The sequence below is a fragment of the Elaeis guineensis genome, chromosome 4, assembly GCF_000442705.2.
Source record: "Elaeis guineensis isolate ETL-2024a chromosome 4, EG11, whole genome shotgun sequence".
Classification (NCBI taxonomy): Eukaryota; Viridiplantae; Streptophyta; class Magnoliopsida; order Arecales; family Arecaceae; genus Elaeis; species Elaeis guineensis.
The window spans coordinates 137,287,454-137,431,632 of record NC_025996.2 but is presented as its reverse complement, the minus strand read 5'-3'; the positions used below and the strand labels follow the sequence as shown (position 1 = coordinate 137,431,632).

Below are 144,179 nucleotides of genomic sequence, written 5' to 3'. Positions count from 1 at the left end.
TGTACGATCCAAGTTGAGACCAGCTCGTTCGTTATTTCATGGAAAAGACCTTCAATGTGAGTTGTGTTCGAGGTCAAACATATGGTTGACCCGCTGGCTGACTTTGACCGGTCAACCGTTTCGAAGGTGCGTTTGGGTTGCCACGTAATGGGGCCTTGGTCCTCTGGAAACATAGTTTCGTATGTCTCAAGCTAGTCTTTGACCTGACTAAGAACATATATTCACAAACATATGTTTTGGTATGATCTAGTTGATAAAGTAGATATTCTACAAATATTAAGGCCTATTTGGTTAGCATAGTAACCACCGAATAAAGCAAGAAAAAAAATAAGAGGAAGAGAAGAATTAGTGCAGGGGCGTGTAGCCTTCTGTCGGTAGATAGAGTATAACCTTCCTAAACTGCTAGATATTGACCTAAAAGGTTGATCAAGTTTTGTGCTAAGACATTGACCCTATATCTTATACAGCTAAAACTCGAAAGCAGGGCATATAGAGATAATTGCTAAAAAGCTAAGACGTGAAAAATGGAAAAACAATTAAAACTAACTAAGACAATTATCAGAAAGTGGATGAAGTGATAGAAATTGAAGATACAAGATGTCAATATAGGTGATGGATAATTATCTAATAGGTAATGACGGAATGTATAAACACTAAGTTGTAATTTTGAGAGAGGACACTTTTTTGGCCAATTAAATAGTCATTTCCTTTTGCCTTCTAGTTTTCTTTACTTTTATTTATTTTTTAGTTCGTAGTTGTAGTTCCTACTATAGCCCTATAGTTACCGCTCTCCTGGAGAAGACGGCACCCCAATAGGGAAAGTCCTTTTAGGTTAAGGCAAAGGAAATGTGGTTCATGTGGCACACAATATATAGTAAGGACAAGTGTCCATATAGTGAATAATAGTAACCAACTTTCTATTTTCAATAATATTAACCCTCTATTTGATAAAATATAGATTCAAAGAACGACGGATGAGGGAGAGGATCAATGGATCTTATGTATTTGATGAAATATGGAAGGATGTGGATGATTTTTTTTCTCTATTTGGTCTAGGACAAATGAAAGAAAGGATGAACCATATTTGTAAGAATAATTTTACTAAACAACTCTTTAATTAAAAATTATTATTATTATCAATTTATAGCACTTATTTATACTAAAGATGTAGAGCATATATAAACTTACAATCTTTATAATTTATAATTATAAATATATATATATATATATAATTTACAATTATACGCTAAAAAGATCCTTCGAAAATTTAACTTATAGATATAATTTGTCTTATCTTAGCTTAACTTACCAATAGTTCTTCACCTTAGGAGCAGTTTTAACTTAAATTTCTATTATGGTAGACTAGGCTATACCCTATCCCTATTCGAATCTTTCTCCTTGTAGTGGTGTGACGGTGGTGAAAATTTTTAAAAATCAAGATATTTGAACCCATACTATTCTCATATGCTCTTTATGATCATGATTTTTTCAACTACTTTAACGCTAATGGTATGCCCAGGCACCTATCTATCCTATTATTTAACTTGTCACTACTCTTTTCTTGGTACATCTAGATTGGATGAAAAGCATGGCAACAAGTTTCTTGGCATGCCCCAGATAAGACTAGGAAAGAAGGCAACCAAATATATTTGCAAAACTTTATTGGGCTATTGTACCACTAAGTTAGTACATTGGGTGTACGATATAATCTCTCCTTTTTTTATTTTTTTCTTTGAGGCTCTTATCTATTCGCTACAGGAACTCTTAACAACAAATCACCAACTACGGTCAACACAGCTTATTATTTTGCAATGTATAAGTAACGTGCTGTACAACCTTTTTTTTTTTTTTTATATATATATAAAAAGGACACACTATCAAAGAATGGTTGCAAATATGTCGTGTAGCCTACAAATATCATATGTAGAATTGCTTTAAAAATGAGTCAAACTGGCATTCCGTTAGGCACGGGAGCCTAAACTCTCAATCCAGGTAGGTCATCCCAAGTTAACAGCTTAGCGGGCGTCACCATTCACCGAACCCAAGCAGCATCTCAGAAGCCTCCAGAGCGCATCCTTCTACAATTGTCACATTTGCCAGCAATTATTCATGACTTTAAGCTTCTTTTATCTTTGCTCTGAAACCAACGTAATACGTGTAACAACTGCATGGTGCTTCTTACTTGGTGGGGTATACCGACCGATTCCTCTCACACCGACTCACCGTCGGATTCATCTGACCGATGTTCTACTCTACCGATCGCACCGACCGACGACTGCCGACACCATCCGATCGAGTATATGTCGGTCGGGCAGACTCTCTCCATTCCCGACTGGCCGAAACTGCTGAGCCTGATATCCAACTCCCGTAACGCATCCGACTGACCGACGGAGGGTCTCTGGGTTTTCACCCGATATTCCATAACCAGACGCCGACGTGCAGTCGGTCGGCTCCTCCAAACGCCGTACGACTGCTGAAGGCCGTCCGTCCTAACAGAGGCGTGCGGCATAGCCGTCTTAGGACGTCGTCCTATCCTAGACAGGGGTCAACCATAGTGATTTGACTGCCTCACGATGATTCGACAGCCCCACGACGATTCTGACACGACGATCTGACAACTCTTCCATTGTCTGCTCCATTAATGACGGTGCCATGTCGTGCTCTACTATAAAATGAGGAAGGCAACAGTACTGAAAGAGGTCCCTTCGAAACTTTTGAGCTTATTCTCCCTCTCTCTCACTCCCGCTGAGCTTCTTGATTCTTTTCTACTGTTGCCTAGTCTTCTCTTTGATTTGACTGTTGGAGGGTTTCTGTCAGAGTCATCTCTGATCAGTGTAGATTTTTTTTATAGGTGCTCGTTCTCGACGATCAGATGATGAAAAAATTGACCGCAATATTACTAATCTTCCCTTATCAACGTAAATGAACATCCTCGTCTAATGGCAAGTTTGAATACGATACCAACAAAGGGACATTCGCTATTTTCCTGTTCCAAGTACGATAGGAAAATAGCACGATGGTCGCATCTCTTCGTACAAAAGTACAATAAGTCTTCAAATTGATTACTACTAGTCTGGTAAAAAACAGGAACCTTCTCCCAGGCCACGAGGAGCATCCCCCCCTGACCTATCATGAATCGGCTGTCTATTGTCAGACAGCCAACAGCCTATCCGAAGTACTAATCCATTCATAACGCCAAATACACGACCGATGGCATGTGGTATAGGCCGCTGACTGTAGTCCACGTCATTAGCAAGGCTGTTTGCTGAAGCCGACCAGCCACAATAAATAGGGATCCCCAGCCACGCGCGTGTTTTGACGGAAGTATCCTACCCCAAGTCGCCTACCGCGACAAACACAATGGACCAAGGGTATTATGGGAACAGGAAAGACGTACGGCCCGTGCGACGACCAACTTCTTCTTTATTTAATTATTTTATTTTATTGGAAGAAACAGAGTTTAAGGCCCTCTCCGTCCTCTATGTAAACCCCTCCTTAGACCCCAACGGCCCCATCCTAAACCCAACAGTTAGATTCCCAAAATAGCCCTCCGATTCTTCCCAAAATAGCCATGAATTCTCAGATCGCCGGATCGGTGCTGAGGCAAATCGGGCCCCACCTGTTCTCCACGGCCGCCATCTCCCGCGCCGCCGCCACCGGTGGGACGGTCCACTCGCTGCTGGCCGGGTTCGCTGGCATGAGGGTGGCGCCTGCGACGTGGGTGGCGAGCGTCCGTTTCGCAGGCACTGTCCCTGAGACGGTGGACGGCGGTGAGGCGGCGGAGAAGAGCGGCTCCGCCGCGGACGGTTCGACCGGTGGAAAGAAGGAGAAGGCGGTGGTGAGCTACTGGGGGATGGCGCCGGCCAAGGTCGTCAAAGAGGACGGCACCCAGTGGAAGTGGTCTTGTTTTAAGGTATTTATTATTTTTCTTAAAAAAGAAAACAATTTTCCCAGTGTAAGTCTTTTTTTTTTTTTAAATCCTAATTTTAAAATTAAAAATTTCATTATTTGATGAAAAAATAGCCATGGGATTCGTACACATCCAACCAGTCGATTGATCTCCGCAAGCATCACGTGCCTATCACGTGGGGTGAAAAACTGGCTTTTTGGACGGTGAAGTCTCTTCGGCTTCCAACCGATATCTTCTTCCAGGTAACAATCTTAAAAGATTAATCTAATTTTATTGTTTTCTTTTAAATTAGTGTTTGGTTTTTCTGAAGGGAGAAAATAATTTTTTGCATGGCAGCCAATGATCTGGACCGTCCACTGAATCGGGCGGGTCTAGATGTGCGGCTGCTGAATTTTACGGTCATGCATACACGCAGCAGCGTGGCCGAGCTATGCCTAAAAGGTAGGTGGCGCCTTTTTTTAATGGCTCTCCTCCTTTTAAAAAAAATTAAAAATTAAAAAGGTGGGCTTATAGTAGATCCTTGCTTATATATATATATATGACTTTAAATCAGAAATGAGTACGATACATGCTGGATTTTAGTTATGTTTTACCAACCTCTCAAATTATTCTGGGGAAAAAAATATATAATATTTGAATCTAAATGTGTCATCCATAATATTAATTTTATGACAGAAATTATTATAAGTTTTTTAGAAGTTGAGATACGGACATGCTATGTTGATGGAAACCAGCCAGAAAAAGACCAAATTGACATCACCCGGCCCCCTTATGGCTTTGTCTCCCAGATCAATTAGCATGGACATTTTACCATTTTCAGAGGCCTTCTAATGTGTACTATTAATTCTGCTACAGAGGAGGTATGGTTGCCGTGTGATGATGCTGGAGACAGTGGCGGCGGTGCCGGGAATGGTGGCCGGCATGGTCCTCCACCTCCGCTCCCTCCGCCGCTTCGAGCACAGCGGCGGTTGGATCAAGGCTCTCCTCGAGGAGGCGGAGAACGAGCGCATGCACCTGATGACCTTCATGGAGGTGACGCAGCCCCGGTGGTACGAGCGTGCCCTCGTCTTCGCTGTTCAGGGTGTCTTCTTCAATGCCTACTTCCTTGCCTACATCCTCTCCCCCAAGCTCGCCCACCGGATGGTGGGCTACCTCGAGGAGGAGGCCATCCACTCCTATACTGAATTCCTCAAAGATATTGATGCTGGCAAGATCGAGAACGTCCCTGCACCGGCCATTGCCATAGACTACTGGCGTCTGCCTCCGAATGCCATGCTCCGTGATGTGGTCATGGTTGTCCGGGCCGACGAGGCTCACCACCGCGACGTCAACCACTTTGCCTCGGTATGATATCATATAGTCTTTTTTTTTTTTTTTTTTTTTTTTTTTTTTTTTTTTTTGAAGTTTGTTGGTTTCCGAGTATTGATTGAATATGTTTGGTGCTGATACGTTTGTGATTTCATTGCAGGACATTCATTTCCAAGGCCATGAGCTGAGGGAGCTTCCGGCTCCGGTAGGGTATCACTAAAGTATAAACTTTATCCCGGATATGAAGACAAGCCCAAGTGGAAGGAATAAAGCTAGTTATAGTACATAAGCTGAATTATTTGAACTTGTACGTGGATTGGTATACGCTATACAGTTTGCTTGGTGTTTGATTTCTCTACTGTAACATTCTTTTGATTTCTCTCCAGCATTTGTTCGTTATATTATTAAAAAAGCATCTTCTGTAAAAAGCCAAGCCCTCTGGACTTTCAAATGAAATTTATTTGGTGTGACGAAGCCCATTTGGACTTGAAACCCATTTGATGAGCCTCTATTCATATTTCCGAAGGCTGTTATCCGTTTCTTTTCGATCTACCAAACACGATAGAAATGCCTGGAAATATAATAGGACCAATTATAACGGGCTATGGGCAGGGCTTGTTCCTGTAATTAAAGTGAAGCAAACCTAGGCTTAAAATATATATATGTCTTACTACCCTGATGAGAATTGGGTCAGACTGATCTTAGCATTTGATTCTAGGTACGCGAATGTATATGCATTTGATCATACACGTATGTGTCTTGGATCTTGGGTCAGGTACAGGTGACCAAAATAACAAACAAAGACAATGAAGTAAAAAAACGCAATAGACTTGATTGTGATCGACTTGGTTGGGCCCATGGCTATCATGTCTCCAATACCGCAAGTTGGTGTATGGATATTTGGAACACCCAACCAGCCAACAAGAAATTGAAACAAGAATCTAAGGGCCGGATTTGGTGAAGATATCAGCAATGTATTGATTGGATTGGAGATCAATTTTAATATATTTTATTTTTTTATGGAATATGAAGTATTGTCACAATAAAGTTGTCACACCTCCAATCTGAGATTTCGAGCAGAAGGTCGCGGCAACCGCCACATACATACTTATGAAGAACTCTCTCCATAAGCATGCAAGGCATCTAATCACGATATCAATGCATCACAGAGAAATAAATTTAAATAATTATTATCCAACTTTAATTCAAGTAATTAAATCAAATATCTTACATTCAATAAAATTTTACTAAAAATAAAATAATAGATCTAAGTTCAATGAAGTTGACAATGCTAAATCTCGCCTTTAAAAGCTCTGCCCCAATATTTTTTCCCACGCTCGTAATTAATTATCTGAATCTGAAAAATAGAAAGAAAGGTAATGAGCTAGACAACCCAGTAAGTAACAAGTATCTCAACTAGATATTTCAGATATTTTATAATTTTTAAGAACAATACTGTAAATAAACATAAAAATATATTTCATACTGATTTTATACAAACCCAATCTTTTCAAATATTCACATATAATATAATCATAAATCCGATTCGATTCAAAATACTCGTAACTCAATAGCCTTGACTATGATCAACGTTTAACCTCCATTGGCAGGGTCCACTGAATACCAGCGCACAACCTTCACTAGCAGGGTTCACAAATACCAGCGCACAACCTCCACTGGCAGGATCCACTAAATACCAGTGCACAACTCCCACTGGCAGGGTCCACTGAGTACCAACATATAATCCCCATTGGTGGGGCCCACTGAAACATAGTTAGACTGAGAGCATAAATCTGATCTGTATCAAAATATTTTTGTATCATAACATATCATAATTTTTCACTGAATATGTACATAATCGACGTACCATAATATTTCAAAAGTATTTTTCTTTCAAAACATAATTTCATAAATCATGCATAATTTCAGAGAATAATTATTTATTTTCAGAATAAATATGAAATATCTTGAGAAGATGGTTCATTACTTACCTTTCACAGAGCACTGAATGAACAGATCGACTAACTTCTAGAAGATTCTTCAGTGCCTATTATCCAAAATTATATTTTTACATTATTTTTTATTCAATATTAAATCTAAACAAATCCCAAATTAAAACCTCACTTGGAATCGGACTCTTCCCTAAACTCGATCAAAATCATCAAAATGAAGCCTTTCACTATGCTAACCTTAGAAGGATAACTTTAGAGAGAGAAATCCATCAAGAGAGAGAAAACAATCTAGAGAGAGAAAATTTTAGAAAAAGAAAGTAGAGAGAGAAAGTAAGGGTTCAAACTGAAGAAAGAGAGAGAAGAGAGAGAAACTATCTCTTATTTTTATTTTATTATTTATTTTCTTTTCTTTTCTTTTCTTTTCCTTTTTTTTCTTTTTCTTTTTTTTTTTCTTTTTCCTTTTTTCTTTTTCTTTTCTTTTTCTTTTTTTCTTTTTCCTTTTCTTTTTCTTCCTTCTTCTACTTCTTCCCGTGGCCTCCCCTGGGTGAAAAAAACAAAATAGGAGACCGAATCCCCTCATACGGTTGGCCGACCGGCGATCGACCGGCACGAGAATGGTCGGTAGCCGGAGGAAAGCGCACCGCCATCCCAAGGATCCCAAACTGGTGGCCGGTGACGACCACCGACGTCCGAAAATAAAAAAAAGTCGAAACCTCTCCCACGATAAAATCCGGCGACTCCGATCACCGACGAGCATGCACACTGGCACGGGAGGGAAGGGAGAGAAGAGAGGAAGAGAACCACATGCTTATCTCGAGCTCCGACAACCTCTCCGATGACGAATTGCGGCAGGCACGATGATGATTTTCGTAAGCGATTTTCGGTGATCTTCACCGTTTCGCTTCAGGATTCTTTGGTAGGAAGAAGGGAGAAGGGTCCCCCCTTAAATAGAGTCAGAGGAGAGGAGTTTGACTCCTCTCTGATGAGGTTTCCGACTCCGATTAGGAGCTGATCGGGAGAAGAAGACTCCCTGCGGGAGTCTTCTTTATTTATTTATTTTTTTTGTGGGCTGGATTTAAGGCCCAATGGGCCGGATATTACATTCTTTCCTCCTAAAAATAAATTTCATCCTTGAAAATTTTCTTACCTATCACCATTGCATTGGAAGCCTGTGCATTCTGTTGAGTAAGCGCATAAACTCTTCCCTGGATTTTAGAAATCTATCCACCACCCTTATTTTGTCCTTCATAAGTTCTTTGGCCAACTTGATTTTCAGTATTTAGCGGGCAGCTAGCAATTTTATGATCCATCTGACCACATTTGAAACAAGCACCTGTATTCCAATAGCAATCCCTATCTGCATGATTTTTGCCATATCTGGAGCACCGCTCACCATCAATCTGTTGAGTCTTATTATCTATTGCTCCCTTAGCTGAACTTTTGATGTTTTTATTATTCTGTCCTTGTGTATCATTTGATTTTGCTCTCTTTCTTTGCTTTCTTTCCCTTTCCATGCATTCTTTATTGACTACTCTTTCAATTATCAGTGCTTTGTTTACCACATCTGCATAAGTTGTCAATTCATATGGAACCACTTGTTTTTGAATCTCAGTTCTCAGTTCCATCTCAAATTTGTGAACACGTTCTTGCTCACCATCCACTAATCTCGAAGCAGATTTTACTAACTCTGTAAATTTTGCTTTATATTCAGTCACACTCATACCCTTTTGCTTCAAATAAATAAACTTTTGCTCTTTCTGGATCCTTATACTCCGAGAAAAATACTGATCGTAGAATGCAATCCGAAATCTTTCTCAGGTAAATATTTTACCGTCTTGTTCATACTTGCGCTGTAGTCGCTGACACCAGTTGTATGCTTCTCCTTGTAGTAAATAAGCTGCATGTCGAATCTTTTCTTCATCACGACACTCTTGGACAGCGAAGGCCTTCTCCATCTTCATTATCCAGTTATCAGCCTCCAAAGGTTCAGTAGTCCCCTTGAAAGCTGGAGGAGCAAGCTTTTTAAATTCTAAAATGTTGTTCTGTTGTACTGGTTACTCTCCATGTTGTGGTGGTGGATGCTAATATTGTTGTGTATCTCATTATATCTGCTGTTGTTTAAGCATTTGCTGCTATATTTGTTGTTGCGTTTGTACCATCTCGATTAGGATCTGCATTAACTGAGCCATATCTGATTCCTGACGTGCTCTCGAAGTACTCCCATTAGGATCTACGACTCCCTCCTCCTGAGGGGTGCCATTGGTCAGATGGAGAGTGCTACCATCTCGTAGTTGTGATGTCTCTCTTGCAATTTCTTGAGTAGTTATTGTCATTCTACGGAGAGGCATAATAACCTTGTAGCAGTAAAACCTTATTAGATTCATTTATCTATTTGTTAGGATGTATTTATTATGATGTTCATACTTTAACATCCCAATATTTCTAATGTCTACCCACCTGCACTCATACTATGTCTAATTTTATGTGTCATAATTTATCCACTTAGGCTCTGATACCATATTAATTGTCACGCCCTCGGCCCGAGATTTCGAGTAGGAGGTCGCAGCAACCGCCGCATACTTATGAAGAACTCTCTCCATAAACATGCAAGGCATCTAATCACGATATCAATGTATCACAGTGAAATAAATTTAAATAATTATTATTCAACTTTAATTCAAGTAATTAAATCAAATATCTTACATCCAATAAAATTTTACTAAAAATAAAATAATAGATCTAAGTTCAATGTAGTTGACAATGCTAAATCTCGCCTCTAAAAGTTCTGCCCCAATATTTCTTTCCATGCTCGCAATTAATTATCTGAATATGACAAATAGAAAGAAAGGTAATGAGCTAGACAATCCAGTAAGTAACAAGTATCTCAACTAGATATTTCAGATATTTTATAATTTTTAAGAACAATGCTGCAAATAAACATAAAAATATATTTCATACTGATTTTATACAAACCCAATCTTTTCAAATATTTACATATAATATAATCATAAATCCGATTCGATTCAAAACACTCGTAACTCAACAGCCTCGACTATGACCAACGTTTAACCTCCATTGGCGGGGTCCACTGAATACCAGCGCACAACTCCCACTGGCAGGATCCACAAACATCAGTGCACAACCTCCACTGGTAGGGTCCACTGAGTACCAACGTATAATCTCCATTGGTGGGGTCCACTGAAACATAATTAGGCTGAGAGCATAAATCCGATCTGTATCAAAATACTTTTGTATCATAACATATTATAATTTTTCACTGAATATGTGCATAACCGATGTACCATAATATTTCAAAAGCACTTTTCTTTCAAAATATAATTTCATAAATTATGCATAATTTCAGAGAATAATTATTTATTTTCAGAATAAATATGAAATATCTCGAGAAGATGATTCATTACTTACCTTTCACAGAGCACTGAATGAACAGATCGACTAACTTCTAGAAGATTCTTCAGTGCTTATTATCCAAAATTATATTTTTACATTATTTTTAATTTAAAATTAAATCTAAACAAATTTCAAATCAAAATCTCACTTAGAATCGGACTCTTCCCTAAACTCGATCAAAATCATCAAAATGAAGCATTTCACTACGCTAATCTTAGAAAGATAACTTTAGAAAGAGAAATCCATCAAGAGAAAGAAACAATCTAAAGAGAGAAAACTTTAGAGAGAGAAAGTCCAATTCTAAAGAGAGAAAATAAGAGTTCAGACTGAAGGAAGAGAGAGAAGAGAGAGAAACTCTCTCTCATTTTTATTTTATTATTTATTTATTTTATTTTATTTTATTTTATTTTTCTTTATTTTTCTTTTTTTTTTCTTTTTCCTTTTCTTTTTCTTTTTTTTTCTTCCTTCTTCTACTTCTTCCCGTGGCCTCCTCTGGGTGAAAAAAACAAAACAGGGGACCGAATGGTCCCCTCATACGATTGGCCGACCGGCGATCGATCGGCACAGGAATGGCCGGCAGTCGGAGGAGAGTGCACCGCCATCCCAAGGGTCCCAAACCGGTGGCCGACGACGACCATCGGCATCTGGAAACCAAAAAAAATCGAAACCTCTCCCACGATAAAATCCGGCGACTCTGATCACCGGCGAGCGTGCACACTGGCACGAAAAGGAAGGGAGAGAAGAGAGGAAGAGAACCACATGCTTACCTCGAGTTCAGGCGACCTCTCCGGTGAGGAATTGCGGCGGGTACGGTGACGGTTTCTGCGAACGATTTCCGACGATCTTCGCCGTTTCGCTCCAAGATTCTTTGGTAGGAAGAAAGGAGAAGGGTCCCCCCTTAAATAGAGTCGGAGGAGAGGAGTTTGACTCCTCTCCGATGACGTTTCCGACTCCGATCAGGAGCCGATCGGGAAAAGAAGACTCCCTGCGGGAGTCTTCTTTATTTATTTATTTTTTTTTGTGGGCTGAGTTTAAGGCCCAATGGACCGGACGTTACAAAAGTATAGCAGGCGAAAGATTAGATGCCTAGCTAAGCCCTTCAATGAGAAAGTGAGCCATTCGATTTTACAACAAGTGTTAGCAATTGCTTGGTATTCTACCTCAGTGGAGGAAAGAGAAGTAGTATTTATGTTTCTTTGATTTCCAAAAAAAATTGGTGAAGCTCCAAAGAAAAAAATTGTATGAGTTGACGCGGAAGCACATGAGAATACAAAATTGTATGCTGTCAGGAGAGGAGCAAGATGCCTTTGACCAGGTAAACTTGTTTTAGCCTTTTAGGTGTCGGAAGAGAAATAGTGACATTCTGCCTTGACCGGGCAACATCATTGCGAGCTTCCTAGGTCTACCAAGAAACTGACTCTAATAATAGTGCGATAGATTAAAGGCCCAAATAGTCATCAATAAGAGGATGGATTCCAAAACATAGGTATACATATCATGACAAGTATAGCCATACCATGATCATAAACAATATCATATATTTTTACAATTTTAATTACAAGCATTGTATTTGTTCTACCAACCGCCTATAAACTTAATTATCATTATTGATATTTGGGTTCGTTAACACATATCCTCTTAAATATACAAAATTATATAAATATTTTAATAAAATTATTATTTATATATATATTTTTATAAAAAAAATTTTCTACGTATGTGCATGCGCGCGTGTGTATATTGAGAAGGAAGGACATACAAATAAAAAATAAAAATTGTAATAGTATTTATGTAATTTTATATATTAAAAAAATATAAATAACTTAATATAACCAAGGACGGTATGATTGTCATGCAATGATGTTGGGAATGGTGGTCGTTGTGCCAGAAATGATGGTGGCATGTTGCTCCGCCTCTGTTCCTTTCGCTACTAGAGCACAATGGCGGATGGGTACACAGTTCATACTCATCAAACATTAAGATGGTCATACTCATCAAACATTAAGGTGGTTGATTATGTTAGACATCCGTCCTATACTAAATTTCTAAGATGGATGGTTGGAAATGAAGGGAAAGACCAGAATAATATGGAAATTTGAAAGGCCGGTTTGAATTCTTTTAAATTTGAAGGAGTGTCTAGAATTGACAGGTGTCATTATGATTTTTTCAAAAAAAAAAAAAAAAAACGTGACGTTGATGGAAATGGAAAGAGTAGCCCACCCATGGTCCGGCGCCGCCGACTCTTACCGCCTCCTCGGGAGACCGGTGGGAACCGGGAGGTGCCTTCCTGACTTGGGGCCGAAGAAACCATTCAAATGAAAATAACCAAACTACCCCTCTCTAGATGTGTATACTTACAGTTACCCGCGGACAACCTTAATAACTAAACACATCTATGTGGTCACATCTCGTCCATCCGGTCATCTAGCCAACTCGATGATCTACCGGCCCTGCCTGACGAAACAAAGTCCTCCGCGAGACACCATAACGCCAGCCTGGGTTCATGCCCCCTACCGAGATTGCAAAACGTTGGCGTTTGAAGTTTCTCGGTTGCTGGGCTTTGAATATTCGATCACTACTAACGGGCTAACGGTCAAACCCACTTATTTCCATATCTGGAAATTAAACGCCACCGGGGGCCATTGGTGTGGTAGGAACATGGCGGTTCCGTCCAGATCAGGGGATCGTTAAGTTATTTGTCAACATATGTTGTTGCGTAGGTTCTCCTCCATTTTTCAAATAATAAACGAACACGACGCTTGAAAGAAAAGAGAGAGCCCCACGGAGCCCGTGGCAGGGGTATGCTCACCGACCATTTAGTTACACCCCTCTGAGAAAATAACCGGCTTGGTTTGCTTTGGTTCTTACTAATTTGGGCACTAATAAAATAAAATTCATTATTCCTCCATATTCATTATTTTCTTTTAAAATTCCACCAATTAATATTCTGCTGTTGAATAAACTAAATTGATAAATTTTTGATTTCTTCAATCCGATCGGACCTGATTGCCATATCTACAGATTTTGGTCATCTTGGGTCCGGGTTGTCCCAATTTCCTGGGACCCTTGGGAACCGGTCAACTCAGAGCAAGCCGAGGGAGAGTGACGGGACTCAAGGTCGCGTTCCAAACCGGCGTAAGAAATAAATCTCTCCGCCGCTATAAAAGCACCGCCTCCCTTCCATGTCTCCCTGTCAAACCAAAAAGCCCATTCAAGAAACTTCCCCGTTGAAACGCTCCCATTTTCTTGGTTTCCCCTTTTCCTTTCCCCTAATTCTGCTGAGAGAGATGATGAGTTCTTGGATGGCCGGATCCGCCCTCCTCCGGCAGCTGGGCCCCCGCCTCTGCTCCGCCGCCGGCGAGCCCTCGTACACGCTCTTTCTGACCGGATACGCTGCTTCAGCGACGGCGAAATCCCCGGCTGCCGCGCTGGTGCGGCTGTTCCCGGCGCGGATGGCCAGCACCACGGCGGCGACTCCGGCGGTCGGAGGCGCGGAGGAGGAGTCCAAGTCCGCCACCCCCAAGGAGGCCTCCACGGCCCATCCCAGTGAGCGGAAGGCGATCGCGAGCTATTGGGGTATCGACAGCAACAAGCTCGTCAAGGAGGACGGTACCGAGTGGAAGTGGTCCTGCTTCAGGGTGAGTAATTAAGCGATTCTTTTTCTTTTTCTTTTTTTTCCCCCTTTTTTTAGTTATTCTTGAATTCTAGAAATTGATATTCATGATTTCTTTTTTGAAAAATAATTGAGTAGCCGTGGGAGACGTATAAGGCGGATCTGAGCATCGATCTAAAGAAACACCATGTTCCGACGACGTTTCTGGACAAGGTGGCGTACTGGACCGTCAAGTCTCTGCGAGTCCCCACCGATATCTTCTTCCAGGTTTGTTACAAGCTCTCCCCGCTTTTTAGGAACATAGATTTCCTCTTCGCCAAGAAATGGGGTCTCTCTTCGGTTGCCCAGGTCTTCGGTTGTGCATGATACCTTGTTGCCGTCGGACCCACTAGAACGCTCTGATCCTAGCCGTTTATCAGACGCTACTTAGTAGTCACGTGCGTGGTGCGTGCGGAAGCTGATGTAGGTGCTTGCGTTTTCCCCTGCTGAAAATTTTCGCTCCGATCGATCGCCTACAAAATCGGTTGCAGGTGTTTTGGTACCTTCCGGTTTGCTCCGCCGCCTCGCTGGTGGGGCCTGCAACTGTTGATGAAATTATTCCCCGAAAGGATCGGGGTTCTATCTTTCGCGTGAAAGAAGGATTCACCTTCCTTCGCTCGAATCCACCGTTGGATCATCCACTGCTCGCTTTGAGGATGAATCCACCGTTGGATCATCCACCGTTCGGATCCAACGGCTCGCATGCATAGTGTTTCTGGCATATAGTTCCATGACTTTAATTAGATGCATCGTGTTTGTTCTACGGACCGTCGGTAGGCTTACCAGTGGTTATTATTGCCATTTGCAGAGGCGGTATGGATGCCGGGCGATGATGCTGGAGACGGTAGCGGCGGTGCCGGGTATGGTGGGCGGCATGCTGCTCCACCTCCGCTCCCTCCGCCGCTTCGAGCAAAGCGGCGGGTGGATCCGCGCGCTCTTAGAAGAGGCGGAGAACGAGCGGATGCACCTGATGACCTTCATGGAGGTGGCCAAGCCCCGTTGGTACGAGCGCGCCCTCGTCATCGCCGTCCAGGGGATCTTCTTCAACGCCTACTTCGTGGGCTACCTCCTCTCTCCCAAGTTCGCCCACCGCGTCGTCGGCTACCTCGAGGAGGAGGCCATCCACTCCTACACCGAGTACCTCAAGGACCTCGACGCCGGCAAGATCCCCAACGTCCCCGCCCCGGCCATCGCCATCGACTACTGGCGCCTCCTCCCCGACGCCACCCTCAAGGACGTCGTCACCGTCGTCCGCGCCGATGAGGCCCACCACCGCGACGTCAACCACTTCGCCTCGGTACGCATGTATTCATTGTTACTGGCCTCTCTCCATTAATTGTAAGGCGGAGTGGTAGCTTATTAATTTGCTCGTAATGCTGGACTTGTCGTTGTAGGATGTTCACTACCAAGGGATGGAGCTGAAGGAGGCGCCTGCGCCGCTGGGGTACCACTGAGTCGCTGCTGCTGAGCCTGATGTCGACAGTGGGTTGATGGAGGTATCAAGAGAGAAGAACTAAAGCTGTATATGGTGCATTAATAAAGTCCGTGCTGTTAGAGTATAGAGGCTTATTTTTGTTTTGGTTACTCATGACTATATGGAGTTTAGGTTATATTGTGTAACCTTATTCATGTTTCATTGGGTGGCTCTGCTCATATGGATCGCTGTCTTCCGTCTATATATCTATGGAGCATGTATATTTTTCTTTGGTTCATTCAAATGTGTTGTACTCTGGTGCACTGTTGTTGCAAGAAAGGATCAGAAGTTTGAGGCCTTCTTGTCGTGTCGAGGCACTGTTTGGTCTTATGTGCTGGATATATATGTCTGTGAGTGGCAAATTCAGTCCGTGGCTCTGGAACCTCGAATTCAGGAATCAGATGTGCATCAAACTGTATCAGTGGATATTATGATTAGGAAAGAAACCAGTACTCTGTCAAGTGAGACCATGGATTGCACCAGGGAACCTTGAATTCCTGTGCTCCAGGAATCAGATGTGCACCAAAATGATGTGGATGACTAATTTCACCAAACTGTACGTGTCGGTAGATATTATGATTTGTGAAAGAAACCAGAACTCTGTCAAGTGAGACTGTGGATTGCACCAGGTAACCTTGAATTCTTGTGCTCCAGGAAAAAGATGTGCATCAAAATGATGTGGATGACTTATTGCATCAAACTGTACGTGTCGATAGATATGATGATTTAGGAAAGAAACCAGAACTCTGTGAGATCATGGATTGCAGCAGGGCATGCAGGGACGGGTAGCTAAAATGGTGATAGCATCTGATGAGGTATAAGTGGAATCTAAATTAACAATATACTCCAGAGAATATCTGGTAGCAGTGTGTCGACGTTCAACAGGTTGTCAGGTTGTCGAGGATTTTCCTCTCTCTCTCTCTCTCTCTCTCTCTCTCTCTCTCTCTCTCGGTAAAAGCGGGGCACATTTTTTGAACTTTGTATTGACGAAATTGTAGGGGGTTAAGTGAACTTGTAAGGAGATGCAGGGGAGGCTTCAAGTATGATGGACAGAATTGTGAAATTGAACTTAGTGATATATTTCAAGCAATATTTGAGAAAGCAGAAAGCAGTAAAGCTTTGAGAAGACTTACTGGCTCTGGATAGAGTTTTATTAAAAGCTTAATTTGTTGATTGGGTACATGGAAAGAAAACATGAGGTACTCCAGCTGTTGAACGTCCAGCTTCTAGGTCTGATGGGGCAATTGCCGTGATTGCTAGATGCCATTAATAGAGAGAATGAGTTCCAGACTTGCTTCACTCTTCAGCTTTAGAGGTAGACTCGCACTTATTAACTCTATTTTCACTCTCTTGCCTTCCTACTTCATGTCGGCATTTAAGCTTCCTCGTTGGGTAGCGAACAGAATGGATCAGCTAAGGAGAGCTTCTTGTGGAGTGGAAATGGGAGGGAAGTATTAGTTGTTTCCATTGTCTTGTACATTGAGATAGTGTTTTCAGGGACGAAACGAGGAGGTCTAGGCATTAAGAACATCAATTGTCCAAACCTCTCCTTGCTAGCTAAGTGAGCTTGGAAACCTCTAAAGATATCGGAGGCACCTTGGAGTCGTCTAATCAAGAATGCCTGCTACAAAAAGGGAAAGTTTGGTATTAAAAGTGGGAGAGGCACCAGCGAAGGTATCACCTATGTAGATGGACATCAGTTGAGATTTGGAGGACTTTTTGGAATCGCACCTCCTTCAAGTTAGGTGATAGAGAGATAAAATTAGATTTTGGGAAGATATGTGGTTAGGTCCTTCTCCTCTTGCTTCCCTGTTTGAAGAGTTGTACAACAAAGAAGTGAAAAGTATTGTGTCAGTTGCCTTTTTATGGAACCGAAAAATGCAAAAGTGGTGACCCAAATTTTTTGACCTCTTGACTAGACTTGAGCATCTTCAATTTAAGAGCCTTCTACAAATGTTGGAACCAAACAAATCTACCAGAGTAGTAGATGTGTTGGTTTGGAAGTTCTCCAACAATGGTAATTTCTCAGTAGGCTCCCTCCAACAACTTGGTTGATAGAGGATGGGGGTTCTGTGACTCTTTTATAAAACTATTTGGAAGGGAGCTGCACCAAAAAAAATTAAGGTGTTTATGTCATTACTGTTGGAGAATAAACTTAACACAAGTGAGATGTTGGCTAAAAGGGGCTGGAGAGGTAATGTAAAGTGTTCTTTATATGGAGCTAAAACCATTAATCATATCTTGGTGAAATGTCCCTTTGCAAAAAGCTTGTGGTTCATCTTGAAAACTCAACTCAAGATAAGGGTCTGGCTGAGAGATATTCGAGACTTATGGATGAGGGATCAACCTGCAAGGGCAATTTGTTGGCATATTTGGCTCAAAAGGAACTCTCATATTTTTTCCTCAAAAAAGCTCTTTCATAAACATTGTTCTGCATAAGGTTCTCCAATCATTCATCAGCTGGGGGAGCATCCGCGAAGGGAGATTCTTGGAAAGCCACCAATTCCTTCTAAATCTGCTTAGCCCCTTGATATCAAGGCAGATTCTTAGAGACTCACTCTGTTGCTTTTCCTGTTTGTTTGATCATACAGATAATGGGTTCTCTTTATTTTGTTGTGACCTCTTTAGCAGGATGCTAGGTCTATTTGTAACTGTAATCTTGTAAATAGCTCGTATTAATAAAGAGGAGGGAAGGCACATTGCTTTCTCCGAGTCCCTTCATAAAAAAGATGGGGCATAGTTATGGTTTGAATTGAAAACAAGAATTTTCTCTAGTGTTGATACATTGAAATGATTATTTTTAATGAAGATATGCTTTTGTAAATTCTACATGTTGATGATTCATAACAAGTGTAAATGCATAAATTATTAGGAGCATTACCCTTTTGCAAATCCAAATTAACGAAAATCATTGCTCCCAACCTTTCATGTTTTAGATTAACATTTTATTAAAATAATTTAATTTGAAATTTTTGCATTATAAATGCACAGTTTGGTGCTTTAACAATTTATTATTTTCCTAATTTTAATAACTTTAAACTATTGAATTTTATTTTATTTTTTGCCTGGGTGGATAGGAAAATCTAGGCATGTAGGGTAATAACTTTCATCTTAATCAAAGGCATGTCCTCTGCTGTTGATTCAATATTGAGTATTGCTGATATATGCTTGTTCTAGCATATATTTGGTATTTTTGTTGCTTCATGATCTATATTTTTAGCTTTCATATGTATATAATAATATATAATTAAAAAGTTATACATATGCTTACATATGTATATATGTATCTAAAGAATAGTAAATCATCGAAACTTGAAATGTTATTTTGGTGGTCAAGATATGTCTAAGCAAACAAGAGGTTATGGATTGGAAGGAGGTGGATCATTAATTTTTTGGTCCTACCATTTGTTCAAGTTTTCCAGATAATTTTGATAATTTTTAATTTATAAATAAAAATATAATCAGAGATAAATAAGAAAATATAATTAAAGATCTATATTAGGAGATGACATATTTGACATTTAAATAATAGCATCTACACAAATTGACACCTTTCCATTTATATTGACACTCAAAATGAATCGAGTTATTGAAACAATCAAACAACATGGCTCCTTGATATTCTAGTGTATAACATTCTTATTTTATTTATTTCCTTCATTTTGTAGCATTATCTGTTCTCTAATAGTTGTATAGGAGGGATATCACTATATAGACTTGAACCTACCATTTTATGAATTTGGATAAATTTTAAAAACTTGTTTGGATAATCTAGCAGGATTGGACTAAATTTTCTAGTAATTTGCAGATAGGATTACTCATTTAAGCATGACTCATATCAACTCAACACCTCCCAGCCTAAATCTCATGGAAAGAAAAAAGATTTCTATCATTTTTTTTAAATTTCTACAATATATTAGGCTTGAAGATTAAAACGGAGCTGTGATTTGCATATGCCCTTAGGAGATGCATGCAGGGCAGGCCAATGGTGCTGATTCCTACAAGATATTTCTATAGGAATATCCAAATAGGTTCTTAATATATTGCTTCCCCTTCAGGTTGTTAACTTATAAGTTTTCACTTGCTTATTTGCTGAGGAAAAAATATAGAACTTTTAAACTTTCCTTTTACATTAGAAAATCAAAGATCATCTGCATATCTATTATATTGATATGGAAAAATTGGACTCTTGCAATGTTTTAATATGCAAGCATGTTGTGTCTACTTGATTGGAGTAATCAAATTAAGATAATGCAAGTTGCCTCTGAAATCTAGCAGTTAATTATTCATCGCTCGAACATTTGAGATTTTGATGTACCTAAGTGACTTATCAAATATCTAAAAAATCATTTTGACTACATCAACCTATTTAGATAAATGCCTAATCTTCGTCTTTCTTTATCATGATAGATTACGATTGTTTGTTAAATCTAGATAAATAAGTATAAAATTTGAAATTAAGCAATAGATGGACTGATAAAATTGAGTTAATCTATGCTTAAGACCACTAAAGTCTAGGTTGGTTAACAAAAGTCCACGAGCATTAATTAAGAGCAATACTCTCATTATCTTAATTTAGATGTGAATATTGGATTAGAGGCCAACCCAATTATTCTTTATAAGAACATGCATTTTCTAATATAAATTGCTTACAATCTTAATGTCTAATATTTTATAACATTAATAATTTTAAATCTACAATTTACTTATCAAGGAAATACATCTTTTCTCTAGACAATTCACTAAAATAAATCTCAATACTCATATAAAGGTGAAAAAAAATTGACTTCTTAGGAAAAGATCGAGACGAGGAGAAGAAGAGGAGGGAGATGGAGAAGTGAAGCCAAGAGTATGGTGTTTCACAAGAAGTCTCCTTCTCATCTCCCCTCCCATTTTTCTTCGGAGGACTACTCTCAGCCCACTCTCTTTGTCCCTCTTAGGTAGCCAATATGACTCCTTTAGGTGAAAGGATCGAAACGTCTCCTTCTACCTCCTTGTCTGATGGAATATTGGGTAAGTACCCCTCTATCAACTATGGCTCCTTCTCCACCCACTCCTCAAATGCTAAGTCTTTTCCTAGGATGAACTTTTTAGAACCCACCCATTTTAAACCTTTTAGAAAGGGATCTTGCTTTAGGTGTGGGGATCTAGGTCATTTAAAAAAAGACTGTAGAAATCTGTTGGTTTGCCTTTGGTGTAAAGGAATCGGGCACTCTTCTCGTACTTGCAAGAGCTTTGTTTTCTCTTCTTCTATTATCCATGTGAATAACCATTCTTGCCTAGTTTACTCTATCTTTATTCCCTTTGATGGAGAAATCAAGGCTCATTTTCTAGAAACCAAATGCCTTGGTATCATACTAGCCTTCACTATGAACGAAGCTTCCATATCTACCATGCAACTCTCCAAAGCCCTTGTGAAACTTTTTCCTGAGATAGTTCTGAAACCCAAGGTTTTGGGCTCTAATCGATTCTTGGTTGCCTTCCCAAGTTGATCTGCTATCTTGAAGGCATCTTTGGGAGGGATTTACTATCTGCCTCACTTCTCTTTTTCCATCTCCTCTTGGTCTATTAAAGAAGGGGGAGTTAAGCAAAAAATGGATCTCGTTTCTGGATTCATCTTTCAAATCTCTCTCATTTTTGCAAGAACTCTTCTTCCATTTGAAAAATCATCTTCAAATTTGGTATTTTTGACCAGTTTAGCCTTGGACCATCTGATCTTTGGGAGCAAGAGGATATTACCTTATCCATCCTCATGGTTAATGAGAACTACTTATCCTCTTCAATCTAAATTTTTTGTGGAAGATTCAGGTACTCTATCCATATCTCCATTGTGAAAGTCGAACCTTGCTCACACTTTCTCTTAGACCCATCTCTATACCTCGATCTCTGTTGTCTCTCACCAGAATCATCGATTTGAGAGGTTAGAAATAAGAGTTAGGCTAGGGATGTTGCTCTTCTATTGCTTAAGAGAGAGGAGATCTTGAGTCAACTCAGTGGGCCTATTGAACTTCGGTGAACCGAGTCGACTCGCTTCCACTCTTCACCCATTTGTAGTTGTGCTAATCCTCTTCTAACAGTGTGGGCTGAGCGTGAGATTGTGCTGCCCTATCATCCAGATCTTCTATCAGACTTGATATTTTTCTACCTAATTCTAGCTCTAGCCCTCATGACTTTCATCACTCAAAATTGGACACTAATGTTAGTTTAGTTTTGGTGGAGGATCCTATCAGTGAAACTTTTGAAGCTTTTTTTGATTGAAGTGTCTGAGCCCCACTCTAATCTGTTAGTTTACTGTCTGAATTTATTCGAAGTCCAATACCATTCCCTCAGAATCAATTGATGTTGGTCCTATATTTGAGCTCCGCCAATGTGATTTCAAACAATGAGATACTTTCTCGGATGCTAGTTGAGTCAAGCCACCTTCAAGCATCTCTGTCTGGGTTGGTGCCTGATAGTAAAGCTGATCCTATCCTGATGTCCACCTCCTCTCTAGTCAGTCTGCTACTTTGCCTTCAATTTTTGAAGGTATTGAATGCCAAGTTGACCCCTCCTATTTTCAATCTACCTAATGATGCTAATGTTAGCTCGACTAATGGCCCTCTTCTACCTCATTTTGATGGAGCTAGATGCTCAGCCCAGCTAAAAGCTCAATTGGCTATCTGTTTGGCCACTACTAGACTGCTCTCCTCGAGAAAATGGAAGGCTTTGGCCATAGCTAATTCTGAGACATTGGAAGTTGTTGCTCAACTCAAAGATCTTCTTCTACTTCATGACCTCCCCCTTGAGGTCCTTCAAGAATGAGGAAGATCAAGTGGCCTTTTAGTTTTGGATGAAGATGCTCCCAAACTTCTAGACCCGTTACTTCGAATGGAGAAGTGTCGAGCTGCTAAATCCTTCGATGTTGAATCTCCCTACTAACCATATATTTTTGGTATGTTCTCCTCTTACTTTACCTCTTCCACTCCGAATCTCTTCCTCTAGTGTTATGGTTCTCTTCTCCTGCTTAAGAAGTTCTTTCCTTGCAAGCTGATGTAGTCAATCCTCTCTTCAAATATCTATGGTCTCGATGATCCTTCTAAAAGATGGATCGTCAAAGACTTCTTATATTTTTCTAGATGTTGTGTAGTTGGTTTACAAGAATCTAAATTGCGTTCTATAAACTTGATTATTCTTAGATCTCCATCCGATGGTAGAATTGACTCTTGGTTCAATCTTGATGCTAATGGTATGGTTGGTGGAATTCTTCTTGGTTAGGACTCCAGAAGATTCATCCCTATCAAATCAAAAATCCTAATATACTCCATTATTATCCAGTGAGAAGATTCAATCCTCGATTCTTCTTAGTCTCTCATCATGGTTTATGGCCCCCCTAACCATGAATAGAAATCTGCCTTCTAGGAGGAACTCTGAAAAATCAAATCTCTATTTAGCAATCCCTAGATCTTTGGGGGGACTTTAATACCACCACCAAGTCTTTCGAAAGAATCAGTAATCTGCAACCTCGTATAGTCACACTCAATTTTTCTCATCTTGTTTGAGATGTCTCCCTTATTGATCTTCCTTTGAAGGGTCAAGATTTTACCTGGTGTAATAGGCATGAGGAACCTATTTTTGCAAAATTAGATAAGTTCCTCATCTCTGATGATTGGGATCAATTCTATCCAAACTCAATTCAATCAGTGTTGCCAAATCCTTATTTTGATTATGCTCCTATGCAGCTCATCCTCTCCTCAAATTGGCATCCAAGATAGTTTTTTAGATTTGACTGAAGTTGGCTTACTAATGATTCCATCCTTGATATTATCTCCTCTAGCTAGAATGTAGCCTCATTTGAGATTGCAACCAAAAATCTAACTCTAAAGCTTCGGCACACTTTTATGGCTCTCAAATCATGGAGTGCTAATTTGGTCAAATCCAATGCTAATCAAAAATCAATTATATTATAGAACATTCAAAAGCTAGACAACAAAGAGGATAGTGGCCTCCTCTCTTCCTCTGAGTTTGATTGTAGAGCTTCTTGGAGGTTACAACTTCTATCCCTTTATAAGAGAATGAGGAAATATATTGGAAACAAAGGGTTAAGGTGAGGTGGTTCAAAAAAAAGGATGATAACATGACCTTCTTTCATTGAGTCGCCAACTACTACAAGAAGGTCAATTGGATTTCCCACTTATCATGGGCTAGCATTTTATTGAGCATCACTAGATTCTTGACCAGCTCACTTCATATTTTAATGGCATCATTATGAAGCCAAAAAAGACCCTAATTATAATGAATTGGAGAGCTCTTTATCCTAATCCATATTTTGACCTATCTATTCTCGATACTCCATTTTTTCTGAGATAATGAAGGTTGCTGTGTTTAGCTTTCTTCTAAATAGGAGTTCAGGTCCGGACGCACTCTCTATGATCTTTTTTCAGAACTTTTAGAACCTTATCAATTCTAATCTGATCGATTTATTCCATCAATTCTATGAGTCAAATATTGGTTTATCCAATTTAAATTATGCTCATCTATGTCTCACCTCCAAAAAAGAGGTGGCTATGGCTCCTACTGACTTTCATTCGATTAGTCTTATCCACTCTTACATAAAAATTATTTTCAAAGTTCTAACGATTCATCTTCAACCATTCATGACCTCTCTCATTGATCCTATCCAAACTATATATGTTAAAGATAGATTAATTCTGGATAATATCTTCTGTGCAAATGAGATAATCCACCTCCCCTAAAAAAGAAGAACTCAAGGAGCAGTTTGTAAATTTGCTTTCTTAAAGGCATTTGATAAAGTGAACTTAAACTATCTCCTTCAATTACTTATCCACAGAGGCTTGCCTACCAAATACTATTGTTGGATCCAAAATATCCTTTGTTCTTTCAAAGCTGTGATTTGTGCAAATGAATTGGTTGGAGATTGTTTCGTATGTAAAAGTAGACTTACATAAGGTGATCCTCTCTCCCCCTATCTCTTCTATCCTGCAGTTGATCCTCTTGCGAAACTTCTCTTAAGTGCCAAAACTGCTGATCTCTTCTTGAGATTAGGGGGTTCGAAGATCCTCTATTATATAGATGATACTCTTATATTCATTAAAGGAGAAAAATATTTCTTTGCTATTTTCAAAATGCTACTTTATTGCTTTGAATTATTATCTGGCTTGGTCATTAATTTCTCCAAAAGCCTAATTACCGATGTTGGTCCTTTTTTTTCATTTTGTTTCTGTATACTCCTCTTGGCTAAATTATAAGGCTTGATCTCTTTGTTTCACATATTTGGGAGTTCCTTTGAAATTAGGAAGACTCTCAAAAATAGATTAGATGCCCCTTATATAGAAATTAAGGACTAAGTTGGTCAATTGGAAAGAAAAACTTCTAAGTTTTGGTGGGTGGCTTACTTTGATTAACATGATACATCTGAATAAAATTCAACATAATTTTTTATGGTCGGATTCTGACTTGGCTTCAAATCTTTCTCGCAAAGTTAGCTCCAATAAGGTTTGTTTGACCAAAGAAGAAGGAGGTCTTGGGATAAAGAATCTATACCTATTCAATCCATCTCTTCTTATGAAATGGGGATGGAAATACATATATCATGATCCAGGCATTTGGAGAAGGATCCTCTCAAAGTTTTATTCAAAAAATTCAAATTGTCCCCTTGTTGAAAATTAAATAAATTATGCTCTAGGCTTTGGAAAGATATTGTTGCTTCTCTACCTCCAATCTGGAATAGAAGCAAGTTTCTCATTGAAAATAGAAAAAACACTTCTTTTTGGTTTGATCCATGGCTCTGCAATGCACCTCTCAAATGTTTACTTCTTGATTTGTACAGAACTTGCAAATCAAAGCTGTGTAATATTGCATTGTATTATGATCTGATTTTTCTATCGTGGAGGCTAAGATTTTCCCCTCTCTTAACTAAAGAGATTCATCTAAAAGATTTTCTGTTCCATTTGGTAATAGGTAAGAACATATTTACAGTATATGATATAATTATCTGGATTCCTAAAAATAGTGGTTGCTTTATATCTACTTCTTTTTATAGCTTTCTTATTCGGAGAGAAATAACTTGGCCTCTTGCTAAGATGATACGGAATGCTGTTATCCCTCTTAAAATCACAGACTTTCTTTAGCTAGCTCTTTGGAATAAGCTTAACACTAGAGCCAACCTACAAAAGACACTGGACAAATTCTGTGGCTGCTATGGTCTCCATAATCAGGCATGTGAATTGCTTAATCATCTTTTTATCTCTTATCCTTCTTCTATCTATATTTGGAATCATTGTTGTGCTACTTTCGAAGTTAATTTACCATCAGATTCTCTAAAATTATGTCTCTTATCTTGGAGGAAAGTTAATTTCTTTCCTTTCAAAAGAATAGCAATTTTAAGCAACATTTCAGCCTTTTGCTAGGGTATTTGGTGTTAGAAAATATATCCTAAAGTCAATCATCAATCTATTGACGATTGAGCTCATTATAAATTGTATATGAATTATTGATTAATAAAAATTATTTGATATTTTTATCATAAATTGTGCATCTTCTTTATTGAACTCTTGTGTTATGATGAAATCCTTAAAACTACTTTTCAATCGATAAAAGAAGATTTATCGTGTAGTTCTTAAACTTATTCATGATCAAATGATACATTATTATTAGAATGATAACGTTTATCAAGTGTAGATCATTGTGTGCCATATGGATTGGTTATCCTCATAACTAAAGAGTGTGGAGATATTGATATGGTATGCAGGTGAGATGTAGGAGTACATCTCACTGAATGTGATTCAACTGTGAAACACTCTGCTGTTAAGAGTTGCTCATGAAGAATATGAATATAAGTGTCCCTCCAATCTGAAATCACCATGGTGACTTACAAGCAATTCACTGTGCTTTGATGTCGGATTATCTGAATTTTAATTCAATGATGAAAGATTTTTGCATACAGTCAAGTACTTGCAAAATTGATGTGTGAGTCAAGATGAGATTGACAGCTCTTAATTTCAGAAGTTAATGCTACATTATGTTTCAATTCAGCAAAATTTTGGTCATAGTAGTCCTTATGAGGAGTCATAGGATTTATGAAGTTGAGACACATTATGGACGTACTGATTAAGAGTTGACAGTTTAACTTTAAAGTCATCCTGGACACTGATGGTCAAAAGGATGAATTATACAGTAACCATATGCCAAAGATTCTTGAATGTTGTTTTACAATCATTCAGTCTATCTGGACATCGGGTACCATTACTAGATGATCACTTCGATTAGTATAAAAATTTATTTTGATGCTATCAGTTTAGGTTTGAACCTATGAGGTCACACGTAAAAAAAGTTTCTATGTGATCAGATGGATGATTGAGAATCATTCAAGGGTATAATCATCAATATGATTGATGATTAATCTTATACAAAAGTTATAATAAAATAATTATTGAATTATAAGAGAATTAATTAATAATTAGATTCTTAATTAGCTCAATTTGATTGAGCAATGAGATTTGGATCAAGTCTAATTGAATTGGATTCAATTAGGTTTGATCCGATTAAGTTATAAGATAACTTAATCGCTAAGGGAGTTTGATTCCTGATTTGATCAGGACTTGGACTTGATTAATTTCTAATTGAATTAGGATTTAATCAAGTTAGTTAAGTGCCTAATTGGATTAAATTTTTTTATTTAATTAGGTCTAACCAAATTAGATTTGGATGGAACCTAATTAGATCAAGCTTGAGTCCAATCAGATTGGATTTGCTCATTGTGCCGACCGCCCAATCCCATGCTATTCCTCATGCTGATTTGAAATTGGCAGGAGGGTTTGCATGTCTTTCAAAGGCTGGTCGCCCACTTTGGATAAGGCCCAAATGGTTGGGATTATCTTAGTTCAAATTTGATTCAAATTAAATTTCGAATTCAACTTTGAATTAGGTTTGATTTTGAATCAAACCAACTCTATCTCATCCAAACCACCTCTCCCTTTGTCGCCATTTTAAGCGCTGATTTTTTGTGCATGAGATATCAGATTTCATCGAAAAAAGTTTTGGTGGGCTGTGAGGTAGTGGGGTGAGTCTTCTATGCATGAAACAGAGGAAAGTTGGTTCCTATTGGGCATGAGTTTCTAGTATGGGCACCCAAGGGTTTTGTCTAGGATTTTGTGGGAAGAGAGAAAAGAGATTAAAAGAGTCTTCTTCTCTTCTTCTTCCACCACCTTACCTCCTCCTAAGTATCCTTCTCATTCTTGAAAGAGTCTGAGAGAATCGAAGGAGTGAGATTGGCCATCAAGAAGATTTCCATGCAAGCTAGTACTCTCGAAGAAATCGATCAGTGCCAGGGCTTCATGTGGTTGTCTTGTAGAGATCGGATATCCTGTGTGACTGTGAACAATTAGAAGGCCTCTTTACCATAATTTTCAATTTCATTGATCAGCTATGCACGCTCAGGTATTGAATTTTGAACTCAATGATATTGTAGATTTGATCTACTGCTGGATTATTTTGTTCCATGCTTGTTGATTTTAGATATTAGATTTTATATATGCTATATATATCATGTCATAGATTCTAGTATAGATATTTTTAGATCTGATCTAAAGCATGATTTATAGATTAAACTATTTAATTTGATTTGCTTTCATCAAAATTTTTTTAAATCCATGCTTGAAATGCTTGCCCATTTTCTTCAGTGGTATCAGAGCCTAGGTTTGTTATGACATGATATATGTGCATATTAGATCTAAAATTTAATTTTTTTCATATGTGATATGTTAGATTAGATATCTGAGTAGCCAAGTACTCAGATTAGATTGATCATTAGACCGTTCGATCATAAGAGCCAGTAAGATTTAAAGATCCTCTCTTCCCATTCGATGGGATTCTCTTATGGCATGTTGGGGTGCTGTGTGATTATATCTCATGAAATAGAATAATAAAATAATTTTAGATTAATTTAGATATGATATTTAATACATTAGATCTGAAATTAATCGATCCATCATCACATAATCTAATATAAAATATCTTAGATCTAATCAATTGTTGATCACGCGTGCTGATTTTTTTTATGCTAAAATCTAAAATCCTAAATTAATTTTGATCAGATTTTCATGCATTTTTTATCTATTTTTGAATATATTTTTAGATTTATCTTGAACAAATATTTCATGCATTTTAGATCTATTTTGAATAGATTTTGTAGAAATTTTTCGAATAGATTTCAAATCTGTTTTAGCATGAGTTTTGGTTTTGTTTTGAATAGAATTTTTATGAATTTTTAAATTAGTTTAGAACTAGATTTTTATTCATGTTCAGATCTCAATTTTTGAAAAGGTTTCTATAAATTCTTAGATCTAAAATTAATATTTTATATGATATAAAAATTTAGGTTCAAATATGAAATTATTCTATGTGAAATCATATTTAAATTAGATCTAAAATGGATTTCATAATATGAAACTGTTTCAATATCTAATGATCATATACTTAATTGATAATTAAGTTATAAAAATTAAGAGATCTAGATTTGAGAATCAAAGATCTAAGATATTTCATAAATCATGGGCAATGGGCTAGCTTGAGTCAGTCTTTTAATTAGATTAGACCTTAGATTAGAATCAAATATAATATGGACTAATTAGAAAAATTGATTAAATCTAACCAAGAGTTGAACTAGATTAAATCAGAATTTTTCTATATCAAATACAATAGTTACAGTTGGTCAAGTCCATATATTTGATTAGATCAAATGGATCTGATTATAGCTCAGCGATCGAGCTCGAGCCATTAGACTAATCAAATTGAAACTAATTAACCAGTTGATATCTAAGATAAGTCTAATAGTTTTGATCGATGGTTTTTAATTGGCAGCCACTTATCTGATCATTTTGATAGTGTTTAAGGCAAGCTTGACAGATCCTATTATCGATTTCACTTATCTGGCCAACTTGATGAATTATATTTTGATTAGATCACTTAGTAATTCAAGTTAGCCCATACAATTAAGGTTGATCAATATGGCTAATTTAGGTGCCCTTGAACCAGCCTATCTTTAGTTCTCTTTATAACTTGATAAAGTCCATAGAAGGATTTTTGATCGCTGGTTTAATATCTTCTATTTTGTAAAATAATTAACTAAATTTTTTAAATTATTAGGTCCTTAAAATGATAATGTTATATAGATAACAAAGTCATTATCTTCCATTAAAGTGCATAATAATTGATCTGATAGTCTAATAATCATTGGAGGTGCCACATGTCTAGTACTTATCTGCTATTGAAATTGTCATTCATAATATAATGATTTAGTTGTACTTTTTAATAGGTGGTCAGATTGATTGAGCCACACTCGGGCTTGATCATTAGTTAGTTAGATGTACTGAATTTTTTCATATTAATGGTTGGACCTAACCAAGATTTTTAGTGGAGGCACCACATGCCTGCTGAAGAGATAGTAGAGGCGAAATTAATGCTAAAAGTTGTTTGATAAAATAATTGGTTAAGAACCTACCCATAAATATACAGGAGTTGATCAAACCACATTCAGATCTGTGTGCAGTCTGTGTGGATTTTAGTACTCGCTAAGGAATTAACATAATTTTTTAAATTGGAGGTAGAGGCTACCAATTCATATAAAATAGTGAGAGAATTTTTAGACTAAAATTTATATTTTTAGACTTAATTAATTGATATACTAATTGATCCTTATTTTTTTTCAATTATAGCCACCACATTGTTGATCTGATCACTGTTGGATCTTGTATGTACTTACAGATCCAGCACCTAAAGAGCCCACTTCGAATATTTGTGGTGCGGTCTGAGACACTTACCAAAAGTGGCTCAATGACAGAACCACGGTTCATTGTATTATATGGGCAGCCATGAATGACGAGTTCGACCGTAAGTTCGAGGATGCTCGGCTGGAGATGTTACAAGTGTTGAATGAATCCTTCGGTACTCCCAACGATGTTGAAAGACATAAAATATTTTATGCTATTTTCAACGCTCAGATGGGGGATGGGGCATCGGTCACCGATCATGTATTGTACATGATCAAGCAAATCGAGCACCTAAGCAAGCTCAAGTTTTTTCTATTGAGTAGCTGGGGAAAGATGTGATATTGAATTTTCTACCAAAGTCCTACCTCCCCATCCTTAGTCATTATAGAATGACTAAGCCTGCAGTCAACTACCATGATTTGCTGGAGTTGCTGCAGACTTTTGAGAAGGATCACCAGCTCCATAAAGAGCAAGTGAATATAGTGGGAGGATCTTCTTTGGTGGAGCATCATCCTTTTAAGAAAGAAAAAAAGAAGAATAATAATAAAAAGATATAGCGTGCTGGGGCATCTAAGTCTGGTCAGATGAGAAAGTTTCAATTCGATCAGAGTCAGACAGAATACTCCTACTATAAGAAACAGGATCACTGGAAGAGAAATTATCCTTAGTATATTGTTTTCCTTGATCCGAATAGATCGAATAAGAGAAAGAAACAAATGGTTGCTCGTCAAGATAATTATATGATAACACCTTTCAACTTCTCTATTTATGATACTACGATCTGAGTATTAGATACTGAAAGTCCTATTAATATTGATAATTCGTTACAGAAATTTCAGGTCAGTAGAAGGTTTGGAGACAGCGAGAGATTCTTGAACATTAAAGATGGAAGATCAGTTCCAATTCTAGCTTAGAAATTGTCAAGCTTATTTTTAATTCTTATATCATTATTTTGAGTGATTATCACTATTATCTATCATTCTGTTTGAATATAATTTCTGTAGATCTTTTGGCCATGAATGGATATAAAATTTTAATAAAAAATAGTTATTGTGATATCATTATGAATGATGTTACTGTGATGAATGGACAAATGAATAATGATATTTATACTTTATCACGGTCTGTTAGTGTAATGTACATGTTGAATAAATATCCTAGATTAGATAATATCTTCGATATCTATCTTTGGCATTATAGGCTAGGTCATATTAATAAGAATAAGATAAATAGGTTGACTCAAGAGAGAATCTTTGAAGTCAATGATTATAAATCATTGCCGATCTATGAATTCTGTCTACTTGGGAAGATGAATAAGTTACCTTTTACTGAAAATGGTAAAAGAATCAATGAAGTTCTAAGTCTTATATATAGTGATATATGTGGACCCATGAACATAAGTGCTAAAGGTAGGTATTACTATTTCATTACGTTAACTGACGATCTATCTGGGTATGAGTACATCTATCTTAAGAAGTATAAATTTGAATCATTTGAAATATTCAAACAATTTCGTAATAAGATGGAGAAATAAATTGAAAAAAATATTAAAACTCTTCGATCAGATTGAGGAGATGAATACCTCACTAGTAAGTTTTTGATATATCTAGAAGAGAATGTGATTCTCTCTCAAAAGATCCCTCTTAGAACACCACAACATAATAGGGTATCAGAAAGGAGGAATCAAACTTTGTTAGACATGGTTCGATCCATGATGGGCTTTGTAAGTCTACTAATTTTTTTTTTGGATATGTACTTGAGTCAGCTTATTATATACTTAATAAAATTTTGAGTAAGTCTATAAATAAAATACCACATAAGATGTGGACAGGACGTAAGCCAGTACTTTTTCACCTTAGGGTTTGAGGGTGTTCGGTTTATGTCAAATATTTAAAAATAGATAAGCTCAGACCTAAGTCTAATAAATATTTATTTACTGGGTACCTGAAAGAAACTAAGGGATATTATTTCTGCTGTGTTGATGAACAAAAAGTGTTCGTCAGTAATAGGATAATTTTTTTGAAAAAAAAATTTCTTAAGAAAGAAACTAATACCACTAAGATTGAACTTGATGAAGTTCGACAGATAGAAGAACCGACATAAATAAATAAACTTACTGAATCGAATTTGATTAGATCAAACTTAGAGCCTATTGTAGATGCACCATTGAGAAGATCCGATAGAGTACCATGTTAGCCGGATAGATACTATGATTTTTTGATCTGAAATGATGATCATGTTGAACTCGATAAGAATAACAAGGATCTGATCACCTATATGGATGCCATATAGAAGTATGACTCTAATAAGTGGCTTGAAGCCATAAAGTTCGAAATAGAGTCTATGAAGATCAATAATATATAAACACTCATTGATCCACCTAAAGGGATAAAATTCATAGGGTGTAAATAGATTTTTAAAAGAAAAAGGGATGCAGATAGAAAGGTGGAGTTTTATAAAGCTTATTTAGTTGTCAAAAATTATCATCAACATTATGGTATTGACTATGATGAGAGATTTTTTTCTATGATAATATTCAACTCCATTCAGATTATGCTTGCAATAGCGACATACTTTGACTATGAAATCTGGCAAATGGATGTCAAATTTATTTTTTTAAATGGAGAGCTGAAAGAAAAGGTGTATATGATACAACTTGAAGGATTTACATTCATAGATGAATCAAAGATATACAGACTTCAGAGATCTATTTATGGATTGAAGCAGACATCTCGGAATTGAAACATGCATTTTGATAAGATGATCAGAACGTATAGCCTCATTAAGAACGAAGAAGAATTCTGCATATACAAATGGGTCAATAGTTCTGTGGTTGTATTTCTTATTTTATATGTAGATGATATTTTTTTAATAAAAAATGACATCCTTATATTATAGAAAATAAAAGTTTGGCTGTCGACATAGTTTTTCAAGAAGAATTTGAGAGAAGGATCCTATATCCTTGGGATGAAAATCTATAGAAATAAATCTAAGAAGTTGCTTAGGTTATCTCAGTCCACGTATATTGGTATCATACTGAAGTGATTCAGCATGATGAATTTCAAGAAAGGCTATCTTCCAATAGACCATGAATTTTTTCTCTCTAAGAGGGATTGTCCGACAACTCCTCAAGAGAGAGAGCGTATGAGTAGAATTTTATATGCCTCGATAGTGGGATCTATTATATATGCCATGATATGTACGAGATTGGATGTGGCATATTCATTAGGGATAGTGAGTAGATATCAATCTGATCCGGATGAGAATCACTGGAAGATTGTAAAAATCATCCTTAAATATTTGAGATATACTAAGGACCAATGGTTTATTTATGAAGATTCTAACTTAAAACTTATGGGATATACTAATTTTAATTTTTAGTCAGATCATGATGACAGTAAGAGTGTGTCAGGATACATATTTATCCTGAATTATGGAGTAATATACTGAAAAAATTTCAAGCAGTACACTGTAGCCGATTCAGTTTGTGAGGTGGAGTACATCACGACATCTGATGCTGCCAAAGAAGCTGTGTGGTTATGAAAGTTCATCGATAAGCTTGGAGTGGCACCCTCTATTAATGATCCCATTCTACTGTACTGTGACAGTACTAGAGTCATAGCTCAAGCCAAGGAACCAAAGTTCCATCAACATATCAAGCATATTCTATGTCACTACCATCTTGTCCGAGAGATTGTGGATCGAGGTAACATCAAACTTCAGAAGATCGACGGAAAGAAAAATCTGACCGACCCATTTACTAAAGCCCTCAGGATCAAGGAGTTTGATGATCACAAGTGAAAGATGGGTATGCGATATTATTTTAATTGACTTTAGTTCAAGTGAAAGTTGTTGAAAAATACATCCTAAAATCAATCGTCAATCTACTGATGATTGAGCTCATTGTAAATTATATATGAATTATTGATTAATAAAAATTATTTGGTATGTATTTTCATCATAAATTATGCATCTTCTTTATTGAATTTCTATGTTATGATGAAGTCCTTAAAACTATTTTTCAATCGATAAAGGAGGATTTATCATATAGTTTTTAAACTTGTTCGTGATCAAATGATACGTTATTACTAGAACAATAATGTTTATCAAGTATAGATCATTATGTGCCATATAGATTGGTTGTCCTCGTAACTAAAAAGTATAGAGATACTGATATGGCATACAGGTGAGATGTAGGAGTACACCTCACTAAACGTGATCCAATTGCTGAGTATTTTACTGTCAAGAGTTGCTCGCGAAGTATATGGGCATAAGTATCCTTTCGACCTGAGATCATCATAGTGATTTGCAAGTAACTCACTGTACTTTAGTATCGGACTATCTGAATTTTTAATTCAATGACGGACGATTTTTGGACACAGTCAAGTACTTGCAAAGTCAGTGTGTGAGTCAAAATGTGATTGATAGCTCCTGATTTCAGGAGTTAGTGCTACATTGTATTTTAATTTAGCAAAATCTTGACCAAGATAGTCCTTATAAGGAGTTACAGAATTTATGAGATTGAGACAAATTATGGATGTATTGATTAAGAGTTGATAGTTTAACTTTAAAATCATCTTAGGTACTAAGGGTCAAAAGAATGAATTATATGGTAACCATATTTTAAAAACTCTTAAAATATTATTTTGCAATCATTCAGTCTATTCGGACATCGGGTAGCATTACTAGATGGTCACTTCGATTAGTATAAAAATTTATTTTTATACTACCAGCTTAAGTTCGAACCTATGAGATCATACACAAAAAAAATTTCCATCTAATCAGATGGATGATCGATGATTGAGAATCGTTCAAGAGTATAATCATCAATATGATTAATGATTAACCTTATACAAAAGTTGTAATAAAATAATTATTGAATTATAGAAGGATTAATTAATAATTAGATTATTAATTAGCTCAATTTGATTGAGCAATGAGATTTAGATCAAGTCTAATTGAATTGGATTCAATTAGGTTTAACCTGATTAAGTTTTAAGATAACATAATCGCTAAGAAAGTTTGATTTCTGATTTGATCAGGACTTGAATTTGATTAATTTTTAATTGGATTAGGATTTAATCAAGTTGGTTGAGTGTCTAATTAGATTAGGTTCTTTTATTTAATTAGATCTAACTAAATTAGATTTGGATGAGAACCTAATTAGATCAAGCTTAAGTCCAATCGGATTGGACTCGCTCATTGTACCAACCGACCAACCCCACGCCATTCCTCACGCTGATTTGAAATTGGCATGAGGGTTTGCATGCCTTTCAAAGGCTGGTTGCCCACTCTGGATAAGGCCCAAGTAGTTGGGATTATCTTTGTTCAAATTTGATTCAAATTGAATTTTGAATTCAACTTTGAATTAGGTTTGATTTTGAATCAAACCAACTCTATCTCATCCAAACCACTTCTCCCTTTGTCACCATCTTAAGGGCTGATTTTTTGTGCATGAGATATCAGATTTCATCGAGAAAAATTTTGGTGGGGCGTGAGGTAGTTGGGTGGGTCTTCTGTGTGTGAAAGAGAGGAAAGTTGATTCCTCTTGGATGTGAGTTTTTGGTGTGGGCACCCTAGGGTTCTGTCTAGGATTTTATGAGAAGAGAGAAAAGAGAGTTAAGAGAATCTTCTCCTCTTCTTCTTCCACCACCTTACCTCCTCCTAAGTGTCTTTCTCATTCTCGAAAGAGTCTGAGAGAATCGAAGGAGCAAGATTGGCCATCAAGAAGATTTTCACACAAGCTAGCACTCCCAGAGAAATCGATCAATGCTAGGGCTTCGCGTGGATGTCTTATGGAGACCGGACATCTTGTGCGACTGTGAGCAATCAAAATATTGCTCCAAGAATTAATTTTGATGATCACAAATTATTTGAGGAGACTATTAATGAGTTTTTTATATTTGAAGATTATTTTTATTATATTTCAGATAGTCCAAGAGATTGGGTTTGAAAAGGTTCATCAAATATGCCAAAAGTTGAAGTTTCAGCAAGTTGATAAAGTTTTGAAGGTTTTTGAGAGTGTCCAAATTGATTTGAATTTATTTGAGAGTATTTGAATGAGTTTTGATAAATTTTAAACCTTAAATGCATGAAAAACTGGATTAGAACATGAAGGGACGACCCATCTGGGTCATCCCTTTCTGTTGGCAGCCGGCACGCAGCATTTTGGATCATGGCACGCTGTGGGACGATCCACCTGGGATACCTCATATAATTGGAACGTCCCATGGGATATCTCCCTGAGATCTTGAGATTAAAATAGAAAGCAAAACTTTCTGTCTGGCCATTTGGGATGCCCCAATGCTGGTGGGATGCTCCATTCTGGGTGAGCTACATAACGGTTAGTTTTTAACCTATTTTTGATGCATTTAATGTGTATTAAACATACTCCAATGCCTCTAAACCAACTCTAAGATATTCTCAAGGATAAATGGCAACTATAAATACTCTATTCAAGTGAAAAATCATAAGGTTTTTACAAACTCAAAGATTAAATCTGAGAAAAATCATTTTCAGCCCTAAAAGAGAGATTGAAGCATTTAAGCACCTCACCAACCACTCTCCAGCAGTAATCAAGTGTGGAATTCATTGAGAGTGTACAGCAAAGGCTTCCACCCCTTAAGTATTATATTTCTATTGATTTTATTGTGTGTATTTAAGAGATTTGTGTGCTAAAATTTGTATACTCTATTTTTCTCAAATAGTTTTTGGGTGTTTGAGTTTTGGAGGGTTTCAAAACTCATTTGGATTGATCCGAATCCTGAATCAGAGTGTTGAGGATTGGCTTGTATCTGAGAAATAAGTGTTCTTACTTAGAAGGCAAGAGTCGGAGGTGTCCGACATGGTGTAATCTATTGTTATTCATTTAGTGGATTCAATTTTCAAGTAGAGATTTAGGAAGTAGATGTAGGTGTAAGGTTGGCACCGAACTACTATAAATCTCTTGTGTTTGTTGTGCTTACCTCTCTTATATTATTTTTTGTGCTCATTACTTGCTTACTTCTTATTTGTGTTTGAGTTTATTTCTTTTGCAAGTTGATACACTTTACTCTTCACCTTGGCACATTACTTAGATAGTTCAATCTTTAAAATTTCAAAAAGATCCAATTCATACCCCCTCTTGGGCTTCATATTTGGGCATCAAGTGGTATCAGAGCTTGATGCTCTAGTTCTTGCTTGATTTAACCATCAAAAGCTAAAGATCCATAGCAGTCCAATTTGGCACATCCCTATCCGAGGGGCAATCTACAAACAGATCTCCACTTTTCAATGGATCAAACTATACCTATTGAAAAGCTTAGATGAAAATTTTTATTCAAGCACTTGACTATGATATGTGGGGTGTCATGGTAAATGGATCACACACACCCATCAAATTGATTGATGGCATGTCTATTCCTAAGCTGGAAGGTGAATGGAATGATTTTGATAAGAAAATGGCTCAGCTCAATGCTAAAGTCATGAATATTTTATATTATACTTTGAATGTTAATAAATTTAATCATATTTCTATATGCATGTCTGCTTAAAAAATTTGAGAGAGGCTAGAAGTCGCACATGAAGGCACAAATCAAGTAAAAGAATCTAAAATCAATATGCTTGTGCACAACTATGAACTATTTAAAATGAAACCTGAAGAATCAATAACTCAAATGTTCACTCGATTAACTGACATCATAAATAGCTTAAAAAGTCTTGGCAAATATTACTCTAACAGTGATCTTGTGAGAAAAGTGCTCAGATCATTACTAAGATCATGGGAAGCGAAAGTCACTGCAATCCAAGAGGTCAAAGACTTGAATGTTCTACCATTGGAGGAACTACTTGGATCTCTCATGACCCATGAACTGACCATGAAGCAGCACACTGAGGAGAAAATCAAAAAAAAGAGGACCATAGCCCTCAAGTCAACAGCTCAAGAAGAACATGACTTAGAAAAATCAAACAACAGTGAAGAAGATGAGGATGTGGCCCTGATCATTAAAAAAATTCAGACGGTTCATGAGAAAAAAAAGATAAGAGACCAAGAGAAAGCCACCAACTAAAAGGGAGCTAAGTAAAGAGAAAGAAAAGGAGCAGCCCATAATTTACTATGAGTGCAAGAAGCCTGACCACTTCAGATCAGAATGTCCTCAGCTCAAGAAAGGCCAAAAAAAATTTAAGAAGAAGAAGATCATGATGGCTATATGGAGTGACAGTGACGACTCCATCACTGATGAAGAAATCTAAGAAGAAGCCAACCTGTGCCTTATGGCACACAAAAACAAGGTATTATCAGAAACTCAATCTGAATTTACTTATGATGAATTATTAAAATCTTTTCATAAACTCTTAAATGACCTAAAAGAATTAAGAATTAAAAATAAAAATTTAAAATCAAACAATCATGAATTAAGTAAGAAAAAAAAATGGATAAAAAAAATGAAGAATTAGATCTAAAGAATCAAGCACTAATAAAAGAAAAAGATAAACTCTCTAGTCAAAATGAAACTCTTATAAAAAAAAAATCAAAAACTAAAGAAAGAGATATCAAAGTTAAAATCTATAATTGATAAATTTACTTTAAGTTCAAACAAACTTCAGATGATTATTGATAGTCAAAAGGCTATATATGATAAAGCAGGACTTGGCTACAACACCCTAAGAAAATAAAAGTCCTTCAAAAATATTTTAGTCAATGAATCCACAAGAAATTTGTCAAATATTACTTGCTTTAGATGTGGTATGGTAGGACATAAAGCATATACATGTTCATCAAACAAATTTAATGGTAGAAAAGTTAAAAAAATATGGGTTCCAAAATGAATCATTGTGACTAACCCCAAAGGATCCAAGTTAGCTTGGGTAGCTAAGGTTAAAATTTGATCTCATGTGTGCAGGTGTGTCTTGCATCACAAGTAATAAAAAAAAATGATATCTTGATAGTGGATGCTCAAGATACATAACAGATGATGAATCATAATTCATCATATTGGAAGCCAAGAATGGAGGGATGGTCACCTTTGGAGACAATAGCAAAAGAAAAATCATCGATATCGGTAACATTGGTATCACTCCCTTCACTTGCATTAAAAATATTTTACTTGTAAATGGTCTTAAACATAACCTGTTAAGTATTAGTCAATTGTGTGATAAAGGTTATAAAGTAGTTTTTGAATCATTTATATACATTGTAACTAGTCCCACTGATGCTAGTACTAGATTCATTGAACATAGGCATGGCAATGTTTATATGATTGATTTGGATAATCTCTCTTTACAAAGCATGCAATGTCTTATGGCCATGAATGCTAAAATTAATGAGACTAGTTGGCTTTGGCATCGTAGACTTGCACATATTAGTATGCACACACTTTCTAAAATTATTAAAAAAAATTTGATTTTTGGTTTGCCAAAAATTAGTTTCGATAAAAATAAAATATGTGATGCATGTCAATTAAGTAAACAAATAAGAATTTTTTTTAAATCTAAAAATATTATTTCAACTTCTAAAGCTCTAGAACTCTTACATATGGATTTATTTGGTCCTACAAGGATAACTAGTTTAGGAGAAAGAAGATATAGTTTTGTAATCATTGATAATTTTTCATATTTTACTTGAATTTTATTTTTAGCTTCTAAGGATGAAATATTTTTTGCATTCTCTAAATTTTGCCGAAAGATTTCAAATGAAAAAGGTTCACAAATTATCTCTATTCGAAGTGATTATGGAACTGAATTTGAAAATAAAGATTTTAAAAAATTTTGTGATGAAAATAGTATAGATCATAATTTTTCAGCACCTAGAACACCATAATAAAATAGAGTAGTTGAAAAAAAAATAGAATACTAGAAAAAATAGCACGTATCATATTTTGTGAAAGCAAGCTTCCAAAGTACTTTTGGGTAAAAGCAATTAACACATCATATTACATTCTAAACCATGCCTTAATAAGATCAATTTTAAAGAAAACACTTTATAAACTATGGAAGGATAGAAAGCCTAATATAGGTTATTTTCATGTTTTTGGTTGTCGGTGTTTTGTTTTGAATAATGGCAAAGATAGCTTTGGTAAATTTGATGCTAAATCTGATGAAGCTATCTTTCTTGGCTACTCCACTTCTAATAAAATTTTTAGAGTATTTAATAAAAGATCACTAGTAGTGGAAGAGTCAATTTATGTTATTTTTGATGAAACTAATGACCTTCCATCAAGAAAGAGAGAGGGTGCTAATGATGCAGGTATCATAGAAGATGGAATAAAGGAGCTCACTCTAAATGACTCGGATCAACAAAATAAGGATCAGATGGATGAAAACATCAATGATCAAAATATTCAAGAGCAACCTCAAGACACAGGTAATCTTTCAAGAAAATGGAGGTATGTCCACAATCATCCTAAAGAATTAATAATTGGTGATCCAACATAAGGTGTAAGAACTAGATCTTCACTTAGAGATGTTTGTAATTATGTAGCTTTTATTTTTTATTTAGAACTTAAAATAATAGATGAAGCTGAAAAAGATAATAACTGAATAATTATCATGCAAGAAGAATTAAATCAATTTGAAAGAAATAATGTATGGATACTAGTTGCAAAACTTAAAAATCATCCAATAATAAGAACCAAATGGGTATATAGAAATAAATTAGATGAAGATGAAAATGTTATAAGAAATAAAGCAAAATTAGTTGCTAAAGGATAGAATCAATAAGAAAGAATTGATTTTGATGAAATATTTACTCCTGTTGCTAGACTAGAAGCTATAAGAATGCTACTTGCTTTTACTTACTTTATGAATTTTAATTTGTTTCAAATGGATGTTAAGAGTACTTTTCTAAATGGTTATATTGTTGAAGAGATTTATGTTGAACAACCTCCTAATTTTAAAAATCATAAATTTTTAGATCATGTATTTAAATTAAACAAAGTATTATATGGATTAAAACAAACTCCTAGAGCTTGGTATGAAAGATTAAGTAAATTTTTATTTAAGAGAAAAAGTTGATACTACTCTTTTTATAAAAATAAAAAATAAAAAAATTCTAGTCATACAAATATATATTGATGACATTATATTTGGGTCTACTAATAAAAATTTGTGTTAAGAATTTGTCAAGCTTATACAGGGAGAGTTTGAAATGAGTATGGTGGGAGAACTCACATTCTTCCTTGGACTCCAAATCAAATAAATAAAGAAAGAAATCTCCATCACCTAAAGTAAGTACACAAGAGAGCTTTTAAAAAAATTTGAAATAGAGACCTCAAAAATTGTAAGTACCCCTATGACCCCTTCCTATAAATTAAAAAGGATGAGCATGGTAAAAGTGTTGATATAAAACTTTATAAAGATATGATAGGATCTTTATTATATCTGACTATAAGTAGACCTGATATAATGTTCAGTGTATGTATGTGTGCTAGATATTAATCAAACCCTAAAGAATCACACTTAAATGCTGTTAAAAGAATTTTTAGATACTTAAAAAGAATACAAAACCTAGGTTTTTGATTTTCAAAACAATCATCTATGGACTTAATAGATTTTTCAGATGCTGACTTTGCTGGATGCAAGCTTGATAGAAAAAGTACTAGTGAAATTTGTCAATTTTTAAGAGTAAATTTAATCTCCTGATTTAGCAAAAAGTAAAATTCAGTGGCCTTATCTATGGTTGAGGTCGAATACATTACAGCTAAAAGTTGCTGTGCTCAAATCTTGTGGATTAAGCAACAGCTCATGAATTTTGGCATTGAATTTAAAAATATTCTCATATAATGTGATAACAATAGTACCATTAATTTAATCAAAAACTCAATTCAATACTCTAGATCAAAATATATTAAATTTAGATATTATTTTATAAGAAAATATGTTCAAAATAATGATATAATGCTTGAATACATAAATATCGAAAATCAATTAGCTGACATTTTCACTAAAGCCCTTAATAAAAATAAATTTTGTAAAATTAGGAGAGAATTGGGCATCTTAGATCCTTCTATTTAAATTTCTATTATAATTTTGCTCTCAAAATTCTTCTAAAAATTTTTAATTTCATTATGCTAATTTTTGGGAGCCATCTATCATTTTTTGAGGATTTTTTAAGTCATTTAAAAATTCTCCAATACTATTTGGATACCTTCTTGGATTTTTATCCGTTGAAATTTTCTATCAAAAATCATATCAAAATTTACATAAACCCTCCATGACCTTCTCAACTCGATGTGATCATTTTTTAATTTTTTTTGATTTTTTTTTATTTAAATTATTTTTTTCATCACCTGAAAGAGCCCTAAATGGGGCATCCCATAGGATATCCCATTCATGTGGGTAGGTCACTTATAAGTGAGCCCACCCGATCTGTTTTCAATAAAACAGAGAGTTGGGATGTCTCAAATTCCAAGCTTTCACCTCTCCCTCTCATCCCAATCAAGAACCCTCATTCTTGCTCTCCCAAAAACCTCAAAATCCCTCTAAACCAAAACTTATTCTTCTCAAATCCTTAATTCTCACGGCTCATTTTTTATTTTTCCAAAGTTTTCAAATCCTAGCCATCAAATCCGTGGGAAACCTCTCGAAAACTGACTTCTCCTCCTTGATTTCAGTTCAATCCAATCCTTCTCCACTCTCAAGATCATTTTCTACCTTTCTCTTGCATCATGGCCCCCAAGATGAGGATGCCACAAAGGAGGAAGTCCATAAGATCCCTAAAGGCAGAGGAAAGAAGGAAGAAGATTATAGAAGAGCCAACCCATACTTCACCTCCTATGACACCAAGTAAGATCCCCTTGTCTGTTAGAAAAATTACATTAGGTAAGAATGTTGATTTCAAGTTCTTAAAGCAAGATGGATTTTCTATTGGGGAGAAGATAATTCAGCAAGGTTGGAAATTTTTTTTGAGCTTGTCCGAACCAGTTTACATATATTTGGTGAAAAAATTTTATTCCAATCTGGTTTTCTCTGAGGGAGTCTTAAAATCTACTGTTAAGGGTGTTCAAATCATTTTAAATACTCCAAGACTAGGTAGATTGCTTCAAATGCCTTATGAAGGTAGTTGTTTGGATGAACTGCCTAAGAAAGAAGTTGGACTTAGGACCATACTTGGGAGGGATAATGTGGAAGGTTTTCTAAAAATTGAAGCTAAGGATCTGAGTATGGAGATGAGACTGCTCCACCATATGATTTTCAGAATTTTCTTTCCTAGAGAGGAAAGATATGATCTGATGATGGGGAGAGACATGTGTCTCGTGCACCATATTGTTTCAGAGTCTCTCTTAAACCTTTCGTTTTTGATGTTTGATGCTATGAGGGATGCCTTGAACAGGTTCAAGGCTCCCTTGCCCTATGGTATGACCCTCACAGTTATCTTTAGAGAGGATGGAGTCAGTTTTGATGGAGAGGCTATTTGTAGGCTGTCATACACTGACACCTACAACAACCACTCTCTTAAGAGGATAGGATTTGTGAGAGTGGATGGCTGGGGGGCCAAGAGTCATGCTGTAGAGGAGGATAGTGATGAGGATGAGGAGCATGCTGAGGGGGAGGATCCATCTTCTCCTGTGCCCAGGCCGAGTCCAGTTATTTACTTTATTTCAGAGCCTGAGGCAGGACCCTTGGTTAGAGTCCCCCCATCTAGTCATACCATGTCCACTTTCAGTTTGAGGGATATTGATATGGGACAGCTAACTGAGAGAGTGGCAGAGATTTTATCAGTTCAACTGCAGTGATTTCAGGATCAACTTCTTCAGTCTCACCAATTCCAGCAGCAATAGTTCCAAGATCAGATTCTGCAGCAGCTCCATCAATTTCAGCTATATCAGGAGCGAATTCTGTAGCAGGTACAGCAACAGCCACAGCAGTTTCATCCTGCCTCTTCGAGTGCTTTCTCTGCTCCATCATTGGATTCATTCATTGTGCCACATATTTTCTTGTTGATGGAGCTTCTATCAGACCTGAGCACTAGATTGGAGGGTGTGGAGAGCTTCCATCTCAGATTTAGTGACAGAATTTTTAACTTAGAGAGGGAGGTCAGACAGATTGTAGTCTCTCTCTCTACTGGAGAGGGCACCTCAGATGGATGATCTGGCTCGAGAGATAGAGAGACTCCATAGTCAGCTTCGTTCCTCTTTTGAGTTGCTTTGGACAGACATCAGAGACTCTAGAGACTTCCTATCTGCTGATCTTGATGGGCTCCAAATTACTGTGAGAGAGATTTTGTCCCAGCTTGATACCATCAGGACTCAGCTTCAGTCTAGACCCTCTGCATCTAGTGAGCCAGCCTTTATTCAGCCTATTACTTTCCATCCTCTAACATTTTCTTCTCGATCTAGACCTTTCGATCGAGGATGAGGCTGATTATGTCTCACCTTTCTTGATCTCATACTTGATGTCCAGTCTCTCTGACTTTATTTTGTATTAGATTACTTAATTATATTTTATAGATTGGATGTATGAAAGCTTTATGCTCTTTATGACTCTTGTAATCTCTATTTTGGTGTATATGAATGAGGTTGTTTCCTTTCTACTCATGTCTCTTTGGATGAATGAATGCTTAGTATCATTTCTTGTTGGATGGATGAATGTGGTATCATGCTCTATTTTCTTGATACTAGGCTTAACACTATGAACATCCTACTCTTCTAGTTTATTCTTTTTGATGATGTCCAAAAGAAAGAGAAATAATGGAATAAAAAATATATATATATATATAATAATGATACAGGGGGAGAAATAAAGGTAAATGGAGAAAATCATGCATTTGAGGGAAAGTATGAAAATGGTGTAGTTCTTAAAATTTTTTAAAATTTTTTTTATTTTTTTTAAACTTTTTAATAATTTTTAGTCTGATACAGTATTCTATATTAAATAGTAAAAGCTCTGATACTGTTTCATCTATTTTTTTTAAAAAAAAATAGCTCTGATACTGATTCATAGTTTTTTTTAAAAAAAAAAAAACTCTGATACATCTATTTTTTATATTTATTTTGATATTATTTGAGAAACTACTCTGATCAATCTATTTATCTTAAATGCTCTACTAATCTTACTTTTGCACTGATACCAAATTAACTCAATACATTTATTTTTGATTCTTGCTCTAATTATCTCACTCTTACTTTAACATCAAGACAAGAAAAAGAAAAGAGATATATCTTCTCATATCTATTGCTCTGATACTAGAATCAAAAAAAAATTTTATACACTCTTTATAGAAGAAATGGGAGATTTATTTTTAAATAATCAAAATAATCTAATTCATACAAAAAAAAATAGATTTTGATTGAATAAGGATAATCTTTAGAAATTCTCTACTTCATTCATAAATTATTTGAGCTAAATGAGTTAATTCATTAAAATTTGTATGTCATGACCCTCTATGATTGAATTCTTGGCATAGTTCTTCTAGTGCTTCACAAACTCAAATTACTTAAGCTTTAAAGATATTTTTTATGAACACTCAAATATTTTATCATCATCAAAAAGGACGAGATTGTTACTCCAAGAATTGATTTTGATGATCAAAGACCATTTGAGAGGACTACTAATAAGTTTTTTATGTTTGGAGATTATTTTTATGATGTTTCAGATAGTTTAAGAGATTAGATTTGAAAAGATTCATCAAATATGCCAAAAATTGAAGTTTCAGCAAGTTGGTGAAGTTTTGAAGGTTTTTGAGAGTGTCTAAACTGATTTGAATTTATTTGAGAGTGTTTGGATGAGTTCTGATAAGTTTCAAATCTTAAATATATGAAAAATTGGGTTAGAACATGATGAAACAACCCACCTGGATCATCCCCTTTTATGGGCAATCGGTACGTAGCATTTTGGATCATGGTATGCTGTGGGACAACCCACCTGGGATGCCTCATATAATTGGGACGCCCCATAGGATGCCTCTCCTGAGATGCTGAGATCAAAACAGAAAGCAAAACTTTTTGTCTGATCATTTGGGATGCCCCAATGCCAGTGAGACATCTCATTGTGGGTGAGCTGCGTAACGACTAGCTTTCAGCCTATTTTTAATGCATTTAATGTACATTAAACACACTCCAACAGCTCTAAACCAACTCTAAGATATTCTCAAGGATAAATGATAATTATAAATGCTCTATTCAAATGGAAAATCACAAGATTTTTGCAAACTCAAAGATTAAATCCGAGAAAAATCATTTTCAGCCCTAAAAGAGAGATTGAAGCATTTAAGCACCTCACCAACTACTCTCCAACAGCAATCAAATGTGGAATTCATTGAGAGTGTATAGCAAAGGCTTCCACCCCTTAAGTATTGTATTTCTATTACTTTTATTATGTGTATTTAAGAGGTTTGTGTGCTGAAATTTGTATACTCTATTTTTCTCAAATAATTTTTGGGTGTTTGAGTTTTGGAAGATTTCAAAACTCGTTTGGGTTGATCCGAAACTTGAATCGGAGTATTGAGGATTGGTTTGTATCCAAAAAATATGTATTCTTGTTTGGAAGACAGGGGTCGGAGATGTCCGACATGATGTAATCCATTGTTATCCATTTAGTGGATTGAATTTTCAAGTAGTGACTTGGAGAGTAGATGTAGGTGCAAGGTTGGTACCGAACCATAATAAATTCTTTGTATTTATAATGTTTACCTCTCTTATCTTGTTCTTTGTGCTCATTACTTGCTTCCTTCTTATTTGTGTTTGATTTTTTCTATTGCAAGTTAATACACTTCACTCTTCACCTTGGCACATTGTTTAAGTAATTCAATCTTTAAAATTTCAAAAAGATCCAATTCACCCCTCCTCTTTGACTCCATATCTGGGCAACACAGAAGGATCTCTGTACCATGATTTTCAGCTACGGTGATCAGCTACCTGTGCTCAGGTATTGGGTTTTGAACTCCATAATATTGTAGATTTGATGTACTGCTGGATTATTTTGTTTTATGCTTACTGATTTTAGATTTTAGATTTTATATATACTATATATATCATATCATAGATCCTAGCATAGGTATTTTTAGATCTGATCTGAAGCATAATTTGTAGATTAAATTATTTAATCTGATTTGTTTTCATCAAAAAATTTTGGAATACATGCTTGAAACGCCTGTCCATTTCCTTCATTTGGATCGAGCGCAATGCTCGTATTTTTCTTCATGAATTTGCAGTCTTCAAAGTGGTTGCTAGAAAAATATTAAACTTGATTTTGGCTTGGTCCATACTCGCTAAAGAAAAGAACCAATGAGCTTTTACTCCTAGATATGGCATATTGGTCTTCCCCTTTATCTCTTGTGGTTATAGTTCAATATATTGCCCCATTGGGACTAGAGTTTGAAGACAATGATGTTGATTTTTGGATTTGTCATCCTTCATGATGATTGATGGCACTACTTCATGGATTATCTCCTGAGTCTTCTACACTACCATCTTGATGCAGCTCTAATTATTTTAGCCGTATTGGATTCTTCTTTCAAGTTCTGCTTCATATGAGATAAGGACGAAGATATATTATGTTCTAAGTCTCTCTTTTATTCTTTCTTCTGCTCCTATCCTTTCATTGGGTTCAATAGATTGAGATAATGAGGATGTTCTGCAAGCCGCTGAAACTTAAATGATCCATATCTGCAATTTTGGTAACTGTTGAATATTTTGAATTCTTATCTAAGTCTCTCGACTAACCATCTGTATGGCAGCATATTCATCCTTAGATTTTTCTTTTTTGGTTTTCTCATCATGGCACTCAACTCTTGTTCTGTGATAATGATGAAGATCACCTTCAGTAATTCTCGTGACACTTTGATTCTACTCAAAACTTCTGAGTCAAAGATTCTGCTTCATTCTTGTAGATAGCAAGACGATGATGATGACTTATAGATTGAGAAGTCTTTATGATTCTACTCTATAACTTTTGTTTTGAGAGGTACTAGGCTGTGGGTTTTGTCTGAGTCTCCTATCTAAATTTCTATTTTGCTTTGGATGGTTGATTTTTCTCCTACAGCAAGATGATGATGATGACGACTTGTAGTTTGAGAAGTTTTTATAATTCTACTCTGTAAATTTCATTTTAAGAGGTACTACATTATTGGTTTTGTCCGATCTCCAATCTAACTTTCTGCTATACTTTGGATGGTTGGTTTTTCTCCTTCATCATTATTCATATCATTGGTACAAGCTAACTGAATCTGGGTCTTCTATAGGTTGTCCACTCCTGTAATTATTAATCTCTTATATATAATTTTTTTATTTTAATAATTTTGGTAACTAATGTTACTAATGCACATTAGTCTCCTGCTTACTCAAAAAAAAAAATCAATACATGGTTTGTTTGATAATTGAGATAGAGGTATTTTAAGAAATCCTATGAAGCAAATTGAGAAAATTGATTGAAATAGAATGCTTAGATCTAGGCAGACTTTCAAGGCACCACACATCCACCATGAAGATAATCAAGCTGTAGATTGGTTGGCATGCCAAGCACTGAATGGAGGTGCCTTCGTTAAAAGGGGAGACTTGATCCAACCTTCCTTTGCCTGGATCCTCGATCTAAAAAAAAAAAGGCAAGCTTAGATGGTTAATTAGCTAATAAAATGCTTAGATAGTTAATTTGCTTTGATCTTTTAAGTCCAATCTTTAATAATTAGCTAATAAAATGCCCTAAGAGCATCTATGAACATTTTGCTTAAAAATTTTAATATAATTATTTAATTTCTCAATTTCTTTAGCAAGAAATTAGGACTGAGATCAAGATTAGAATCAAAGGCTTGATTAGTAGAAAAATCTAGATTATGATTGCGACCACTAACTTAATTCAAATCCCAAATGAAGTTGATGTTTGGGTAAAAATCAAAGTTGAAAATTATCATAACAAAGTTTTGAATGATAAACAAGATCATATGCCATTAGAAGGTTTTAAAAATTCAGAGATGATAGCTGGTGATAGATAAAAAGTTTTAAAAAAGAAGCCTTATCTTTTGACCTTCTCTTTTCTAAAGCGATATGGATGAAGCCACCACCCTCCCCACTTTCGAGATGTCAAATGTCACCAAGTTCTCTATCTTTGTGCCAAAATGCTAGTTTCTATCAATCAAAAGCTCCCATCTTTCACTCCTTTGAGGCCAAGAATCCATGCTCCTTAGTAGATCTGTCAACGGATCAAGTTCGGGTCGGAACCTGAATATCCAGATCCAGACCCGATCTTAGTTATTGGTACTAGATCCGGATCCAAATACTTGATGGGTCTAGCTTTGAAGTATCGGACCCGGATCTTAATAGATCTCAGATATCCGGATCCGATTTTGAGATCCGAAACTCATATTCAAAGTCTCACAAAAAATATCTAAAAATTATACAATAATCTAAAAATACATCTAAAAATTATAGAATCATATGATCATACAAATAAAAATATAAAATTTACTCAAATTCAACAAGTAAAACTCCAACTAAAATATTCAAAAACATAATAACATACAATTATAATAACAACATACAATTATAAAGTACTTGATACATTATTTAAATTTTAATAACAACATCACATTGTTCCATCCCAATTTATTCCAACATTCCTCACAAGTCGTAACTCCAAATCAACTTCCTCCATGCCATGGGATAATAATGAAGGCCTAATCAAAAGAAATATAAAACATTACTTATTGAACATAAAAAAAACTAACAAATAAATTTCTTTATTAATAAAATAACATAATCAAAAAGCTTACTTGTTAATCCTCCACCATGAAATTCAGCCACATCAAAGCTCAATGGATGTTCCAACGATATCTAAGAAAATATCATATTTAGTAAAGATTATGAAAATAAAAAAATTAAATAAAATAATAATTAAAATTTATCATTCTTTGTGGATTCAAGCCAATCACTAGTAGTCAACAAAGCTTCAACAATCTCTGGAGCTAAGCATGATCGCCTCTCATCAATCACCCTACCACCAACACTGAATGCTGATCAGAATCAACAGTACTAGCTGGAATAGCTAAAATATCCCATGCCATCTTTGCTAAAGTAGGGTACCGAGCACTATTCATCTTCCACCAATTTAAAATATCAAAATTATCCTTTTTTGGAAACATCATTTTTTTCAAATATTTTTTCAATTCAGATTTATTAGAATCTTGAATAGTCGAAGAACGAACTCGACGATACCACTCATCAAAGTCATGCTCATCATCCAAAGATACAACCCCATGGCTTGCACTTGTATTTTCATTTGTTGAACCACTTGACAAAAATTAACTTGAATTCCCAGCCAGCAATTCATCACCCCCATATTCATTATACAAATCAAACATAACTATACGAACTCTATCAAAATAATCAAAAGAATCAGAACCATACAGTTGATCATAATTATACTCAATAATATCAATTTTGAATCTTAGATCAAGAACAGTTGCAGTTGCTAATGGCAAAGAACGTTCTTCCCAATATTTTGCAAACTTTTCTCTCATAGGTCTTGGCATTAATATAAGATATTCATGCTCGCTATTCTCCCATTCTCTCATCTTAAGCTGAATTTTACAAATATCTCGAAAAAATAGATTAGAAGTGGGAAACTTTGAGTCAGAAAAATAATTACAAGCATCATAGAATAATTTTAAACAATCTCTCACAATGCATGCCACTTTCCATTCATCTTCTGAAGGATTACATTTATAACTTCTTTCCAATTGAGACAAATGATAATATGCCTCTTTCAAAGAAATGGCAGCATCAAGCATCAAATAGATTGAATTTTACCTGTTAGGTACATTTTTTTTTATCATTTTTGCATCTGTCGGCTTCAATTGAGATCATGCTTTTTCAAATTTTTGATGCAATGCAGGTGACCTATTCAACAAACTCACAATATCTCAAATTTTTTGCAAAATCTCTTCAATCTTTGCTAATCCATCTTGAACAATCAAATTAAGAATATGTGCACTACATCGTACATGAAACAATGCACCAGACAAACAAAGCAATAATTTTTCACAAAGCCACCTTTTTAATTGTCTGACCATTACATCATTTGCACTTGCATTATCAACAATCATTGAAGAAATTTTCTTATCCAAATTCCACTCTAATAACAAATCAGAAATAAAATGAAACAATGTCTCACCATCATGTGGATATGGAATCTTTTTGAATGCAATAATTTTTTTCTTCAATTTCCAAACATCAGATATATAATATGCAATCAAGCATGCATAAGCAATATTTGAATGATCAGAAGCCTATATATCAGTAATAAAGACAATCCTACAAGAAAGTGCATCAAAGTAATCATATAATTTTGCCTTTTTCTCCTTGTAAATATTCAATATATCACTCCTGATTGTATTACAACTTACAAGCTTAAAATTTAGATTCAATCCAGCACAAAATTGTTCAAAAAATTCATGTTGAACCATGTTAAAAGAGTAGTTGTGCTTAATAATCATTTTTGCCAAATCTCTTCTACTCTTTTCTTGGTCAAACTTGTAAACTGCCTTATTACAAAAGCCTTTAACTGCAGTAATTGATTGTTGCATGGCTCTTCCATCATTCTTTTCTTCTAAAAATATATGAGGTAAGATATTTTCTCAAGTGACTAGTTCCTTTACTACTATCACTATAAAGTTCCTTCTTGCATCAATTACTCAAAGAAAAAAATGGATAGTTCAAAGCATGTATTTTTAAAATTTTACTGCGAAATAAAAAAAAATTAAATATTTTAATCTTCTAAACATACCTTAAATCAGATCTAAACTATCATTAAAAATCTATGACATAAAAAATTTACATATAAAATCTAAAATAAAATAAAAAATTATATTGATCACATCGATGTCCTGAATTTGATCTAACCTTTAGATTATGTCGGTAGAGTTCAGAACATATTATCTTTTCGTGGGTTGATGATCTTTGCTGTCGGTAAGCATAGTATGAAGCTCTCACTGATGTCGAACAATCGTACAAGTATCTAGCCTCTACAGATGGTCCACATGAAGTTCTTCAGATCGATCAGCCCTCCGTGGGAGTACTAGCTCGTACAGTCAGCTTCTGATGGCAAATCTGACTTGATCTTCTTTTTCAATCACCTTGAATCTTTTCAATGTAGAAGATATATTAGAGAAAGATGCTGGATAGTGGAGAAAATTTAGATGAAGACTCTCTTCTCTTTGATTTTTTTCTCATCTAAAAATCTAGAACAGTTCTAGGTCTCTCACCCAAGAGGAGAATGGTCTCCTCTTTTGTTCACACTAAGGAGGAAGAAAACCCACTCAATCCTTAGATCCTAAAGAAGTGATTTTGACTATATTACTCTCTGATATCTCATGGTGAAAAGCTCTCTTCTTTTGGCATACAAAATTATGATCTTTTTATGGTTGTTGCACAAACCAGATAAACAGGATAAGGGCTGGAATTTGATTCAATTCAAACTCTTTTGAATTACGATTTGACTCCAACTTTTTCTCACCTTTATCTAACTTAAAAAAAAACTTACTAGAGAAAATTAAGTATGAAAATCAGTTAGAAAGACCTCCTTTTCTCATACACAATAGACCCCTTCAAAAGCAGCCAACATGTGGAAGGATATGGATAAGGTTTTAAGTTAAAATTCAAACTAATTTGAATTCAAATCAAAATCAACCAATTCCTATCCTTAATGAGCGATAAAAGAAGAATTATTTTTTGAATTTCTTATGTACAAACTAATTTTATGCGGTAAGAAAAGATGTGAGATAATTTAGATGGCGCAAGGGATAGAGTCCTACTCATTTAGGACTCTAAGGTTTAACCAATTGAATTTCTTTCAAACCCAATCCATTTAGATCCAAATAAAATATGATGAATATAATCTAATAAATCTCTTATAATCTCAATTAAATTTGATCAAATCAATAAATTAATTGAGCCATAGATCCGATCAAATTAGGATCATTTCTTTCTTACCGATTAGGTCATCTCATAACCTAATCAGACTTGATCTGATTGAATCAAATTCAATTAGACTTGATCCAAACTTTAATGCTTAATCAAATTGAGCTAATTAGTAATCTAATCACTAATTAATCCTTCATTAATGATAGAATCCAAGTCTAGTGATACTTTTCTCTAGAGTCCTCGTCTGATGGGACTCTTCAGCAGAGTCTCTGTCAAGTGGGACTCTTCACTAGAGTTTTTGTTGACTGAGACTCTTCAGATTAGTCATGTGATCGAAGAAAAACTTTTAATATGTGTGACCCCATAGGTTTGAACCTAAGCTGGTAGCACAGAAACTGATTCCTATACCAATCGGAGTAACCATCTAGCAATGGTACCCGATGTCCGGATAGACCGAATGTATGCTAAGCAACACTCAAAAATCTATTTAAATATAGTTACTGTATAATTCATCTCTTTGACCCAAATGCTCAAGGTGACCTAGGGTTTAACTGCCAACCCTGATATGGTCATCCACATTATATTTCAATTTTTAAGATCCATCACATGGATTATCCCGGTCAAAGTTTTACTGAATTGAAACACACTGATACATTAACTCCTACTTATTCGGAGGGGTCAATTCTATCTTAACTCACACTGACTTCAAAGTACTTGACTATGCCCAGAAATCTTTCATCGCTGAATTAAAAATTCAGGTAGTTCGACACCAAAGCATACTGAGTTGCTTGCAAGTCACCGTGGTGATCTCAGATCGGAGGGACACTTATTCTTATATCCCTTCAGAGTGACTCTTGACAGTAGAGTACTCCAGAGTTGGTCACGTTCAGTAAAATATACTTCTATATTTTATCTGCATGCCATACCAGCATCTCCACACTCCTTGATTAAGAGGACAACCAACCTATATGACACACAATGACCTACACTTGATATGTCTATCATCCTAGTAATAGCATATCATTTGGTCGCAAACTCATTTAAGGACTAAACCATATATCCTCCTATATCGAATCAAATAGTCCTAAGGACTTCATCACATAACAGGAGTTCAAAATGAAATATACATAGTGATAAAAAATTAAATAATATTTATTAATTCAATAATTTATATACAATTATAATGATAAGCACAATCATCAACAGGCTGACGATTGGCTTTGGGACACAATTCTTAACAACTTCTACTTGGACTAAAGCCAATCGGTGCAGTATCGTATATCCATCTTTGATTTGTAGTCTTTGAACTCCTTGACGCCGAAGACTTTAGTAAATAGATCGGTCAGGTTCTTCCTTCTGTCAATCTTCTGAAGCTCGATGTCACCTCGATCCACGATATCTCGAACCAGATAGTAGCGACGTAAAATGTGCTTGGTCTGCTGATGTGACTTCGATTCTTTCGCTTGAGTGATGGCACCAGTACTGTCATAGTACAACAAGATGGGACCATCAAGAGAGGGTGCCACTCCGAGCTCGTTGATGAACTTTTGTAGCCACATAGTTTTCTTCGCAGCATCGAATGCTGCGATATATTCTGCTTCACAAGTGGAGTCGGCTATAGTGTGCTGCTTGAAATTTTTTCAGCAGATTGCTCCACCATTCAGGATATAAATATATCCTGACATGCTCTTGCTGTCATCATGATTTGACTAAAAATTGAAGTCTGTAAACTCTATAAGTTTTAAGTCGGATTCTCCATAGATAAACCATTGATCCTTAGTATTTCGCAAATACTTAAAGATGGTCTTTACGACCTTACAGTGATTCTCATCTGGATTGGACTGGTATCTGCTCACCACTCCTAATGAGTATGCCACATTCGATTGCATACATGTCATGGCGTACATAATAGATCCTACTGTCAAAGTATATGGAATTCTACTCATACGCTCTCTCTTTTGAGGAGTTATCGGACAATCACTCTTCGAGAGAGAAATTTTTTGGCCCATCGAAAGATAGTCTTTCTTGAAATTCTTCATGCTGAATTTTTTTAGTACAGTATCAATGTACGTCGACTGAGATAATCTAAGCAACTTTTTAGATCTATCTATATAGATCTTCATTCCAAGGATGAAGGATGCTTCTCCTAAGTCTTTCATGGAGAACTGTGATGACAACCAAACTTTTATTTTCTGTAATGCAGGGATGTCATTTCTGATTAAGAGAATATCATCGATATACAAAATAAAAAATACTACCACAGAGTTATTAACCCATTTGTATATGTAGGGTTCCTCTCCATTCTTAATGAAGCTATACATTCTGATCACTTTATCAAAACATATGTTCCAACTCCAAGATGCCTGGTTAAGTCCATAAATGGATCTTTGAAGCTTGCGCACTTTAGACTCATCTGTGGATATGAAACCTTCAGGTTGTATCATATACACCTCTTCTTCTAGCTCTCCATTTAGGAAGATTATTTTCACATCCATTTGTCAGATTTTATAGTTCAGATGTGCTACTATCGCAAGCATAATCCGAATAGACTTGAACATTGCCACAAGAGAGAATATCTCGTCATAGTCAATACCATAATGCTAACAATAATTCTTGACAACCAGACAGACTTTATAGATCTCCACCTTTCCATCTGTGCCCCTCTTCTTTTTGAAGATTCATTTACACTCTATGGATTTTATCCCTTCAGGTGGGTCAACCAATGTCCATACATTATTGATTTTCATGGACTACATTTCAGATTTCATGGCTTTCAGTCACTTATCGAAGTCAGATCTCTGCATCGCATTCATATAGGTGATCGGATCCTCATTGTTTTCATCGAATTCAACTGGATTCTCATCTCGGATTAAGAAATCATAATATCTATCCGGTTAACGTGGTAATCTACCAAATCTCTTTAACGATGTTTCTATAATAGATTTTGAATATGATCTAATCAAGTCCGACTTTATGGGTTTACTAGATTGTGTCAGTTCTTCTACCGATCAAACTTCATCAAGTTCAATCTTTGAGGTATTAGTTCCTTCACTAAGGAACTCTTCTTCTAAAAAGACAGGCCTATTACTGACGAACACCTTCTGTTCATCAAAAAAGTAGAAGTAATATCCCTTGATCTCTTTTGGATATCCTACAAATAGATATTTGTCAGACCTAGGTCCAAGCTTGTTAGTTTTTAAATGTTTAACATAAGCTGAACATCCCCAAACCCTCAGGTGAGAGAGTGCTTGCTTACGTCTTGTCCATATCTCATGTGATGTTTTACTTACAGACCTACTTAAAATTTTATTTAAAATATAACAAGCCGACTCGAGTGTGTATCCTCAAAAAAAAATTGACAGACTTGCAAAGCCCATCATGGATCGAATCATGTCTAATAAGGTTCAATTCCTCCTTTTCGATACACCATTATGCTGTGGTGTTCCAAGAGGGATCTATTGTGAGAGAATCTCATTCTCTTCTAAGTATGTCAGAAACTCACTGAAGAGGTATTCTCCTCCTCGATTGCATCGAAGAGTTTTAATACTCTTTTCAGTTTGTTTCTCTACTTCATTACGGAATCGTTTGAACATTTCAAATGATTCTGACTTATGTGTCATTAAGTAGATGTGCCCATACCTCGATATATCATCTGTAAATATAATAAAATAATAATATCTATCTCTGGCACTAGTGTTCATCAGTCCACATACATCAGTATGTATCAAACTTAAAACTTCACTGGCTCGCTCACCTTTTTCAGTAAAAGGTGATTTTGTCATTTTTTCAAGAAGACAGGACTCACAGGTTGGGAGTGATTCATAATCACTGACTTCGAAGATTTTTTCTTATATCAACCTGTTTATTCTGTTCTTGTTAACATGACCTAACCTACAATACCAAAGGTAGATATCAGAGAGATCATTAATTCTAGGATGTTTGTTGGATGTGTACATTACACTAATAAATTATGATAATATGTAAATATCATTATTCAGTTGTCTATTCATCACATTAACACCATTCATAATGATATTAAAATTATTTTTTTTATTAAAATTTTATAACCGTATATGGCCAAAAGGCCTACAGAAATATTATTCAATAAAAAAGAAGGACAAAAATAACATTCACTTAAAACAATTATATTAGACTTGAATACAAGCTTAATCTTCCCTAACGCTAGAACTGAAACTGATCTTCTATCTCTAATATTAAGGAACCTTTCACTGTCTTCAAATCTCTTACTGACCTGCAGACCCTATAATAAATTGCAAATATTAAAAGAGCTTCCGGTATCTAATACCGAGGTAGTAGAATCACAAATTGAAAAATTACAAAGTGTTATCATATAATTACCTTGTCCGGCAATAACTTACTTCTTTCTTGATTTGTTCGGATCCAGGGAGGCAATGTATTGAGGATAATTTTTTTCAGTACCCCTGCTTCTTGCAGTAGAAGTATTCTTCCTGACTCTGATCAGACTTGAGTTTTTTGGTCTGACTGGGCTTGGGTGCCCCAGCACTTTGCATCATTTTCTTGTTCTTCTTTCCTTTCTTAAAGGATCGACGTCCAGAAGAAGATCCTCCCACAATATTCATCGACTCTTTTTAGAGCTGGTGATCCTTCTCAAAGTTTTGTTGTTATCCCAGCAAACTGTGATAGTTAACTGCAGGCTTTGTCATTCAAAAATGAGTAAGAAAAGGAAGGTAGGACTTGGGCAGAGAGTTCAGAATAGCATCTTTTTCCAACTGCTCATGCAGGAGAAAGCTGAGCTTGCTTAGGTGCTCAATCATCTCGATCATGCATAATATATGATCAGTGACTGATGCTCCTTCCCTCATTCGAGTGTTGAAGATGGCACAACTAATCTTGTGCCTCTCAATATCGTCGGACATGCCAAAGGACTCGTTCAACATTTGCAATATATCCTGTGACTGAACATTCTCGAAATGATGGTTAAACTCATCATTCATCGTCGTCAGTATAATACAACAAACCATAGTTCGATCGTTGAGCCATTTCTGATAAGTATCTCTGACCGTGCTATGTGCATTCGGAGCTCGCTCCTCGGATGTCGGATCTATCAATACATACAAGATCCATTCATGCTCCAAGACTATTTTGAGCTTTTGATACCAGCTATTAAAATTTGGTCCTATCAATTTATCACTATCTAATAGTAATTAGAGCGACAAGGTGGTGGCCATAACTGTAAAAGAAAAATCAAAACTTAATTAGTATATAAATTGATTAAGCCTAAAGATATAGATTTTAGTCTAAAAATTCTCTTACTATTTTATTCGAATTGATAGTTTCTACTTTTAATTTGAAAAATTACACTAATTCTTTAGTGGATACTAGAATCCACATGGACTGCACATGGGCTCGAGTGTGGCTCGGCCAATTCTTATGTACCCACGGGTAGGTTCTTAACCAATTATTTCATCAAATAATTTTTAGTATTCAATTTTATCCCAGATATCTCTTCAACAGACGTATGGCGTCTCTACTGAAAGTTCTGATTAGGTCCAACTATTAACATGCTAGAATTTAGTATATCTAACAAACGAGTGACCAGGCCCGAGTGTGGCTCGGCCAACCTAACCATCATCAGAAAGACACAACTAAAATAATATATTGTGAATGATAATTCTGACAGCCAGATGAGCACCAGGTATATGGCACCTCCAATGATCATCTAAACCATTTGACTCATTATCACCCAACTTAATGGGAGGCTATGATCTAATTATCGCCATAACTATTTCATTTTAAGGACCTAACAATTTTAAAAAATTTAATTAGTTGAATTGAGAGATGAGATGAGACTTAACTAGTTAATCTTAATCCTCCCACTGACTTCACCAAGTCAGATTTAAGAAGATCAGGCATAAGCTGGTCCAGCCAATCAGTCATGAATCCTCCTACTGGCTTCACCAAGTCATAAAGAGGACTCAAGATAAGTTGAACTAGAGACACCTAAATCAGTCATACTGATTTTCTAGTTAGCATGGGTCAACTCTAATCATTAAGTGATCTAATTAAGATATGATTCACCATGTTGGCCAGGTAAGTGAGATAAATGGGAGGAATATGTCATTAACTCGATATAGACTCAATCTATACGAGTAGCTTCTAATTAATAACCATCGATCAAAGCTGCCATACTTACCTTAGATACCAACTGATTAGTCATTTTTAATTTGATCAATTTATAAACTTGAATTCGACCATAGAGCTACGATCAAAGTCTATATTAGTCTAATCAAAGATATGGACTTGACCAACTACAACTATTGAAATTGATCAAGAGAAGAAATAGACTCAATCAGAATTAACTTTTAATTAGATTCGATCAATTACTAACATGATCTATTATCAATGATTTCTAATCCTAGGTCTAACCCAATTAAATGGACTTGACTCGAGCTAACCCATTAATCCATGAGTTATAAAATTAATGCCTTAGATCCTTTATTCTCAAATCTAGATCGCTTAATTCTCAATTAAGTTTTGAGCTGATATGGGTTCGGATTTGATGTTTGAAAATAATTTTTAATTTTATAAAATATTTTTATAATTAATCATCTAATGATCAAAATTTTAATTTTAGATCTAATATACATTATTTTAGATCTAAAATAAAATTTTAAAATTTTTTTCATCATTCATCATCATGAAAAATAAGAAACCTGACACTGATACCATATGAAAAAAAAAATGGGTAGTTCAAAGTATGTATTTTTAAAATTTTACAGTAAAATAATAAAAAATTAAATATTTTAATCTTCTAAATATGTCTTAGATCAGATCTAAACTATCATTAAGGATCTATGATATAAAATATTTATATATAAAATCTGAAATAAAATAAAAAACTGCACTGATCACATCGATGCCCTGAATTTGATCTAACATTTAGATTATATTGGTAGAGTTCAAAACTCATCATCTTTTCATAGATTGATGATCTCCACTGTTGGTAAGCATGGTATGAAACTCTCGCTGATGTCGAGCAGCCGCACAAGTGTCCAGCCTCTACGGATGGTCCATACGAAGCCCCTCAGACCGATCAGCCTTCTGTGGGAGTGCTATCTCGTGCAATCGATTTTTGATGACAGATTTGAATTGATCTCCTTCTTTGATCACCTCAAACCTTTTTGATATCGAAGATAGATCAGAGAAGGATGCTGGATGGTGGAGAAAATTTAGATGAAGACTCTCTTCTCTTTGATTTTTTTCTCACCCAAATATCTAGAACAGTTCTAGGTCTCTCACCCAAGAGGAAAAAAGTCTCCTCTTTTGTTCATGCCAAGGAGGAAGGAAACCCATCCAATCCTCATATCTCAAAGAAGTGTTTTTGACCCTATTTTTTTCTGGTATCTCATGGTGAAGAGCTCTCTTCTTTTGGCACACAAAATTATGACCTTTTTATGGTTGTTGCACAAATCAGATAAAACAGGATAAGGGTTGGAGTTTGTTGCAATTCAAACTCTTTTGAATTTTGATTTGACTTCAACTTTTATCTAACTTAAAGAGGGACTTACCAAAAAATATTGGGCAAGAAAATCAGTTAGAAAGACCTCTTTTTCTCATACACAATAGATCCCTTCAAAAGCAGCCAACGTGTGAAAGGATATGGATAAAGTTTTAAGTTGAAATTCAAACTAATTTGGATTCAAATCAAAACCAACCAATTTCTATCCATAATGAGCGATAAAAGAAGGATTATTTTTTAGTTTTCTCTCATATAAACTAATTTTGTATGGTGAGAAAAAGCATGAGATAATTTAGGCGGCGCAAGGGATAGAGTCCTACTCATTTGGGACTCTAGAGTTTAACTAATTAAATTTCTTTCAAACTCAATCTAATTAGACTCAAATAAAATATGATGAATATAATATAATTAGATTTTTATAATTTTAATTAAATTTGATCAAATTAATAAAATAATTGAGCCATAAATCCGATCAAATCAGGATCATTTTTTTCTTACCGATTAGGTCATCTCATAATCTAATCAAACTTGACCTGATTGAATCAAATTCAATCAGACTTGATCCAGACTTTAATGTTCAATCAAATTAAACTAATTAGTAATCTAATTACTAATTAATCCTTCATTAATGATAGAGTCCAAGTCTAGTGAAAATCTTCTCTAGAGTCTCCGTCTAGTGGGACTCTTCAGCGGAGTCTCTGTCAAGTGAGACTCTTCACCAGAGTCTCCATTGACTGAAACTCTTCAGATTAGTCAAATAATCGAAGAAAAACTTTTAATGTATGTGATCTCATAAGTTCGAATCTAAATCGGTAGTACAAAAACTGATTTCTGTACCAATTGAAGTAACCATCTAGCAATGGTACCTGACGTCCGGATAGGCTGAATATATGCTAAGCAACACTCAAGAACCTATTTAAATATAGTTACTATATAATTCATCTCTTTGAACCAAATACTCAAGGTGACCTAAGATTTAACTGCCAACCCTGATATGGTCATCCACATTGTATTTTAATTTTCAAAATCTATCATATGAATTACCCCGGTTAAGATTTTACTGAATTGAAACACACTGATACATTAATTCCAACTTATTCGGAGGGGTCAATTCTATCTTGACTCACACACCGACTTCACAAGTATTTGACTATGTCCAAAAATTTTTTATCGCTAAATTAGAAATTTAGGTAGTCCGACATCAAAGCATTGTGAGTTGCTTGCGAGTCACCGTGGTGATCTCAGGTCAGAGGGACACTTATACCTATATCCCTTCGGAGTGACTCTTGATAGCAGAGTGCTCCGGAGTTGGTCACGTTCAATGAAATGTACTCTAATATTTCACCTGCATGCCATACCAACATCTCCATGCTCCTTGGTTAAGAGGACAACCAACCTATATGGCACACAATGACCTACACTTGATATGTCTATCATCCTAGTAATAGCATATCATTTGGTCGTAAACTCATTTAAGGACAAAATGATATATCCTCCTATATCGAATCAAATAGTCTTAAGGACTTCATCACATAACAGGAGTTCAAAATGAGATGTACACAATGATGAAAAATTAAATAATATTTATTAATTTCATAATTCATATACAATTACAATGATAAGCACAACCATCAACAGGCTAACGATTGACTTTGGAACATAATTTTCAATAATTACATCAATCAACGTCATTACCATTTTAATGTTTAACTTTAGTGAAATCATTCCATACCGTTGATATCAACTTCCTTTTGTGATCAGCAATATTGTTATGTGTAGATACAGTTGTCTCATCCTCAATTTGCTCTACAGGTGTGCTCACATTTTGTTCAACTTCAACATTAAAATTTTCAGCACTTGATATTTTTTAAAATTTAAAATAAATCACATAAAAAAAGATAGCTATAAATTGATCCACAGAATATTACCAATACATTCACAGCAACAAATATTTATCGATAAATTAATCCACATGATATTTACCAATGCTTACTTAAAAAATAGTAGATCAGTGAGGGCGCAGTGGATCAGCTATATTGATGTCGGGGTCCGACGAGTGGCGAAGACGGAGAGGAAGTTGAAACGGTGAAGGTCAGTGGTGGAGAGGGAGGTGTGGCCCGAATGGCAGCAGAGGCGATGTGAGGCAGAGGGAGGGGGCACTCGTGATAGAGCCATGGAATGGAGCGACAGAGGGGGAGAGGTGGAGAGGAGAGGAGGGAGGGCTCGGTGCCGTCGGAAAGCAAATCTTGATGGAGGGATCTCGACGGAGAGGGAGAGCGGGAGACTGAGAGATAGAGAGAGGGAGATAGAGGGAGGGAGAGGATCTTCTTTGTCCATGACTTTGGTGTTGGGGTCCGATCATCGTCGAGCAGATCTTGCGACGGAGAGGGAGAGAGGGCACCGAGAGCCGTAAAGCCGGTCCAACAAGAGAGGAACTGGGAGCGAAAGAGGAGGGAGGGCTCGATGCCATCAAAAAGCAGATCTTGACGGAGGGATCTCGACAGAGAGGGAGAGCGAGAGACTGAGAGATGGAGAGAGGGAGAGAAGGAGACAAAGAGAGGGAGAGCAGGAAAGGATCTCCTTCGTCCACTGTGTTGGTGTCGAGGTCCGGCCACTGGTGAGCGTATCACGCGGTGGAAAGGGAGAAGCAGGGTGTCCGAACTCCAGAGGAGCGGGAGAGGAGGGGAGGGAGAGGCCGGGGGCACCGTCGGGACTGGGGAGACCGAGAGACTGAGAGAGAGAGGGAGAGAGAGACCGAGAGAGGGATGGGGTTTTTAATGTTTTAGGGCTTCAAAGCTTTTAGAAATTCTAAGCTGTTGGATCTCTGATCTAACGGTTCAAAATAATTATATATATATATAATATTATATATATATTATTCAGATTTAAATATCCAGATCCTATCCATTTATATGATGGTTTATCGGATCTGGATCCGAGTCTGGATAAACAGGTCCAATACTAATACCAGACCCGGATCCATCAGGTAAATACCCACGAATCTCAAATCTAGATCTGGCCCGTTGATAGCTCTACTCCTTAGAGGATTTTTACTGTTGATCCACTACTCTCCTCCCTCCGACACCATCAAAACACCCTTCAGTGCTCCCATGGGGGAACAATTGGGCCATGAAAATCAAAAGCTCCAAATTCTTCTTTTTTGTTCATAATTTTTCTTCTTGCTATTTAAGTAACAATTTTAAAAAAATTTGGGCTTTTATTTTGGTGTCTAAGTTTTTGATTCTTTTTGTCCAAATCTAGGATACATCAAACTCGAGCAATAACCTTTGAACAAAGTGGATGATAAGCTTTCATGTAAAATTTCTCTAAGGTTCAGATCGATTTAAAAAAATATAATTTTGAAGATGGATATTGAATACTTTTCTTATTGTTTTAGATCATGATTTTCTTTCCATGTACTTTGATACGTATTTTAAGGACTCTTTGAAATTTTTAGATTTAGTAGTTCATGCATATGAAAAGGACTTATCAATTTTCATAATAGTTAATAAACAGCTAGACTTCTTTTTCTTCTGATAAAAGAATCTATCAATTTTGATTTTTTTTTTTTTTTGATTAGCTACTTACTATCCATAATATTTAATTTTATCTTATAAAGATATTTGTAATAAATTTATTTACTATCCATAGTATTTAATTTTATTTTATAAAGATATTTGTAGTATCTTGGATTTATTAGTTTATATATATGATCAAATGGGTATAGCAGAAATGAGATCAAGAGTGGTGAAGCTGGGGCTCGCATCCATCCTAGCTTATGGTCTCTTTGATAGAGTGACCTACACGACCTTCTTTATTCTTATCTTTTTTGGATATCAGAAGAGTACTCGAAAAAAACCAGCAGCAAATCTCCAGGTCCTCTTAGGGCTAGGCTTGTTTATTACTCATATATTTATTTTATTTTGAATTGTTCTATAACTTGTATTAATTGTTAATTCACGAACGTAGGCTAAGTAGATGTGTTACAAACTTACATCATATGTAACAACATCAAAAATTTTGATAGTTTTTGGTCAAGAAATATGGATGGATTATTGATTGGTGTCCTCAACTATCTTCTACATTTAGCTTGGGTGTTATTTTTCATGTGTTTCAATGCTAAGGCAGTTGCATAAGCTTCATGATTTCTATTTGTAATATGAATATTTATTGTGCAATATGGGTTTCATGATTGCCATATTATAACGATGCAAAAGTCACTTCCCTTCACTATAGTTATTATTGTTATAGTTCATGTTTGGCATATCTGATCCAGCCATTTATATTTATCATTTAGAGATTCCTCCAAACTTTCAAATTTCAAATTAGCAACCACACTCACTTTTGAGATTTCTTTGATGTCAATAAGGAGATTCTCTTAATAACGTTTAGAGTATAAATTTTTTATTATTTTAGCACTTGTGCTTTCTTTCTCAAGTCCTTCAATGTGCAGGTGTTGTCTTTTTCCATGTGTCTTGGTGCTTCTCTAAAGTTTCATGTTTTTATAAGCGTCATGTCTCTTTCAAGCTAGTGCTTTACATCAATATTTTTTGCAAGAATTTTTGCCTTTCTGATTTCACAATCTCATTTCTTTTGTTCATATATATATCTTCTTTATGAAGAAAAAATTTGTCTGATCAGATCAAATGCTAAGAAGGAAGAATAGATTAGCAACTAAAATTTTTTATAATATTTATGAAATCTTACCTTAATTCGCAGTGGAAAGAAGATCAAGGTAGAAGAAGTTCCTCAAACGGTTTGCTTCGCAAGAATCGGATGCACGGATTCTCTACTTGGCATGCGCGCCACGTAACGTAAGAGAGAAGGATGAAGAACTCTTCAGGAGGGAAGAAGAAAAGCCTTGAGATTTGATCCTAAGGCCTTAGAAGGAGCCCACACACCACACCACAAGGGAGAGGTAGGATACCCAAGAGGAGAAAAAAGCTTAGGGAGAGGTGACACACAAGGAGAGAGATGCCACCTAGGCCAAGCTTGGTTGGTTTCTCTCTTCTGCACACCCCTCCTTAAATAGACAAAAGGTCCTAGATCAAATCAAATATCTTGAAGGGCTAGGAATAGGACTCTCTATGTCTGAATCAAATCCAAACTTTCTAAATCATAAAGATTCCCAAATAAAGTAGGAGAGGTGCAAGTTGGCACCTCTCTCTTCATGCCGCACGTCCAAAGGGGACCCCTCCCCATCTTGGTCGGCCCATGTGGTGAGAGAACATCAAGAAAATATGGCTAAGTGCACCAAATTAGATTTGATTTAGATTTGGATCCAATTCAAATCTGATTCGAATCTGATTCGAATCAAATTCGAAAAGACTGTGGATCCTAATTCAATTAAGATTCTTGTCCAAGTTCAACTTAGATAACTAACCCAATTAAGTCTTAATAAAATCAGATCCCATTAAATTAGATCTGATCTAAATAATTAAGACTCGATCCAATCTCTTATAATTCTTAAAACATTGATTCGATCAATTTCATTCTTGAAATCAAATCCGCACTTTATGTGCAGTGTTAGCTGGATATAGTCAGTGTTTAATTCTATATGATCTAAAACTTAATTTTTAATTAAGTTAATTTATATGTTGAATCAAGTCTCATACTTCCAAATGGAACACGTACATATTCGGTCAATTCTTTCCTATATTGTTTGACTTTATGCGCGACTCCATAGGCTCAAACACTAAGCCGATAGTATAAGAACTCCTTCCTACACTAATCCAAGTAACTATCTAGCAATAATATCCATTCGGATAGATCGAATAATTACAAAGCAATATTCAAGAATCTTGGCATATGGTTGTCGTATAATCGATTCCTTTAATCTTAATGCTCAAGGTGCTTAGGGTTTAACTATCAACCCTGGAATAGTCATCCATATTATATTTCAATCTTTCAAATCCATCACATGGATTATCTTGATCAAGATTTTACTAAATTGAAACACATTGATGCATTAACTCCTGTAATTTGGAAAGATCAATCCTATTTTGACTCATACATCGATTTCACAAGTACTTGACTGTACCTAGTAGCTTTTTGTCACTGTATTAGAAATACAGATAGTCCAGCATCAAAGCATAGTGAGTTGCTTGTAAGTCACCATGGTGATCTTAAGTCGGAGGGATACTTTATATCCATATCCTTCATGAGCTGCTCTTAAAAGCAGAGCGCTGCATAGGTGAGTCACTATTCAATGATGATATACTCCTACATCTCACCTATATGCCCTATCAGTATCTCCACACTCTTTTGTTAAGTGGACAACCAACCCATATGGCACATAACAACCTATACTCGATAAACTTTATTGTCCTTATTAATAATGTATCATTTAATCATGAACAAGTTTAAGAACTATTCGATAAATCTTTCTTTACAGATTATATCATAGTTCTAAGGACTTCATCATAACACAAGAGTTCAAAAGAAGATGCACTTTTATGATGAACTTATCAAAAATAATTTTTATTCATTAATAATTCATATTCAAATTACAAAGAGCTTAATCATGTATAGATTAGATAATTGATTTTAGGACATATTTTTCAATAACTTTCACTTGGACTAAAGTCAATCAAGACTATATCTAATACCCATCTTTCACTTGTAATCATCGAACTCTTTGATCCTGAGAGCTTTAGTGAAGGGGTTGGTCCATTTTTTTTTATCAATCTTTAGCAGCTCGATGTCATCCCGATCGACGATCTCATGAACTAGGTGATAGCATCGCAGAATATGTTTCTCTAATAGGATTTGAGTTTTTTGGCTTGAGCGATGGTACTAGTACTGTCACAATACAGTAAAATTGGATCTTTGACTGAGGGAACCACTCCAAGTTCACAAATAAATTTTTTCAACCAAACAACTTCCTTTGTAGCATCGGATGCTATAATGTATTCCGCTTGGCATATTGAATCAGCTACTGTATGCTGCTTGAAACTCTTTCAGTAGATCGCTCAATCAAATAAAATGAATATATAGCCAGACTCATTTTTACTGTCATCATGATCTGACTGAAAATTAGAATCAACGTATCCCATAAGTTTAAAATCAGTATCTCCATAGATTAACCATTGATCCTTAATATTTTTTAAATACTTAAGAATTATTTTCACAACTTTTTAATGGTTTTCATCCGGATCAGATTGATGTTTACTCAATATCCTTAGTGAATAAGCCACATCCGATCTCGTACATGTCATAACATACATAATAGATCCTACTTCGAGATATATGAGATTTTACTCATACGCTCTCTCTCTCTTAAGGAGTAGTTGGACAATCCTTTTTAGAGAGAGTAATTTTTTGGTCTATCGATAGATAGTCTTTCTTAAAATTTTTTATGTTGAACCATTTCAGCATGGTATCGATGTATGTAAATTAAGACAACCCAAGCAACCTTTTAAATTTATCTCTATAGATCTTTATTCCTAGGATGTAGGATGCTTCTCTCAAATTTTTCATAGAGAACTGTGATGATGGCCATAGCTTTATTCTCTATAAAGCAAGAATATCATTTTTCATTAAGAGTATGTCACCTATATACAATACGAGGAAGATGACTACATAACCATTAGCCCATTTATAGATATAGAACTCCTCTCCATTCTTAATGAAGCTATACATTTTGATCGTCTTATCGAAATGCATGTTCCAACTTTGAGAGACTTGCTTCAGTCCATAAATAGACCTGTTTAGCTGGTACACTTTAGATTCATTTATGGATGTGAACCTTTCAGATTGTATCATATACACCTCTTCTTCCAACTCTCCAATAAGAAAAGCGATTTTGATATCCATTTGTCAGATCTCATAATCTAGGTATGCTGCTACAGCAAGCATAATCTGAATGGACTTGAGCATTGCCACAGGAGAGAATATCTCATCATAGTCAATACCATAATGTTAATGATATCCCTTGAAAGCTAGATGGACTTTATAGGTCTCCATCTTACCATCCGTTCTTCTTTTTCTTTTGAAGACCCATTTGCACTCTATGGGTTTTATTCCTTCGGATAGATCAACAAATGTCTACACACCGTTGATCTCCATGGACTCTATTCTAGATTTCATGATTTTTAGCCACTTCTCAGAGTCGGGCCTTTGCATGGCATTCATATTGGTGATCGGATCCTCGTCCTTCTTATCTAGTTTGATAGAATCACCATCTCAGACCAAAAAATTGAAGTATCTATTCGATTGATGCAATACTCTATCAAATTTTCTTAACGGTGTCTCTATAACAGGCTCCTGATTTGATTCTCTAATCAAATCTAATTCTATATTTCTATTCAAAGATGTCTGATTTTCTATCTCACGAACTTCTCCAAGTTCAATCTTAGTGGCATCAATTTCTTCTTCAAGAATTTTTTTTTTCAAAAAAAATATCTTATTGCTAACGAACGCCTTTTATTCTTCAGCGAGGTAGAAATAGTATCCTCTTATTTTCTTTGGATACCCTATAAATATATACTTATCAGACCAAGGTCCAAGCTTATCGGTGTGCAAATGCTTGACATAAATTGGACAACCCCAAACCCTAAGGTAAGACAGTATTGGCTTATACCCAGTCCATATCTCATATGGAGTTTTTACAACTGATTTGCTCAAAATTCTATTCAGAACATAGCAAGCAATTTCTAGAGCGTATCTCCAAAAGGAGATTGGCAGAGTCGCATAGCCCACCATAGACCGAATCATGTCTAATAGAGTTTGATTTCTCTTTTCTGACACTCCATTGTATTGTGGTATCACAGGAGGGGTCCATTGTGAGAGAATTTTATTCTCTTCTAAATATATCAAAAATTCATTGGAAAGGTATTCACCTCTTTAGTTTGATTGAAGAGTTTTAATACTCTTTTCAGTTTATTTTTCTATTTCACTATGAAATTATTTAAATATTTTAAATAATTTAGATTTATATTTCATAAGATAGATGTACCCATATCTTGATAGATCGTCAGTAAAAGTGATGAAGTAGTTGAATCCACCTCTAGCACTTATACTCATGAATCCACATACATCAGTATGCACTAAACCCAGAACATCAGAGGCTCTCTCATCTTTTTTCTTAAAAGGTGATTTTATCATCTTCTCAAGAAGATAGGATTCGTAGGTTGGTAATAATTCATAATAATTAAAATCGAGGATTTTCTCTCTAGTTAACCTATCTATCCTATTCTTATTCACATGACCTAGCCGACAGTGCCAAAGATAAGCATCGCAGATATTATCTATTTTAAAATATTTATTAGGTGTATACATTACACTAACAGGCTATGATAGAAGGTACATACCATATTTTAATTATCCACATATAATTGTAGTACTATTCATAATGATATCATAAAAATTATCTTTTATTAAAAAGTTGAAACTAACTTTGGCCAAAAGACCTACAGAGATGACATTCATAAAAAAATAAATAAATAATAATGACCATCATCTAACATGATAATCCTAGATTCAAAAAATGAGCTGAATAGTTCCTAGAGCTAGAATTGAAACAAGGCTTTTCATCTCCAACATTAAAGAATCGTTCGCCATCTCTGAACTTCCTACTGACCTGAAGTTCCTGCAACAAATTAAAAATATTAATTGGACTTTCGATATCCAACACCCAGATAGTAGTATTACAAATAAAAAAATTACAAAGAGTTACCATATAAGTATCTTATCCAGCAACAGATTGCTGCTTTCTCTTGTTTAGCCTGTTGGGGTTAAGGGTGGCTATATACTGAGGATAATTTCTCTTCCAATGATCCTACTTCTTATAGAATAAGTACTCTACCTGGCTCTTGTCAACTTTTGACTTCTTGCTTTGACTGGACTTGGAGCCCCAGCACACTGCACCTTCTTCTTGTTCTTCTTCTTTCCTTTCTTAAAGGGGTGACATCCAGAAAAAGAACCACCCACCACATTAACGGGCTCCTTTTGAAGTTGGTGATCCTTCTTAAAGGTCTACAGTAATCTTAGCAAACCATAATAGTTCACTACAGGTTTAATCATTTTGTAATGACTAAGAAAAGATAGGTAAGACTTGGATAAAGAGTTCAAAATCACATCCTTCCCTAGCTGCTCATGCAAAAAAAATTCAAGTTTGCTCAAACGCTCGATCTGCTCGATCATGTACAATACATGATCAGTGATCGGTGCCCCTTCTCTCATTTGGGTGTTGAAGATAGCACAAGATATTTTATGCCTCTCAACATCATCAGGAGTACCAAAGGATTTGTTCAACACTTGAAGTATTTCCTCCGATCGAGCATCCTCAAACTTGCGACTAAACTCGTCGTTTATAGCCACACTCATAATGCAATGCATAGTGACTCGATCATTGAGCCACTTCTGGTAAGTGTCTCTAATCGCACTATGAGTGTTCGGGGTAGGCTCCTTAGGTGTAGGATCCGTTATCACATAAAAGATCCTCTCATGCTCTAAGACAATCTTGAGCTTTCGATATCAACTATCGAAATTACGTTCGGTGAGCTTATCGCTATCCAATAGCGAGCAAAGTGACAAATTATTAGTCATTAATGAAAAAAAATAAGACCACATTAGTATATGAATTATTTAATCCTAAATACTTAAACTTTAGTTTAAAAATTTTCTCACTATTTTATATAAATTGATAGCCTCTACTTCCAATTCGAAGAATTATTTTAATCCCTTAGTAAGTACTAGAATCTACATAGTAGTACATATGGGTCCGAGAAAAGCTCGGCCAACCCATGTGCATCTATAGGTAGGTTCTTAACCAATTATTTTTTTAAATAATTTTTAGTAATAATTTTGCTTTAGATTACTTTTCAGTAGGCTTAGGCCTCCATTGAAAATTTTAGTTAGGTTCAGCCATTAACATGAATATACTCAGTGAATCTAACTAATGAATGACTAGGTCCGAAGAAAGTTTGACCAATTCAATCATTCATCAGATAGTACAACAGAGTCATCATATAATGAATGATAATTTCAATAACTAAATAAACATCAGGCCAAAGATGCCTCTAATGTTTGCCTAGATTATTGGATCCATTATCATCTACCTTAATAGGAGGCTATGAATATGTTATCTCCATAACGTCTTCATTTTAAGAATCTAATAATTTAGAAGATTTGATTAATTGGTTTAGAATGAAGAGAAAAGGTTTACAAGCATTTCTATAATCCTCCCACTGACTTCACCAAATCATCAAAGAGAACTAGAAATAAGCTAGTTCAAGAATATCTAAATCAGTAATACTGATTACTCTTAATGATATGGGTCAATTCGAATCAATCAGCAATCTAATTAAAAAATAATCTATCAATTTAGCTAGATAAGTGAGATCGATGGGAGGATCTGCCAAGGCTTAGATACCATCAAAATGACCAGGTAAGCATGTTGCTAATTAAAAACTACCAATCAAATTGTCAAGCAATATTGCCAAACTTACCTTAGAAATCAATTGATCGATTAATTTTGATTCGGTTAACCAAAAGACTCGAGCTTGACCACCGAGCCACTATCTGATCTATTTGGTATGGTCATAAACATGGACTTGATCAAGCTATAACTATTAAGGTTGATCTAAAAAAATCTTGACCTAATCTAATTCAACTCTTGATTAGATTTAATCAATTTTTCTATATGATCCATATTTATTTCTAACTCTAGGTCTAACCTGGTTACATGACTTGATTCAAGCTAACCCATAGCTCCAACAGTTTATGAGGTGTCTTAAAATCTTTAATTCTCAAATCTAAATTTTTTACTCTTAATTTTTAATTAAGTATGTGAAACATGCGTTTCAATTATAAAACTATTTTATTAGGATTTTTTGTGAAGCAGACATCATATATCATATTATTTTAGATTTTGAAACTAGTTTTCATATTTGAATATTTTGCATAAATCAGCAAAAATAAATCATAAATTTTTTTATATCTAATCTAAACCATATTTATGATTAGAATGATTCAAGGGTTTATTTTCATCATTCTTCTTCATGAGATACAATCACATCGATATCCCTATACGTCATAAGAGAACCCAACGAATAGATAAGAGAGATTTCAATCCCTACTTCTTCTTATGACCAGAAGACCATGATGATCAACTCAATCTGAGTACTTTGCTACTAAGAAAAAACTCTACACTACATATCATATATGTAAAAGAAAATTTTTGATTCATATCATATTCTCAACATGATAGCATGCAAAAGTTTATCTAATCTAATTAGATCAATACTACCACATGATATTTTCAGATCTGAACCTTAATCATATCATCACATGAATCATTAATTTTATATCTAAAAAAGTAAAAAAATTTATTCAATATATATATATGATTGTGTAGAAAAATTTTAAATTGAGGTATGATCAAACATACGCAGATATGTTACTGAAATCAGATCTGAAACTCTATCAAACAGATTCAGATCTAAGCCTAATTCAAACATCAATTTTTTAATTAAAATATATCATAAAAAATCTATCAAAAATAGATTTAAATTTATGTATAATCAGATTTTAAATCAGCACAAAATTCTGCTAAAATAAATTTTTAACAGACTGAATTTAGGGGCTGGTTTCGATCCGATAATCTGATCAAAATCAGATCAAAAATATACTAAAGTTATCAAATCAAAATATATTTTAATTATATCAAAAAATTTAATTCAAAATTAGATAATAAAAAATCAAAAAAAATCAAAAATAAGACTATGCAACCATAACATACAGCCTGGCTCTGATACTAGTTGAAGAAAAAATTTGTCCGATCAAATCGGATGCTAGAAAGAAAAAATAGATTAGCAATTAAAATTTTTTATAATATTTATGAAATCATACTCTAATTTACAACAAAAAAAGATCAAGATAGAAGAAATTTCTCAAACGATTTGCTTCGCAAGATCCGCATGCATGGATCCTTTATTTCGCACACACGCCAAGCAACGTAAGAGAAAGAGAGATGAAGAACTCTTTAGGAGGAAAGAAGGAGAGCCTTGAGATTTGATCCTAAGGTCTTAGAAGGAGCCCACACACCACACCATAAGAGAGAGGGAGGATGCCCAAGAGGAGAGAGAAGCTCAAGGAGAGGTGATGCCCAAGGAGAGGGGACGCCCAATAAGATCTCACGCCTAGGCCAAGCTTGGTTGGTTTCTCTCCTCTCCACACCCCTTCTTAAATAGACAAGAGGTTCTACATCAAATCAAATACCTTGAAAGTTTAGGAATATGACTCTCTATGTTTGAATCAAATTCAAACTCTCTAAACCACAAAGATTTCCAAGCAAAGTAGGAGAGGCGCCAACTTGCGCCTCTCTCTTCATGCTGCATCCCAAAGGGGACCCCTAGCGCCTCTCTCTTCATGCTGCATGCCCAAAGGGGACCCCTTCCCATCTTGGTTAGCCCATGTGGTGAGAGAACATCAGAAAAATATAGCTAAGTATACCAAATTAGATTTGATTCAGATTTGGGTTCAATTCGAATCCAATTCAAATCTGATTCAAACCAAATTCGAAAAGGCTACTGATCCTAATCCAATTAGGATTCTTGTCCAAATCTAACTTGGATAATTAATCCAATTAAGTCTTAATAAAATTTGACCAATTAAATTAGATCTCATCTAAAGTAATTAGGACTCAATCCAATCTCTCATAATTGCTTAGAATATTGATTCAATCAATTTCATCCTCGAAATCAAACCCGCACCTTATGTGCAGTGCTAGCTGGATATAGTCAGTATTTAATTCTATATGACCCATAACTTAATTCTTAATTAAGTTAATTTATATGTTCAATTAAGTCTCATACTTTTAAATAGAATACGTACATATTCAGTCAATTCTTTCCTATATTGTTTGACTTTGTGTGTGACTCCATAGATTCGAATACTAAGCCGATAGTATAGGAACTCCTTCTTACACTAATTGAAGTGACCATCTAGCAATAATACCCAACATCCAGATAGATCGAATAATTACAAAGCAATATTTAAGAATCTCGATATATGATTTCCGCATAATCTATCTCTTTGACTCTAATGCTTAAGATGACTTAGGATTTAACTGTCAACCCTGGAATAGTCATCTATATTATATTTCAACTTTTTAAATCCATCACATAGATTACACTGATCAAAATTTTTCTAAATTAAAATATAGTGATGTATTAACTCTTATAATTCAGAGGGATCAATCTCATTTTGACTCATATACAGACTTCACAAATACTTGATTATATCCAGTAGCTTTCTGTCACTGTATTAGAAATACAGGTAGTCCAGCACTAAAGCACAATGAGTTGCTTGCAAGTCACTATAGTGATTTCAAATCGAAGGAACATCTTATGCCCATATCCTTCATGAACTGCTCCTGATAGTAGAGTGCTCCGCAGGTGAGTCACTATTCAGTGATGATGTACTTCTATATTTCACCTATATGCCGTACCAGTCTCTCCATACTCTTTGGTTAAGAGGACAATCAATCTATATGGCACACAATAATTTATACTCGATAAATATTATTATCCTAATTAATAATATATTATTTAGTTATGAACAAGTTTAAGAATTATTTAATAAATCCTTCTTTATCGACTATATTATAATTTTAAGAACTTCATCATAACACAAGAGTTCAAAGAAAAATACACTTTTATGATGAACTTATCAAAAATAATTTATATTTATTAATAATTTATATACAAATTACAAAGAGCTCAATCATCTACAGATTAGATAATTAGCTTTAGGACACATTTTTTAATACTTTAAGCATGATCTTTCCAATACATATATTTAAACCTCAACCATTTATTGCCTTTAAATACTAAAACTTGTAAAATTTACCTACAATCTATTATGTATCAAAGTTTTAGCGAGAAATCTAGTTTGAATATTAAACTTTATGTATAATTTGGTGGAAGTGAAATTGTATGTGAATATAAGTAGAAAATATTAGTGATCTTTTATTTTCTGATTTTTGTTTAGGGGGCTTTATGCCTAACAAGTCCTAATTTGAAATCTATTTTTAATGTTAAAAGTGAGGAGTTTGTATGTTGTTAGAGGCTTATGATATCATATGTGAATATCTTTTGAATATTAAGTTGGCGCTTTTTCATATATTATCATTTATTGGGCAGCAAAGAAGGGTGGGGCAAATAAACAAGAAGTATGTATAAAGGCAGTGCATTTCAAGCTATATAATAGAGTAAATGTATGGCTTATAGTGAGTAAGGCAAGTTTTGTTTTTCACAATAAAATAACTTAAATATCTTATATGCTACTATTGTATTAGAAGCTCCAATATTAAGTAATCATTTTCTAAATATACATACATTTTCTAATTGATGTTATATGTTCCATATCCAACTTTCTGGTACTTCAAGTTTATTTAATATGTCCAGATATTGTAACATTTATATAATCATATCTTGTTAATTCATGATTATCTATCCTACATAATATTATGTTTTTATTTTCAGCATATTTTTCTTTTTATGTACTTATTTAATTTAATCTATTTGATTTCGTACATTTACCTCAAGATTTAGTTAATATTGAATTGGATTCCAATTTTGATAAACATAAATATGTAATTTACTAAACTACATCTAATATATAACTTTATCTAATTTGAATCCAACCATATTTGTATGCAATGGATTGTAGAGAGGCTTGATGTCCAAAATAATAAGTGATGTCTTCTCCAAATTTTCAAAATTTTTTGCTATTGGAGGTATTTATGAGATCTTATAAACTTGCATGGCCTATCTAGAGATAAAATAAGTGATGTCTTCTTTAAATTCATAAATATTTCATCATTGTACGTATTTTAAGACCTTACAAACTTATATAACCCATAAAGAGACAAATTTCAATGTGGGGATATAGTCAACTTTGTTGAATCAATTCAAGGTTGTTAAATATCAAGAAAATGCGGTTACCTTCCCTCATGAGATAAATTTGATTCAATGAATAAGCAAAGTAGTTGGCATGATATCACAGATCAAATTATATTGACATTTCAATCATGATTTAAGGTGATTTAGTCACTTTCATACAAAAAGAGATGTTATTTACTTGATGTATTAAAAGCGGATGAGATATAAGAGGGTTTGACCTTACAAGATCATTGACTTTGCATAGATAAGCTTCAGATGTGGGGAAATCTATGATCCCTTTTTCGTTTTTGTGAACATATAAAATCTTACTTACTAGCAAAAAAAAAACCAAAATAATATTTTCATCAAATTATGATAAGAACCTCTTTTTTTATGCAAAATATTTGTTCTTCTTTATTTCATAGAGCATAGTATAACTATTGATAAAGAATCTGTAAAATACTCTCCAATCTCTCATTAAGCAAGATCAGAAAATGAATATGAAGATCTTAATTATGATTCAAATGAATCATTGCCCTTTTCTTCCTTTTATTCTCTTTTTTTCAGGAGAGATGAAAATATACTTTATTTCTGTTAGGAATATATTAGAAACAAAAAAAATCTACAGTATAAGTTTAGATTCTACAGTTTAAATCTATAATCTGAGAAAGATAAAGATCCTAAAAAATAAAAGAGGACTATCCCAAAAAATAAGTATGAATCAAATCATCACCAAGCAATAGCAAGAAACTTCATACATGAAGATTCTAGTTCTCTGTATTAGTTTGTCTGATCCACATATGCCCATTTGAAGTGAAGTCTCAATCCCTAATCTATTGGATACTATTGTATCATATAAATACTTAATTTAGTTTTGACTATCCTTCAATTAGGCCACTATCAGATGTTACCTGTATAATACTAATTTTGGATAATTGACTCTTTTGATGTGCATTTTAATAAATAGTGATCATAATATGAACTGGAAATAATATTACAAGACCATTTCGAGTTGCTGAGAGGCTGCATTGGCACCAATCATTGATAAAGGATTAAAAAGGATACAGAAATGCTTTAATTTTTCAAGTCAAATCTTTGCCTTTGCCCTTGTGGTGGGCATTGTGGCTACATCATGCCTCATAGTTGTTTGCCCACTGATACTCTCAAAATAGGAAGAATAGATAACTAAGATAGTATGCATCAAAAGAGCATCAAGAGATTGATAATGCTGAAATCCAAGTATTGTTCCTATCTATTCTCGTAAAAAAAATCACATGGTTGGATTAAAAGTGTGTACATTTTTTCTAAACTATTTCTTTTATTAGACAGTAGTTAGTCTGTCTATATAATGCTATGTTTAGACCAACTGTTAAGTGATATATAAACCAGCATAAGGCAACTTCATATTTGAATTTTATCTTTGCAAAGTTTGGGGCATCAGTTATACTTCACCCTAAATGATGAAATAATTCAGTGAAATTATTGTATTCAATTGATATTTAGGTGCTCCACAGAGTTATAAATAGCATACCATCTTTTATTGAGTTTGCTTTCTAACAATTATTATATACTTGTAGCTTCAAAGATAAAAAAAATATTAAAAATTTTAGGTGAAAATATATTGCATTTTATGACTGTAAAATCTATTGTGGACTAGTATTATTCTTCGTGAGCAATCCTGAAGTAAAGCTTTTGAGATGGTTGATCATGAAGATGATATTTAAAGCGAAAGAAAAGCAAAAAAAAAAATCTATTGACTTTATCACTTAGGGAAACCAGCAAAAAAAAAATACACTGAGGTTGTTCAAGTAAGTCGAGCAACAACATTTCTGAGTTGAAAAAGTAAGTGGTTGTTTTAGAAAGAAAGAAGATAGCTACATTTTTTACGAACTTTCAATTTTGAATAATACTTTTATAGACAATCAAACATTTCGTAAGGAACTTAATTATAATCTATTCTACATATCTTTTGAGCATATTGCTTTTTTTTATCATTTACACTATTGTGATGATTAAGGTAAATCACTGCTGCTTCCAACAGTGTGCATGCAAGAGACAAGACTTGTTACAAAGTACTATTACTTTTAAGACTGAATTGAAAAGTAAATTAGTGGTTTTATATATTTTTTTGTCTGCTATAAATATTAAATATTTTGGCAACTATCATTGCTAACTTACAGGCATTTATTAGGCTATATTGTCAAAGTTGGATTGAGGTATATTCATCTTGCCATAAAATGAATTTAGTTGATTTATCCTTAAACAATACTTCTAAAAGATTGTAGTTCTACCAAAAAAAAAAGATTGTAGTATGGCTTGAACATTTCTCTCCCCTCTGAATCTTGACAATATGCTAATCTGTATTTAAAATTTAGCATTTATACAAATATAATGCATGATTTTCTTCACCATCCAAGAGATGCATAATGACTCTTTATGAAAGAAATCGCTTTTAGTTATCGAATAAATGAAGTGACTTTATATGAAAGCTCAATCTAGTCTTTTCCTAGTTAAGCATAAATTACTTCTTTGAAGAACTTCAAACTATTTACCCATCTCAATATAAGGTTGACATACATTGTTGACTATTTCTTCTCAATATGTTTTTTTCCTATTTTCTTGGCAGATCATCTTTATTCTCATGGTTACATCTGGGAACACATGCCTAATTTTAACATCTTGCTATAGGGTAAAATTTGAATCTTGAGCATCCTAAGGAAAGGATTCCCTTCTTTGCATTTTTGCTTGATATCATAAATATATAGCAATTTTCAGTCTATTCCCTTTAAAGATGAATTTAGAATATCATATTCAAGTCAAACCTTCTGTTTATATCTCATTCAGAAACTTTTTTAGAACTTAATTATTATTTTCAGATCTCAAATGAAACAAATGTCAAATCTGGTTTCAACTACCTTGAAAATAAACAACCTAAGAATATCCAATACATTTTCTTGGAGTCAAGATATCATAAATAAGAAAGAGGCCTGTTTTGTTAGCTATGGAGTTAGAAATGTTCTCATGGTGAATAACATGCCTTAAAATCTTAACAGTAACTTATTTGGAGAAAAATAGTTTACCTCAAGTAAAAGAAACCTCTTAAATATATAATTTCTTTTTTATTGAGTCAACAAAGATTACATATTTAAGAGCATTCAAGACTAGAAATTTTTAAGTTATGATACAATATTGTTGATCTAGCCATTGGTTCTTCCAAGCTGAAATATTTTAGGAACTTATAGACACAAAGCATCTTATTTGGGATTGGAAAGGTCAAACTATAGTTTGCGTACTATATGGTAATAAGCTCCTTTCTCAAAGATAGAAATTCTAATCATCAATGAGTCCTTGCAGGTCTGTAATAGTTAAATTTTCAGGGAGCTCGCCAAATGACATATCCGTTGCCATAGAATTCTCAGGCCCACCAACTGTTCTTGGGTGCAATTCATGAGCATATGCTTGATTATGCATGGCTGCTTGGTTTCTTGATGCATGGATGGTTGGCACACCAGATGGATTTGCAGGAAAGCTCCCAGTAGATGTCATTGGAGCAGCATCCATGGTAATATTGGGAACATGTACATGAACTGGGGCCATATCTAAAATGGTTGCCTGAGCGGCGCTGTTATGTCAAAAATATAATAAAGAAGATTTTTAGCTTTCTCAGGAATAGACTATTCGTAATTTATGAATACTATTGCTATATTCTAACATAAATTTATGAACTTGTATAAGTAAATATGAACCTATCATAGTCATTAACATCCTTAAAAGCATATGATCTTGCTTCATATGATAGAAACTTGTCAAACTATTTACTTGAAGTGAACGTGGTATTAATATCTAAGTTTTCCTCATTACATCTAATCTACTTTAATTGCGTATAAGTTTTTGCCATGGTTCAAGAAGTCAAATTTCAGTTTGTTCTAAGACTTACCCCAAGAGAGGGGGGAAGGACTTTTATTGCAAGGCTCATGAATTTAATGATCTATGGGAGATATGGTAAGGCTAACTTGGGAGAGTAGAGTGTTACAATATATGATGATTGATGGATGTGATTATGTCATGAACTAAAGGTGTAACTGTTTCAAAGAGAGATTAAAAAAATAGGCAAATTATACTATTGCAGCTTCTATAGGAATCTTGATAATGTAACATTGTTTCTGCCATTTCCTTGGGTTGTGCTTTTGAATCATAAGGTAATGTATTTAATATAACTAACAGGTAATATTGGTAAGGCTCAAGTATAGTTACTCTTCCAAAATATTTTAAACTGGGCAATCCCTGCTGATAGGTAGAATAGTTACCTCAGAAGTATTTAACAAAACTTATAGATTATATGTAAGGCTCAGAGATAGTTACTCTACCAAAACATTTAAACTAGGCAATCCCTACTAATAGGTAGAATAGTTAATGTGAAAACCTAACCAGTAGGAAATAATGTATTATCACCAAGTCATTTCACCAGAAGTACTATCTGCAACATAATTAGTGAAAAATACGACTGGAAAACATTCCATCTCTATACATGATGTCTCAAATCTGTTTTTCTATGAGTTAAATTACTTATCATGATGGATATCAAATCAAGCATTTGATGCTTTATTTTCCAATTTGTTGTTGAACTTATCTCATGGTCCATGATTTGTCTGGTAAAGTTGTTGCTTAAACATATCTAACATGAAATTTAGAACTTCTTTTTGGGAGATAATGCCCAGGATAAGATTTTTGAGAGAATATTCTTACCCATTTAGGTAATTCATTATATTGTGGTAAACATTGTTCGTTGCTGGGATTCCATAAAATCCATTATAGCTACTAGATAATCCACTTCCAATTGGTTCCAAATTAGGGTGCTCAGCAAAAGGCATTGAGTTCTTCTGTGGGAGGAAAAACCCTACATCAAAATGATTAGCAGCATCCTCAAACATATCTGCGGCAGAAATAACTATGTTAGTAAGTGATAGATGAAGAAACAAATTATACTCAGGTATGGGTGATGTCTTAAAGACTTCTTTCATAAGTTTCACGCACCCAAAAAATCTTGTACTAGTAAAATAGTCAAACTATTTTATCCTTATTCTTAAAACTTTATCATATGGTCCATAGCAACAAAAGAGGGCAACCAATCAGCCCAAAATATTATTATTTTCATCTCAAAAATGTTGTTATTTGATTTAAAGGGCAGATCAAGCAGCCACTCAAATAAAGGGATTTGTATATATGGAAGCATAGTACCTTGCAAGATATGGATAATTAAATTCATAGGCCGGGTAAAACACCAGCTAGTATGGGAAAGCTGAGGAAACTTACTTGACATAGGGTGGATGGCATGATGATCTGGAGCAATTGGAAATGAAGGTTGTGCAGCATTTGCCATCATTAATTTTTGTTGGTGCTCAAGCAACTCATTAAATTTGGTGATCTGTTCGATTAACTTTAGTCTTACACCATATGCGACAAAAAAATCAGAATTTTGCTCCCTAAGCGCCTTCCATACTAAATAAAGGCAAGAAAAACAGAAGAGGGGAACAATATTAGAGCAAACTATTTCCATTATGTTCTGAACAAAGACACTAGCAAAATTAAATTATGTAGGTACTTGAGATGCCCCTTTGAGAAGAAACTCGATTCTAAGTTAATTTACTGAGTTGCTTTAGAGGTTGGATTCATGAATCCTAGCCATTGATTCTTGTAAATGATAGTGTAGTAAAGCTGGTATTCATTCTGTGCTATGACAGATTAAGCCATTCACCCATCAAACTTGGGTCAACTGGTTATTGGCATCCTCTCAATGCAAGAAATGCCCCAGATTCAAATCTGTGTGGTCATTATCGATCCCACTACTTTCTTCCAAAGAGAGAGAGTGAGAGAGAATGATCAAGCCAATCAGGATCATGAAGCTACCTTTGATTGGAGAAGTGGGGTGCATGCAGTCAGTTCTTACAAAGGAAATTAAGCTTCTTAGGGTATTGCTTTATGAATAGAGGAAAACTTATTGCAACATGTAGAAGTTTCTTTCAAATCAACTTTATCTTCATAGGTATCCTAATTGACCTCTATATGACATTGTGCATGAAGAAAGAGGATGGATTCTCAAGAACCATGCAAACAGCTAAGGTGTCCTTAAGAGCTGTTTAGTTTCAATTATGTTTTGTACTTGAGATGATCTTTAAGAACCACTTTGTTTGGAAAAAAAAGGATGATAGGAACAAATGCACACTTGGCATGGGAATGACTATGGGATTCATTCTACCGAACAATAATGATGATAGGTATGTTATTTGGCCTTGTGAAGCTGCTCAAGCAGTTCTACTATGGCCACTCAACTATGGCAATTAATTAAATATCTATTTGTGACATCAAGGAATAACCTAATTGTAGGATCTTCTAATGACAATGCAGCTGCTAGGTGGTGCAGGATTTTAGATAGCATCCTACAGTTGGTGGCAGAATGCAGGATTTTGGATCTTAAAGAGTGTAGCACAGCGAAGAGGAGAAGTCTCCTTAAGAGGTTTGACATGGGTTGTGGTAAGCAAATGCAGCAGAATGTTATCCACTGCCTTTAAATTGGCTATGGGAGATGGATAGAATGGTGCATGGAGCTCATGTTAACAGAAGAAATGTTCTTTTGGCAAACTTGGAGCTAGATCACTAAAAGCACAAGGGTTTCAGTTGAAAGAGATAGATGATCATCACAAAAATAAACTCTATTTTAAACAAATAAGAAAAATACTTTATTTGACTTCAATTATAGACTTAACCCTACCCTCAAGTGTAAGCCAACGCGGTATTCCTTCTCTCTCAAGTCTCTGCATTATCTGTTCTGTGGTCATATAAAACTTTAAACTTGATTCTATCTTGTACTTGACCTTCAATAACCAAAAAACCAAATTAGAACATAGGAACAATGTTGTTTATAGTTCAAATTGATTAAGCTAGAATAGTAAAGAAATTTATATATTGAACTATATATACAAAGAGTACTAAGGCATGTCTTACTTGGTCAATTATTTTAGAAACATCTGACTTGCTTATAGCACTTGAAGAATATATGAAACTCGCCCCTCCTCTAGAAACCCGGGTTCTTGATCTCTTTGGTTGTGTAGATCTTGATTCCTGAAAAAATTCTAAATGAGGTTTCTTGCACATTTGTTGGGCTTTCATGATCAAACTTTAGAGGAGAAACTTAAGCTACAATGTAGAATAATGAACTTTTACTTAAAATTTGATCATAAAGAAACAACCCTAATAATTAATAAAGCTTTGTATAATTAACAACTCATACCATTTAGACTGGTGTGCTCCTTACCAAGCTAATATTCCTGATCAAGATATATGGTAATATGTTAGAATGTGGAAAGGTGAAATCTCATGCAAATCACAAAATTCTACTCTATCTATATAGATTGGCTTCGTGAACTACTATTTATCATTCTTTCCAAGCTTTTTTTACTTATTTTCTTATGATTTTCTTTCACATAACAAATATAATGTCTTCCTAAACAATTATAGTATAAAACAGTAGATCAAAAAATGTAGTGCTTCTTAACTATCATAAGAGGAAAAGATGTTTAAATAAAACCATGAATCTTTGCTTTAATCAATTATTGGATTTGTGAAGGAAAAAAATATTCGACAATGGAATTAAAGATGAAAATTATTATGCAACTCATGTTAAATAATTGAAGCCAGTCTTATTTTGTAAACTATGTAGTTACTTTACATGCAAATAATTAGCATGCTAACTTAAATTGACCTAATTGGTTTATGGTCATATTAGATTAAGTTGTAGAGATGGAGAACTATTATGCTCATGAGATTGCAATTATTATGCTCATGAGACTGCAACCCAACCATTTGTTACAGTCATCTGATAGATAATGTTCTATTTTCACATTAAAAGTAAGATGTACTATCTGATTATAAGTTATATAAAAATATTCTTTGCATGGAGTTATATTAATATATATGTTCTTTTTGGATTATAGTGATATAAAGATTGCTAAAGTAAAAATACAATATTGAGGTAAACCTTGTAGCTTCATGACCTTCCTAAGGAGAAAATTGAAAAAAAAATGTTCCTCAACTTATTTTTGCTTGTTCCAAGATACATTGGCCAAGAGAAATACACATGTTGAAAATCTGATTGTGCCTTTCTTTTCAAATGTAGGTAAGTCAATACAAAAGGAAAAAATTATCTTATAAATTGAGTTCATATCCACAAAAGTAAGAAAAATATCTAGATAGTACATAATTCTCAAGAATTTGATGATATTCTCAGTTTTCCAAATATTTCTATAGAACTAAATGCACAAATTGAAAACCCTAGTTTCTCCACTTTATTCACGGTGTAAAAATGCCTGAAGATGAAAATAAAAAGAGCATATCCATAGAAAAAAATAATTAAAGAATATTAGCATTTCTTCTCCTATAGATGACATGAAAGCCCTAATTAAATGGTCGAAGGTTATCGACCTAAGGATCTTCATCCTCCTCTCAAATAAGGTGTATCATTTTTTTTTTTAATTTCTTTTTGATGGGAAACAAAAATGATCCTCAAGTTGCTATTACAAATGGATATGTTTCTTGTATCTTTGGAAAATGAAAACTTTGATTTGCAATTTACTGGTAAACATAGTAAAGGGATATGATGATTAAGATATGGCACCTTTATTATTGACATGAAAACACCTCATGGTTGTAATTTTTCAAATCTAAGGATAGAGAGTTTTAAAGATTAGAAAACATTAGAGCAAAAAAAGTGCAAACTTGCCTTGGATAAGAACTAAAGGGAGAGAAGAAGGAAAACATATTCTGACCTTCTCCTATACTATTTGTCTTCATTGGATTGCATTTTATATAGAGGAAGGAAAAAATGATCAATAGTATATCAAACACCAAAGTAAAGTTCTGTGACTTTGGTGCTATCAACTCTAGCTCTGGGCTGGATAAGCCCAATAGGCCTAATTTGATCAACAGTATGCAATTTGTATTTTCTCTTTTTAGGACTTGGTTTAGTAACTAGACAAGATTTGTTTAGGTGTTATAGTAGGTTTTGTTTGGTATCGCATAAGATTTTTATTTTCTAATTTTTTAAATGAAAAAAATTATTTTTTAAAAAAATATTTATTTGATGATATTATTATGTAAGTACTTCTACAAAAAGTAGATCAACCAAAAGAACTTTCTTATAGTACTCTTCCCTATCTTCCAAGTAGGGTAAAGTTGTTTATAAAAAAAATAGATGTACAATATTTTATTACCAAATGTCAAATATATCATCATTAAAAAACATGAATAAGTCTAATATTTGAGAATGATTTTTTAAAAAAAAATATTAAACATGCCTAAATGCTATTCTTGCCAAATTAGTCCTTTTGCAACTAAGGGTAAACCTTCTATGTATTAGTTATTGTAGATTATCTTAGTATTACATATTCATATATGCTTTAAAATTGATACTTCTAAACATTATATCCATCTCTTAAACCCACTCACTTTTGAAATAAAGGAAAACTATCCTCATTATCTTGACCACTTACTACCATCACCTCCACAACCATTAGAATCATCATCTCTATAATCATCACAAACCCCTCCACCACCATAACATCCACCGCTATCATCATCGCTTTTGCCATATTTGCATCATTGCCACCTCTATCATACAATAACCGCTTCCACTATTAGTAGTATTGCCATCTTTACTATCTCTATCATTTCTATTATCATCTTAATCATTTCATCATATTTATGGTTTTAAAAATAATTGACTATACCAAATATATTTATATTTTTAAAAATAAAAATAAAATAATAGAGTATTTACTTTTTATTTTAGAAATAAGAAAATAAAAATGATATTTGATGGCACCTAAACTTTATTCTATTTGTTGCTAGACATAAATGTTTTAGTTGAGGATGTAAGAAGTTTGTTACAAGTATCTGAAGGAGGAAAATCGTTTTTTCACGTAGGATCTTCCAGATTTCATCAAATCTAGGATGAAATAATTTAAAAAAAAATTATCCTATATATTTCAGATCTAATTCTCTAGATCTAATTTTATTATCTGATATTTAAAATTTAAAATTAAATCTAAAACTATGATGAAAGAAGAAGTACCTCAAGGGTAATCTGATTACCCTGTAGATGATCTCTGCACAGTCTGAGGATCTGATGTAGCTACGCAAGCGCCTGACCTCTATCGGTATCCACTCGGACAGGATCTGGAACGTCTTCTCCTCGCGAATCATGCCCATTAGGCATTGGATGCTACAAATTGGATGTTAGGTTCAATTCTGTATGGTAATGAGACATGTCGTGATCTCATCATCGACATCATCGAAACTCCTTTCGATGGATCAAAACTCTTCTGATTCAGACAATTAGAATAATTGATCATCAATATCATTCTAATTACTCTCAAAATCTACCAGTGACACCTAGCAGTATGTGGTGGCAACCCATCAAAATTGAAGATGAACCTCTCGATGCAGCTACCTGTGTGATTGAGTTCCTCTATCATGAGTTCCGACTGAATTAGGATTAAGGTGAACTCATCAAATCCAACATCAGTCATATGAATCAATCGATCGATCCGAGTCCGATGTGAAACCCCAATGGAAAACTCTTTTTTCATTATTTCACTCTGCCATGGCCATGGGCTTAAGGACTCAATCTTTCGATTATCATAGGACTACTCCTCTCATCTACCGAGGTTGATAGATCCCATTTTGGTGCGATCTAGTTCCTACAATGAATATGCTACAGCCAACATACACCTCAAGATTCCGAATGGCTAGGAGATCGAGTTATGGTGTAGTCAAACTATAACATACTCAAGGTGAACTATCGATGCACGTCAGGTCAAAGAACTAGACACACAACTGCAGCATCGAGCTAGTCATCGACGAGAAGATAGACTTCCTTATGACTGCTTGATATGGTCACACTCAGTACTCTCATTCTCAATGAATATCTGTACTCTCACTCTGGTGTCTCCACACAGTAGACTCAAGACACATCTATCCTAAGAAAGCGATCGTACACCAACCTTCTGGATCGATCATCATCCTCGTGATGATCCTATGGTCAGGAGCTGTTTATGAGTTAGTTATGTAAATTCATGCCTTAAATTTTCAACTCTTGAAAATATGAATTTACATTCCTACTAACTCAAAGGATATATCACAGACACAATGTACACAATGTGATAGAAGAATAACCCTTTTATTCATTTATAGTCAAAATTATAAATTTGCCTTTAGATCTGTACAGAAATGTGTCAGCCGATTTAGCATCTAGGGCACACATCTAACAAACTCCCACTTGACCTAATGCCAATTGGCTACATATCTGAGTCCCTTCTTCTCAAGGTGGGCTTCGATCTTCTGTTGGTTCAATGGCATAGTCAGCGGGTCTGCCACATTGTCTGTGGAGTCGACTCTCTTGACCTTGACATAACTTTTTTCGAGGTAATCACGGATCAGATGAAATCGCCGCTCGATGTGCTTGGACTTCTGGTGAGACCTTGGCTCCTTAGCCAGGGCTATGGCGCCATTATTGTCGCAGTAAAGAGGTATGACATCAGATGACATCACTCCAAACTTTACGGCAAATTTTTTATATCAGAATGCCTCCTTCGCAGCTTCTGATGCAGCAATGTACTCTGCCTCCATGGTGGAATCAGCAATCACCATCTGCTTGAAACTCTTCCAGTTGACTGCACCACCATTGCAAATGAACAAACTCTCAGATGTCGACTTTCGATCATCTATATCAGACATAAAATCTGAGTCTGTATATCCCTAAATCTGGAGTTCTTCATTTTCAAAGACCAGAAACATATTCTTAGTCCTTCTCAAGTACTTAAGGATACATTTCACAGAAGTCCAGTGCTCTTCAACTGGATTCGACTGATATCTGCTTGTGACACTCACAGCATGGGCTATATCAGGTCGTGTACATAGCATGGCATACATGAAGCTCCCTATTGCCGAAGCATAAGAGATCTTGCTCATGCGTTCAATCTCCTCAGGTGTGCTAGGGCACATCTTCTTGGAGAGATGAATGCCATGTCTAAAAGGCAATAAACCTCTTTTGGAGTTTTTCATGCTAAACCTCTTTAGCACCTCCTCTATGTACATCTTCTATGAAAGTCCGAGCATCCTATTTGGTCTATATCTATAAACCTTAATACCCAGTATAAAGGATGCCTCTCCTAGATCTTTCATAGAGAACTCCTTAGACAACCATACTTTGATTGAGGTCAACATGGGAATGTCATTCCCAATTAGGAGGATGACATCTATGTACAATACGAGGAAGACAACTGCGCTCCCACTGACCTTTTTGAACACACATGGTTCCTCCTCATTCTTGATGAAACCAAATATTTTGATCATATCATTGAAACAAATATTCCAGCTCCGAGATGCTTGCTTAAGTCCATAAATGGACCTTTGTAGCTTGCAGATCCTGTGATCATCATCACTGGATGTGAAACCAAGCAACTGTTCCATATAGATATCTTCCTCAAGATGTCCATTTAAGAATGTCGTTTTCACGTCTATCTGCCATATTTCATAATCGAAATAGGCTACAACAGCAAGCAATGTGCGGATGAATTTTAACATGGCTACGGGCGAGAAGGTATCCTGATAGTCAATGCCTTCGCGCTGACTATAACCTTTCGCTATGAGCCTAGCCTTGAATGTCTCCACATTTTCATCTGCACCTATCTTTCTCTTGAAGATCCATTTACACCCAATAGGTACAATACCTTCAGGTGGATCTACCAAGGTCCAGACTTGGTTTGAGTGCATCGAATCAATTTCTGATCTCATTGCCTCTAACCATTTTTCGGAGTCGATATCTGATATCGTCTCGTCATAGGTCTTGGGATCATCACCATGAACCCCATTTTCCATGAGAAACATTTCCTCTATATTCTCTTGTATAGTACCTAAGTACCTTTCAGGAAGATGAAAAACCCTAGTCGATCTACGAGGTGGAAGAGGTTGTGTTAGGACTGGTTCTGATTGATTTGGTTCCTTAGGTTCTTTAGCTCGTTGCTCTTGGGAGACATTCTCCTTGAGCTTAATTATTCTTCCGATGCCACCATCTTGAATAAACTATTTTTCAAGAAAAATAGCATTTCAACTTACAATCACATTGTGGTCTTCCGGAATATAGAAAAAATATCCTAATGACTCTTTAGGATATCCTATGAACCGAGCTCTAAAAGACCTGAACTCTAACTTGGCCGCCTGTTGTCTCTTGACATGAGCCGAACAACTCCAAATTCTGAGATGATTCAGACTTGGCTTCCTACCATGCCATATCTCATATGGTGTGATAGGAATAGTTTTAGAGGAAACCCTATTCAATACATAAATTACTGTCATGAGACAATGTCTCCAAAGAAATTCGGAGAGATCCGTGAAGCTCATCATGGAACGGACCATATCTAATAGGGTTCGATTTCTCCGTTTTGAAACCCTGTTGAGTTGAGGCATTCAAGGTGGAGTCTATTGAGAGACTTTGCCATTATCCTTAAGATAGTCTAAAAATTTTCGACTAAGGTATTCACCTCCTCGATCTGATCGAAGAACATTAATGGGCTTTTCTATTTATTTTTCTACCTCATGTCTGAATTCTTTGAACCTTTCAAAAGCTTCAAACTTGTGTTTCATTAGAAATACATACCCGTACCTAGACATATCATCGATAAAGGTAATGAAGTAGATGTAGTTGCCTCTAGCCGGCATATCAAATGGGCCGCACACATCCGTATGTACTAGGGTAAGTAGGTCTATGGCCCTTTCCCCATGTCCCACAAAAGGAAGCTTGGTCATTTTGCCTTGAAGGCATGATTCACAAACTGGATATGACTCGAAAGTCAACGGACTCAATAGCTCAGATTTCTTCAATTTGTTAACCCTGTCTTCCGCTATATGACCTAGCCTTAGGTGCCACAAATACTTATCATTTAGACTATCTCTAGGCCTTTTAATTCCTATGACATTCATATTTTGCTCAATATTAAATACAGATACATCAATATGTAGCTAATAGAGACTGTTAATAAGAAAACCATCTGCAACTTTATTATTTTCATAAAAAATATTACAATGATCCTTATGAAAGCTAATCACATAGCCTTCTTGTGTTAAACATGAAACAGAAATCAAATTTTTGCTTGCTACAGGCACATAATAATAGTCTCTTAAAAACTAAATCTAATCCTAACGATAATCGCAGAGGGTAGGTTTTCACGGCCACGGCAGCAACTCTTGCTCCATTCCTGACACGTAGGATCATCTCTCCATCCCTCAGCCTCCTACTTTCCTCAAGACCCTGCATAGAAGTGCACAAATGAGCACTAGAACCAGAGTCAAGCACCCAATTGGATGCAGAAGAAACCGTAAGATTAGACTCTAAAATGAGCATACCTCCAGAAGGACCATCCTTCTTGTTCTTCAGGATAGCTAGGTACTGAGGATAGTTTCACTTCCAATGACCGTCTGATTGGTAGTGAAAATATTTTTCTTTATCAGCAGCCTTCTTCTTCGGTTCTGTCTTCTTTTTCTTGTCATTCACCTTCTGCTTCTTCACAGACTTCATTTTCTTTCCAAAAGACTTTCTCTTGGAAGAAGTCTGCTCCACAGTAAGAACTGAGCTTTTTGAACCCTTCATGGAAAGCTCAACCGTAACCAGCATGTTCATTAACTCAGTCAAGGTACACTGCATCTTATGTATATGAAAGTTCATGATGAACTGATCATATGCATCGGATAAGGACTGAAGGATCATATCAATCTGAAAATCCTTGTCTAAGATGATACCGAGCTTCTCAAGCTTCTCAAAATCCTTGATCATTGTCAAATAATGATCTTGGACTGACTGTCCATCACGTATCTTGGCCTTAAAAAGTTTTTGACAGACTTGATACTTGGCCGCGCGACTCTGTTCATCGAACAACTCTTGCAGGTGAGCCAACATTTGGCGGGTAGTCAAAATGTTCTCATGTTGGCACTGCAAGTCATCAGATATTGCACCCAACATGTAGTACTTTACTTTGTTATCATCATCCGTCCATTTTTTCAAAGACGCTCTCTGTTCAGCAATCGGACGTGCTGGCATGGTAGGTGGGTCCTGGTCCAAGACATGAGTCAATTTTTTGGAACCCAGAATAATTCTGTAGTTTCTTAAACAGTCTTTGAAATTGGGTCCAGTCAATCTATGGGTGTCTAATATTTTGGTCAGGAGGTTTGAGGCAGACATGTTTCCTGTAGAAAGTCAAAAGTTTCTAGTTAGATTTTGTAATCAGACTCAACCAATTTGTTTAGGATTTTTATTTTTAAATAAATTAGGCTCCCACTATTTTCTTAGATCCCTACACTCCCTGGGTAGAGATGTGAAAATCTCCGTGATTAGTGATTTCTAGTGGGTGGTGCGGTCTCACCAACTGGCTCACCACCTCACCTGACAGTTATTGGTGATGGGTCAACCGATGAGTGGATAACTCTTGTCCAATGATTCTCTAATCATGGTGCATCCAAAATTTGATCTCTAATTCATGAAGATCACCGTGTCTGGGATATTGCTCCAATCCTTAGTTAAGTCAGACCCACCATTTGTACGAACTAGATTCCTGATTGGGTCCCTCACCGTATCCAAAATATTGAGCCCAACCCATGCCACTAGGTTAGTCATAATTGTTATGACTATGTCAAGTCAAGTTTAATGAGACCTAAATCAAATCTTCCTAAGAAAATATTAAGTCTAGGTCTTCCACCATTGTGGATGTGCGGGCTCTTCTTGGGATTGATTGTTCTCGGTTGGTTATAGTGGCTCAGTTGCACTGGAAAGACGCAACCATATCCATTAGGCATTGAATGCTACAAATTGGATGTTAGGTTCAATTTCGTATGGTAATGAGATATGTCGTGATCTCATCATCGACATCATCGAAACTCCTTTCGATAGATCAGAACTCTTCTGATTCAGACAATTAGAATGATAGATCATCAATATCATTCTAATTGCTTCCAAAATCTACCAGTGACATCTAGCAGTATGTGGTGACAATCCATCAAAATTAAAGACAAACCTCTCGGTGCAGCTACCTGTGTGATTGAGTTCCTCTATCATGAGTCCTGACTGAATTAGGGTTAAGGTGAACTCGTCAAACCCAACATCAGTCATATGAATCAATCGATCGATCCGAGTCCAATGTGAAACCCCAATGAAAATTTTTTTTTCCATTATTTCACTCTGCCATGGCCATGGGCTTAAGGACTCGATCTTTCAATTATCATAGGACTACTCCTCTCATCTATCGAGGTTGATAGATCCCATCTTGGTGCGACCTAGTTCCTACAATGAATATGCTACAGCCAACATACACCTCAGGTTTCTGAATGGCTAGGAGACCGAGTTATGGTGTAGTCAAACTATAACATACTCAAGATGAACTGTCAATGCACCTCAGGTCAAAGAACTAGACACACAACTGCAACATCGAGCTAGTCATCGACGAGAAGGTAGACTTCCTTATGACTGCTTGATATGGTCACGCTCAGTACTCTCATTTTCAACGAATATCTGTACTCTCGCTCCGATGTCTCCACACCATAGACTCAAGACACATCTATCCTAAGGAAGCGATCGTACACCAACCTTCCGGATCGATCACCATTCTCGTGATGATCCTATGGTCAGGAGCTGTTTATGAGTTAGTTATGTAAATTCATGTCTTAAAGTTTCAACTCTTGAAAATATGAATTTACATTCCTACTAACTCAAAGAATGTATCACAGACACAATATACACAATGTGATAGAAGAATAACCCTTTTATTCATTTATAGTCAAAATTATAAATTTACCCTTAGATCTGTACAGGAATGTGTCAGCCGATCTGGCATCTAGGGCACACATCTAACAAACTCCCACTTGACCTACTGCCAATTGGCTACATATCTAAGTCCCATCTTCTCAAGGTGGGCTTCGATCTTCTGTTGGTCCAATGGCTTAGTCAGTGGATCTGCCACATTGTCTGTGGAGTAGACTCTCTTGACCTCGACATAACCTTTTTCGAAGTAATCACGGATCAGATGGAATCGCCGCTCGATGTGCTTGGACTTCTGGTGAGACCTTGGCTCCTTAGCTAGGGCTATGGTGCCATTATTGTCGCAGTAAAGAGGTATGGCATCCGATGACATCACTCCAAGCTCTGCGGCAAACTTCTTGTACCAGAATGCCTCCTTTGCAGCTTCCGATGCAGCAATGTACTCTGCCTCCATGGTGGAATCAGCAATCACCGTCTGCTTGAAACTCTTCCAGCTGACTGCACCATCATTACAAATAAACAAACTCCCAGATGTCAACTTTCGATCATCTATATCAGACATAAAATCTGAGTCTGTATATCCCTGAATCTGGAGTTCTCCATTTCCAAAGACTAGAAACATATCCTTAGTCCTTCTCAAGTACTTAAGGATACATTTCACAAAAGTCCAGTGCTCTTCGCTTGGATTCGACTGATATCTGCTTGTGACACTCACAGCATGGGCTATATCAGGTCGTGTACATAGCATGGCATACATGAGGCTCCCTATTGTCGAAGCATAAGGGATCTTGCTCATGCGTTCAATCTCCTCAGGTGTGCTAGGGCACATCTTCTTGGAGAGATGAATGCCATGTCTAAAAGGCAATAAACCTCTTTTGGAGTTTTTCATGCTAAACCTCTTTAGCACCTCCTCTATGTACATCTTCTGTGAAAGTTCGAGTATCCTATTTGGTCTATCTCTATAGACCTTAATACCCAGTATAAAGGATGCCTCTCCTAGATCTTTTATAGAGAACTCCTTAGACAACCATACTTTGACTGAGGTCAACATGAGAATGTCATTCCCAATTAGGAGGATGTCATCTATGTATAATATGAGGAAGACAACTGCGCTCCCATTGACCTTTTTAAACACACATGGCTCCTCCTCGTTCTTGATGAACCCAAGTATCATGGATTCAAAATATGAAACCATTCTCTCAACACATGAGGGTAACGTTGTTATATTTGGCCCTCTCTAGACCTTGTAGTGACAAAAAGCCTATATATAAATAAAATCTTGCTTTGTATGCATAAGAATCATAAAATTGTAGACATGTAAAGCATAGAAAAATGAAAACAAAGGGGAACTATGGTAAACTAGAAAAAATAGAATAAAATGGGGGAAGAAGGCACCATTAGAGTTCCCATTGTAATAAGAAAAGACACATCTGATGTGGGGTTGGCAGGTCTCAAATTGTATATTCTCAAACAAGAGAGATAGAAGAATGGATGCAAGCTTTCCAAAACTAACAAAAAAAAATAACAAGAGCAGGGGAGGAGCCGCATCCTAGAGTTTATATTATATATAAAAACAAGATCTGTTGTGGCTAAAATAAATATAGAATATGGTAACTAAAAGCTGATCTAGACTCAGTTAGGATATTCATTCATAAAATTGCCCCGATAATCATTTCTTCTGACATGGTTCAATGATATTAATTTTGTGAAATATTCCAAAGACAAGGTTAAAAGCATGAGATCCAAAAATTTTGATCCTCCGAATGCTGTCCATGTATCTTTATAGAATAGTCTAATTTGAATAAAAACCAATGAGAATATTGTTAGGATTTGATGTCTCAAGATTCGGTCTACACTGAGCCCACAGCGAGATCCGCGATGATGAACGGAGTCCAACGAATTTAAGATCAGTCCAAATAGAGTCCAGATAGAGAAGTTACGCACAGAAGAAGACCAGAGGAGGTGGCATGGTTCACGAGGCGATAGAAGCTGGCGACGGACCGACGGAAGCCACGACGGTGCGACCACGCATGGTGGCGTGCAGCCCAATGTGTAGATGTGGAGGCCCGTGTGGTGCACGGCCAAGGCTCGGGCGGACGCGCCCTAGGCCTAGACGGGCGCGCGCAGGCACGGCCTGTGTGATTTTTCCATGCGGTCCATGCACGGTGCATAGACCGACGGTCCATGAGGACCCACATGGGCCAGGTAGGCATTTCCCTTTGGTTTCGCATGATCCATCATGGATCGAAGGACATTTTAGGCTAGTTTCTCGCAATCTAGAGGGATTTTCATAGATCGAGGACTCATGTTGCATGATCGAACGGTTAGGACAGGAGCCAGTCTTGATCTGATGACTGGAGAGACAGTTTGATGCAAACAGGAGTCTATTTCCGATCCGGTTTGGGTTTCGAGGCCTATAAACTTACCTTGTGGCAACAGAGACATTGTGGCTTTGGTTGTTCGGTAAAGGATTGCAGCAGCAAATCGAGAGGCACCGATAGAAGTAGGAGCAGAGTACTTTAGGCAGACTGTCAGACAGCGGACAGCGGTCACTTCAAACATTCAGGAAGATCTTCATCAAGAGAGAGCTTTTGTAAGGAAGAGCTTCTTGTAAGGGAGAGATTGGATGTACGAGGATTGAGGATGTAATCTTCTGTTGTAATTTTTTTCTTTTCTCATAGTAAAACTTGCATACCCAGTGGAGGCTAGCCTTTTTTGGCTGATCCACGTATTTGATTATTTTTATTTTATTTCTTCTTTCTTCCTACTGCGATGCGTGGTATCAAAAAAATTTCGTGGAGATAATGTTCTGGTCAGACATCCCCAACAAGTGGTATCAGAGCGAGGCGGTACCAGGACGTAGATTATGGTGATGATGAGCAAGATTAAAGATGAAGAAGATAGGCTCAATCAAGATGAAGATAAATAAATTTGATGGAAAGAGCTATTTCTCATTATGGCAAGTAAGGGTGAAGGACGTGCTCATCCAGTAAGGGTTGATCGATGCTCTTTTGTACGAAGAGAAGCCGACTACCATGGAGGTGCAGGATTTGAGGTGGCTTCAGATACAGGCGACGAGTACAATCTACTTGTACCTAGCAGATGAGATGGTGATCCATGTGCTTGAAGAATCTTTTTCGACGGTACTGTGGTCGAAGCTTGAGGAGTTATACATGACGAAGTCTCTCACCAACACTCTCTTCCTTTGGAGGCAGTTCTATCAGCTGCGGATGACTAAGGGATAGAATGTGCAGGAGCATCTCAGTCACTTTTAGAAGATCCTCACCGATCTCCTCAGCGTTGGCGAGAAAGTTGAGGAAAAGACCAGAATGCTGGTCTTGCTAGCATCGCTTTCTCCTTCGTATAAGTCTTTGGTGACTGCTCTTCTAGTGAAAAAGAGCACCATCAAGATAGACGAGGTCACCACGATAATTTTTCAGAATGAGATTCTCAGGAGAGAGAATCCGGCTTCGAGCTTAGGTGGCAGCTCAGCTTTGGTGGTTTTTGAAGGAGTAAGAGATAGTAGACAGAGCGACAGGAGATCGTGACAAGGGCGGTCGAAATCCAGGATGAGGGACTTGAGCAAAACCAGATATTATCAATATGATGAGTTGGTACATCTAGCCAGCGAGTCAGAGGGTGATGCTCTGGAGATATCTGACGAGGTATCTACTTTTTCCCAATAGTGAATTTTAGATTCTACATGCACCTATCATGTATGTTGCAGAGAGGAGCAGTTTGATTTCTTAAAGAGCAATGAGGACATTATTTATCTGTTGGATGGATCGAGCTGTGTAATCAAAGGCATTGAAACGTCAGTTGGAAGACACATGATGGTACAATAAGGAGATTGGGAGAGGTCCAATACATATCCGATTTTAGATTGAATCTTATCTCACTGAGTAGATTGGATTCGAGAGGCTACAAGACGATAGCTGGTGGAGGAATCCTGAAAGTATTGCGCAGCGATAAGATTATTCTAAAAGAAAAAAAGAGGATGAAAGGACATTACTATCTGCTGGGGAGCCTAGTGCTAGGTGGAGCTTTAGGAGTCAGGAAGAGCTCAGAATGAGGTAGAGCTCCCGGTGGAGATGGATCGAGCATGAGATGCAAGACTTGGGAGGATAAGAGATGATATTGTAGGGTGAGATTTCTACTATCACAGGATGATACCCCGAGCAAGTCTAGGATCAGCAGGAGCACAACATACGATGGAGATGAGATCGAGCGATCTGGCTTGACTCTCATGTCTGCTTATCCATGATCAGCAACCGATTATCTTAGGATATGGAGGTGAGGAGATCCAGAAGCTCTCAGAGTTAGGAGAAGGCCAAATGTCGAGTCAAGATAAAAATTATTAAGATTTGATGTCTCAAGTTTTGATCCACACTAAACCAACAGCGAGGTCTACGATGACGAACGGAGTCCAACGAGCTCAAAATCAATCCAAATGGAGAAGTTACATGTGAAAGAAGCCCAGAAAAGGTGGCATGGTCCACGAGATGGCGGAGGTCGGCGGCGGGCCGATGGAGGCTGCGGCGATGCGATCGCATGCGGCCATACCACGACTGTGCGGATGTGCGGGTGCATGTGGTGCATGACCCAAGCCAGACAGGAGCGCACAGACGTGGCCCATATGATTTTTCCATGCAGTCCATGTGCGATACGTGGACTGACAATCCATGAGGACCAGCATGGACCGAGCGGGCATTTTCCCTTGGTTTCACACAGTCCATCATGAACCGAAGGATATTTCAGGCTGGTTTTTCACAGTCTACAGGGGTTTTCATGGATTGGGGACTCATGTTGCGCGATCGAACGGTTAGGATGGGAGCTAATCTTGATCTAGTGGCTAGAGAGGTAGTTTGATGCAAACAGGAGTGTGTTTCTGATCCGATTTGGGTTACGAGGCCTATAAACTCATCCTGTGGCAACAGAGACATAGTGGCTTTGGTTGTTTGGTAAAGGACCGCAGCAGCAGACCAAGAGGCACCGACAGAGAGCAGGAGCAGGATGCTTCAGACAGACTGTCAGGCAGCGGACAGTGATTGCTTCAGAGGTTCAGAGGGGTCTTCCTAGAGAAAGAGCTTTTGTGAGAAAGAGCTTCTTGCGAGAGAGAGGTTGGATGCATGGGAGTTGAGGGTATGATCTCCTCTTGTAATTTTTCTCTTTTCTCATAGTGAAGCTTGTATGCCCCATGGAGGCGAGTCTTTTTTGACTGATCCACGTATTTGATTGTTTCTATTTTATTTTTCTTTATTTCTACTGCGACGCATGATTTCGAAAAGGTCCTGTGAAGATGGTGTCCTGGTCAGACATCCCCAACAAATATTAACCCAAGACCCAATATTGATAGATGCTAACACCACCACCTTCTACTAGAAAATGCTTTGGGGCACACCCATTACACATAAATGAAAAGTTCATTAGAACTATTATTGCTATTCTGCAACCCATAATCTACTAATCCTTATATGTCACCATAAATCTCATGGAGTTGCATCAATCTCCTCTTGCCATATGGAATCAAAATTGTTATTGTGTGCATAATAGGACACATATTACTCCATCGCACTTCTATTACATGTTTGAATAAGATGTTACATTTCTATCATATCAAAATAGATAAAGCAACTTCTACGTATCTAGTATAAAAATGGTAATAGAGAATCCTCCTAGACATTTTGAAAGAATCAATCATGTAAAAATCATGATAAATAAACTAAGCAAAAAGCCTCCTACAACACAATTATAGACAATTTTGAAATCTTGGGTACCTCGAAATAAATCTAGGGTACTTGGCAAGTTCTAATGGACAATGTAGAATCTAATAAGATTCTTACCTAAATTTTTGCTAACGTATCCAAACCTCTAGTGTTCTAAAGTTGGGAGGACTTTTTATACTTTTGCTGAAGGCAAAAAAAAAGATTTCCTAAAGCTTGAGTGGTAGAGGATCTAAGTTTTGAGACATATTTGATCAGAGCATTTCCATTGCACAAATAAAAGGACTTGCACATACGTGCATGTGTGCTCATACACACACAGAGAGAATTTAACTAGAAAAACTTGTCAAGAAAACAACTAAAAAATATGTGCTTATTGAAGGGAATTATTCAAGTGCTTTTTTTCTTTCATGATTAAGTAAGATTTTTGCTAAGAAATTGGGCCATTTGTCATGAAAAATAGTACCTGGGGGAAGAAATTGCAAAAGATGAGTAGTTGCTTATAAGTTTTAAGATTGAAATATAAGAGCTCATTAGTTTAAGAAGAAACTCTAAATCAAAAGTCCTGCACTATATGGTCTTATTTCACATCAAACCTGAAATAGTATTTATTTTCAAAAAAATCCAACCAAAAACATGTTTCATTAGAAAAAAAAATGGTTATAATGCATCTATTATTGATATCTACAAATAAATTTGTGGGCTCGCATAAAAAAAAAATGTTGCTTACCAACGATCCGGAGACCATGATCCTTATCTTGATGTGCTTGGATGTTTATCAGCTTCCAACCCTTAACCCTATCCAATGAAAAGGTAATTGCTAGCACAAAGAAACTGGTTAGAAAGGCGAATTGTCTATGTCTATAGTCATAGGGATTAATAAAGAATAACTGACATTCATCAACTTCAGTAGGTTTGGACACAACATGCAATTCCGTCTCTCTTTCTCTATTTCCTCCTACTCTTCTAATCTCTTCGGATCGAATTCTCTTTGGCACTGTAGAGATCAAGGGACAGCCTCCAGTCTCTATTTCATGGCCCTTTCCTTGGTAAGCCCTAAAATAGCAAAGAGAGGCTGCCGACTTTGATACATGGACTGCATTTGGTCCAGTTTTCCAACCATCTACATTAAATTCTCTTCTTTTATTAGAGGATACTAAATACCTTTCCTTCTACAACCAAAAACAAAGAGAGAACACATATATTGTACAATTTTGCATTTGTGAGTAGATCCAGACAAAGAACATTGCCAGGAGACTAATGATTTGGGGACCATTTTGGGCACACAAAAAGTTCTCGCTGCCTCATGAGTCACGACGCAAAGGAATTGCCATGACTCATTCGAATTGTTAGGACATGATTGTCTTTGTATTCTTAAATTTCAGGTTAAATATCGAGATGAGAACCTTTCACGCGTGCAAAGTTGGTGCCCCAGAGCATATCCGGCATTATAGTGTATATAGTGCCTTTATAATCTTATAATTGATATAGTATATGAATCATATTTCAATCAAAGAATGCCTTTGGTGAACTTTAATTTAACCATGCCAAGAACCATCATGGTGAGGAGCCTGGCAGAATCAGCTTCGAAATTTTCTATAATGAATCTTTTTTTTCTTTTTCTTTTTCCTTCGCCTTGAAAGGAATTTGTGCATCCATCTTAGAAAATTATGTAAAGGTTGGATTGCAAAGTGGTAGTAGACAGGTTCAGAATAAATAGATCACCACCATCATCGTATTAATACACAACTATTTTCTTTTCTAAGATTAGAAGTCATAAATTAGAAATGGAACCTATACCCAAAGACATTCAGGTTGTATGTTTTCCACAAAAGAATGATTCTTCTTCTTTCAAGATGTCAATCATTGGATCTCACAGTATCTGCTTTCAGATCTGTATAAGCATATGGAAGATAAAGACTAAAATACTTTGAAATATGTGCAAGTTGTGATCCAAAGGCTAACATCATAAAAAAAGATCAATCACTCTATCGTAAGAAAGATTCAAAAATAAAAGTGAGTCATTCTATGATAACTCTTTTAACAAAAATTTATTCATGATGATTCAATTGATAAAAAAAAAAAATTATAGCAATATCTCTTGAACTTTAACCCATTGGATCCAAAAATTTCAAACAAATCCTAAAACTTTAAAAAAAATTACAAAAAAATCTAACCATCTGTTTTCGTTAGATAATATTATGATGTGAGAGTCGCATTGGAGGTTAAATTTTATAAAATATCATAATTGCTCTTCTTAGAAGTTTTTTGATTTTGATGCAAAGTGGAATAGAAGGAAAAAAAATCACATAACTCTTAAGTGGCTATCATCTTCCATTCTACTTTCTTTCAATGGGTGCTCTATATTCCATGCCCCATCAAATACAGTGAAGGAGATGATGAAGTAAAAAAGAGAGAGGGAGGATAATAGAGTGGAGAAGGGAAAAAAAAAACATAGGATAGAAGATAAAAAGAAAGATAGATTAAAGGGAAAGACAGGAATCTGTAACTAAGAAACTTTTTCGGCTTTGGATTCCTCCCTCGATCTAGCTCTCACGTGCTCTACAATCCTCGATCTCAAGTGTGGCCTCTGAGAGTTTATGGGTATATTCTTAAATGCCACAAAAATCAATAAGCTTGATGGGGCTCTCATCTCGTGTTTGCTTCCCCTCTCTCTCTCACTCTCTCTTTGTGTCTCTATCTTTCTGTGCTATCAAATACAACTACAACGAGGAAAGAAAAAAAAGAGATCAAAGACAAATAGAGGAGAAGAAGAGAAATGGGGAAAGGAGAGCTAAGCCGTACTCTCTTAAAAAAACAGTTGTCTGGAGGTGGGATTGGCAAGGATTGTTATACATGTCCCAAATATTCAGAACTTGATGTAGCCCATTTGCGATCTTATCGTTAAAGATAATAATTAAATTGATAATTATGAATATTTAAAACTCTTTTGAGATAAGGATAAATTCAAGTTAAAATAGAAACTCTACTATGATTGTTCTTTCTCGATGGAAAGAAGAAGTTACATTAATCTTAAAGAATCCTTAATCTTGCCTATATGTATATAGTCCATGACTCTCAATCAATAAGAGGCTTTTGACATCCTCGGGCGTAGATTAAAAGCACTCTTTTAAAGGATAGAAGCAAGACAAAACAAGATAGATAATACAACATTCATCTTCCGATAATTTCGGCAACTTTTTTTACCATTGATTTGATTACACTTGAACAACAATGACTGGAGGTACGTTTACTTCTGCATTCAAATTAAAATTTTCTACATTCAGTGATATCAGAGCCACTTTCTATATTATTTTATTCACTCTGTATAGATTTATAATCTTGAGAAAAATTTGTATATGCCATATTTTATTTTTATTTTTGACATGATGTATAAAATGAAGAAAAAGACCACCATTTCTTCCTCCACGGCCGTCAGGATGGGCTAATAGCAAGTCCTAAAGCCACATCGTTGGATGTAGAATTGATTGGCCACCATTGTGATCAGAATCATCACAATCAAGATTTGCTCCCAAATACTGTAAAAGATTTATGATTATTTATTTATTTATTTATCTTAAGGGACATATAATTTATTTTTAAAAGATTGAAATTATTTTTTAAAATAAATAAATAAATAAGTATAAAAGGGAACAGGAGAGAGGAAGAACAGAAGTTTTTCCATAGTCATCCTCTCGCCCTTCGGCCCTTATTTGGCAGTCATCCATAGCATGTCGTCATCCCCTTCGCTTGGATGACGATGGCCAAACCTCTAGGCTGTCTTCGACAGCCACCTGAGGTGAGCCACCACTTCCACCACAGTCTATAAGCATGGATCAAAGGAGGAAATCAACAGCAATTTTGACAGCATTTCTCCAAATTCCGAGGTGTTGATCAAAGAAGTTGAAAAAAAATCCCAAAAAAGAGAGAAAATTAAAAAAAAAAGTTATTTCACATTATTCTATAATGTTTTCAGTTACTCAGAGTCACCATTTGTGTACTTGTGGTGTATTTTTGATAGTTTCAGGCCGCAAGTAAAATGTATCAAGATTTGATCTGCTATACTAAACTTTCAACTCACCACAAAATGTATTACATATTCCTACACTTTCCCTAATATCTATAAATTACTATATTTTTTGATTTTTTTAAATTCTCCATTACTCTTTTTTAAGTATTATACTGAACTTTTCCCTATACATATTTCATTCTATTTCATTTTAATAATTCATCTAAATAAACAAAACCTATCTATAAATATTACATTCTAATTCCATTTTTAATAACTAACCTGAGCAAAAGAGAAACCATATAACCCCTCTAAAAAAGAAATCACCCATCTAAGAAAGGTTCATTCTATTCCAGAAAAATAACACATCTACACCAAAAAAAAAAAAAGAAAGAAAAAAATATATAAGCATGTTTTATTCTATTTCACTTCAATAGCCTATCTAAGCAAGAAAGGAACCTACAAATAAAAACATGTTTTTATACCATTATTTCAAGATACAGTTTACCATCAAGGATCGAAGGACATTTCAGGATGGTTTCTCGCAGTCTACAGAGGTTTTCATAGATCGGAGACTCATGTTGCGCGATCGGACAAATAGGATGGGAGCTAATCTTGATCTAATGGCTGGAGAGGCAGTTTGGCGCAAACAGGAGTTTGTTTCTAATCCGATTTGGGTTCCGAGGCCTATAAAATCATCCTGTGGCAACAGAGAAATAGTGGCTTTGGTTGTTTGGTAATGGATCGCAGCAGCAGACCAAGAGGCACCGACAAAGAGCAGGAGCAGGGTGCTTCAGACAGACTGTGAGGCAGTGGACAGCGATCGCTTCAGAAGTTCAAGAGGGTCTTCCTAGAAAAAAAGCTTTTGTGAAAAAAAACTTCTTGTAAGAGAGAGGTTGGATGCATGAGAGTTGAGGGTATGATCTCCTCTTGTAATTTTTTTCTTTTCTCATAGTGAAGCTTGTATGCCCCGTGGAGGCGAGTCTTTTTTGACTGATCTACGTATTTGATTGTTTCTATTTTATTTTTCTTTCTTTCTGCTGTAATGCATGGTATCGAAAAGATCCTATGAAGATGGTGTCCTGATCAGACATCCCCAACAAATATTAACCCAAGACCCAATATTGATAGATGCTAACACCACCACCTTCTACTAGAAAATGCTTTGGGGCACACCCATTACACATAAATGAAAAGTTCATCAAAACTATTATTGCTATTCTGCAACCCATAATCTACTAATCTTTATATGTCACCATAAATCTCATGGAGTTGCATCAATCTCCTCTTGCCATATGGAATCAAAATTGTTATTGTGTGCATAATAGGACACATATTACTCTGTCGCACTTCTATTACATGTTTGAATAAGATGTTACATTTCTATCATATCAAAATAGATAAAGCAACTTCTATGTATCTAGTATATAAATGATAATAGAGAATCCTCCTAAGACATTTTGAAAGAATCAATCATGTAAAAATCATGATAAATAAACTAAGCAAAAAGCCTCCTACAACACAATTATAGAGAATTTTGAAATCTTGGGTACCTCGAAATAAATCTCGGGTACTTGGCAAGTTCTAATGGACAATGTAGAATCAAATAAGATTCTTACCTAAATTTTTGCTGACGTATCCAAACCTCTAGTGTTCTAAAGTTAGGAGGACTTTTTATACTTTTGCTGAAGGCAAAAAAAGGATTTCTAAAGCTTGAGTGGTAGAGGATCTAAGTTTTGAGACAGATTTGATCAGAGCATTTCCATTGCACAAATAAAAGGACTTGCACATACGTGCATGTATGCTCATACACACACATACACAAAGAGAATTTAACTAGAAAAACTTGTCAAGAAAACAACTAAAAAATATATGCTTATTGAAGGGAATTATTCGAGTGCTTTTTTTCTTTCATGATTAAGTAAGATTTTTGTTAAGAAATTGGGCCATTTGTCATGAAAAATAGTACCTGAGGGAAGAAATTGCAAAAGATGAGCAGTTGCTTATAAGTTCCAAGATTGAAATATAAGAGTTCATTAGTTTAAGAAGAAACGCTAAATCTAAAGTCCTGCACTGTATGGTCTTATTTCACATCAAACCTGAAATAGTATTTATTTTCAAAAAAATCCAACCAAAAACATGTTTCATTAGAAAAAAAATGGTAATAATGCATCTATTATTGATATCAACAAATAAATTTGTGGGTTTGCATAAAAAAAAATGTTGCTTACCAACGATCCGGAGACCATGATCCTTATGTCGATGTGCTTGGATGTTTATCAGCTTCCAACCCTTAACCCTATCCAATGAAAAGGTAATTGCTAGCACAAAGAAATTGGTTAGAAAGGTGAATTGCCTATGTCTATAGTCATAGGGATTAATAAAGAATAACTGATCTTCATCAACTTCAGTAGGTTTGGACACAACATGCAATTCCCTCTCTCTTTCTCTATTTCCTCCTCCTCTTCTAATCTCTTCGGATCGAATTCTCTTTGGCATTGTAGAGATCAAGGGATAGCCTCCAGTCTCTATTTCATGGCCTTTTCCTTGGTAAGCCCTAAAATGGCAAAGAGAGGCTGCCGACTTTGACACATGGACTGCATTTGGTCCAGTTTTCCAACCATCTACATTAAATTCTCTCCTTTTATTAGAGGATACTAAATTCCTTCCCTTCTACAACCAAAAACAAGGAGAGAACACATACATTGTACAATTTTGCTTTTGTGAGTAGATGCAGACAAAGAACGTTGCCACGAGACTAATGCTATGGGGACCATTTTGGGCACACAAAAAGTTCTCGCTGCCTCATGAGTCACAACGCAAAGGAATTGCCATGACTCATTCGAATTGTTAGGACATGATTGTCTTTGTATTCTTAAATTTCAGGTTAAATATTGAGATGAGAACCTTTCGCGCGCGCAAAGTCGGTGCCCCAGAGCATATCCGGCATTATAGTGTATATAGTGCCTTTATAATCTTATAATTGATATAGTATATGAATCATATTTCAATCAAAGGATGCCTTTGGTGACCTTTAATTTAACCATGCCAAGAACCATCATGGTGAGGAGCCAGGCAGAATCAGCTTCGAAATTTTCTGCAATGAATCTTTTTTTTCTTTTTCTTTTTCCTTCGCCTTGAAAAAAATTTGTGCATCCATCTTAGAAAATTATGTAAAGGTTGGATTGCAAAGTGGCAATAGGCAGGTTCAGAATAAATAGATCACCACCATCATCGTATTAATACACAACTATTTTCCTTTCTAAGATTAGAAGTCATAAATTAGAAATGAAACCTATGCCCAAAGACATTCGAGTTGTATGTTTTGCATAAAAGAATGATTCTTCTTCTTTCAAGATGTCAATCATTGGATCACACAGTATCTGCTTTCAGATCTGTATAAGCATGTGGAAGATAAAGACTAAAATACTTTAAAATATGTGCAAGTTGTGATCCAAAGGCTAACATCATAAAAAAAGATCAATCACTCTATCGCAAGAAAGATTCAGAAATAAAAGTGAGTTATTCTATGATAACTCTTTTAACAAAAATTTATTCATGATGATTCAATTGATAAAAAAAAAAAATTATAGCGATATCTCTTGAACTTTAACCCATTGGATCCAAAAATTTCAAACAAATCCTAAAACTTTAAAAAAAATTACAAAAAAATCTAACCGTTTGTCTCCGTTAGATAATATTATAATGTGAGAGTCGCATTGGAGGTTAAATTTTATAAAATATCATAATTGCTCTTCTTAGAAGTTTTTTGATTTTGACGCAAAGTGGAATAGAAGGAAAAAAAATCACATAACTCTTAAGTGGCTATCATCTTCTATTCTACTTTCTTTCAATGGGTGCTCTGTATTCCATGCCCCATCAAATACAGTGAAGGAGATGACGAAGTAAAAAAGAGAGAGGGAGGATGATAAAGTGGAGAAAGAAAAAAAAAAGATAGGATAGAAGATAGGAAGAAAGATAGATTAAAGGGAAAGACAGGAATCTGTAACTAAGAAATTTTTTCGGCTTTAGATTCCTCCCTCGATCTAGCTCTCACATGCTCTTCAATCCTTGATCTCAAGTGTGGCCTCTGAGAGTTTATGGGTATATTCTTAAATGTCACAAAAATCAATAAGCTTGATGGGGCTCTCATCTCGTGTTTGCTTCCCTTCTCTCTCTCTCTCTTTGTGTCTCTATCTTTCTGTGCTATCAAATACAACTACAACAAGAAAAGAAAAAAAAGAGATCAAGGACAAATAGAGGAGAAGAAGAGACATGGGGAAAGGAGAGCTAAGCCGTACTCTCTTAAAAAAAGTGTTGTCTCGAGGTAGGATTGGCAAGGATTGTTGTACATGTCCCAAATATTCAGAACTGGATGTAGCCCATTTGCGATCTTATCGTTAAAGATAATAATTAAAATGATAATTATGAATATTTAAAACTCTTTTGAGATAAGAATAAAGTCAAGTTAAAATAGAAACTCTATTATAATTGTTCTTTCTTGATGGAAAGAAAAAGTTACATTAATCTTAAAGAATCCTTAATCTAGCCTATATGTATATAGTCCATGACACTCTATCAATAATAGGCTTTTGACATCCTCTAGCGTAGATTAAAAGCACTCTTTTAAAGGATAGATGCAAGACAAAACAAGATAGATAATACAACATTCATCTTCCGATAATTTTGGTAACTTTTTTTATCATTGATTTGATTAGACTTGAACAACAATGACTGAAGGTACATTTACTTCTGCATTCAAATTAAAATTTTCTATATTCAGTGATATCAGAGCTAATTTCTATATTATTTTATTCACTCTGTATAGATTTATAATCTTGAAAAAAAATTGTATATGCCATATTTTATTTTTATTTTTGACATGATATATAAAATGAAGAAAAAGACCTCCATTTCTTCCTCCACGATCGTCAGGATGGGCTAATAGCAAGTCCTAAAGCCACATCGTTGGATGTAGATTTGATTGGCCACCATTGTGATCATAATCATCACAATCAAGATTTTCTCCTAAATACTATAAAAGATTTGTGATTATTTATTTATTTATTTATCTTAAGGGACATATAATTTATTTTTAAAAGATTAAAATTATTTTTTAAAATAAATAAATAAATAAGTATAAAAGGGAACAGGAGAGAAAAAGAACAGAAGTTTTTCCATAGTCGTCCTCTCGCCCTTCGGCCCTTATTTGGCGGTCATCCATAGCATGTCGTCATCCCCTTCGCTTGGATGACGATGGCCAGACCTCTAGGCTGCCTTCGACAGCCACCCGAGGTGAGCCACCATTTCTACCACAGTCTATAAGCATAGATCAAAAAAGGAAATCAACAGCAATTTTGACAGTATTTCTCCAAATTCTGAGGTGCTGATCAAAGAAGTTGAAAAAAAATCCCATAAAAGAAAGAAAATTAGAAAAAAATTAAGTTATTTCACATTATTCTATAATGTTTCCGGTTACCAGAGTCACCATTTGTGTACTTGTGGTGTATTTTTGGTAGTTTCAGGCCGCAATTAAAAAGTATCAAGATTTGATCTGCTATACTAAACTTTCAACTCACCACAAAATGTATTACATATTCCTACACTTTCCCTAATATCTATAAATTACTATATTTTTTGATTTTTTTAAATTCTCCATTACTCTTTTTTAAGTATTATACTGAACTTTTCCCTACACATATTTCATTCTATTTCATTTTAATAATTCATCTAAATAAACAAAACCTATCTATAAATATTACATTCTAATTCCATTTTTAATAACTAACCTGAGCAAGAGAGAAACCATATAACCCCTCTAAAAAAGAAATCACCCATCTAAGAATGGTTCATTCTATTCCAAAAAAATAACACATCTACACCAAAAAAAAAAAGAAAGAAAAAATCATATAAGCATGTTTTATTCTATTTCACTTCAATAGCCTATCTAAGCAAGAAAGGAACCCATACAAATAAAAACATGTTTTTATACCATTATTTCAAGATACAGTTTACCATCATGGACCAAAGGACATTTCAGGCTGGTTTCTCGCAGTCTATAGGAGTTTTCATGGATCGGGGACTCATGTTGCACGATCGGATGGTTAGGATGGGAGTTAATCTTGATCTAGTGACTGGAGAGGCAGTTTGACGCAAACAGGAGTGTGTTTCTGATCCGATTTGTGTTCCGAGGCCTATAAACTCACACTGTGGTGACAGAGACATAGTGGCTTTGGTTGTTTGGTAAAGGACTGCAGCAGCAGACCAAGAGGCACCGACAGAGAGCAGGAGTAGGGTACTTCAGACAGACTGTCAGGCAGCAGACAGCGATCGCTTCAAAGGTTCAGGGAGGTCTTCCTAGAGAAAGAGCTTTTGTGAGAAAGAACTTCTTGTGAGAGAGAGGTTGGATGCATGAGAGTTGAGGGTATGATCTCCTCTTGTAATTTTTTTCTTTTCTCATAGTGAAGCTTGTATGCCCTGTGGAGGCGAGTCTTTTTTGACTGATCCATGAATTTGATTGTTTCTATTTTATTTTTCTTTCTTTCTGCTGCGATGTATGGTATCGAAAAGGTCCTGTGAAGATGGTGTCCTGATCAGACATCCCCAACAAATATTAACCCAAGACCCAATATTGATAGATGCTAACACCACCACCTTCTACTAGAAAATGCTTTGGGGCACACCCATTACACATAAATGAAAAGTTCATCAGAACTATTATTGCTATTCTGCAACCCATAATCTACTAATCCTTATATGTCACCATAAATCTCATGGAGTTGCATCAATCTCCTCTTGCCATATGGAATCAAAATTGTTATTGTGTGCATAATAGGACACACATTACTCGGTCGCACTTCTATTACATGTTTGAATAAGATGTTACATTTCTATCATATCAAAATAGATAAAGCAACTTCTATGTATCTAGTATAAAAATGGTAATAGAGAATCCTCCTAGATATTTTGAAAGAATCAATCATGTAAAAATCATGATAAATAAACTAAGCAAAAAGCCTCCTACAACACAATTATAGAGAATTTTGAAATCTTGGGTACCTCGAAATAAATCTAGGGTACTTGGCAAGTTCTAATGGACAATGTAGAATCTAATAAGATTCTTACCTAAATTTTTGCTAACGTATCCAAACCTCTAGTGTTCTAAAGTTAGGAGGACTTTTTATACTTTTGCTGAAGGCAAAAAAAGGATTTCCTAAAGCTTGAGTGGTAGAGGATCTAAGTTTTGAGATAGATTTGATCAGAGCATTTCCATTGCACAAATAAAAGGACTTGCACATACGTGCATGTGTGCTCATACACACACACACAGAGAGTTTAACTAGAAAAACTTGTCAAAAAAACAACTAAAAAATATATGCTTATTGAAGGGAATTATTCGAGTGCTTTTTTTCTTTCATGATTAAGTAAGATTTTTGCTAAGAAATTGGGCCATTTGTCATGAAAAATAGTACCTGGGGAAAGAAATTGCAAAAGATGAGCAGTTGCTTATAAGTTTCAAGATTGAAATATAAGAGTTCATTAGTTTAAGAAGAAACTCTAAATCAAAAGTCCTGCACTATATTGTCTTATTTCACATCAAACCTGAAATAGTATTTATTTTCAAAAAAATCCAACCAAAAACATGTTTCATTAGAAAAAAAAAATGGTAATAATGCATCTATTATTGATATCTACAAATAAATTTGCGGGCTCACATAAAAAAAAATATTGCTTACCAACGATCCGGAGACCATGATCCTTATCTCGATGTGCTTGGATGTTTATCAGCTTCCAACCCTTAACCCTATCCAATGAAAAGGTAATTGCTAGCACAAAGAAATTGGTTAGAAAGGTGAATTGCCTATGTCTATAGTCATAAGGATTAATAAAGAATAACTGACCTTCATCAACTTCAGTAGGTTTGGACACAACATGCAATTCCCTCTCTCTTTCTCTATTTCCTCCTCCTCTTCTAATCTCTTCGGATCGAATTCTCTTTGGCACTGTAGAGATCAAGGGACAGCCTCCAGTCTCTATTTCATGGCCCTTTCCTTGGTAAGCCCTAAAATGGCAAAGAGAGGCTGCCAACTTTGATACATGGACTGCATTTGGTCCAGTTTTCCAACCATCTACATTAAATTCTCTCCTTTTATTAGAGGATACTAAATTCCTTCTCTTCTACAACCAAAAACAAAGAGAGAACACATACATTGTACAATTTTGCTTTTGTGAGTAGATCCAGACAAAGAACGTTGCCACGAGACTAATTCTATGGGGACCATTTTGGGCACACAAAAAGTTCTCACTGCCTCATAAGTCGCGACACAAAGGAATTGCCATGACTCATTCGAATTGTTACGACATGATTGTCTTTGTATTCTTAAATTTCAGATTAAATATCGAGATGAGAACCTTTCGCGTGCGCAAAGTCGGTGCCCCAAAGCATATCCGGCATTATAGTGTACATAGTGCCTTTATAATCTTATAATTGATATAGTATATGAATCATATTTCAATCAAAGGATGCCTTTGGTGACCTTTAATTTAACCATGCCAAGAACCATCATGGTGAGGAGCCAGGCAGAATCAACTTCGAAATTTTCTGCAATGAATCTTTTTTTTCTTTTTCTTTTTCCTTCGCCTTGAAAGGAATTTGTGCATCCATCTTAGAAAATTATGTAAAGGTTGGATTGCAAAGTGGCAATAGGCAGGTTCAAAATAAATAGATCACCACCATCACCATATTAATACACAACTATTTTCCTTTCTAAGATTAGAAGTCATAAACTAGAAATGGAACCTATGCCCAAAGACATTCGGGTTGTATGTTTTGCATAAAAGAATGATTCTTCTTCTTTCAAGATGTCAATTATTGGATCACACAGTATCTGCTTTCAGATCTGTATAAGCATATGGAAGATAAAGACTAAAATACTTTGAAATATGTGCTAGTTGTGATCCAAAGACTAACATCATAAAAAAAGATCAATCACTCTATCGCAAGAAAGATTCAAAAATAAAAGTGAGTCATTCTATGATAACTCTTTTAACAAAAATTTATTCATGATGATTCAATTGATAAAAATATTTAAAAAAAAAATTATAGCGATATCTCTTGAACTTTAACCCATTGGATCCAAAAATTTCAAACAAATCCTAAAACTTTAAAAAAAATTACAAAAAAATCTAACCGTCTGTCTTCGTTAGATAATATTATGATGTGAGAGTCGCATTGGAGGTTAAATTTTATAAAATATCATAATTGCTCTTCTTAGAAGTTTTTTGATTTTGATGCAAAGTGGAATAGAAGGAAAAAAAATTACATAACTCTTAAGTGGCTATCATCTTCCATTCTACTTTCTTTCAATGGGTGCTCTGTATTCCATGCCCCATCAAATACAGTGAAGGAGATGACGAAGTAAAAAAGAGAGAGGGAGGATGATAGAGTGAAGAAAGAAAAAAAAAAGATAGGATAGAAGATAGGAAGAAAGATAGATTAAAGGGAAAGATAGGAACCTGTAACTAATAAATTTTTTCGGCTTTGGATTCCTCTCTCGATCCAGCTCTCACATGCTCTACAATCCTTGATCTCAAGTGTGGCCTCCGAGAGTTTATGGGTATATTCTTAAATGCCACAAAAATCAATAAGCTTGATGGGGCTCTCATCTCGTGTTTGCTTCCCCTCTCTCTCTCTCTCTCTATTTGTGTCTCTATCTTTCTGTGCTATCAAATACAACTACAACGAGGAAAGAAAAAAAGAAATCAAAGACAAATAGAGGAGAAGAGGAGACATGGGAAAAGGAGAGCTAAATCGTACTTTCTTAAAAAAAGAGTTGTCTGGGGGTGGGATTGGCAAGGATTGTTGTACATGTCCCAAATATTCAAGACTTGATGTAGCCTATTTGCGATCTTATCATTAAAGATAATAATTAAAATGATAATTATGAATATTTAAAACTCTTTTGAGATAAGGATAAAGTCAAGTTAAAATAGAAACTCTACTATGATTGTTCTTTCTTGATGGAAAGAAGAAGTTACATTAATCTTAAAGAATCCTTAATCTAGCCTATATGTATATAGTCCATGACTCTCTATCAATAATAGGCTTTTGACATCCTCTAGCATAGATTAAAAGTACTCTTTTAAAGGATAGAAGCAAGACAAAACAAGATAGATAATACGACATTCATCTTCCGATAATTTCGGCAACTTTTTTTATCATTGATTTGATTAAACTTGAACAACAATGACTGGAGGTACGTTTACTTCTGCATTCAAATTAAAATTTCCTACATTCAATGATATCAGAACCACTTTCTATATTATTTTGTTCACTCTATATAGATTTATAATCTTGAGAAAAATTTGTATATGCCATATTTTATTTTTATTTTTGACATGATGTATAAAATGAAGAAAAAAACCTCCATTTCTTCCTCCACGACCGTCAGGATGAGCTAATAGCAAGTCCTAAAGCCACATCGTTGGATGTAGATTTGATTGGCCACTATTGTGATCAGAATCATCACAATCAGGATTTGCTCTCAAATACTGTAAATGATTTATGATTATTTATTTATTTATCTTAAAAGACATAATTTATTTTTAAAAGATTGAAATTTTTTTTAAATAAATAAATAAGTATAAAAAGAAACAGGAGAGAGGAAGAATAGAAATTTTTCCATAGTCATCCTCTCTCCCTTCGGCCCTTATTTGGGGGTCATCCATAGCATGTCGTCATCCCCTTCACTTGGATGACGATGGCCAGACCTCTAGACTGCCTTCGACAGCCACCCGAGGTGAGCCACCACTTCCACCATAGTTTATAAGCATGGATCAAAGGAGGAAATCAACAGCAATTTTGACAACATTTCTCCAAGTTGAAAAAAAATCCCATAAAAGAAAAAAAATTAGAAAAAAAAATAAATTATTTCACATTATTCTATAATATTTTCAGTTACTCAGAGTCATCATTTGTGTATTTGTGGCGTATTTTTGATAATTTCAGACCGCAATTAAAATGTATCAAGATTTGATCTGCTATACTAAACTTTCAACTCACCACAAAATGTATTACATATTCCTACACTTTCCCTAATACTATAAATTACTATATTTTTTGATTTTTCAAAATTCTCCATTACTCTTTTTTAAATATTATACTGAACTTTTGCCGATACATATTTCTTTCTATTTTATTTTAATAATTCATCTAAATAAACAAAACCTATCTATAAATATTACATTCTAATTCCATTTTTAATAACTAACCTGAGCAAGAGAGAAACCATATAACCCCTCCAAAAAAGAAATCACCCATCTAAGAATGGTTCATTCTATTCCAGAAAAATAACACATCTACACCAAAAAAAAAAAAAATATATATATATATATAAGCATGTTTTATTCTATTTCACTTCAATAGCCTATCTAAGCAAGAAAGGAACCCATACAAATAAAAACATATTTTTATACCATTATTTCAAGATACAGTTTACCATCATAATAGCAAACCTTCAACAGAAATAACACAAATTTGATAATTAAAGCCTCAGATGAACATCTAATCCAATAGCATTAGTCAATTTTTTTAGAAAATATTAACCATATTACCTCGTTAATTTTTTAAAAAAGTGAGAATAACTAGTTTGACTGGCTTCAGCCAAAACTGCCGGTTAGTTTCAGATCAATTTGTGTCAAATTTTCAAACCTTGATTATAAGTGAATATGGAGAAAGCAATAAGCATTAAAAGATGCAAGTCCAAAACTAAATGGTCAATTGCATCATATGATGCTCAAAGAAAGCTTTATGCATTTTCCTAATTTTGGAACACAGATGATTTCCTTGACATATTAAAAGTCACTCACATGGAAATTGCCATAAGTGCCTAGAGGAAGGATCATTCTTGATGAGAAGAGAACTCGATGAGGGCATGTATATCATGCATGTAAATTATATTAACTACAACAAAGTATACCGTTACATAGCACAAAATTGATATCTATGCATATATCTGAGTCATTAAAAAGTAAACAACTTGCCAGACAGAAAAAAGAGTTTAAGAATAGATTGATACATAATCATTGAAGTGCTTATCCTTGTAATTTATATAAGATTTGGTAGTGTATAATTTAATCCATGTAAGGTGTTGTGGTTATTTGACATGTCCAGTCAGTTGTAGAACTTTTCGTAAGCAGCAAGGACAGTTATGGCAGGCTTCATTACACTCTGGCAGCATATCCCCCTATAAGATTTGGTTAGCATATGCCAACATAAGGCTACAGGATTCTACAGTGAACACCTCCAAAAATAACAATAACCAGCATAACGCTGGGAAAAGAGGACAATTACGTGATATATTGACTTGCCATGGCTTTTGGTGTCTACAGCACACAGCCACTTGATGATAGGAACCGTTCCCAGCCAGCACTAATCATCTTGTTCTCAACCAAAAGTTAGCTTACATATTCCTTGGTAACAACTCAAATATATGCTGGCCAGTTCAAGAGATAGTCTAGAGGATATTATTTAAGACTTTAATTTAGTTCGATCTGTCAACCTTCTAAACTCAAACTTGTTAATGTGAGTAAAGAACTATTGCATGCATAACAAATTAGGATCGATCTGCCTAGGCTGCGTGAGAAACACAGCCAGGAGGAAAAAAGATCCAAAACTATATAACCAGTAAAAATACCCGAAAATCGATAATGTCTGATACCAGTTGCCCTTAAAACCTCCATGACAATCCCCTCAACTCAAACATATGTGGAGGATAATAACTAAAATCAAGATTAAATAAGCAGCAACTTTTCATCCAAACAGCACTCTATGTGGAGTGCCCAAAAAGACAGCACTACATAAATTTAGACCGAACATTATAGTCAACACTTATTCAATATGAATGGAATAACATAAATAATAATGGTGAACTCAAAGATGTCAACAATATGACAGAACAAGACTAGACATGGAAACGGTCAAATTTGATGATTTGGTACATAAAAAGTCAATGTTTCGGGCCATATCTAGGTTTTCTAAATTCTAATTGTTTTTAAGGAATCGCAACGAACAAAAGACAGGGAAGGTGAAATCCCTGAAATGACTTGTTTATACCAACATAATGTTGATGATAACTTGTAAAAAGAACACAGACTACTTGTGCATAATGCATCACAAATTGAATGAGGGATCAAGTTCCTTGACATCTGATCACCAAACAAATAGTTACAAAAATTACAGAAAGACGGAGAACCATATTTCACATGATAAAAAATGGCATTCATGATTAAAAAAGTCAAAACACCCAACAGTTTAGATTTATCTCCCATTAGAAACACAAAATTCCAGTGTTTTCAAATAGGAAGTACCTTTCGTTCTGGTCTGAATTAAATGCTACATTTCGGAAAATAACGGTACTGATACAAGCTGAATTGATAATTATCTTGAAGAGATTAAATCCAGTATCCTGCATCAGAGAATAAGATTTCTGGGAATATACTTTCATTATAGAAGAAGGGTCCAATATAAAGAGAACAGGGCTTCTGGAACTCAAAATCTCAAACTAAAAAAAAGCCAATAAAAAGAAAGATCTGGCAATAAAAATAAGACAGTTCTCCCAATGCTGCACAGAAAAAATACAGAACAAGTAGGTTCAGGACTTATTATATTTACTCATGATACAATCTGATTCAAATCAATTGAATGGAGCTATCTGAATGTTCTTGTTGATATGACTTACAAGAAGAGCCATTATTATATTCACTCATGAGCTATCTGAATGTTCTTGTTCGTATGACTTGTAAGAAGAGCCACCTATAGATACCTGTTGTTCATAGTTCTACAGGTCCAAAGAATACTTTAGGATCCTCTTGCACTGTCCGCAATGGCAAAATAGTCCTTGTCAGCAAGGGCTATCACTGGGAAAGAGAAACTTAGATAACGCTTCAGATTTTATCCCTGTAACCACTTTTGAGATGGTCTTCTCGTTTTGCTCAAGCTGAAAAGCCTTACTGATCAAGATTATTTAACCACTCATCTAGATGAGAAATTACTAAGCGATCCATCGGTATGTGCTAAATCAGACTGGATGTGTACAAGGATGATGCATCCTGCAATTTAGTGGAGGAAAGGAACAGATTAAGCAGGTGAGTATAAGCAGATTAAAGTATTCATCTTACCTAAAAAGACACCAAAACTTCTTCTAAGTGTATGTGACTCAACATTTGTCAAGCCATCTACTGATATGTATAAGAAAATTATAAAACAACCTGAAAACCCCAAAACTGATGTAATGACTTGAATGTCTTGTCAATGCTGCTGCCTGATTTTAAGAATCTTTCATATCGATAAGAAACAAAACAGCCAGGAAAAAAAAGGAAAAAGAAAAAAGTTAGAGGGGTTTGAACTTTGAAGCTCAGCTCTTTCTTTCATGAGTGAAATTCAGCTTTGTCATTTGCCTTTAATAAGGCAAGCAGAACATCTCATATGAATTTAACACAAAACAGTACCAATCTAGCCAGCACAATACACGTCAACCAATACAACTTAAAAATAGAATGAAAACAAATCTCCATCCGATCAAACATATAGGAATCCAATCTATAGTGACATTTTGACCATGATAAATGTGACATATATGATATTAACAGAATTGAAAAAGAAGTCATTAGGTTTTTGAGTTTTCTTTCCTATCAGCATAGGTGATAAAAGGAAGATTCTGCCCTCACATTGATGACTTAGGATAGAAGGTGACATCTGTTCTAAAATCAGCCAACATAACAAAAACAATTTAGTTTACCAATCAAACTTTGGATCCTGTTGGTGCATCTAAATGTGCTACACAACCCCTAACATGTCAACTGAAACTTACCTGCTGAGGTTTCTTGAACTGCTAGTCATACTTGTCTCTCGGTTAGGTAAATATAAAAATACACCAAACAACAGAAACCATCAGAAACAAAAGCTTGTAGAAAGAAAACACGGATAACAACAGGTTACAGGACAGTGAAAAGCAACTGTCAAAGCAAGAACTAGCGGATGGACCAATAACTAACTTGTCACTTGGGATGACAAATTCCTGGACAGCATAAAACAAAATAGCGTCAATAGTTAAGCTATGGCTATTCAACAAGTATACTATTAAGGGTGGCTTGTAAAACCTGGCTACTGAAAATACACTTTTGTGGCAAGGTAACTACCAAATGCTAAAAAACATTTATATAATTTATACCTAGCAACAAGCAAGGGTTGGCCAGCACTCAGAAAGGCTTTTGGTGTCAATTTCACGTGGCCGTCACTAAAATCTCTCAGAATTATACTTTGTCATAGTGCCATTTGCTTACTATCAATGTTTAATTGGATATGCAAGACATTTTGTCCACAGTCTGTATCCATTATGAAGGTTCAATGATCAGTGACTTTTTGGGATGACAAGCAACATGTTGACATCCAACATGTCACACCTAGATGGAGTTCAGATACAAGTGTTTGGTGATTTACAGACGCTCCATCCTAGATACAAGTGTTTGGTGAAATGTTGGTAATGTTACATAAACCACAACCATAACTGGAAGCCTAGGACTCTTCAGTACATTAGGTTATGGATAGCAAATATTAAGAATCAACTAACTATGATATGAAAAGTAAGGCATAAATCAAATGCTTACAACTTCAGAATAGCTGCTATCAGTGATCCATTTGACAAATATATCATACTTTGTCTGCCATATATAAATGACTGCATTATAGAAAAATGCTCATTCCAACTAATCAATTTGAATAATAAAATGGCTATATATTACAGCTGTTCAATGAGTGAGAATAAGGAATATACTGCATCCATTAATTTTCTAATATCAAAGAAATCCTGTAGTTATTGCTTCTGCAATTGGCGAGCAACTTCTTAATCAAAGAACTGCTGGATATGCTAGCAGTTTGAACAAATAAACGAGGAAAAACTAGGCAATACAGAAGTCTTTCAAGTGAATTGATATCCTTAGTAAATATTCTGTTGAAAGGAGATCCCAAACATCTGCATTCAGGTTAACCGACAGCAAATTTGCAACCTGAAGCTCAAGAGATCATACTGAATTCAACCATCATAATAAAATTATATATCACATAGCAATCGACACACATGAAAGTAACAGAAATGAGATGAATAACAATTAAGTCAATCCAGCAAAACATGACATCGGAGTAATATGCCAATATTTTTGAAAAGAAAAAATAGAAACCTGTTTAAATGACCATAATTATGCACTCAGTTTCAGAAACATAGCTCAAGTACAGAGGAAGAGAAAGAAAACTAAAGCCTTAGGGTCATGGGATTGCAAACAGCATGTTGATCAAGGCAAAGTTGATAACAATAAAAGTATATGTAGGCATCATAAAACCCTGATTTCAGTGAATTTTTTTAAAAAAAAAAAGAAAAAAAGAAATTCCAGAATGCTATCGAGCACCCAAAAGGAAAACATATGGTTGATATGGCCTACACATGCATTGCAAAATTGGAGTTGGCAAATTTCAATACAATCAGCACCTTCTCTGTAAAGTACAATGTTCTAATAACCGAAGCTTCAGAACCCAGGCTTCAGCTTTCTGAAAGGACAAGCTTGGTTTAAAAGGTCAAGAATGTCAGCTCAGCCTCAGAGTGCCTCTTTAAGCTGAAAGGTCCTCGACATAGCTCTAGCTTTGTCATACTCATGAAGAGCAACCAGCATATTCTTTAAACGACGAGCAAGCCCACGGGTATCCTCCTCGCTCACACCTGATAAATGCCGCTTCTCCAACTTATTTCCTAACTCTGCAATGCAATCCACCAGAGGCCAAAGCTTCTGACCGGGTTCTAAAGTAATCTCAAGACCTGTCCAAACCCCTGATAATGATGCAACTATCCTTTCTGTCCTTGTAATAGCATCATGAATATTGGACATGATACTTCGAACATGAGGCAGAAGTTTCCCCTCAAGAGTTCTTCAAGAGCAAGCTTCTCTAAGACTGGCACTGCAAGAATGCTTTTCCATAAGCAAATATTTCTGAGCAAACGAACAGACATACCAAACCTATACGCCACAAGTTGTGCAGCACCTGGCACAGCATTTGTCACAACTGTACCCCAAGCAGGCACGCTGAGGCTGGTGATAGCCTCTGTCAAACGACTATGAACAACAGCCAACAATTCATGTAGTGCCTTACTAGAAGCTGGAACATAGTTAATTACCATATTTGTGGCAAAGACCACATTTTTGGTCATTTGGGTGCTTAGCATGTCCCAACAGTGTGCAATTTCATGGTGTAAAATGGGAAGCGCTACCTTTTCCACTAGTTCTGGAATAAGATTAGCATCAGCATCATCAGGATCAAAATCACGATCTTTCCCTGGCAATCCATAATTAAATAACAGCTTATGCCACTCCATGTCAAAGAAGTCTGTTGTGTCATAGAGAGGGTCCCACTTCAGAAGTTCCAGTCTCACATATGGGGAGAAAACAGCTGGCGCACTTAGCGACACATAAGCATCCCGGTAAGTCGAGGAATACTGATTCTTCCATCTTTCAAACCTTTCCTTGACAATTTTAAGGTTGGAGTACTCCTCAGATGCATCACTAAAAATCTGTTCAGCAGTTCGTAGCAGCTCATTGTGGCTAGACTCATATGCACTACTCTCACTGTCACTCTCATCGGTGCTCAACTCTCCTTCAATTTGCTCTAATGCATTATCCTTCCCAATTGATGACATTCTTTTAGATTCAGATTGAACTTTCCTTCTCTTTCTGGCTTCAGCCCTCTGGGTAAATTCCATGCGCTTCTTTAGGTTGACATCCCTACCAAACTCGTCCAATTCAACTGATAAACTGGAACTTTCTCGAGCAGCAGCAGCAGCAGCTTGTGCTGCAGTTGTCGCTGCAGAAATATAAGCAGGTGAAGTGCCTTTATGGAGAACTGATATCGCTGCATTTACAGCAGCTTCCACTTCATTAGCTTCATCAGCAATATCAAAAGCTCTTCTTTCTTCAATAGCGAAAGCCCGCTGCTCATGAAGCGTCTGCATCTGCTCTTCGAGCTCCTCAATGAAATAGGCCTTGTCATGTAAGAAATCACACATCACTGAAATGAAGTCACGGAGCTGTTGCATGAAGACATACTTCTCATCAGCAGCTTTCAGAGATCTCTCCAAAGAGGTTATTTCAGAGAGTGCCTCGGAGAGATGTGTATCAGTCCTAACCAACGAGTTCAGAGTTATGTTGTGGGTTTCCTTTAGCTTAGTGATGCTCTCTTGCAGAGCTCGGGTGGCAACCTCAGCCTGTTGGGGAATGGACATGACCTCTGCACTCCGTGAGACTGCAACAGAAGCTGGCCCAAGAGACACATTGCTCATTGAAGACTGAAGAGAAGCACCTGAGTAAATAGAAACCTGTGGCTGGATGGGTGGAATTGTTGGAATGCTATTAACCCCTCTATGAGTTGATGGCTCATCAATTCTCCTTCCTAAACCCTTTCTGAACTGCTCCTCTTCCCATTTCCTCTCCTCCTCATCCTCATCATCATCATCAGCCACCTCTCTACATCCAGCATCAACAACCTTTGCCTCAGCTACAGCAACCCTCTCCTCCTTACTCTCAAAAACACCCTTCTTTGGCCTACCATCCATCTTGCCTCCAAACAAAGCAACCCTTCCCTGGAAATCATTCTCCTCTTCGTCACTGGATCCACCTGCCAAAGGGTGGCCACTCATCATCCCGCCATCATGCGAAATGTAATCTGATGCAGAATGACGTGGCTGTTGGAGCTGTGCTCTCTTGGCCCGAATAGCATCAATTGTCGCCCGATCAGGTATCACCGGCAAGCTTCTCCCCTTCTCTGCATGGCCCCTCTCTCCATCTTCATCCACCGCATCCTCCTCATCTTCCTCTTCCCGCCGCTTCGATGCAGCTTCCTTCTCACCTTCCTGCCCAGGGGTTGTAGTGGAGGCCGGTTTCACGAGGCCTTTAAGGATGATAACAGGTTCGGCAGGAGGGTCACTCTTCTGGGGTTTGGGCGGCTCAGAGAAGGAGGGGCCGGCTTAGGCCGAGGCATGCTCCCAAGAGGGCGGGCATTCTTCTGAAGCTCGAGGAGTCTCTCCTTGGTGTACTCACCAGTCTGCGGCTGAACATTGGAGGGGATGGAAGGGACCAAAGATGAGGTTTTTGAGCGTTCCTTAGCAGAGGAAAGCTTATGGATGGAGGGAACGGGTTTGGATAGCTGGCGAGAGGCTGCCATGGGCGCCCCCTCCTCCTCCTCATCATCATCTGCGAAGCTAAGGCGCTTGGGTCCCCCGGGTTTCGAGCTCTCAGGTTTCGAGCTTTTGGGTTTTGTTAGGCTCAGGGTTTGCCTCCTACTGGTTGTAGAGGTGGACGTTATGGCGGCGGGGGGAGCTGGGGTGGACTTCTCCTCTCCATTAGCATCGCTGTCATCGGAACGGCGGCGGAAATTCTTCGCTCTGCTACTGCTCATTAATCCCAATCTCTATTTTCTAAGTAAAAATCATAAAGAACAGAATAAATCCCAGGAATTCAGCCTACTGCGCTCGTTTCAAACTAAGAATTTGCTCCTTTTCCGATCCAAAACTTAGATAAACAACAGATTTCTTTTTTTTTTTTTTTAATCAATTCAACCATAAGATGGATTTACCTCAGGTGAAAGGAAAAGAAAAACCCCATCAAGATGGATTCTGTCTTTATTGGGCTGGTTCTGAGCCAAAATAACTCCTCTTTTACGTATCAAAATAACTCCTCTTTTACGTATCAAAAACTCAGAAAGAAACGAAACTAACTGTTTGAATCTAACTATCGGATTAAATTAAAAGGAATCAGTGGGAGGAAAAAAAAAAAAAAAACTACAACCCTAGAAGAATAACAAAATGTTAGGAAAAAAATAAGGGATTTGATGGGAAAAACCAACCTCTCTAGGTTTTCTTGGGATCCTTCTTTTGCCTTGGCTTTCTCTCTCTTCTTCCCCGTTTCCCAGTCCTCGGGTTTTAATGGAAGAACAGGAACTTCCCAACCATCAGAGAGAACGAGACGCCTCTCCACCTGATCGCTTTTCAGAGTTTGGGACGCATCAATATATCCTGACCGTCCGATTCTCAATCAGGTGGCACATGACGTGCAGTGGGGTGTGTGTAGGTCAAGTTTGCCTCAGATTGAGCCGTACGCATAGAAAAACTTTGATTTTGTGATAGAATATATTTTTGATAAATCAAATTTATTAAACTAATTTATAATAAATACATCAGTAATTATGAGAAAACAAAATATCTAACAATAAAGATATCTATCACAGTGATCCACAAAATTGATTACGTATGATTTACAATTTATGGTACCATCCAGTCAGTTATGCTGATAATTTTTCTGTAAGCATATTTAATCTAATAAGAATGAAGAGTTGCTCTTCTCCATCAAGAATATTTGGAGGAGGGCTACCCTCTTGTTCTATAGCCTATCATCTAGGAACCTCTTCCAGCAAAACATAATAATCAAAAAGATAATCATAATTTCATATCATTCTTCCACATTTGTAACGTAATCAAGGCTCAACCTCTATTTTAGAAATGTTGTAATGTGGAAAGACATAGCTAAGACTAGGACTTTGAAGGGGCAAGATGAAAGAGGGGTTAATTACGGATAAAATTTTTTTCAAATGTTGCATCAATGCTTACTAAATTTGCCATATCAATCTTTTCTATTGGAGAAGGAAAAGAATTTTATAAGTACAATCTTGAGAGAGCATGGGTAATGAGTTTTTTTTCCTGATTGACATGATCAAGTGACAAGAGAAACATCAAATACATTATATGTGAAGTAATGTTACATGTTGGATTAGATTTTGAGCGAAGTCTGGCCAATTGGACTCCATTGCGATCTCTACTTAATCACCACAAGTAGGCTAGTCCATCATGAAGCAAATTTATAATTTCAATCTCTTGATTTTTCTCTTATTAGTTAGCCTGGATTGAGCAATGTGGCTAATCGATGCTACGTTGAAAATGCTAGTTTAAAAAAGGTGTATCAAATTAAGACATAGATCTATATTCATTTTAACTTGAAGCAACATTGGAAAGAAAATTTATTGTGGCTAAGGCCATCTCTGTTTTGTTTCCTAAAAAAATATCAAGTTGAAAACCAGTGGTTAATGAACTTTCGTAAAACAAACATAATTAAATAAAAAAAGTGGTGGATGATTACGGCTGTCCAATCTCTCTATTAGTCAATGTTGGCTGTTGTTTTGCATGTAACTGGGAAGGTTGTAGTTGCACATGTTGGAATGGAATCGTACATGTTCAAAATAACTATTTGGACGGCTGCAATTGGATCTATTCATGGATGGGGCTGAGCCAAGGTCAAGCCAGCTTTGCCCAAGGATTCATAGAATTTACGTACTCTTAGATCTTCTCTCATTAAGTTTACATATCAATAAAATCTAACCTTTAATCATAAAAAGCTACAGTAAAAATTTCTGAGCCAGGCCAGCCTCAGGATAGGCTTTAATCCTCATTCTCAGTTCAGTCTGTTTAATAAATGGGCTTGTTCTTCAGGATTGAGCTAACTTACCGAGCCTCCAACCTCAGCCCAAGCCTATCCAAAAGGCTCCAAGCTTGAGTAGAACAGGCTAGCTACTGACACCTAAATAGGTTTACTTGCAATTGCGACTGCAGGTATGGGTGACAAAATATAATTCGATTTGTGTTTGATTCATCGTAAATGAATTTGGATTTGGATTTGAATTTGGATTAAGCGGATTCGGATTGTAAACAGATCGATCCGTTTGACCTGCTTGTTATTCGAATCAAATTTGGGTTCTGATCTTCTGATTTGTTTAATCCATTTATTATACAGATTGAATCAAATTGGATATTCATTTTACATCATTTAAATCAAAATGGACATCCATCTTTAAAAATGGCACTTTTATAGTTTGATGCTTTGACCATTGATCTCACAGTCGTTTAAAATTTAAACCACTGAATCACTAATCTGTCCTGTTGTTTGAATTTAAAGCTTTCACTTCACCCATGTCATGTGGTCCACAATCTCATGCAGAGAGTTTATAACTTTTTTTTTAGAAAAGCTTAAAATACTTTTTAGAAACTTCTAATGCTTAAATTTCAATCGACTTTGCCTTGGGTCCTCCCCACCAGCTCCCACCCCTCTATTCCATTGTCAGCCATCCCTACCTCTTTGATGACAATGAGTTCGCCCCACCACTCTACTCTACCATAGCCATCTCCACCCCACTGGCTACAATGAGTTTGCCCCACTGTCCTGCTCTGCTGCCAGCCATCCCCACCCCTTCAAGGATGATAAATTTGCCCCACCATCTTGATCTACTATCAGCCATCCCATCTCTTTGACAATAATGAGTTCATCCTACTGTCCTGCTTCATTGTTGATCCTATCAGAAAGCATCTCAGCATCGATGGTCCTTGTGAATTAGGAAGAGCTAAACAGCGAGTGGTATGCATAGAGTGATGGGGAGAAGTATTGCAAAGGTGACACAGATCTTGTGGCACAGCTACCACCAGATGATGATGTTGCAAAGGGTGACGATGCAGGCAAGGGTGATGGAGGTGGTGCTTTGCCTCGTCGTCTTCTCCATCCTTACTGTCAACTATCGTAAAAATCGAGCTCTTGATTCCTATTATCACTATAAGGAATTCCGACACCCTCCTCTCTTCTCTCTCCTTAATATTTTCTTTTTGCCCATCACATCCAATTGTTCCGACGTCGATGAGTTTTTTTTTTTTAAAAAAAATTGTAAATTTGATGGGATAAGTTCAGGTATTGCATGTCAGAGGAATATAATCGGGTTCATGCACTTGAGATTCCGAGTGTACTCGCAAGTTCACTAGAAGCACGTCATCCGATTGGAGTCTACTTAGACATTGCTGTTGATTGCTTTCTAAGCCTCCTTTCGTTCATAAATTTTTATTTTGAAAGCTTTCTAGATAAATTAAACAGATCAGAAAGTTAGACTGGTTGATCTTATCTATTTATTAAATAAATTAAATAAATTAAATCAGATAATCTATTTAATTAATCATACAAATTTAAGTTTTAAATTTTAATCTATTTAATAAATAAATTAAATTTAGATTAGACTTCTTTTTGATTCAAATTTTTTATAATCCGACTCAACACAATTGTCATCCCTAACCGTAGGATATATTTGAACAACAAAGACAAACCTAATTTTTATAATTGAAAATAAAAAAAAAAAATTGACTAGAATTATAAATTAGTTCCACTCTTTGACTTTGAAATTTAATATTTTTAGTTTCACATAACAGATATATAAATTAATTTAACATATATATATATATATATATATATATATATATATATCAAATGAATTTTGTAAATTATATTATTAAAATAATTGTTATTGTAACATCATTAATTGTAGCATCACGTACTTTATTATAGTAATAAGGTATACTTATAATTAAATATATAAATTAATTTAATATAAATATATTTCAAATGAATTTGGTAAATTATATTACTAAAATAACTGTTATTATTAATGTTAGTAACATGACTATTATTGTAGCATCATGTACTTTATTATGGTAATAACATATACTTGTACTATAATGATTCTTGTGATAATTTAGTAATAGTGATAGTAAACTTTTTATGACATATAATTATTAGTTGTTATAGTAATATAACTTATAAATATATATTTATGACTAAAGTAATACACCTAATTACTACAGTATCAAATAATTTGTAGTGATGTAATTACTATAGTAATTTTGTTAAAATAACTCCATACGGATCAAATAATATTATTACTTTCTTATTGAAAAATTATCAAAAAATAATATGATAATAGTTAAATTATGATAGAAAAGGTATATTATTATAATCATGATTATGATAATATTATGATAATAATTTAACAATGTTTTTTCTTTTTTTTTTTTTGAGGGAAAGGAAAGCAAAGGCCACCGTGATTTATTAGATGGGATTATTTACATTGGTATATCTACAAAAACTCTGAAACAAGAAAAGGCCAATTAGCTACAGATACAAAGAAACAACAACAAAGAAGCAGCCATCAAACAAAAGTGAGACAGAGAGGCAAGGAAGGAGTTTTGTTAGCCATGCGTCCACATTAGAACTTCAACGGAAGGAGGATCCAGTAGACTGCAATCAAGGTGGGCAACCTGCTAGAGTGTCGGTCTTTGTTTTTGCACGTAAACAGATGCTCCCAAGTTTTGAAAGAGAAGAATTTGCAGAACACCGTTGCAGGGGAGCATTTCCAAACATGCTTAGAAAAAATAAATTTTGGTGGTCTCGAATTTATGAATCATGTAGATGGAAAATAGACGGTTTTCATGTGCCAGTGGGCTAAAATACATGCTCGAACATTTAAATTGAAATGCATCTTATTGATTATTATTGTAGATATGTACCTCGGCCTTCGCTGAGACATTCTCGGGTCCAACTAAGCTATAGGAGATGGACATCCGACGGGAATGCAGATGTAACAGAAAGTCGGACATCTCGTCTGTAGTGGTTCTCAACTCTTCGATCTCGAATGACTTATCTTAAATCATCCTCAGCCGACCTATTTCAGATTATTTGAAGATTAACGTGCACACTACGGTCTCCATGATCTCGATTTTGAACGATCTGCTTTAGTTCGTACTTAGCCGACCAATCTCAACCAGTGTGAAGACAAGCACCTGCTCCCTGAACCTCAATACCTCGGCCATGGACGATTTATCGGAGCTCGTCCATAGCCAAGCTAATCTCCGCATCAGATCCGGCTCTCCTTCAAACTACGAAAGTCCAGATAGAGTAGAACTGCTCCTCGATCTCTCCCAAAAAAGAAAATATTTTCTCTAAGTCTATCTGTGCGATAAATCCAGAAATCATCAAAACTCTAAGACGGATACTACTCCAACTCCTTTCCTATAAATAAAGGCTCCGAGATCTTCCAAAGTATACAATCGACTGCTCGCTCTCTCCTTTCATTATTCTCCAATCTCCTAACTTGGGCATCGGACGGTCTTCACCAAAGAACGTCATCCTCGATGAGGACTTATTTTGCAGGTGTTTGGACGAAGCTCCAGCTACGGTTTTACCTCAACCACATCCACCTCGGTGATCGATCTCAGACGGAAAGATCAACTGCAACATTTGGCACTAGAGGAAGAGCCTCGATCGATTTCAAGGTTTTATTTCGAGAGAAAAAAACTCACCATCAACCACTATGAGGATGCAAAGGGGTGCATCAAATGCATCGCAATGCTCCAATGGCCAATAGGCCAACAACGCTCAGCCGACCAATGCACCCCTGCCACCGATTCAGGATCCACCAGCAGCACCAGCAGTCTCTCAAGATCAGTACAATAGCCTCGTCCAATAGGTGCAGGCACTTTCAACCATGGTCGGAGGAATGCAGCAGAATAGTGAACCCTGTCTGGCTCCCGAAAATCCACAATCAGCTAGAAGAAGATCTGCAGACCAGCCTCCCTATAGCCCAAGGGGGGGCAGTCATCATAGTGAACCTAATAGTCTACCTCGTCACCATCTTAGGTGGTCTCCTACTCCGATCTCTAGAAGGAACTCTACTCTAGATTATACTTCTCCTCAGTGCCGACCAATCTGGGAAGATGAGATGGAAAGAAAGCTTCGAGAAATGCCATAATGGATTGATACGCTTCAAGCACTGAAGCAACTGGACGATGATCAGGGGTTCAACGTCGACCCACCATTCACCTAGAAAATCATGGACGAGCTTCTTCCACCTCGGTTCAAGATGTCCCAGATAGAGCCTTATGATGAAACTACCAATCTAGTTGACCACTTAGAGAATTTTCGGACTTTGATGCTTCTGCAAGGAGCTAGTGATGCAACTCTCTGTTGAGCTTTTTCTTCAACTCTAAGGAAGACGGCTCGCCATTGGGACTCCAATCTGCAGTCGAACTCTGTAAACTCCTTCCATCAGTTGAGTCGATAGTTCATCGTGCACTTCATCAGCAGCCACTGTCAGCGACGTAACTCAAACTTCCTCATTAGCATCAAGCAGAGGGAGAACGAGCCTCTCCAAGACTATATAAGCTGATTCAATGCTGCAATTCTGAAAGTTCGAAATTTGGATCAGTCTATAGCGATGAACATGTTAAAGGCCAGCCTTCAACAAAATAACCTCTTCTTGCTCAACCTGAACTACCCTAGGGACTTTGTCGAAATGTTGGAGCGGACGAAAAACTACGCTCAAGTTGAGGAAGCCTGGGATCGACAGGGAGAGAATCTCGATGGGGGATCACAGCAGAATGTTAGACAAGAAAAAAAAAAGACCAATGGCGAGTACAGCATCGACATGCGGAGCCAAAGCCTCATCATTCTCAAACCCCACCTCGTAACAACTGGCCTAGGTCCCCTGTAGCACCACGCCAATCTAGGACTCCTCTATGAAGGTTTCACTACTTCACTCCGCTAAACACCCTCCGAGTCCAAATTCTTATTGAGATAGAGCAGCAAGAAGAGCTTCCCCAACTGAAGAGAATGCTCGCCCCGACACGGACAAGAAATCTGAGGAAGTATTGCAGATACCACAGGGATCATAGGCATGATATAGAGGAATACTGACAGCTCATGGAGAAGATAGAAATGCTCATCTAATGTGGACGCCTTCATCGGTATGTTGATAAACGACGGATCTCGAGGAACCAGTGCAATAAGCCTCCTCAATAGGAAGACCCCCACAGAAATCAACCACTGGCAGGAGAGATTCGCGTAATCTCTAAAGGGCAACTCAATCGTCATACCTCAAATCGGAGCCGAGCTAAGGATAACGAGCCAAACAAGATGAAGGTCGGCGATGAAGTTACTTTCTTTGAGGCCGATCTAAATGAAATAAAATATCCATATAATGATCCTGCAGTTGTTTCTTTAAATATTTTTAATTATAATATGCATCGAATCCTAGTTGATAATGAAAGTTCAGTCGATATTTTATTTTATGATGCTTTTATTCGTATGAACCTATATTCCTAACTACTGACGAAGAAGAATATACCTTTATTCGGATTCTTGAGTACTACGGTCCCAATGAAAGGAACCATCTCTTTGACCATAATAGCTAAACGAGCTCCAAAATAAATTATCATAAAAATAAATTACTTTGTAGTCAAAAGCTCATCCGTATACAATGCCATCTTGGGTCGGCCTAGATTGAATAATTTTCAAGCTATTGCGTCGACCTATCACTTGATGGTGAAATTTTCTACTCCACATGGGGTCGGTGAGCTCCAAGAAAACCAGTAGCTTGCAAAAGAATGATATATGGTGGCTTTGCATAGGACGACCCCTACAGAACAGCCGATGGATGAGCTGGATGTACAGGATGAGCTAACCAAACAAAGAGGTCATCCGATAGAAGATCTTGTCCCAGTAATGATAAATGAGGATCCGAGCAAAGTGATAAATATCGGCTCGAACTTAGATGAAGAGGATCGATAACATCTCATCTCCTTTCTATGAGCCAATGCAAATATATTTGCTTGGTTGGCTGCTGACAAACCTGACATCAATCTAGAGGTCATAGTTCATCGACTCAATATAGATCCGAAGCATCGCCCGATCAGACAGAAGAAGCGCGGTTTTGCTCCCGGGCAATAAAAGGCCATACAGGAAGAGATGGACAAGCTTTTAAAGGTGGGGTTCGTTCGAGAAGTTTACTATCCAGAGTGGTTGGCCAATGTTGTCCTCATCAAAAAAGCTAATGAAAAATGATGCGCTTCAATTGACTACACCGACCTTAACAAGATGTGCCCAAAAGATAGCTACCCTCTATCCCTCATTGATCAGCTGGTGGATGCGACCTCAGATCATCAGCTCTTATCATTTATGGATGCATTCTCCGGATACAATCAGATTTAAATGGCCCCCGAGGATGAGGAAAAAACCTCTTTTATTATTGATCAGGGTCTTTTTTGCTATAGGATCATACTGTTCGGCCTAAAGAATGCAGGTGCAACCTAGCAACGGCTCGTCAACAAGGCCTTCAAGGAGCAGATTAACAGAAATATAGAGGTGTACGTCGATGACATGCTTGTCAAAAGCAGAGCTGCCGAGCATCACATTATCAATCTTGAGGGGGTAGAGGATAGTAAACTTGTCCACCTGCATGAAGTGGCATTGAGTAGGAGGTGGCAGTTTACTGGGTAAACATGAGATGTAACAACCATGACATTGAGTAGGACTGGGTTGTCATATTCCATAGGTATGAGGACCCGACATATCAGGTTAAGCATCATTATAATTGGTTTAAATTAGGATGTGCATGAGACCATTAAAGCCCTCATAAAAAAAATCATATTAAATTGTAGTGTTGTGAACCAGTACCTTATGCTATGGTTCATGTGGATCCCCATACCTGATATGTATGATGTGAATATTAGTGCCAGAATTAGCTAATAATAATTGTGTTAACCTTATTAAGAAAGGTCATGTTTGTAGATGGAGTCCTTATTGCTGTAATTCCAAAAGAATTTATAAAATGACTTATTTGTAGGATAATTCTTATATATACTTTGGAAACTCTTCAGAATTATGGCAAGATTTAAACAACACCTCTAATGGGGGATTAAAGCAAACCCAAAAAAAATTCAAGCTCTCAAAGAAATGAAGCCTCCAAGGATGATCAAAAAAGTACAATGCCTAATCGAAAGAACCGCAGTTTTGAACAGATTTGTCTCAAGGTCAACCAAAAGGAGTCTTCCTTTCTTCAAAACTCTTAAACAGGCAAAGAACATCCAATGATCGGATGATTATCAAGCTGCATTTGATGACCTAAAAAAATACCTTGGGTCATCTCCCCTCCTGAGCAAGTCTGAATCTGGAGAAGTGCAAATTTGTACCTTGCTATCTTACTCTTGACGATCAGCTCAGTTCTTGTCCGATAAGAAGCCAAGGTGGAGAAGCCGATCTATTATATTAGTCGGGTACTCTAAGATGCCGAATTCAGATATATGAAGCTTGAAAAGGTAGCCTATGCTCTCGTGATATCTTCTAAGAAATTATATCCATACTTCTAAGCACACACCATCACCGTCCTCACCGACCAACCCATCAAATTAATATTTTATTGGTCCGATACCTCAGGATGATTAGCTAGGTGGGCTATTGAACTAAAAAAATTTGACATCAAATATTTACCTTGGTCACCCATCAAAGCTCAAGCGTTGGCTGACTTCATCTTGGAGTGTATGATCCCAGATGAGGAATAAAATGCATGCCGAGGAAATGATTCCGACAATCGACGAATGCTGGTTTCTCCACGTAGATGGCTCCTCAAACACCACGAGTTCAAAAGCAAGATTGATCTTAACAAGCTCAGATAGAGTGGTCACAAAGTATGCCCTATGCTTTGAATTCTCCACCTCCAACAATGAAGCTGAATACGAGGCACTGGTGATCGGGCTAAGAATGGCAAAAAAATTAGGGGTCCAACACCTCAGAGTTCATAATAATTTTCAGTTTATCATCGATCAGATTCAAGAAGAATATGAAGCTTAAGAGCCGAGCAAAATAAAGTACCTACAGAAGGTCAATGATCTCGCTTCAAACTTCATCACCATGAATATCCAACAAATACCGAGGGTAGAGAATGTGCAGGCTGACTTTCTCTCAAAGCTCGCAATAGTCGGTTCGACTGATCTAAAAAGAAGCTCATACCTTAAAATCCTAGAGAAGCTGAGCATCGAAGAATCCTCTATTATGCAGACAGATCCCGAGCTGAGCTGGATAAATCCAATCTTTCAGTACTTGCAAGACGGTGTGTTGCCAGCCGATCGGAAAGAAGCCAAGAGGCTGAGACATCTCACACCTCAATGCCTCATCTATGATAGGAGATTGTACAAAAGATCTGTCACCTTGCCCTTACTCCAATGCCTCCATCCCTCAAAAGCTGAATACGCCCTACGAGAAGTTCACGAGGGGATCTGCAGCAATCACTTGGAGAGCAAGACCCTTGCTCATAAAATCCTATGGCAAGAGTATTTTTTGCCGATCATGCAGAAAGATGCTGCTGACCTAGTAAACGAATGCAATCAGTACTAAAGAACTTCAAATATCCAGTGCCGACCTTCAACTCCTCTGGTTTCAATCACCATACTCTGATCCTTCGCTCAATGGGGAATAGATATCCTCGGACCTTTTTCTATCACAGTGGTGCAGAAGAAATTTTTATTCATCGTAATCGATTACTTCACCAAATGGATGGAAGCGAAAGCGCTAGCGACTATCATCGAAAAGAAGGTCCATGATTTTGTATGGAAGTCAATCATCTATCATTTTGGCTTACCACAAGCAATCATCACTGATAATGAATGTCAATTCAATAATCTGAAGTTCACAAGATTCTGCAATGGACTGGGCATCTCTGATAGACTGACTTTGATAGCTCATCCTCAGAGCAATGGTGAAGCCGAGGTCACAAACAGAACTTTGCTGCAAGGATTAAAGGCTCAGTTAGGTCAGACTAAAAGATTGTGGGTTGAAAAGCTATATCATGTGCTCTAGACATATCGAACGATCCAACGAGTTCCAATAGGAAAGACTCCCTTCAAGCTCGGTTTCAAAATCGAAGCCATCATACCCCTTGAGATAGGCCTGCCCACACCGTGGGTGGAGGAGTTCGATGCAGATAGCAACTCCAATGGGTTGAGAGCAAATCTAGATTTGCAGAAAAAGTTCGAAAGCGAGCACAGATTTAGATGGCCACTATCAATAGTGGATGGCTCAGCACTACAACTCCCAAGTCAAAGGGAAGTCGTTCCTGACTGGATAATTAGTTCTCCGTCGAGCTGAAATATCTCATCCGAAAGAACGATCGAAGCTTGCACCAAACTGGGAAGGCCCATACCATGTCATTGAAATAGTTCGACCAAGAGTCTACCATCTTTGTTGACTTAATGGAACTTCGATTCTCAGGATCTAGAATACTGACAATTTACGTATCTTCCACCCTTAAATTATAATTTTTTATTAAATAATAAAATATTTTTTTATTGAACTATGTTCTCTCTTCAAACATATGCTCTTCATCCACGGACGAGGTGCAAAACATGCTCTCCATATTCTCTATGCAGGTCTTCGGCTCGCACACTCTTCGACCACGATCGAGGAGTGATATGTGTCTCCATGCGGTTCTTCAGCTCGCTCGCTCCTCAATCACGGTCAAGGAGCAGTATGCATCTCCACGTGATTCTCCGACTCACACGCTCCTCGACCATGATCGAGGAGCGATACATGCTCTCCATGCGGCCTTCCAAACATACACTTCTCAACAATAATCGAGGATCGAGATGTGTTCTCCATGCAAATCTCCATCGTGCGATCTTCGACCACAATCAAAGATCGGTATGCATCTCCATACGAATTTTGCAGCCTCCATGTGATCTTTACATGCATCACGGTTATGGCGGAGGAATGAATATCCCTATTCTAACCTTTCTTCTAACAAGCTAAGACAGTTGTTACCCAGAAACAAACAATTCCTACTCCTTATCGCCAAGAAAGCGATTCAAAATAGATGAATAGCCTCCATGGTATTTAACATAGGTCAGATACTGAACTCCATCACAATAAAGCGGTCGATCTATGAGCCTTGTGGATAGTGATGAAGAAAAAGACTTTCATTAAAGAAAAATTTTTTACAAGGGTGATCGGTCCATTACAAAAATACCTCGACACACATCAAGATTGATAAAACAAACCTACCAAACATTAAGTTTGGACATGCCCGAGCTGAGATACAAAAAGAAAAAGCTCACTTTACGGGATAAGGGATTCGTCAGCCTCTGCATGATTAGAAAGGATGATGACAGTCGGAGGTGGAGCTGGCATTCTCTCCTCGACTGCACGATATTCTCGAGCCAAACTGAAGAGGTCTTCTACTCGTACCTCATCTTCGACCTCATGAACCTCTTCCTCACTATCTGACTCCAGGAAGCCAAAGTTGAGATCAGAAAAATGGTTCCTGACCTTCTCCTTGAAATCTTCGACCCCCTGTATGTAAGAAATGAGATGAACTCCAACTTGATCTCCAAAAATTCAGTCAAAGACTTGAAAGCTTGGACCAAGTCGATCTTGACAGCCTCTAGCTCCCCCTCATGCTTCTTCTTCTCGACTGATAGTCGAGCTTCAATTTCCCTCCGAGCTTTGGAGAGCTCGGACTCCAGTCACTTCATCCCTTCCTCCAGCAAATTGATCTTCTCTTCGACCTTCCGTTTGGACAGCTCGATGTCGTCCGCCCTTCTATTGGCCTAGTTGGCCTTTTTCTCGACCTCTCTCGAGATGTGCCGAGCTTCACGCACCGTCTCCAAGAAGTGATTAAAGTGACGGATGAGCTAAAAAAAAAAAAGAAAAGAAGAAAAAGAGGGTCAATAAGAAGTATTTAAGAAGGAAAGATCAGAAGTAGCCGAGGCAGATCAGTAGATTATTACTAATCCAAAGAAGGGAATCCCACGAGTCTTGAATTTGGAATGCCCTGCCTTCAAAATTAAAGGCCTTAACATAGGCCCACAATAAAACCGACCTAAGCAAAGATCGGGCGAGCCAATAATCGCCAACCACCTTCCTGGCGTCCGAGGCTTCGACATCCGATAGAACTTCCATCGAAGGGGACACCTCGATCGGTGGGATAGCCTGACGAGAAGACATGCACATCGAAATCTAGAGAGTGCCCGAACCTCGATGCGATGAAGATGTAGAAGATCGGAGGATAGGTTCTCCCGATGCGACAGATTGAAGCGGTGCCACTGCCCTTGCTGGCACAGAAGATTCCTTCCTCGGGGTGCTACTGGGTCCTGAGAAAGTCTCAGTTGCAGGCTAGGCGAGCATGACCTCAATTCGGCCACACTTTGGAGTAGAGGCCGTACTTGACTTCTTCCTCTTCACAGCAGCCCGATGAATAGACTCTAGTATTTAGAATTATGTCCTAAAATCAATCATGTAACGATTGAGTTCATTCTTATATATAAATTATTGATCAATTGAATAATAGTCATTTTGATATTTTTCATCACAAAGTAACATCTTTTTTGAACTCTTGTACTGTGATGAAGTCCTTAGAACTATGCTAGTGTACGATAAAGAGAGAATTTATCGTATAGTTGTTAAACATGTTCGCAACCAAATGATACGTTATTACAGGATAATGATGTTTATCGAGTGAAGGTCGTTGTGTGCCATATGGATTGGTTGTCCTCTTAACCAAGGAATGTGGTGACATTGGTATGGCATACAAGTGAGATGTAGGAATACATCGTCACTGAACAAGTGACGCACCTGCTGAGCGTTCTGCTATCAAAAATTGCTCGTGAAATATATGGGTATAAATATCCTTCAGATCTAAAATTACCATAGTGACTTGCAAGCAACTCACTATGCTTTAGTGCTGGACTACCTGAATTTCTAATACAGTGATGGAAAGCTACTGGATACAGTCAAGTACTTGTGAAGTCTGTATGTAGATCAAGATATGACTGATCCCTCCAGATTATTGGAGTTGATGTATCGATGTATTTTAATTTAGTAAAGTCTTGACTAGGATAATCCATGAGATGAATTTAAAAGGTTGAAATACAATGCGGATAAAGCAATCTCGGTTGACAGTTAATCTGAGATCATCTTAGAGCATTCAAGGTCAAAAGGATGAATTATGCGATAACCATGTGTATGGATTCTGAAATATTTTTGTACAATAATTCGATCTATCTGAACGTCGGGAATCATTGCTAAATGATATCTCGATTAGTGCAGAAATTAGTTTCTGTGCTACCGACTTAGTATTTGAACCTATGGAGTCACGCACACAAGTCAGACAAAGTAGGAAGAAATTGACCTATATTTATATATCCAATTTGGAAGTACTTGACTTGATTGAATATATAAGCTAACTTGATTAAAAATTAAGTTATGGATCAAATATGATTGAAAAGTTGACTATGTCTAGCTAGCATTACACATGAGATTCAGATTCGATCCTGGAGATGAATAGTTTCTGATCTATGATTCATGAAACATATGAAAGATTGAATTTAAGTACTAATTAATTTTATATTAAATCTAAATTAATTGAACTTAAATAGATCCAAAATTTAAGTTAGACTTGGTACAAAAGTCCTAAAGAGTTTGAGATTGACAGCCTTTCAAAATTATTTTGAACTAGCTTCGAATCAAATTTGAATCAAACCTATTTTAGATAAGATATGAGTATTTCTACTTGCACTGAGAATACTCCCTCATGAAGCATGATCAAAATCTGATTTGGTGCTTATTTGGGGCATCCCAAGTGGGTGAGAGATTGGGTGCAAGTTGATTGTCATATGTGATGACAATTATATCTCATATAGAAATCCTTCTTTCATGAGTATTGGATCAATTCAAATCAGATTTGAATTAGGAGTTCTAATCTCATTGAATCATGAGAATCATCTATAAATATAGAGAGTCTCTACCTATGGATGCAATAGTAATAGCATAGCAAACGAATCAGATTGACAGAAGAGAAAAGAGAGAGAGAGGCATGAGAAGAGAGAGAGGTCCCTTCCTCCCTTTGGCCTCTCCCCTTGTTGCCGCCCCTCTTCCATTGGGCGTGGGGTCTCTTTGGATGTCTCACCTACTGGTTTAAGGAGTCACACCAGTATATCTCATCTCTCGATTGATTGTGTTACGAAAGTAATTGGATTTGAGTTCATCCCACTTTTCTGCAGTGTTTGGCGTGCATGTGAAGTAGAGGATCTGCACATCTAGGCCTCTGCGAAGGTTTATATTAGATAATTTAAAATTTGATCTCTGATTTTACTGTATTTTAGGTAAAGATTTGATTATTAAATAAGTAGAACATAAAAAAAATTTTAGATACAACCTGGGCATCCCGGAGGAAACAGTTTTCCTTCCCTTCAACTGGTATCAGAGCTGGCTTAAAATATATGTATATAAAATAAAATTTTTTGAGATTATTTACATGAGATATAATTAAATTTTTTTATAAAATATTAAATATCATTTAAATCTATTTATATAAAATTTTTGATCTAATTTTGATTGGATTAAAGGTGCCTAATTAATGGTTGAATGAGATTGTTATAAATCTGTTGTAACAGAATTTTGCTATTACTAAATTTTTATGAAAAAACAATGTGAATTAAAATTTATTTTAAATTTATTTTAATATAATTTTAATTTTTTTTATAAAATAAAATTTATTTCAGATTTAAATTAGATCCATTTTGATGGATATTTAGATCTGAATCCTATCATAATTTAGTACTACACGAAAACAGATTTTACCAGAAATTAATTCCTTATGCATTCATATTTATATCTAATTAATTTTTTATTTGATCTCAAATCTAAAATTAATATTTTATAATCAGTATAAGATATGTTTCAGATTTGATATGATGTATATGATGCATCAAATCTAATTAGATTAGATGAAGAACATAATTGATAAGATCAAGGATATGTTCATAACACAAAATAGTTTTATCAATAATTGCATGTTGATGTAATTATATATGAAATTAGATTTCAAATTCTAGTAGCCTAGTACTCAGATTGATGAGATCACTAGACCGTCCGGTCATAAGAGATTGAAGAGATTAATCTCTTTTTTGCCTATTCGATGGATTCTCTTATGATGTGTAGGGGTATCATTGTGATCCAGTTTCATGAAAAAAAAAATGAACAGATTTTTATGTATTATTTTGATCATAAATATGTTTAGATTAGATCTAAAATGATTTATGATTTATTACAATAGGATAAAATTCAGATATAAAATTATTTTAGATCTGAATTATATGTTGCATATAATGTAATTGATATTGATCTAAAAGTTGTCATGATATATGAGATGTATGAATGAAGTTTAGCTCATATCTATATATGTTTAATTGTTAAACATATTATAAAAATTATTTTTATATATTGAAACATATGATATGCTTCACCTAAAATCTTTGTAAAATAGTTCTACAAACTGAAACATACGTTTCACACATTTAATTTTGAATTAAGTTTGAATGATCTAGATTTGAGAATTGAAGATCATTAAGACACCACATAATATGATGGACAATGGGTTAGCATGAATCAGGTCCTTCTAATGGATTAGACCTAGGGTTAGAAACACATATGGATCAAGTAGAGAAATTGATTAAATCTATCAAGTGTTGAATTAGATTAGGTCAGTATTTTTTTAAATCAATCTCAATAGTTGAAGTTTGATCAAGTCCATATATTTGACCCTAATAAATAAACCATGATCATGGCTCCGTGGTTGAGCCCGAATCTTCTGATGTGCATAATCGAAACTAATTAACCAGTAGGTGTCTAAGATAAATTTGGCAGATTCGATCAAGTGATTTTTAATTGGGAGCTATTCACCTAGATGCGTCTATAGTGAGTTAAGGGTAGATCCTTCCTATTGATCTCACTTACCTGACCAACATGATAGATTATATTTTGATTAGATCACTAATCGATTCGTACAGACTCATGCCATTAAAGTAAATCAGTGTGACTGATTTAGGTGTCTTTAGATCAGCTTGTGCTTAATCCTTTACATGATTTGGTGAAGTTAGTGGGAGGATTTGCAGCTTGTAAATCGACTTCTTCTTTTATTCTCAGATCAATTAAATCAAATCCTCTAAATTATTAGGTCCATAAAGTGATAAAGTTATGAGATAACTTGATTATTGACCCCCATTAAGATGTGTGATAATGAGTTCAATATTTCAAATAGGCATTGGAGGTGCCACACGCCTGGTGTCTATTACATATTGAAATTGTCATTCATCATATGACCATCATGATGTACCTTCAAATCAATACTCAAGTTGGTCGAGCCACATTTGGATCTGGACATCTGTTTGTTGGATGCACTTGGTGTGTCATGTTAATAGTTGGACCTAATCAGGATTTTCAATGGAGGCGCCACATGCCTGCTGAAGGGACACCTAGGGCAGAACCCATTGCTAGAAGTTGTTTGGAGAAATAATTTGTATGAACCTACCCATAGATGCACTAGGATTGGTCGAGCCACACTCGGGCCCAAATGTAGTCCGTGTGGATTCTAGTACCCACTAGAAAATTAATGTAATTCCTCGAGTTGGAGGTAGAGGCTACCAATTCGTTAAAAATAGTGGAAAGACCTTTAGACTAAAGTTCATGTCTTCAGGATTAAAAATAATTCAAATACTAATAGGTCAGTATTTTCTCCTTTCAGTTATGGCTAACACACTATTCTTCCATTCGCTGTTGGACAGCGACAAGCTCACCAGACCCAACTTCGATAGCTGGTATCGAAAGTTAAAGATCGTGTTTGAGCACGAAAAAATTTTATATGTCCTTACGGATCAAGCACCTGAAGAACCTGCAATCAATGCTCCTCGTGCTGCGAGAGATACTTGCATGAAGTAGCTCAATGATCGCACGACTGTGCGTTGCGTGATAAGGGCAGCTATGAACGACGAACTTAGTCGTAAGTTCGAGGATGCATAGCCTGAGGAGATGATTCAAATGTTGAATGAGTCCTTCGGCACCCCTGAGGATGTGGAGAGATATAAAACCTCCTGTGCAATGTTTAATGTCTGTATGCGAGAGAGAGCTTCAGTCACCGATCATATATTGTACATGATTGAGCAGATTGAATGTCTTAGCAAACTTGACTTTCTGTTGCATGAACAGTTAGGCAAGGATGCTATCCTCAATTCACTACCAAAATCCTATCTACCCTTTCCCAGTCATTATAGAATGACAAAGCCTGCGGTAAACTATCATGATTTGCTAGAATTACTGCAGGCTTTTGAAAAGGATCACCAGCTTCAGAAGGAGCCGGTGAATTTAGTGGGAGGTTCGTCAGCAGGGCGTCGATCCTCTAGGAGAGAAAAGAAGAAAAAGGTATAGAAATCTCATACCGTCGATCCCAAACAGAGCAAACCGTCAAAAGTTGACAAGAGCCAGGCAGAGTACTTCTTCTATAAAAAGCTAGATCATTGAAAAAAAATTATCCTTCTTATATAGCCACCCTTGACCCAAACAAGCCTAAGAACAAGAGAAAGAGACAAGTGGTTGCTTCACAAGGTATTTATATGATAACACCTTGTAATTTTTCTATTTGTGATATCACTACCTAGGTATTGGATACCGAAAGTCCTATTAATATATACAATTCATTATAGGGACTACAGATAAGTAGGAAGTTTCGAGAGGGCGAGCAATTTCTTAATGTTGGAGATGGAAGTCTTGTTCCAGTTCTGATCTTGAAAACTTTACAGCTTGTCTTCGAGTCCAGTAGTGTCATGTTAAATGATTGTCATTATTGTCCCTCCTTTTTGATTGTCATTATTGGCTACAAGTTTATAATAAAAGATGATTTTTGTGATATCATTATGAATGATACAATAATTATGCATGGACAATTGAAACATAGCATATACACAATATCACGGTCTGTTAGTGTAATTTACATACCTAGTAAACACCCCAAAATACATAATGTCAGTGAATCCTACCTTTGGCATTGTAGGCTTGGTTATGTGAACAAGAATAGGATTGACAAGTTGATCAAGGAACGTATCCTTAAGATAAATGATTGTGAATCATTGCCTACCTGTGAGTCCTGTCTACTAGATAAGATGACTAAGTCACCTTTTAAAAGAAAAGGTGAGAGAGCCAGCGATGTCCTAGATCTAATACATACTGATGTATATGGGCCTATGAATATAAGTGTCAGAGGAGGATACTACTGTTGGGAATAGTGTCCCAAAGCCAATCGTCAGTCTGTTGACGGTTGTGCTCCTTTTTGTATTAGTACATGAATTATAAATAAATAAAAGTTATTTTGGTATTTTTTCATCACAAATGTTTCATCTTCTAATGAACTCCTGTGTTGTGGTGAAGTCCTTAGGACTATTTAGACTCGACAAAGGAGGATTTGTCGCATAGTCCTTAAACATGTTCGCGATCAAATGATACGTTGTTACCAAGGACGACAACGTTTATCGAGCATAGGTCATTGTGTGCCATATGGATTGGTTGTCCTCATAACCAAAGAGTGTGGAGACACTGGTATGGCATACAGGTGAGATGTAATGGTACATCTGCACTGAACGTGACCAACTCCGGAGCTATTTCTGCTGTCAAGATTTGCTCCGATGGGATATGGGTATAAATGTCCCTCCGACCTGAGACCGCCATGGTGACTTGCAAGCAACTCACTGCACTTAGGCACTGGACTACCTGAATTTCTAATTCAGTGACGGAAGGTTGCTGGGTGTAGTCAAGTACTTGACTTGTCGGTGCGTGTGTCAAGATGGAATTGACCACTCCAGTTTAGGAGCTGGGTACAGTCGTGTTTCAATTTAGCAAAACCTTGGCCAGGGTAGTCCTAGTGAGGAGTCACAGGACTAATTGAGTTGAGCACGATTAGGATGATATCATCAGGGTTGACAGTTTAACCCTGAGTCGTCCTAAACACAGGGGTCAAAAAGGATGAATTAAACGGTAACCATATTCACGTAGGTTCTGAATATTGTGATTGCGATTATTCGACCTATCCGGTCATCGGGTACCATTGCTAGATGGTCACTTCGATTAGTACAGGAATTGGTTCCTGTGCTACCGGTTTAGGTTCGAACCTGCGGGGTCACACACATTAGAGGTTCCTTTCTGATCTGATGGCTGATTATGAGTCTTATCTATCTGGGACTCTATGATTGAGAATTAGGATTCTCTAATCATGAGTTCCACACATTTTGGGTATCGGGGTCAAAATTTTGAATTTTAAATTTTGAATTTGAAATTTGAACACTTTGATCAGGGTTTCATATCGATGGTCTCTGATGCCTGATTGCCCATCGGATTTGGACTCAATATTTATGAAAGATTTAATTAGTGATTTAATCACTAATTAACTCAATTTGATTGAGTAATTATTTTTGGATCAAGTCCAAATTGAATTGGATTCAGTTTGGATTGACCCGATTAGGTTAAATGTTGACCTAATCGCTAAGGTGGTTTAGTCCCTGATTTGATCAGGGGTTAGGTTTAGTTAATTCCTGATTTGATTAGGATTTTATTGAGCCTAATTAAGCCTAATTATGTTGGGTTTAATCTGGTCTAATTGTGCTTAACCTATTTTAAATTAGGTTGGCTCAATTTGAATCAAACCATCTTGTTTTAAATTCCCTGCGACACCCAACTTCCTTGCACCCATTTGAATTCACGAGAAGAAACTTCTCGTGAAATTTTTCTCACGCAAAACCCTTCCCCACGCCCTCATTTGTGTGCCATATGGATGGATAAAATAATTAGTTAGCCATTCAAATTCAAAGCATGTTTGAATTTGAATGGATAACTTATCACTTGCCCTTTCATCCTTATCTATTTTGTGCGCCACATTACTTACACGAGAAAAGGTTTCTTGTGAAACATTTTCCACGCACAAAGAGCCACGCCCCTTCTCTTCTCACGCCCAAAAGGATAGGGATAAGTTGGTTTTCGTTTGAATTCAAATTTGATTTGAATTCAAATGTGTAACCTCTTGTCTTTATCCTCTGACGCGGATAAGACACGTTCGACGTTGTTTTAAAAAGAGGAGAAAGGTGGGACGTGCGTAGAAATTTTAGGAGAGAAACTTTGGGGCGTGAGGAAGGCTTCTGCACAAGGTGAAGGTCCAAAACCTTTCGAGAGAAAAAGAAAGAAAAGAGAGAAAATTGGGCACAGGGTTTTTGGTGTGTACCCTAGGGTTTCTACCTAGGGTTCGGGAAGTGAGATTGGTGTGCCACGAGTGTCGTGAGTCCACCAAATTTCAGGAAGAGAT

At 36.1% G+C, this 144,179-nt stretch overlaps 4 protein-coding genes and 1 pseudogene across 4 annotated transcripts; 3 read left to right on the top strand and 2 right to left on the bottom strand.

The window, feature by feature from the left end:
• Window positions 1-3,451: 3,451 nt before the first annotated feature.
• On the top strand, window positions 3,452-5,568 carry LOC105042535 (ubiquinol oxidase 2, mitochondrial). The gene is made up of 4 exons (XM_010919795.4): window positions 3,452-3,913; window positions 4,024-4,152; window positions 4,766-5,254; window positions 5,379-5,568. Exons 1-4 carry the CDS (start codon window positions 3,572-3,574, stop codon window positions 5,436-5,438), a joined length of 1,020 nt encoding a protein of 339 aa, XP_010918097.1. The 5' UTR covers window positions 3,452-3,571; the 3' UTR covers window positions 5,439-5,568.
• An 8,180-nt stretch (window positions 5,569-13,748) lies between these two features.
• Window positions 13,749-15,945, top strand: LOC105042507 (ubiquinol oxidase 2, mitochondrial). Its single transcript, XM_010919751.4, has 4 exons — window positions 13,749-14,219; window positions 14,333-14,461; window positions 15,042-15,530; window positions 15,628-15,945. Exons 1-4 carry the CDS (start codon window positions 13,764-13,766, stop codon window positions 15,685-15,687), a joined length of 1,134 nt encoding a protein of 377 aa, XP_010918053.2. The 5' UTR covers window positions 13,749-13,763; the 3' UTR covers window positions 15,688-15,945.
• A 31,331-nt stretch (window positions 15,946-47,276) lies between these two features.
• On the top strand, window positions 47,277-77,861 carry LOC109505734 (uncharacterized; annotated as a pseudogene).
• A 1,983-nt stretch (window positions 77,862-79,844) lies between these two features.
• On the bottom strand, window positions 79,845-119,121 carry LOC105042536 (uncharacterized). The gene is made up of 11 exons (XM_073256211.1): window positions 119,113-119,121; window positions 118,946-118,999; window positions 118,278-118,356; window positions 117,548-117,600; window positions 116,648-116,745; window positions 86,238-86,352; window positions 83,692-83,808; window positions 83,459-83,561; window positions 82,003-82,188; window positions 81,436-81,622; window positions 79,845-80,311 (listed from the first exon to the last, which is right to left on the bottom strand). The coding sequence occupies exons 1-11, from the start codon at window positions 119,119-119,121 to the stop codon at window positions 80,020-80,022; spliced, it is 1,293 nt and encodes a 430-aa protein (XP_073112312.1). The 3' UTR covers window positions 79,845-80,019.
• Window positions 116,871-123,370, bottom strand: LOC105042537 (transcriptional repressor ILP1). The gene is given in 5 exon segments (XM_029263848.2): window positions 116,871-117,388; window positions 118,946-120,246; window positions 120,249-122,339; window positions 122,342-122,793; window positions 123,222-123,370. Coding segments are annotated over 3 exon segments (2,844 nt in total). The 5' UTR covers window positions 122,775-122,793; window positions 123,222-123,370; the 3' UTR covers window positions 116,871-117,388; window positions 118,946-119,926.
• Between the last annotated feature and the right edge of the window lie 20,809 nt (window positions 123,371-144,179).

What these genes read in the sequence shown, in the direction of transcription:
- LOC105042536 (XM_073256211.1), bottom strand. An exon ending in TAATGGTTGTGGAGGTGATG is followed by an intron (nt 83,809 to 86,237) that starts GTAGTAAGTGGT and finishes GAATTTTTTCAG; the next exon opens with GAATCAAGATCTACACAACC. An exon ending in ATAATGAATTACCTAAATGG is followed by an intron (nt 80,312 to 81,435) that starts GTAAGAATATTC and finishes TTGACATAACAG; the next exon opens with CGCCGCTCAGGCAACCATTT.
- LOC105042507 (XM_010919751.4), top strand. Translation starts at nt 13,764, where the DNA reads ATGTCTCCCTGTCAAACCAAAAAGCCCATTCAAGAAACTTCCCCGTTG. An exon ending in GGAAGTGGTCCTGCTTCAGG is followed by an intron (nt 14,220 to 14,332) that starts GTGAGTAATTAA and finishes ATAATTGAGTAG; the next exon opens with CCGTGGGAGACGTATAAGGC. An exon ending in ACGTCAACCACTTCGCCTCG is followed by an intron (nt 15,531 to 15,627) that starts GTACGCATGTAT and finishes TTGTCGTTGTAG; the next exon opens with GATGTTCACTACCAAGGGAT.
- LOC105042535 (XM_010919795.4), top strand. Translation starts at nt 3,572, where the DNA reads ATGAATTCTCAGATCGCCGGATCGGTGCTGAGGCAAATCGGGCCCCAC. An exon ending in CAACCGATATCTTCTTCCAG is followed by an intron (nt 4,153 to 4,765) that starts GTAACAATCTTA and finishes ATTCTGCTACAG; the next exon opens with AGGAGGTATGGTTGCCGTGT. An exon ending in ACGTCAACCACTTTGCCTCG is followed by an intron (nt 5,255 to 5,378) that starts GTATGATATCAT and finishes ATTTCATTGCAG; the next exon opens with GACATTCATTTCCAAGGCCA.